This window comes from Eubalaena glacialis, chromosome 17 (assembly GCF_028564815.1).
Source record: "Eubalaena glacialis isolate mEubGla1 chromosome 17, mEubGla1.1.hap2.+ XY, whole genome shotgun sequence".
In the NCBI taxonomy this organism is placed as follows: Eukaryota; Metazoa; Chordata; class Mammalia; order Artiodactyla; family Balaenidae; genus Eubalaena; species Eubalaena glacialis.
The window spans coordinates 46935625-47079803 of NC_083732.1; the positions used below are offsets into that span (position 1 = coordinate 46935625).

General features: G+C 38.4%; 2 protein-coding genes across 2 annotated transcripts; one reads left to right on the plus strand and one right to left on the minus strand.

Annotated features, from left to right (window-relative positions):
* Positions 1-951: 951 nt before the first annotated feature.
* On the minus strand, positions 952-60930 carry VIRMA (vir like m6A methyltransferase associated). Its single transcript, XM_061171714.1, has 24 exons — positions 60711-60930; positions 52258-52373; positions 48445-48531; positions 47296-47344; positions 45614-45782; positions 41106-41228; positions 40263-40535; positions 37237-38377; positions 33641-34132; positions 32482-32636; positions 29585-29667; positions 27380-27473; positions 26690-27234; positions 25933-26168; positions 25209-25461; positions 23080-23297; positions 17451-17583; positions 7558-7710; positions 6624-6784; positions 5863-5959; positions 4028-4194; positions 3241-3572; positions 2197-2340; positions 952-1205 (listed from the first exon to the last, which is right to left on the minus strand). The coding sequence occupies exons 1-24, from the start codon at positions 60771-60773 to the stop codon at positions 1051-1053; spliced, it is 5439 nt and encodes a 1812-aa protein (XP_061027697.1). The 5' UTR covers positions 60774-60930; the 3' UTR covers positions 952-1050.
* Positions 15370-16025, plus strand: LOC133077130 (nascent polypeptide-associated complex subunit alpha-like). Its single transcript, XM_061171815.1, has one exon. It carries the CDS (start codon positions 15378-15380, stop codon positions 16023-16025), a length of 648 nt encoding a protein of 215 aa, XP_061027798.1. The 5' UTR covers positions 15370-15377.
* Positions 60931-144179: the final 83249 nt, after the last annotated feature.

Sequence of the window (144179 nt, forward strand, 5' to 3'; positions counted from 1 at the left end):
CATATACTCCTTTGTTGTTTAAGAGAACTCTATATTTTATGCCAGATTATATAGGCTCAGTGTGTTAAGATATCTCTTGGGGAAAACACGACTATTTTCTCAAAGTATAAACTTCATTTCTGTATATAAAGTACAGATTTTATTAGATGTTTCTGATTTCCAAAATAACAGTATTAGGATATGCCTCATTTTAGGCTTTAAAAAACTGCATAATAAAATAGTGTAAGTAGGTATAAAGCTAAAACACAAAGCACGTATGTATTTCTTTCTAGCATAAAGGAGAAGAGTGTCATGTTTCTTTCTGAACAGCTAAAAGGTTCCCAAAATTGTGCACTAGGTCACCCTAGTAAATTAACACAAGTGCCACATGACATTTTAAATTTTTGAGGAGAACACATCTGTTGGACACAACACAAAATGCTAGCTCGAGGTAGTTTACATTTTCAGTATTAGATAGCATTATATTCCTTCCCATGGCAGTGTATCTTTGCAAAACTGGATTTTCAGCAGTTGAAGCAAGTACTATGCAAAAAGCATAGTGGAACAGGAATACTGGCAGTGTTCAAGCTGATTCCAAGGTTTGAGAAGTTGTGCAGCAACACCATTACTTGTTAAATTCTTATTAAGTTGTTTGGACCTAATTGCTTAATAAATGGAATCATTAGGCATTTCTTTTGGCCTAGGTGTATTGTGAAAAGACTATTGAAACAGTAAAGGGCAACATGAGCTGAGAAAGTATTGGGGACATCTGTGGTATACGCAAGAAATACACTAAAACAAAAACGTTATTTCACTGTTCATTTTCTACCTAAGAGATTTTCTAAATAGTCATATAAGAAGGGGAAAAAATATATACAAACATACAAAGTTTCGATTTTTATTGAAATCTTGTGTTAGGTATCAAACAAAATTTGCTTTCTTCAGATAAAAATATTCTCTCAGATGTATCCAGATAACTGCTAAGTCTAAATTGGTCCTCCAATGTCTTGTTTTATTTTTACTGTCCTCATGAAATGTTCATATACACTCAGGATGTTCCCAAAAAAATTTTTATCGTGTAAAGGACCGTACATGACGACCTCTACCACTGCCTCCACTAACAAACTTTCCTCTTGAGCCTCCACTGCCGCTATTTGCACTTGCCCAGGAAGGCCCCAGTCCCCCACGACCTCTGGAAGCACGGTCACGAGGACTTGGGCGATAGCCTATAAAAGAAAAGAATATAATTTTCAGTTGCAACATCCTTTCCTTTCCCATTACATAAATACTAATCTATACCACCGAGCTCAAACCAAGACAGGGATTACTGTTTGCTCCTTTAAAACCCAAGTGCAAGTTCTGTGAATGTGCTGAAGACCACTGAGTTGTCCACTTTAAATAGGTAAATTGTCTAAACATAAGAATTACGGCTCAAATAAAGCTGTTATTTTAAAAATGTCCATTTGGGACTTCCCTGGTAGTCCAATGGTTAAGAATCCGCGCTTTCATTGCAGGGGCACAGGTTTGATCCCTGGTAGGGGAACTAAGATCCCGCATGGTGAGTGGTGCAGCCAAAAAAACAAAAAATGTGCATTTGAAACCAAAAGCTACATCTGACCAGAATTTTGGACTTGACATAGGAATGTTTTAGGGGGGGAAAAAAGGTTATATGCTTACATACACAAGACAATACTGTAAACAAAAACAGAATACAGTTGACCCTTGAACAACTCAAGGGTTAATCCAAGTATAATTTATAGCTGGCCCTCATATCCAGAGGTTCCTCTGCAACCTCGATTTCAACCAACCATGGATCCTATTTATTGTTAAAAATATCCCCATATAAGTGGACAACCCTTGCAGTTCACACCTTCATTGTTCAAGAGTCAACTTGTATACTCTATGAAGACATCTTGGTTTACTTTGGTCAAAAAGGTACCTTAAGGAAGGATTTTCCTTCTTTATTGAACTATAAAAAAACAGCACATCAACATGGAACTACTCATTATACACACACAGTTCAGAATCTAAAATTCTGAGTATTTATACAGAAGATGTACACTGGGCACTCACTCACAGAAATAAAATTAAATTGACTTTAGAATTATATGCCTACATTCTAAAATATTCTCTCCCAGAATGAGAATATATGACATTCAACAATCTGAAAAGGATTCACCTCCCTCTCTCTCAGAAGTATCAAGTAAGAACGTGTACCTGTAGAACTAAGTGGTCGTAATGGTGGAAGAGGGCCCCTGTTAAAATTGCTCTGGCCTCCACGACTTTCATTGTAAGTTCCTCGAGGAGTATTCTGAGCACTCCAACTGGAGCCTCTTGTTCCCTCCCGACGACTGTAGTTTCCTAAACATAGGCAACATGATCAAAATCTACTTTTTCCACAACTTCAACTGGATTAAGGAAGATATTACATGTTTTTCTTAATTTTCAAAAGCAACGGAAGAGAAACTATGAAATTTTGTACATGGAATAAAGGTAGAGTGGCAGCATCGTATGTAGTCAGAAGCAGAGGCTCTGGAGCCAGACTGCCAGGGTTCAAATACTGGTTCTGCCACTTATATTTTTTGTGTCCTGGTCAGGTAACTGACAAGTTTTCTCTTCTATTAAGTGGGGCTACTAAAAGAACCAATCTCATGGGGTTGATAAGAGTATTACATGCAAAGTGCTTAAAACAGTTCCTAACAAAGTTGTGTGTTTATTATTAATGTAAACACCTATTCTCTTTTGCTCCCACCCTCTTAACTCAGAAGCATGAAAACATGTCATCAATCCACTAGTAAAATATAATTTCTGTTAAGTTTATATTTTAGAACTCAGATTCTAAAATCTTGAAAAATTTAAAACAGATTAAATATAACATTAGGAAGCAAGTAGATAAGAGAATCAATGGTGAACTACACAGAACAATCCTAAGGGAACTGTTGATAAATACAACTGTGAAAATAATGTATGGAGTATGGATATTATTCAGAAAGGATAAACACAATTCTCAATGTAAAAAGGAAAATAATTAGCCAATACTTCTTTTAAAATCATCACTAAATATGCAATTAATCAAAAGTTAAATTAAAAAATGATTTTTTCCTATACAATAAAGGACTTTGCAAATAGTACCATTGGCCTAGAGCCAGATTAACTCTAGTAACAGAAAAATACTTTATCTGAATTGCTTCTATTCAAATCACGTCTATTCAATATTCTAATATTAGAATAATTCATTAGAAAACATACGTAATTCATTACCTTTTGAAGCAGGTGGTGTAAAAAACCTATTCTGACTGTGAAAAGCACCCCGTCCTCCCCGATTGCCTGAAAATCCACCCCGAGAAGAAATCTTCTGAGATACTTTGAGTGGCCGTTTTGGTGGGGGTATTCCATCTTGAGGGACCACTTCTTTACTTTCGGCTGCAACAAAGTCATCCACGTGCATAGATGGTGGTCTGCTTGTGTTCTGTTTTCTCTGACGAAAAATATCATGGGGTCGTATACCCTGTCCAAATCCTCCTCTGCCCCTTCCTCTTGGTGGTGGCACAACATGAGCTCGTTTGGCAGGTTCAATGTATTCAGATTTTCCACTATGAAAACAAAAATACTGCATGAAAACTCTCTCCTTTACACATTTCCAATGAAAATATAAGGCAATCTTTGCAATACTGAAAACTACATTATCAATTATTTCTTATCCCAATTTTGTTAAATTTGCAAATATCTCTATGACTTTCCAGGGAAATACAACAAAACTAGCTAAGAATGGTACTCACATTTTATTGATATGACTAACAATTTTTTTAAATAATCCAGTTTGCTCTTTTTCAAAGCTTCTGAACTCTCATTAAGTACAACAATATAATAAGTATACCAGGTATGTCCTGGCAAAATTACTATCTTTTAAAAAATTCAAAACAATATTCATGACTCAAGTATTATGTCAGCTTCCTTTCTCCTTTAATAGTCATGTGTCTATGAAAACACATTAAAATAAATAAGCTTACTCGACCCCAACCAAGATCTTTATTAAAAGAAATTTTACCTTGAAGTTATAAAGGTCTCATTCTTGTGCTTCCCAAGTTTGAACCCTTTAGTAGTCTTGGTTCTTCCTGGAGATGATGGTTCCGACAAAAACGAGCGCTCTAATTCCGAGTGCAAGTCAAAGTCACTACAACATTTTTCAGAGAGCTCAATCAAGTCAACCTTTACCTGCAGTCATAAAAATGAAACAAAATGAAAGATATATCTTAAATGTAACTGTTAATGTGACATTACACTTTAAATGTACTATTTATATATCATTTGATTACAGGGATTCTTATCTCCTATAAACTATATTTGAGTCTCATAATAAATAAATTATAGGTCCTTCATCATTTCAATAAGCAACACCATTGGTAGTTTTTTAAAAAATACCTTAGGAATTCAGCTGCTTTCACTTGGGGGTGGGGTGGGTAGCACTCCTCCTCACAGAAGGGCTATTAGTCTGGGAGACCTCTGCTGCCTGACAAGGATCTCAGCATTTCTCTATATAAAGTAACAATGGAGTATCTCCAGAACTTTTCCAAAATAATCTGAAAATAACATACTCCAAAAGCCTTGTATAGTCACTACATATTATAAAAGGATTCTGTGCCACAGATCTCCTAGTTCTATGAATTTAATGAGGTTCCAACCTAAGTCAACTTTCAGAAGAATGAAAATTATGTTTAAGTTTTATTCAAATTAATCAAACCTAAAAGACCAAAAATTTCCCTAAACCACATAAGGTCATAACCATCATCTCAAGACAGCTGTGAATCAACATAGTTAGAACACAAATATTTTCAACCTGTGATGCCAAATATGGTGGCCACTAATTACGAGTGCCTACTTAAATTTAAATTAATTAAATCAAAATAAAATTCAGTTCCTTAGTCATACTAGCAACATTTATTTCATTGCTCAAAAGTCACATGGGGCTAGTGGCTAACTGGACAGGGCAGATTACAGAACATTTCTCTCACTACAGTTCTAAAGAATCACTGAACAACTTACACTAAAGAAAAAAACTTGTTTAATGCAATTTTAATTCAATTGCATGTGATATTTTAAAGAAGGAAAAGGAGTCCTCAATACACCAAATACACCTTAAATGTGAAGCAAATCATTCTTTTAGCTTTATTGTACATAATGAATACTAGCATTTTTTGGACCAGGAAATATCCAAATATATTTCTTTCTTTGAGTATCCACTCTTCTTCTGGAGTACCCTTCCTCTTGATTTACAAATAAATCTGACGTTATCGAAAAAATATATATTTTTTTAAATCAAGAAAAAACAATATATGGTACAAGAAGATGTGACTGAAATCATCCTCCCTATGAGAATCATTAAACAGACTGCATTAAAATCTTTAACTACACTTTTACCTATTCAGTATTACGTTAAAGAATGTCAATTTGGATTCATACTATATTATTTTAACAAATATATTTTTTACATTTCCCCAAATTAAGAGCAGATACCACAACAGAGCAGATTCCTCCCCTTAAACCCAAATATAGGAATTAATTATAATTTTGTGGGATACTGTTCTATACCTTACAAATATAAGAAACCAAAGTGCTTCAGAGTACTTATGCAAAAATGTGATTTTCCACTCATTCTCAAATATACAGATCACTAACTAGAAAGAGGCAAAACAGGTAGCATAAAAAAACGAAGAGTCCTGGACACCATTAAGTGGGCAACTGACATAAAAATAATGCAGTACTAGTCCTGAGACAGACTTTTAACAGCCATATAATATGTAATCTATTTTAGTCCTAACAATATGCAAAGAAACAAAAAATCAGAATTTTTTTCTAAATATTTAGTAATAAAATTACTTATACCAAATCCAGATCTGTATCAATCTCTTCAGCCTGAAATGGAGTGAACCACATAGATTTCAACTGATCATCCATGACATCAGCTAGCACATATGCAGTTCTAGAATAGAGAAAGTATTTGTTAAAAAGCAGAATTCCAAAATTAAATATTTTAGCTTAACTTCTAAGTAAAACATGTGAACAGCACAATTAAAAATATTACCCTCTAAAAGTATTAGTAAGATTAGCACTTAAAAAGACTCCTTCGAGAAGCTATTTAAGAATTAAGTATCCTTAAAAACCAGTAACTTGGAAATTAATCCTGTTGTGACAAATTTTGATCTTTCAATAAAATAAAACAGAGCCCTGGCTCTATTCCCAAAAAGCCAAGTTTATAACACTGTACCAATGTGTAATTTTTCTAAATTTAGAGAATAATTCCATCATACTAAATATTCATTCTGCTCTAAAAGGACAGTGCTCCAAAGATCAAGAGGCATATCCTCTAGACCAGGGATCAGTAAACTATGACCCCCATTCTGCCAGCCTGTTTTTGTACAGCCTGCAAGCTAGGAATGGTTTGCACATTTTTAAAGCTTTTTTAAAAAAACAAAAGAAACAAGCAAAAAGCTATAGAAGTATATGCAACAGAGACTGAATGTGGCCTGCAAAGTCTAGATTTTTTATTATCTAGCCCTTAGAGAAAAATAAGTTGCTGGCCCTCTCTAGATACCAGCCATTAAATATACAATATCTATTCAACCACAAAACATTGCTTGTTTTACCTATTGTTAAACAGATTCTGGAGAGATTCTGGAGCTGAAAGTACTGGTTCTACATCCTGGTCACCAAGAGGTAAAGGATCACCTGATGACTCCAGCATCTGCTTAAGTCCAACCACATTGTCCAACAAAGAATCCAGATTGTCATCATCTTTTGAATGCTCCTAGATACAAACAAAAGCAGAATAAGAAGGTGCAGGTAAAACCTGAACATTTATGCCCATCATCTACTGACTCTTTAGTAGAAAAGGTGGTATTATTTCACTACTAAGAAATTTGGAACACCATCAAGAAATTATCAACTTAACATTAAACATATTAAAATAAAACAAACACCAAAAACGATTGTTGTTATTTCTAAAGAGTGGTAGCAGGGGGCACCCTGCATTCAAACAATAGATAATTCAAAAAGTACTGCCTTCATGTACTCCTTAAAATTCATAATAGTATGGGGACTTCCCTGGTGGCACAGTGGTTAAGAATCCTCCTGCCAATGCAAGGAACACGGATTCAATCCCTGGTCCGGGAAGATCCCACATGCCGCGGAGCAACTAAGCCCACGCGCCACAACTACTGAGCCCATGCGCCGCAACTACTGAAGCCCGCGTGCCTAGAGCCCGTGCTCCCCAACAAGTGAAACCACCACAATGAGAAGCCCGCGCACCACAACGAAGAGTAGCCCCCGCTCGCCGCAACTAGAGAAAGCCCGCGCACAGCAACGAAGACCCAATGCAGCCAAAAATAAAACATAACAAAATTTTTTTTTTAATTCATAATAGTATGGAAGACTTCACTCCAAATTATTAATTCAGAGTATAAATACTCAACTGAGAGTTTACTATTTTAAAAAGTCACTAAGAAAACTTGTACAAGTCAAACTGAGAAGAAAATATGTCTTGGGAATGAGCTCTTCTTATTTTTTGTTTTGTTTTTTTACCAAAACAAGCTTCTCTAGTTCAAGGAACAAATTTTCTGGACTTTCTTCTTTGCTTTGTAGAAGCTGTTTTAACTCTGCAGCATTAATACTCATCGTCCGTGATGGATGAGCTCCCTCTACTTCCATGAGACCACTATCATCTCCACAACATCCCTGTAAATGTCACACACAAGTTAAATTTGAGAGCAGAGAAATTTGCAAAATGCTTCCAAACTTACTCAGATATTTAAGACTGCTGCAATCTTCCCCTCAATGTTTTGTTTTTACATCAGTATGAATGGCTAGTTTTAAGAATCAGTCAGCTCAAGGCTGAAACAAGTTTTCTTTGAGTTAAGACTCACAAAATAAATAGGTAAACACTTGTATTCAAATTACTGGCACCAAGATTTCTCAACAAAAATATCCAATGACAAATACACTGGCACTTGCAGGAAACTTAATACATTAATTGAGACTCAAGTTAATAAAATGCCTGCTATAACAGAGAACTAATGGAAGCTGAATTTGTTTTTCTGGAGATAAGGCAAACAACTAAAGAAAACAGTAACTATCATATTTAAGACTATGTGCAGTCATACAGAAAGTTAACATTTTCTGCTTTAAAAAGTATGCCACATAATAAAATGAATATGGGAATGGTGAAAAAAATTCACCAGGCAAAACAAATCTCAGTTCATGACAATAAATCCATCCATATTGTCACATATGAAAGAACACTTTAGTTTCAAATCTTCAGAACACAGCCCTGTTTTAAATGGCTCAACATGAATATTGGTCCTACCAATACAGATGTAAGAGTCAGTATTTTTAAATTAACAGTAACAATTAAAACTTGTTTGTAGCTCCTACCATTTGTCCTATAACTGGACACATTTTGGTGAAAACTAAATGAAAATTATTCTTCACAGGTTCCCACTCAAACTGATACTGTGCTTGAAGCACACTTGTTCCTTTCAGAAAACACTAGACTGAGGAAGTCATTTACATTGTACTAAGGAAGAGGACATACAGTTTTAATAAGAAATTCAATAAACCATTATGTCTACAAGGGTTTTAACTGCTCTGTTTGGAGGTAGCAATGACGACTAGGTTGACGATGGTCTACTTCATGTTTTATTTTTTAAAAATTAAGTTAAATGAGTTAAAAGCAATCAAGATGCACTAACAGACTGTGAAGAGTTATCTTTAAAGGAACTGTCCCCTACATGTTGTTAAAATGTATGAATTACAGACCAAATTTATTTTATAGAAATAAGTATATTAACCAGAATACAAATTATCAAGGCATCTATCTGACTTCTTTCCTCACTCTTAGTTATTCATACCACTTTAACCAGAGGTGGGAAGTTCAGTTTAGCTGAATCAGAAAGCATTATAATGATTATTATTTTTAAAGGTCAGGGAAAACAGAAGAAAATAATCAGTTTTTTAAAGGAGAGGGGAAAAACTATAAACTAATTAAAATATTTGGAATGATGTAAAATTTTCATCTCTCTCTACTACCTTGCTTTTTCATTATTATAAACAGAAAACAGTTTTAAACAACATAAAATGCATTTTAAATTCTAATCTACCTACTTGTTATTAAAAGTAGTCTTAGAAAATCTAAGGTCAAATTTAGCACAATTTGATGTTTTCTATATATACATTACTGTGAGAAGTAATAAAAGAATTTTTAAGGAGATTTTTTAAGCTACAAAGTAATTTCAGAAAAATGAAAATTCTATCAAATTTGTTTGTGATACCATTTCAAATCTCCTTAATCATTTGTCAAATGCTTCAACTACTAAACCATACAAGACACTGTACAATTACACTGGGAAAAAGCTAGTAAGACATGGTCTCTGACCTAAGTGACCTAACAGTCAGATAGTGGAGTAGGAAATGGTAAATAGGCATATAAATGATCTATAAAAAGAAATCATTCAATAACATGCTGTGAAGTGTACAGAAAGAAAAGTAATATCAAAAGGCTTCACAAATTGGGATGCATTAAAATAGGCACTACAAATAGGCACTATAAATAGGCACTATAAATAGGCATACTTTGACCAGGGAGGGAGGGAGGGAGGGAGGAAGAGAGGGAGAGGGACAGGGAGAGGGAGAGGGACAGGGAGAGGGAGGGGGGCGGGGAGGGGGGGGAGAGAGAGAGAGAGAGAGAGAGAGAGAGAGAGAGAGAGGGAGAGAGAGAGAGTGAGAGAGAGAGAGAGAACAACAAACTAAGAGAAGCATGGCCAAGGAGATACATATAGTAGATGAGACTTACGGACGATGGCTCCCAATAAGGGAGAAGTGTTTGCAAAGGTAGCTTTTTGGCCATACAGTGAATAGTCTTGAATGCCATGCTAAAAAGTTTGGAATTTATTCTACAGATATGAAAAGGTATTGTAGGGTACAGTGATATGATCTGATGTCTGCTTTAGGAAGTTATGAACTCACACAGAACTATTCAGAATGTACCAAAGAAGTAAATGTTTAGAAGGAAACTGGAGAGAAGGCTGATACAGTACTCTGCAAGAAAATATCAATAAACAGCTAAGAGTTATACAAAAACTGAATATAAATTCTGGAGTGGAAAAGTACAATGAATGAAACAAAAAATTCACTAGAGGGACTTCCCTGGCAGTTCAGTGGTTAAGACTTTGCCTTCCAATGCAGGGGGTGTGGGTTCGATCCCTGGTTAGGGAGCTAAGATCCCACATGCCTCTTGGCCAAACAACCAAAACATAAAACGAAGCATTATTGTAACAAATTCAATAAAGACTTGAAAAATGGTCCACATCAAAAAAAAAATATTTTTTAAAAAATACATTCATTCATTCATTTGCTTATTTATTTGTTTATTTGGCTGTGTTGAGATCTTTAGCTGCAGCATGCAAACTCTTAGTTGCAGCATGTGGAATCTAGTTCCCTGACTAGGGATAAGACTCTGGCCCCCTGCACTGGGAGCACGGGGTCTTAGCCACTGGACCACCAGGGATGTGCCTTCCCCAAAAAAAATCTTAAAAAAAAAAAAAAAATACACTAGAGGGGCTCAACAGCAGATTTGAGCTGGCAAAAAAAAAAAAGAATCAGCAAACTTGAATAGGGTCAACTAAGATTATCCATTTTAAGGAACAGAAAAAAAAAAGAATGAAGAACAAGCATAGCCTCAGAGACTTATGAGGTACCATCAACAGCACCAACACACACATAATAAAGAGTCTCAGAAGAAGAAGAAAGAAAGAGTCAGAAAAAAATATCAAAAGAAATAATGACTGAAAACTACCCAAATATGATGAAAACATTACACTTTCAAGAGGATCAACAAACTCCAAGTAGAATGAACTCAAAGAGATCCACTCTTAGACACATCATAATCAAACTGTCAAAAGCCAAAAAAAAAAAGAGAGAATCTTGAAAGCAGTAAGAGAGAGGTGACTCAACTAATAAAATATTAACAACTGATTTATTGTCAGAAACCATGGAAGGCAGAATGCAGTAGGAAAACATATTCAAAGTGCTGAAAGAAAAACACTATCAACAAAGAATTCTATAACTGACAAAACTATCCTTCAAAAATGAGGGAGAAATAAAGACATTCTCAATTCTTTTTTTTAAGTGAGAGAGAATCTGTCACTAGCAAACCTACTCTACAAAAAATACTAAAGGGAGTCCTGCTCGGTGACATGAAAGGACATTAGACAGTAACCTGAACCCACATGAAAAAACAGTGTGTCAGTAAAGGCTAGGTAAAAGGCAGTATAAACATATTTTTGTTTGTAACTCTTTTCTTCGCCTATCTGAATTAAAAGACAACAGAATAAAGCAATAATAATAAAACTGTGAAGATGGGCTCACAATGTATAAAAATGTAATTAGTATGATAACAGCACAAGGGAAGGGAACAAAGCTGTACTGTAGCAGTTTTTGTATACTACTGAAATTATGTTGGGATTAATCAGAAAGAGACTATTAAATTAAGGTGTTAAATGTAGTATCCAGGGCAACCACTAAGAAAATAACTTTTTTAAAAAAGGTAAAAGAGACAAAAAGGAAATTAAAACAGCACAGTAGAAAACATCTGTTTAAAGCAAAAAAAAAAAAAAAAGGAGATAAAGAAAAACAAAAAGATATGTAGGAAGTAAAGAGCAAAACAGCAGACATAAATCCTACCTATCAATAATTAAACATAAATGGTTTGACTATACCAATCAAAAGGGAAAAATTGGCAGAATGTAAAAAAACAAAACAAAACATGATCCAACTATGCTGTCTATAAGAGACACACTTTAGATTATAAAATACAAATAGGCTGTATGTAAAAGGGCATTAAAAAATATACCATACAAACAATAACCAAAATAAAGCTAGAGTGGCTATACCAATAATACAAAATAAATGTTTAGACGAAAGCTATTACTAGAGACAAAGAAGGACATTTTATAACAACAAAAGGGTTGATCCATCAGGAAGATATAACAATTATGAACATATATGCACCTGACAATAGAGCCCGGAGATACATAAAACAAAAACTGACAGAAGTAAAAGGAGAAAGAGACAATTCAACAATAGTTGGAGACTTCAGTATCTCACTTTCAGCAGTGGATAGAACAACTAGACAGAAAAGCAACAAGGAAACAGAAGGCTTTAACAACTATAAACCAATACTCCTAACAGACCTGTATAGAACATTCCTCCAAATGGCAGCAGAAGACACCTTCCTCTCAACTGCACATGAGACATTCTCCAGGATAGAAAATACCCCTAGGTTGTAAAAGTAGCCTCAATAAATTTAAATGGATTGAAATCATACAAAGTATGGTCTTTGGCCACAACGGAATAAAACCAGAAGTCAATTACAGAAGGAAATTTGGGAAATTCACAATTATGTGGAAATTAAACACACTCCTAAATAACCAAGGGGCCAAAGAAGAAGAAAAATTAGAAAATATTTGGAGATGAACAAAACCAAAAACATGACATACCAAAGGCAGTGCACAGAGGGAAATTTATAGCTGTAAATACTTATATTAATAATGAAGAAAGATCTCAAATCAATAACCTAACCTTCCAAGTTAAGAAACTAGCAAAAGAAGAGTAAACTAACCCCAAAGCAAGTAAAAGGAAGGAAACAATAAAGATTAAAGCAGAAATAAATAAAATAGAGACTAGAAAATAGAAGAAAATCAAAGAAATCAAAATGTGGTTATTTAGAAAGATCAACAAAACTGACAAACCTTCAGCTAGACTAACAAAAGGGGAGAAAAAAGGAGAGAAGACTTAAATTATTAAAATCAAGAATGAAAAAAGTGCCATCATTAACAACCTTACAGACATAAAAAAATTTTATAAGGAAATATTATAAACATTTGTGTACCATCAAGTTAGTAATGTAGTTGAATGAAGAGAAACAAATTCTTAAAAAGACACAAACTACTGAAACTGACTCAAGAAGATACAGAAATTCTGAACAGATTTATAAGTAAAGCTATTTAATTAGTATCAAAAACACTTTCCACAAAGAAAAGCTCAGGTGGCTTTATTGATGAATTCTACCAAATGTTTAAAGAATTAACAACAGGGCTTCCCTGGTGGCGCAGTGGTTGAGAGTCTGCCTGCTAATGCAGGGGACACGGGTTCGAGCCCTGGTCTGGGAAGATCCCACATGCCGCGGAGCAACTAGGCCCATGAGCCACAACTACTGAGCCTGCGCGTCTGGAGCCTGTGCTCCGCAACAAGAGAGGCTGCGATAGTGAGAGGCCCGCACACCACGATGAAGAGTGGCCCCCGCTTGCCGCAACTAGAGAAAGCCCTCGCACAGAAACGAAGACCCAACACAGCCAAAAATAAATAAATAAATTAATTAATTAAAAAAATTTAAAAAAGAATTAACAATCCTTCAAAAACTTCCAAAAAATAAAAGAGGAGAGAATACTTCCTATCTCACTCTATGAGGCCAAAGATATCACAAGAAAGCTACATACCGATATCCCTATTGAATATAGACCCCAAATTCCTCAATAAAGTAAAGCAAACTGAATCTAGCAACATATCAAAAAGACAGTACACAACAAACAAGTGGTATTTATTCCAGCAATACAAGGTCAGTTCAACATGTAAAAAGCAATCAATGTAAAATATAATACAGAGAAAAACAACATGATCATTTATTTCAATAGACACAGAGAAAGTATTTAACAATATCCAACACCGTTTCATGATAAAAACACTCAGTGAACTAGGAATAGAAGGGAATTTCTTTGACCTGATAAAGGATATCTATGAGTAACCATAGTTAACATCGTATTTAATGGTGAAAGATTGAAAGCCTTCCCCCTAAGATTAGGAACAAGACAAAGAGGTCAACTCTTGCTACTTTTATTCAACATGCAATGGAGGTTCTTGCTACGACAATAAAGCAAGAAAAAGAAATAAAAGGTATCCAAATTGGAAAGGAAGAAGTTAGACTATCTCTATTTGTAGATGACATCCTTGTATTTAGAAAAGTCTAAGGAAACCACTAAAAACACTTTCAGAACTAATAAACAAGTTCAGCAAGGTTTCAGGACACAATATCAATATATGGAAATCAATTGCATTTCTAAACACTAGCAAAGAACATACAGAAATGAAATTAAGGAACAATTCCATTTACAAGAGCATTTTTTAAATTCCCAATTTAATTAGAGGCATAAACTTAACAAAAGAGGTACAAGACTTATACATTGAAAATTACAAAACATCATAGAAATATAGACAACCTAAATAATGGAAAGCCATGCCATGTTCATGAATATGAAAACTTAATAGTACTAAGACAGTTATATTTCCAAAATTGACCTACAGACTCAATACAATCCCTATCAAAATCCCAGCAGTCTTTTTGCAGAAATTGACATAGAGACGGAAAAGGAGATTAGTGGTTGCCAGGAGCTAGGGGAAAGAAGGAATGGAGAGTTTCTGTTAATGGGCACACAGAGCTTCTTTGTGGAGTTATGAAAACGTTCTGAAATTAGATAGTGGTGATGGTTGCACAATTCTATGAGTATACTAAAAACCACCAAATTGTTTAAAAGGGTGAATTTTATGGGATGTTATGAAAATGTTATGCAAAAAGGAGCAAAAAGGAGAAACCAAGGTAACAGCAGTGAAATACAACATAAGGAATGAAGTATGAAAGGTTTTGTGAATGAAACTGACAAGAATGAGCAGCTGCTGAAGATGGTGAACAAAAGTGGGAAAGTTAGCCAGTGTTCATGGTTTCTAACTTGAAGGTCAGGAAAGATCAATGGTATAAAAGCAGGGCACATGAAAGATGAACCAAGTTTACGGGGAAAGGTAACAAATTTGATTTTTGATATTCAGAGATTCTATCCACTAGAAAGCAAGGGTAGACAGGAGAGGGAAACACAGAAGAGGGAAAAGGAATCACGCAGGTTATTAAAAGGGGTAAGATCTACCTCATAGATAGAAATGAAGTGATACAGGGATACATTTTCCTCTGATTAAGGAAGAACACAACAGAGCAGAAAGAACAGGGAAAGAATCTAAGGGAGAGGGAAAGAATTTAGAAATTAAACAGGGTGGCATTGATCTTCTCAATGAAGGAAGTAAGAAAAGCAAATGCATTGATGAGGGATGAATAAAAGCATTAATTAGCAGTCCTGAGGGCCCAGAAGAACCTGGACAGCATGAATGAACACTGGTTAGTGGTTTCTGATTAGAAACTGTTTAACTGATGACATGTTTAAGAAAACTGTCCTGCAACAGGCATGGGTCACGCTCTCACTGGCTCTCTTTCTGCCACCATCTTGGTTCCACGTTCCCCGCACAAAATGCCTGGTGAAGCCACAGAAACCGTCCCTGCTACAGAGCAGGAGTTGCCACAGTCCCAGGGTGAGACAGGGTCTCGAACAATATCTGATAGTGATGAATCAGTACCAGAGCTTGAGGAACAGGATGCTACACAGGCAACCACACAACAAGCCCAGCTGGCAGCAGCAGCTGAAATCAATGACGAACCAGTCAGTAAAGCAAAACAGAGCCAGAGTGAAAAGAAGGCACAGAAGGATATGTCCAAACTGAACCTTCGACAGGTTACAGGGGTTACTAGAGTCACTATCCAGAAATCTAAGAATATCCTTTTTGTCATCACAAAACCAGAAGTATACAAGAGCCCAGCTTCAGATACCTACATAGTTTTGGGGGAAGCCAAGATCAAGGATTTACCTCAGCAAGCACAGTTAGCAGCTGCTGAGAAATTCAAAGTTCAAGGTGAAGCTGTCTCAAACATTCAAGAAAACACACAGACTCCAACTGTACAAGAGGAGAGTGAAGAGGAAGAGACTGATGAAACAGGTGCGGAAGTTAAGGACACAGAATTGGTCATGTCACAAGCAAATGTGTCAAGAGCAAAGGCAGTCCGAGCCCTGAAGAACAACAGTAATGATACTGTAAATGCTATTACGAAATTAACAATGTAACCATCTGAAAACAGGGCCTTTTTTTGGGGTTTCAAAAGAGTAACTGCAGCTGGGTTGGAAATCTGTACTGTTTTTATCATTAATAAAGTTATGGCTTCTTGTTGGATTAAAAAAAAAGAAAAAGAAAAAAATAATCTGTCAAACTGATTTATTAACAACATGTCACTTAGCATCTGGTAAAACTAATAAGTGGTCTTCCATCAAGTAAGCCACTAAAATCTCTTCAAAGTAGCTACAGTCCTACTGTTAAGTATACCAATCTTTCAGAATCAAAGCATCTGGTAAATTTAATCACTTTAATAAACTACATATGACACAGAACAAACAATAATTTGCCAATAAAATTGGCACAACAATAACTACAAACACAACAGGCAGCCAAGAAGGGCTTACTGGAGGAAATATTCTCAATATAAATTGTATGCCTAAGAGAAATATACTAAAGAGTAAATTTAATTTTTTCTTATGAAATCATCACATACATTTATTTTGGTAATACTGTACTAAACAGGTCCTCTATAACTTTCTAAACAGAAATCTTAATTATGAGCTGCATTTCTTAAATCAATGTTGACAGAATATCAAACCCATAGGATGTTAACAGCCACACACATACACATACACATATACACACAGACGCACAAGTATTCTGCAGGCAATACATTTGGACAAAACTGGATTAAACTGCAGTAAAGCAAGTTTCTATTCATCCAGGGCCTTTTAGAGCTTTTAATATACTACTGTGCAGTTGAGCTCCATCTGGGGAGACATTTCCAAACTTATTTGACACTTTTTAAAGGCAGGCCTATTAAGTGGCTTCTAGAATTGTGTCCACAATATATACCACAATTCTGATAAATACTAATGAGAGAAATTTTTAATTAGATTTTAACAATAAGATTTTAAAGCTGGGGAAATCATCTTTAATTCGTATCTATGATGGATCCAAAATACTCCAGTATAATAAACTTTACATTCACCCCAAAAATCACAACATCCAAAACAGAGCCAGTAAATGTACAATTAAGTGACATTAAGTAAATACTTGATTAACAGACTGATAAAACTTGACTATTCTGAGTGACCCTAGCAAGGTAACTCAATGTAAAGAATTAGGTAAAAAAATAAATGCACTTATAGGTAGTATTTTTCACTCTTTTAAGAAAATGCAAATCATAGAGTATTCACAAATTAATAATGATGCCTAATAAATTAGAGTTCAATAAATTCTACTCTTAAACATCTACTTTTTTGATAAATCAAAACCCCGTACTTATAGTGGGGTGAGGACATAGAAAAAAACAGTACTGTTAGTTCCAAGTTCCAAAAAACGTTATTCCAAGATATTTTTGAACCCAAGCGATTTTTTTAACATATGTAAAAGTTTATAAATATAAGAAATACCAAATACATATATATACTTACCATTGTATCAGAATTAAGAATTTGTCTCATAAATTCCAAAAATGAAGATGCAAGTTCACCTGTGTCTTTACTAAATGTGCTGACCACTCGTTTCAGTAAACTATGCAGAGCATTACTGTTTTTCCTTAAAGCACTGTAAATAAAGAAAATAGGCAATTTCTTAAAATTTGAGCATATAAATCTAGTATAAGAAATGAACTATCTCGGGACTTTCCTGGTGGCGCAGTGGTTAAGAATCCACCTGCCAGTGCAGGGAACGCGGGTTCGAGCCCTGGTCTGGGAAGATCCCACATGCCGTCGAGCAGCTGAGCCCATGTGCCACAACTACTGAGTCTGCGCTCTAGAGCCCGCGAGCCACAACTACTGAGCCCGTGTGCCACAACTACTGAAGCCCGCACACCTAGAGCCCATGCTCCGCAACAAGAGAAGCCACCACAATGAGAAGCTCGTGCACTGCAACAGAGTAGCCACCATTTGCCGCAACTAGAGAAAGTCCGCGCACAGCAACAAAGACCCAACGCAGCCAAAAATAAACAATAAATAAATTAATTAATTTTTAAAAAATGAACTATATCAGTTCAGACAGCCTAAAATTTAGTAAAATTAAAATTTTACATTTCAAGAATGTAAAAAAGTACTTTGGTGTATCTGTCACACAAACCATTTAACAAAGCATTTTTTATAGTTGATATCTCCTTTTAAAGAAGATAAACTTCAAAAGTACTGAAAGAAAAAATTTCCCCCCAATAATAAAGCTATAAAACTTAGCAAAATAAACTTGCAGGTTCCCTTTTTTACACTTTTTATAACCTGAGGATTTCTCTAACGTGAGGTTATAGCTGTCTGAAAAGCCTGACCAGAAAACCTAACTTATGTAACTACAAAGAATAATTATCTTTATGACATTGTAATCTGACAGAAAGAAATCAAGGGTACAGAGTAGGCGTCAGCAAACTTTCTATGTAAAGAGCCTGATGATAAATATTCTAGGCTTTACGGGGTTATACACAACTCAATCTGTTTCTCTCTACACAAAACATCAGTCTCAGTCACAACTACTCAACTGCTGATGTAGTGGGAAAGCAGCTGCAGACAACACATAAATACTGGCTATGTTCCAAGAAAGGCTGGATTTGGCCTGTGGCCCACAATTTACCAACCCCTGATATAAAGAGATTTCAGCATAAGAAACAATCATGATATGTATTCAAAATCATGACAATATACAGTCCTGCTAAAATTATCCTATGCATTTACCCAGTTCATAGTTGATCAAAAGAAAATTTCAAGACTTGGGTAAAGCAATACAAAAGAGAGAAAGAAGACTCGTGGTCTTGAGAACTTTATAAAATAATGAAATGGACAAGGCACAACGAACAGGAATGAGATTAAATACAGAGATAATACAATTAATGGAAAAAGCAAAGGTTCAAAATTGGACTACACCAATTACTAGCCTCTACTTATAACCTTAAGAAAGTGAACCTTACTTAGACGGTCTATCAAAAAGTGGGGTCCACTACACACCTTTTAGAATGTCTACAATAAAAAAAAAAAAAACTAGCAATACCAAAATCTGGCATTTTGTTGGTCAACTTGCAGAGAAGTTGTCTATAAAAGGGTAGCACACTGGACTGCTGGGGTGATAGAGATAGCTCTGCATGGAAATGAGATGCTAGACACACGACTCTACACATTTGTCAAAATCCACAGAACCATGTATCATAAAACATGGGTGAGGTTACAAAGAAAGGGGGAAAGCTAGAATCAACCTTGTGATATTGTATTAGAATCAAAGTATCTGTACGGACTCATTTTAAAAAATACATACATACAGGGACTTCCCTGGTGGTCCAGTGGCTAAGATTCCATGCTCCCAATGCAGGGGGCCCAGGTTCGATCCCTGGTCAGGGAACTAGATCCCACCCACTGCAACTAAGAGTTCACATGCCGCAACTAAAGACCCCGAATCCCACAACTAGACTCCACATGCCTCAACTAAAAGATTCCACATGCCGCAACTAAAGATGCTGCAACTAAGACCCAGCGCAGGCAGGCAGGCAGGCAGGCAGAAAGATAGACAGACAGACAGATAGACAGACAGATAGATAGATAGATAAATGGAAAGATAGTTTTTAAAAGTACACACATAAAATAAGTAGATGAAAAAATAAACGTAGATTTGTGTATACGCATGATTTAGGACACATATATATTTCCCAGCTCTAGCCAATGAGAAGAACCAAAATCAGTAACATAAGTTGAACAACAAAATAAAATAATAATAGTGTTCAATTATTATACAAGAAAAAAAAGTCCACGAATCCTTATTGATATACCCAAATAAGTAAATAAATGAGGGAAAAGTGATGAATTCTTTCTTACAGAAGGACAATTAAATGAGAAAGGAATGAGAAAAATAGGAAATCACTATTAGAACACCACAGTAATAACTGCCACATGCCAAGATTCACTGATGGATAGTAAAATGAGTGGACGAAAGTTTTAAGTAGAAATAGGACATTTACATAGTCTCAAAGTATATTCTTCAAAATGTTTAGTACTTAAAAATGGAAAATTAGTTAAGTTTGCTGTGCAGAATCCTGGCAGACAGCACCTCAGTCAAGTGACCGAGGTTAATATCGTCACTAATACATGATGTATTTCCTGATATGATGTACTCAGAAAGGTACATTGCCTCTGTAGTATCCTTCTCAATAAAGCATAATCTCAATCTAATTATGAGAAAACATCAGACAAAACTAAATTGAGGGACATTCTACAAGTGCTCTCCAAAAATGTCAAGGTCATGAAAAATGAGGATACAGGAGACAAAGGATACATTAAAACTAAAAGCAATGTAGGATCCTATCTTGGATCCTAAAACAGAAAAAGAACATTACTAGAAAAACTGGTAAAACCTAAATAAATTTTGTATTTTAGTTAATAGTATTATGCCAAGCTTAGTTTCTTAGTTTTGGTAAATATTCAATGGTTATATAAGACATCAACATAAGGGTAAGCTGGATGAAGGGTATATCTGAACTCTGTACTATTATTTTTGTAATTCTTCTTAACGTCTAAAATTATCTCAAAAAATTTTTTTTCTTGAGTGGGGCCTGCTTCAGGACTAGATGAAAAGTATATAGTGATCTGTTTATTTAAAAAGCCAGATCATACTACACCTCTGCTCAAAACCTTACAATGGCCCTTATAAATAACTCTAGAGGCCCTTGATGATCTGCCCTCCCCCCACCCACCCATTACTTCTCTGACCCTAGGCCCTATCATTTTTCTCCTTGCTTACTCACTTTAGGAGCAACCACCATGGCCTCAAGGCTTTTTCTCAGACAAGTTAGGCATGCTATTTGCAATTGCTCTCCCCCAGGATATTAACATGTTTCACTCACCTCCCTCAGTTCTTTGTTCAAGGGCTACCTTCTCTGTGAGGACTTCCCTGATCACCTCCCCATACTTCAAATGACAACTCTCACCCTCACTTTGGCACTCACTATCCCTCTGCCCTATTTTATGTTTTTCTGTAACATACTATGTATTTTATTTACATGTTTAGCATCTGTCTACCTCTAATAGAATGAAAGCATCAAGAAGACAGGGATTTTTTTTTCTTCTTAATTAAATCCCCAGCACCTAGAACAGTGTCTGGCCCAGAGAAGAGGGCATTCAATAAATATTTGTGGACTAAATGACTTGTATTCCTTCATAATGTCTACTATGAACCAGGTTTCTAGGTGCTGGTGGGAGTACAATCAAGAAAACAGTCCCTGTCCTTGTGCAGTTTATATTCTAGTGAGGGAGACAACCAAATAAGCAATAAGTCTACATAATGTAATGTCAAACAGTATAAATAGAGTGAAAAATATAAAGGGGAATAAGGAATGGGGACACAAAGGATAGGCTATTTTAGACAGGCATTTAGACAGGAAATATATTGATACAGATACCTGAGTGAAGTGAGGAAGTAAGTCCTAGAAGAATCTAGGGGAAAAGCATTTAGGAAAAAAAAAAGTCTGGAGGTAGGAACGAGCCTGAAAGGGAGCAAAACTGAGGATAAAAGAGCTATGAGATAAGTCAAAGAGATAAGGAAGGGTCAGACTGTGTAGAGGCTTAAAGATCATTATAGAGTTTGAATTTTATTTGCAGTGCAACAGGAAGCCATAAGAAGGATTTAAGCAAAACAATGACACGTATATTGTTTTAAGTTTAAAAAGATCAGTCTGAGTGCTAAGAAAATGTATTTTAGGGGGACAATAGTTGAAGTAAGAAGAGAAGATTGGAGGCTACTGCAATGGGTCATGAAAGAAAAGAGTGGACTGGATAGGGGTGGTAACTATGGAGGTGGAGAAGGGTCATCAGATTCAGGAGGTATTTTGGAAACATAATGAACCGGACTTACGGATGGACTGGATGTAGGGAGTGAGGAAAAGAGAAGAATCAAGAATCTTGAAGTTTAACATTTACCAGGACAAGCAGGACAGACACATGTTTGAAGCAAGAATATCAAGAGCTCTGCTTTAGTTCAGTTTGGATGCCCATTAGATAGCCAAGTAGAGATGTCAAACAGATACATGGGTTACTTGGAGCTTAGCAGAAAGATCAGAGCTAAAGAAAGAAAAGGGAATAGGTTATGATGACTTACATGAATCTAGCAGAGCCAACGACATCACATATCATGCTATGGCAGAGGTATGCAAAGGGTATTTGTGAGAGCACCTAATCCAGCTAGGAATGGAGGAATCAAGGAAAGCTTTTTGGTTTTCTTGTATGTGTAATGTATGCGTCGTAAAGGATATAGAGTAAATATCCAGGCAATAGGAAAAAGGACATTCAAGAAGTAAAATTTAAAGACTTTTTGGTGAGAGACTGGGAGGTGGTGGGGGGGAGAACTTGGATGTTCAGCAGGTGCCATCAACTGAGAGAGAATACAGGAGGACAGACTAAGCAGGTGGAAAAGGTAGCAGCCAGCACCAAGCACAGTAGCTGGAACATATGTTTTCAACCAATGTTATAAGAATTAATGAGAGGTACAAATACATGTTTCCTAATCCTTTCTATCTCATAATTCTACATACTTCTACAAATTCCAAGGAAAACTATGTAGTAGCCAGCTATCTCCCTAGTGAAGAAAAAGATGAGGGCATGGACAGAGAGACGGGAGCAGAAATTACACTGGAGAGACTGAGCAGCATGAGATTTACATCATTTCAAAAATTTCATCTCAGCCATTCCTCTAGAGAATAAAAAACACAGAATCAGCACTTTCAGCTTTAGGGTCCATAATATCACACTACCGTCATCTTTGAAGAACTACAAGTGAATATACCAACAAAACAACTATCTTAGAGCATGAATTAATGACCCTGGAACAATAAGATTTCCTTGTTAAATACTGCAAGATGCCCACATTAATATGTCTATCTATTCAATTTATATTTTTAATCCTAAAGATTTTATTACTAGCACTTTTCATTGCTAATGAATCTTTTCCATAAATACGAAATTTCTCCACATGAAAGAAATCATACCTTCAACCTTCTACAACAGCTATGAATTAATTAATATGGGGGGATTTAAATACAAGAGTATATAAAATTAGATAAAGCATTACCTTTTTAAGTGAAATAATCCATAATCATGCTCTGCAAGAAACATCATTGTTCTGACACATGTCAGTAAACAGTTGTAACTACTCTCAGAGTTAGCTAGCACAGCCAGGAGACAGTCACAGATTGAGGCCATCAATTCTTTGTTTGGTAGAGAATTGGAGAGCTGCTCCAGTTCAGAAATAGAACCTTCAGAAGAGTTTGGCAAAATTAGTGCAATGTCCTGTGAGGGAGGAGGGGAGTTGGGAAAAAACAATTTTTTTAAATGATTGTCACTATCACTTAGCGTTTTTATTTCTGAAATACACAGCAATTAGTAATTATCAAAATACTATAGTTACTGTCCCATCCCAAACATAGATTCAAACACATTAAGAACAAAGGAGTTGTTTTGTCCTTCTATAAAGGTTAATACAAGGATACATACCTAAAGAAATAAAGACAAATATGTTGTTTCACAGTATTTTTACTTTATGAGACCGACGCCTTACCACTTGGCAACTGCGCCTGACTCACAGTATTCTTATTTTAAAAGAACATCTCTTTGAAAAATTTTTCCTTCTGGATTACACTGAGTGTAATTTCTATCTTCAGATGGTTAGGTTAGTACTTTTGGCACTAAAATATTTTAAATTACTGTATTATTCATTCATTTGAATATTTTTAAATTTATAAAGAAAGCATCAGAGAAATAAATTTTAATAAATATATCCATATTTGAATTTAAAACATCACAAAAAGAAATGGATGGAGCAAAAAAAAAAACATTTAGGCACAGTCTTCCAATATTTTCCTGTAGTTTTTATATATGTTTAAAATTCAAGTTTTTCAATGTCAGCAAGTTTACCTAAAAATAACTAAAAACTCACACTACTCTTTTTATAGAAGTAAAGCAGACATTACAGAAACATTTTTAAGTATGTGTTATCACCTTTAATCACCTCAACACACTGGAAACAAGTATTCAATTTGGGTTACAACTATAAAACAAAGCTTGAACAGAACGGAAATATAGTAAGGTGAGGCCAGCCAAGAATGAGGTTTAAGTGATCAGGGCAGCTAGGATGCTAAAGCGTAACTCATCACAGTCATACAACCCACCGTGAATTATATTAACAAACACCAGTTGACTGCACATTCTGAGGTATAAAGACTTAAAATAAGCCCTTTTACCAGGTCCAAAACTATTTTCTACCAGATCCCCTTTTTGTGAAAACAAGTCACACCAAAAATGTTCCTTCTTGAGTGTTAAATGTAACCAAACTGGATTTTGGTTAGCTAGAAAAAGGTAATCTTCCATGATGGGATCCTATTAAAAATATTCTGCCTGGAAAAATCACATTTGATTGATTTAGATAGTAGGAGCATTTTGACAAGCTAAAATGCCATTAGACATAGAAATCTCCAAATATCGCAATAACAATGGGCTCTAAAAGTTAAAACAATTCTCATTAACTCATGGAACTATAAACTGGAAGTCAATAATATAAACAGCAGGAAGAAATACTACTACTTTTAGTCAACGTCTTTATAGATGTTTATAGCACAGTAGTCTGAAACACACTAAAATGTAGTAGCAGCCTGTGACGCCTTCAAAAGTTGTCCAGGGACTTCCCTGGCAGTCCAGTGGTTAAGACTCCATGCTTCCAATGCAGGGGGCGCGGGTTTGATCCCTGGTGAGGGAACTAAGATCCCACATGCTGTGGGGTGCAGCCAAAAAAGATTTTTTTAAAAATTGTCCAAACAAGAAATCATGGTATTAATTCGACCAATCACAAAACTACAATATTCAAGAGTGAATTGGTGTATAATATAATCAGAAGGAAAATGAACATACTAGACATAACCAACCCCAAAGAATACAAGGGCATGTAAAGTAAATATCCAAAGACAGTGTCTCATAAAGAAAATGAAAAGAGCTATTCAGAGAAACCTGTGAAGTACAAAGTCAAAGAAAGTTATATAGCACCAAATTATTTTATTGTTGGTTCACTGGTCAAATTTATCTCCCTAAACAACAGTAAGAGTAATGAAACAGATGTGATCTCTTTGTTAACAGCCAAGATTTACATCAAGAGAAGCTTTTAAAAAATACATACACACACAAAGAATTTATAAAAATAACTATAAATACCTGATCACAGAGAGACTGCAAAATGGATGTGATAAATTCAACACACTGTTGGCGAATAACACTGTCTCCAGGAGACCGCACCAAAGCCAACAGATCCTGGAATATTTCTGCATATCTTTCATCACCTTTAATAGTTCCATTAATTAGATGCAAAATAGCTAATTTACAAGCTTTGTGTGAAGCCAGAGCATCAAGAAGAGCAAGCAACCTGGTGGTTTGGCTAGTATACTGTTTTTCTTTATCTTCTGAAGTGCTGAAATAAAATCAACACATTTAGTAAACAAAATTCTTGATTTTAAGGCATTATTTAATAATTTGTTTTTCAACACATATCAACTTACACAAATCTTATATAAAAAAATTTCATTCCTTGGGTATGACAACTTCTCCGGAATTTTATAATTACTATAAAATTTTGTAAATTCAGGTTTTTAATAATGTATTTTCTTAAATCAGAGTACTTCATAGCTCACCTTTCAAACACCCCAAATCTTGAAACACTTCAAGATATCTTGCACATGAAATAATGAAATAGTTTCCTAATTAAAATTAATCTATATATATTCATGTGTCTGTGTGTCTGTATATATGTATATGTGTATATTTATATGTACACATATTATCTGAGCACACTAAACCCTGGTTTCCAAATTCTAAGTTAAAAAAAAATGAATGTGTCAAAAATAACTTGAGGAAAAAAATTTTTAATGCAAAATGAAAATACCTTTGCAAGTCTTCTACAATCAAATCCAACACAGTTCTCATAATCAGAAGTGCAGTTGGTGAGGCAAGGTCACACAATTGAACACAAATACGCCGTAACATATGTTGAATGGGCTGGCAGGTTGTGCCAGAGAAAGAGCGAACTATTTCTTGGAGCAACTTTGCTTGAACATGAAGGTGCATGCTCCACAATTTTCGGGTGTTGAGTGCCACTGATATATCATGTGACTCAATAACCTGTTAAAAAAGTATAATGTGTGTGTACATAGATTTTTTTAAATATTTATTTATAGTCACAAAAACTGTTCAGGAAGAACTGTTATGAAAAGAACATCTTTACTGCATGCTTAAAACATTTAATTTTCTGTTATACAATTAAACATTTGCTTGAATTCAATGCATCTAAAAAATCTTATTGTTCTCAGGTTAGCAGTCAGTAGAGCAGAGTCCATTGGTGAAGCAACCTAGTTAATGGCAAATTCTAACACATGGTAAAGGTGGGGGGAAAGGATTTAAAAATAACAAAAGTACAAGTATACATAACAGCATAATAAAATTCACATTAACAAAAATTTATTTAAAATGTTACTCCCATATCTCCTTAATGACCAACTTGCTTCAGTTTTATCTCACCCTCATCCAGTTATCTTATGTCTTTCTTAGGGGAAGGAGATGAGGGTTTTTTAAACAAAATCACTGGCTTTTTAAAAAGTGTTATTGCAGTCATTTATAAGATGCATGTTATATGGAAGTGATACCTGAGTTGTTTGCATGGGTAATGGTAGAGGCAGCAGCTCTGAAAGGAGTATGAGTCCAGAAAAAAATCCTTCAGGAACCTTCAAGATCGAAGAAAGAACTTCTTTTAACATTAAAGACCAAGTATTGTTGGCCAGAGTCTCTTCTGAGATTGTGAGCTTTTCATTAACTCCTTGTGTAAAAGTCAGTAATATATCAATGATATCATTCTGAATTTTCTGTTCATCACTATCCAAACGACCTGAGAGAGGGATAGAGCACAGGAGCATGTGTAAAGTCACAAGTGCTGAAGGGACACGCATGTCCTTAAACTCAAAGGATCCACCTCTCAGGAGTTCCGTTAACATAGTTTTAAGAAGAGTAAGTGTGCAGCGAGCCATTGAAATAGTAGTAACTCTGTGAAGGGTAGTCCCCATGTTGACATGGAGTCTCCAAGGCTGAGTCAGAATACTGTTCAATTTTTGCAGCACCCGAATAAAGGTGTCCATTCCTTCAGCAGAAAAAAGCTGAATGACAGCAAGATTCCATTTCAGGTCTTTCTGTTGACCTTTATATAAATAAGGGAGAAAAAAAAAAAAACTCTAATTACTTACATATTAATCATTGGTTAAGATTTTGAATATTTTATTTAATAAATGATATTTATACTAGGCCTAAAAAATAGTAGTTTTTAAGTATAGTAGCCACATTACCTTCAACAGGAGGTGGTGGACATGCCACATTACAGAGAACACGCAAGGCAGTTGTAAGGCCAACTCCTTCTGGGGTCATCAAGTTATCAATATTCTTCAAAAATAAAAATGAACAGAAAGTTTAATTTCTTGGTACCTATCAGGCCCAGAGAAGGTATTAGTTAAAAATATGAGTTTCAAGTTAAGTGCTTACATCATTTTAAACTTCTTAACTAAATTTAAAACATGAATAAGGCTAATGAAGTTTATAAAGGTTATATAATCTTTGGCACATGTTGTACCATATATGACATTTTGAACATAAAATGAGTAATTGCAAACACAAGTATATTAAAAAGTACTGACTAAAACAAAGGCTACATACAGATTATGTATGAAACTCTCTGGATTAAGAACTTAAAATAGCTCCTTTTTGGATACTCTTACTATACATCCTCTTTCCCAAAAAGGAAGAAATGACTCTGATTTTACAAAGCCCTATGGGTACTAAAGCTCTTTGAAAACTGAGGAAGCATGACGGAATGTTTTAACACTACATAACATACATTTTAAAAAATGCAGATACCACAAGAATCTAGTTATGATGGCCATTTGGGGCATGGCTAGAGGAAAAAGAAATACAGTTGCCTATGTCCTTAGCACCTGCCCACGCTATGCTTCCTGGCAACAAATAGTTACGTTTAAGTTGCTTTATTTTTGTAGTTTCCAAGGAGCAGCATATAGATGGTTAAAAAAACTTAAAAGAAATAGCACTTTAAAATGTTACTATTTCAGCTTCGAAACCTCAGAGGAGAAACCTAAAAATAAGAAAATCCTTTTCCTCATATGTTTCCCACCTTAGGTTATCTTTTCCTCTAATTTCTTCCTTGCTGCCTTTCAATAATTCACAAATTACATAAGGCAGCAGGGAGCCACAGAGTGAAGTTTCAGTCTTAGATCAACTGTCTTTAGTACATCTTAGAATGAGAGTCATTTATAATAACCATAATTAATGGGACAAGGATTTACATAAAAATTAAAACTCTTAATTACAGCATGTAATTCAAATTTCTAGTACTGAACTTTTTATTGGTTAAATACTTTAAGTGAAACCATCTGATATTTATTGGATACTTTATATATTCTCCTAACCATGCACAAGTACCCTAAATACCTGACCATCTAAATTTATAGGACACTACTGTACTTCTGCTAAATAAAAGACCGAACATAATGAAAAACTCTAGATATCATCTGAGGCATAAAGAACAGAAGAATACGATGGCATTATAGGAGGAAAAAGTACTCTTAGGGGAGATGGAGGAAAAAGAGAAGAGAGACAAGTTAGTGAAGAAAAATCTGAAGCAGATAAAACCCAAATAGCTCTTTGTTGGTGGGTCAAGACAGCAACACATTAGATAATACACATACATTACTTCAATAACACACTGCAGCTCCAAGACCAAGGTGGTTTACACACACAGACACACACACACATACACAACACATATAGCTCATCTGTTAAATGAAAAAGGAGATAATTCAAGGTCCATTCTGCCCCTCTAGTTTAAAACTTTTTATGCATCTATGAGCACTTTTAGCCCTTCTTCCTATGATACACATTGGATCAGCTAAGGAGCAAAGAAAACTTTTCAAACTTCCAAAACTAACAATGCAACGATTTTAATGAATTTTTTCATTATGAATTACTTGAAGTGTATATGAATTTTTCAACTGTAATATTATGAATTATATGATTTTCAACTCTCATTAATTACTTCAATTGCAGATTTAACCGTACCAAATTAACAGAACTAGTCCCCATTGCAATTATCTGGTACTGACTCTACCAATTTTCAAGTACAAATTTTGAGGGAAATTCTTTTCCACTAAAGTTTAACTATAATTATATGTTACATTATCATAGCATTTAACTTTAAAACACTTTGTAAATGTGATCAAAATGGTAGGTGATATTATTCCTATTTGAGAGGGAAAAAAGTAGGACAGAAGCTGGTAATAGAAAGCAATAAGGTTGTGTGCATCTGTGTTCATGTATACACACAATTACATACCCATCTATACCCAGTACCAATCTATACCCACAAGACTAGTAAATCAATCAAGTACATTTAACTGCATTACCTATACAAGTGATTTAAAACAGTATTACTAAATACTACCACACAGTTCTATAAAATCAAGGCACTTTTAAGTTTTACTTACCTGTTTAACATATTCAATTAGGTTTGGGATGCAGTTAATCTCAAATCTAAGGTTTTTCAGAGGTTCAAGCCACTTGCCAAGTTCTTAAAAACAAAAATAGTAATTCATAATACAATATTTTAAAATAAAAGCCTTTATAACAAAGCCTTTAAAACAAGGGAGGTAAAGGTATTCTTTTCCTGAGAAAAACCATGGTTTTAGATTATCAGATCCATGTTCATTTCAATAAACTAAATTTTATACAGGAATGAACTTATGTCTAATTATTTAAACAAGCTTTAAAATGAAATGTAATGTCCTACTATAATGGCTTAGAAATCAAACAACCCAATCCAAAAATGGGCAGAAGACCTAAACAGACATTTCTCCAAAGAAGATACACAGATTGCCAACAAACACATGAAAGGATGCTCAACATCACTAATCAGTAGAGAAATGCAAATCAAAACTACAATGAGGTATCACCTCACACCAGTCAGAATGGCCATCATCAAAAAGTCTACAAACAATAAATGCTGGAGAGGGTGTGGAGAAAAGGGAACCCTCTTGCACTGTTGGTGGGAATGTAAACTGATACAGCCACTATAGAGAACAGTATGGAGGGTCCTTAAAAACCTAAAAATAGAACTACCATATGACCCAGCAATCCCACTACTGGGCATATACCCTGAGAAAACCATAATTCAAAAAGTCATGTACCAAAATGTTCATTGCAGCTCTATTTACAATAGCCAGGACATGGAAGCAACCTAAGTGTCCATCAACAGATGAATGGATAAAGAAGATGTGGCACATATATACAATGGAATATTACTCAGCCATAAAAAGAAACAAAATTCAGTCATTTGTAGTGAGGTGGATGGACCTGGAGTCTGTCATACAGAGTGAAGTAAGTCAGAAAGAGAAAAACAAATACCGTATACTAACACATATATATGGAATCTAAAAAAAAAAAAAAAATGGTCATGAAGAACCTAGGGGCAAGACAGGAATAAAGACACAGACCTACTAGAGAATGGACTTGAGGATATGGGGAGGGGGAAGGGTAAGCTGGGACAAAGTGAGACAGTGGCATGGACATATATACACTACCAAACATAAAACAGATAGCTAGTGGGAAGCAGCCGCATAGCACAGGGAGATCAGCTCAGTGTTTTGTGACCACCTAGAGGGGTGGGATAGGGAGGGTGGGAGGGAGGGAGACGCAAGAGGGAAGAGATATGGGGACATGTGTATATGTATAACTGATTCACTTTGTTATAAAGCAGAAACTAACACACCATTGTAAAGCAATTATACTCCAATAAAGATGTTAAAAAAAAAAATATATATATATATATATATATATATATATATATATATATAAAAAAGAGGTTACCACCCTTAGTTTTTTGGTTTCTGAAAACTTAAACGTTTACATGGTTAAACCATCTAACTATACTGAATATTTTTGCAGCAATCAACTTACATTAAAAAAGAATTATAAAATTGACCACTCATAAACCAATATAATAACATAATGTTTATTCACCTAATGCTGCCACTGATTCCCACACCCCCAAAAAAGCATACACAAAATGTATTCATTTCTAACAGGATCAAACCCATGGGGGGATATTTGCTGAGTGCCTTTTCCCTTATCATGAATTTTAAATTTTATCAATTTCCTAATTTGCCTTTATAAAGTTAAAAGTAATCACTATAGCCCCAAAACTAATAACAGCAAGCTTTGTTTATAAAAGAAACACATGAAATATACCATTTACTGCAACCGAACTCAAAACTCTCCTAGAAGCTATGCCGTAAAACCTATACTTTATCACCAAAAATGTTTTTAGAAAAGCATTCTCACGTAATAAGTTCTAGACACTTTATAGGAATGACTGAAGGAAACTGCAAATAGTAGTCACCCTTCCTTGGTACTACAATCCTGAGGATTACAACTGTTTACATCTGAGTATTTTCCTACACATTTTTAAATTAACTCTTTCATATATGTAGAATATACAGTGCTCAAATGAAAGATATAAGGAATAATAAAACAAATACTAGTGTACCCATCACACAGAAAATGTAGTAAAGCATTAATAATACCTTTGAAGACGCTGCATACCCTCCTTTTATAAAGGCATACTTCAGGGGGAAAAAAATCTATTTTCAATATAGAAAGTTGAGTGCAGTACCCAACTTTTACTGGTGGTATCGCACATAAAATTTAGGATTAAAAAGAAAAGAGGCCTGGGACTTCCCTGGCGGTCCAGGGCCAGTGGTTAAAACTCTGCACTTCCACTGCAGGGGGCACAGGTTCAATCCCTGGTTGGGGAACTAAGATCCCGCATGCCATGCAGTGCGGCCAAAACAAAAAAAAAGGAAAGAAAAGAGGCCACATGCTATCATAACATTTACTCAATGTTATCAAATTTTCTACTTGGCAAGGTCAGAAAGCCAAGAACCAAAATAAAATAATAAAACATTGTAATTAAATACCTTAAACTTTTCAAGACTGCCCACATAAGGTTTGCCATAAAAATGGATTTCTAAGTTGTACTTAGAACAGTGTTGTACTTAGAAATACATATATGAAAACACACACACATGCAAACTATACACAAAACTGAACTTCTGAGTTCATCTTTAATTCTACTTTGATTAGGAACTTCAACCACCCACAAATTTCCATGGCTTTTCAGAAAAAGGTACTTTGAACAATTTCCTAAAAATCTTTTTAAGAACACCATATAAAATACCTCCATAAAAGGTATCTTAACTTTCAGAAAGTTAAAAACAGAGTATTACCAGGTATATAATCAAAACATGATAAAGTACTAACAACAGATATTCAAAGGCTTTTTTTCCTCACATATCATAAATGCTTAAAATAACTTCAAGTACCATACCTTGCAATTTAGCATTATTTTCATCTGCTTTACAAAGCTTCAAGAGAGATGCTGCATGCTGTTCTAGCATTTGGACATCACTGGAAGACTGAACCACCACCAAAATAAGTATGCATGCATAATTATAAGCTACTGACTTCTTAGACTTGGAATCACTGAAACAAAATAAGGTTTTAAAGTTTTTGAAATGAAAATAAATTTTTAGGAACAATTTTTAACATTTTTTTCTACTTGGTTTTAAAGGGATCAAGGAATTTCACAATGAAACATGACTGACTTCCTGAAAACGGGAAATCACATTTTAAAGTTTCACCTTCAATTCACCTGACACCACTACTTAAAAGTATGTAATAACAAAGCTCATGCATCAAAATGGAAAGTGAAATTCTATTAAGAAATAAGATCAGAACAATGAAATATTAATAAGTGTACTTCGTTAGCAATGAAAGATTAGGAAGTACACTTCATCGGTCTCCTTTAAAATGGTTGTTCACTCTGGATAAATAGGAACAAGTGTGATGAATCAACCTACCACCATGATTATTCAGACTTCCACTACAGAGCTGTTAATATACAGCTAGGCACAGAAGTCACTGTTGTTTGCCTTTTATAGGTCCCCCCAAAAGATCCATCACTCAAGGAGTCATATCAAGACCCCGATGCAAAGGATGCCACTGCTTTGTATGGCATGAACCAGGAAGAGCATGTTTCTCTTCTCATACACTAAAACCCTCTGCCCTATAGGGCAAGTTCTTGAAAACTACTGTCATTCTCAATCCCCCTCATCCAGTCAAAACACTTCTGAAATCCGAGCACCATGAATAGCTTAGAAGGTGAGGGCAGAAGACAGCAAGATAGTCCTCATGACTCTTAAGATATACGTATATTCCTGTACCTTAGGATTCCCCTCCACAAAAATTAGCAGGAGTACTACAGCTGCAATCTTTTTTAACACCGTGGGGAAACTGGAAGAAGCTATTTCATTTCTTTATAGCCACATCTTAGAGATTTCATCATTCTAATCCTTAATTAAGAAGTTATGTGTTATGTCAAAAAATTATAGTTTTTATTTTCAAAACACATTCTTTCAAGAAACTACCCCATTAGTGATGTAGTTTTCCAATAAAATAGAAAATTTAAGGATTAAGCATAAAATTACCCTAAGGCTTCTTTGGAATAGTACTCCATTAGAGTAATAAGACTTTGGAGATTTTTCTCAAGACTGAAAACATGGCCAACAGCTGATCTTCCCACAGGATTAAAAGTAATCAAGTAAAGATTGTGAAGAGTTCCCAAGAGATCTGAATGGTCAGTTTCTTCACTGGCTGTACAACGCTGAAAATGGCTGAACAGTTCTGTAATACACTGCAAAGTTTGTGTTGAGTCCTGTAGCCACAAGGCAAATGCATCATCAATGACACCATCAGACTGGAGACCGTCTTCTTCATCTTGATCATAAAGGTGACACAGAGCTCGGATCAACAAATTTGTTGCTTCATATTCTGACATAAAAAAAAGAAGACCCTTTTGTGACTGTGCAAGAAACTTTAAAACATCTTTTGTGGCTTGCAGCACACCAGGGTGTGCACTTGTTACTGGAATTGACAAAAGCAAGGTAACCAACTCCAAGAAGTGATGACTGTGAAGATACCTGTAGAAGAAGTAATAAAATATATGTTAAGTCAGTGTAAAACATGCTTCATTTATTCAGTATTCATTAGACAGGAGAGAGGTAAAAAATTTAATGGCAATAATCCTTATCCTCAGCAATATACTGCTTTAACTAAAATAGTACTGTAAGTAGCAAGTCTTCTATCCACTAGGCCAAACAGAAGTGAACGTTCTGTAAGGCTTTTTCCTAGCATTCAAAGGATGTTTAATAAGTAACTGTGACAAGTTTTCTCTTTCCAGAATCAACCATGACTTTAAGATCTGGGACTTCCTTCCAGGCCACTTATCAAATGCTCCTTCCTTTTAACCATGGTCCTACTCGACCCATGGCATATCAGTATATCTGAATTAGTAGGTCTAGGGAGAATATAGTACATATACTATAAAAAACTTATAGTATATTCAGATTTACTATAGGTAGTATATCTGAATTAGTACCTCTAGGGGAAAAAAACCTCAAATTATCAATTTTCAGTATTTAATACAATAGACTCTTATCAAATCCAAGAACCATTTTTTAGTACACGTAGTTTTAGTAGAAAAAGTCTGAATTTACCTAACACCCCTAAATAGACCCAACTGCTACTGATAGAGTACTTTCACTGTCCTAAAAATACTCTGTGCTCCATCTATTCATCCCTCCCTCCCTCCCAATCCCTGGCAATCACTGTCTCCACAGTTTTGCCTTTTCCAGAATGTCATATAGTTGTAATCACATAGCATAAAATTGCCTCTTCAATCATACTTCTGCTTAAACTCAGGCTTCTGTATCATGATAAAAACACCTCCACTAACTTCTTACCACAAAGGTAAACATTATTATGCTCTAAGAGCATCCTTAACCACCTCATGGAACGTTCAGAAAATAGTTAACATGGCAGGCCTCAGAATGTTTATTCTTAGAAAGGCCTGCTGGCAAGGTTGGCCCTTGGCTGGCCTCTGAGGACTTGGATTTTGGGAGGGTTTCCGCCCACCAACTGGAAAGAATACTCACTGCACCTAAACTGTTTATGCAAATAATATGGTTTACGCTGAACACCTGCTTTCCTTCTGGGAGTCTGGAATTCTGATACATGCTAGGTACTGGGTGCCTACATGGCTATCCCCCAATAATAAGCTTGGATGCTGAGATTCCAATGAGCTTCCTCAGTACGCAACATTTCACACGTGCCACAATTTGTTGCTGGGGGACTTAAGCGGGTCCTGTGTGCCTAAATGAGGAAAGGACTCTGGAAGTTTATGACTCGTTTCCCCAGGCTTCGTCCCATGTACCCCTTCCCTTTGCTGATCGTGTTTTGTATCCTTTTGATATAATAAATCGTGGTCGTGATTACAACACAGTCCTGTGACTCCATCTAGCAAATCTCAGGGGTTATCTTGAAGACCCCAACATGGGACATTAGAGCCTTGCCATCACTTCAAACTAATCCTTCCAAAATGTAATTATTTCTCCTTTCAAAATTCACTCTCCTTCCTAATTTACCAGTTTCTGTCCATAAAACCACAGTTCCAATAGTTACCTTGGCTAGAAACATCAAAGCTCCTTCTTACTTTCTCTTACTAGGTTCAGTTGCCAAGTCCTAGTAATGCTTTTTCACAAACTCTCAATATTAGCACAATATTTGTCTTCCCATTTTCTGTAAATGCCACTATATCAGGCCAAGTACTTAGCACAACACCTACCACCTAGAATCTTCAGACAGGCTTATCTACCTAATAACTCCAATTTCTCTTCCACTGCAATACATCTTGTAACTATGATATAATCTTAGAACACTACTTTGATCACACCAGATCTGCTACTCCAAAATATTTGAGATCTTCCCACATTCTAAAAACAAAATCCCTGGGAATTCCCTGGCAGTCCAGTGATTAGGACTCGGTGCTCTCACTGCCAGGGGCCCGGGTTTGATCCCTGGTCAGGGAACTAAGATCCCACAATCTACGCAGTGCAGCCAAAACAAATAAATTTAAAAAAAAAAAATCCAAATGCCTTAGTGCACAGCATTCAAAGCCCTTTATTTCCTAAAGTCTGATACCCAAACATACCTCCTCCACTTATGGGGGGAAAAACAAGACTTAGTAGGCCATTAATTACTAGTTTCCCCTCAATGACTATTTGAGAGCATCACCCTTTTCTGACACTCAGTCATCCTCAGTGCATGACTTCAATTCCTACTTTATCAAAAATAGGATCAGTGAGAAGTGCCTTGTCTCCTCTACTGTCTCCACACTACAAAGATATCTGTATTTGTATACATATAAGGTTTCCTTTCTCTTGTTCAAAGCCAAACTCCTACTTTGTGCTCTTGACCTCATCTCCTACCAGACCTTGCTTTAGCAATTACCATCTTACACTCCTGTAAGAACTCAAACTAAGGCAAGATCTGATAGTTTCAGCTAAAAATAGGAATGGATAGGTACAGATTTTAGAATGGACAAGTACTGATTTTCTGTTAATGCACTATGTTTCAAAGCAAGGCAAAAAAATAATCACAGAAATAAGGAATAAAATAATAAAAATGCAATTTTTGCATTTAGTTAAAAAATTATTTACAGGCAAAACGCCAAAAAAGAAACTCAAAAATTAAAACAAAATTTTAAAAATCTACTGTGGGTACCTAATAATGGCAAAACTGTACCAATAGATAACTAGAGAGTTAGACGGCAGAAACAAGTGGTAATTAAACCTTTAATATATCTTTAACCAGGTAATCTACAATGTATTACAGTGATAAGGTACAAAGAGGTTTACACTGAAAAGCTCTCTCCTTCCTGTTCCATCCTCTTTGTACCACCTTCCCAGAAGCCACTCAGCGGTTTCTCATTTATTCTTGCTCACAGACATGCTTATATAAGTACTGTTGTTGATTATTACTATCTTTAACTTAAGTTGCTATTACAACTTTAAGTATTAACTAAATATAGCTCACCCATAGTAACATACTTCTCAGTTCCACTACTACTTATTTTAAAATATCAAGTATCCTTGACCTACAGACAATTAAAAAAAAAAAAACCAACCACATAAAATTGCCTCTAATGACTGGTAAAATATATTTCCCAAAGCCAAAAATGTCTTACCTAAAGAGAACAGGGTATGGATCATCCCTCTCTGGTGGTCCAGTAATACGTGCCATCGTTGGGAAAGACTTAACAGGAGGTTGGATCATTGTATGAGGTGCAGTTTCCATTAAATGAAAAACTTCCTCTAAGAGGTTAATAAGCTTTTCTATTTCCCCTTCACTTATATTTGAGGATTCCAAAAGATCCATATCCAATGAAGCCTCTACCTCATTTTCATATTCTGGGTTTGTTCTCTCAAGTCCAGTATCTGTATCATGATCAGGTTCACTGTGGTTAGGAACAGAAGAAGTCTTCTCTGCTAAATGGTCACCAAGTCTTTTAATCTCTGACAAAATTTCATAGAAATGGCATTTCTGAAGAATAGCTGAACCGGCAGTGACAACCCTCACAGTCTGATCTAAAAGTATGAGCTCCAGCAGTTTTTGATAGCCACTTTTTTCACTCTGCCTACTTCTTAAAAATGCTTCCATTCCTTCTGTCATACTAATGACACTGTCCAAAGCTTTAAATGCATTTAACTTAAGGGAAGATGAGACATGGTCAGCAAACAGGAGCTCAAATAATCCACTGATCACTCCTGCTTGCAGCAGTCCCATGACTCCTTGGGCCCCACATTCTGCTAGTGAGGATACTAATTTGGTCCCAGCTTTGAGCTGTCGGACATTTAAGGCAATGGGTTGGCGAAGGGCTACTTGTAAATTTAAAGCTTGCATGGTCCAGTCTATCAACTGGCCAAGGGCGTCTTGTTTTGTGTTTTTCAATTGCAAATAACTTAATCCTTTTATTATTAAACTTGGAATTTCTTCTAAAGCTGTTACCCATTTTGCACCTCTATCTTCTTGATACAAATCCAACAGTTCAGTTAACTTCACTGAGGCTTCTACTGCCCCTGAATTTTCTTTATCTGGACCTTGATCCTTCATTCTACTGATTTCAATTTCAAAAGTAGTCTTGTATGGACAGCTGAAGTATAGAAGTGGTACAAGCTCCCTGTCATATGGATCATACGTCATAGGAGGAACTGAAGCTAAGTCTTCAGCAGTGTATTCGACATCAAAGTTTGGATACTTAAATGTTTCACGTTCCAAGTCAGCAATTCCGTCTTCATCACTGGAAATTTGTTCATAACCATCATCCCCTGAAAATCAGTTTGATTAATATTTAGTTGTTACATCATTGTTGTTTAATGCAGAACAATCTGGTTTGTCAAAAAAATCATTTAATAGTGTGGCAAAAAATAAAAATTAATGATTTCCTCAACAAAATTAATTTCTGCCCCAATATCTTATCAACAATTACTAACATTTTATAGTTTCTAATAGAATAATTATGGAGAAACTTCATAAGTGAAGTCTTCTATTATATCTGTTCAGCTTTACAACTAACTCTGCTACAGATCTTTTCCTCACAAAATTAAATTAGAAATGCCTCAAAAAACAAACCAAAAATACCTCTCTCAGGAGGAAAGAAATTAAGCTTGCCCTCATGAGAGAGTATTTTTAAGATGGAAAAAATAAATTGATGGGCCAAAATTATTAAATTAACTAAGAATTAGTACCATAAATACCAAGCTACACCAAATATTTCCAGGAAGAACATTCTATGTTCTTTTTATAACACGAATTTCATATTCCTTCACTTTCACTTCTCTGTATTTACCTGTCACACAGTTTCCCCAGTTCTGTATTACGTTTTTAGGGAAAATTTGTTCATATAAAGTGCTCAGCTTTGCCAAAACAAAGAGTTTTCATATTATGACACATGCAGCTTTTTCCTCTATTTATTAATACAGGACTAGAAGTAATACAGGACTAGAGACGGAAAACTTGTTGGTTTTACTTTTTAACACTACTATTACCTGGCTGTGGTAAAACAGAGATGTGCAATTACAGCCTAAGAAAGAAAAGGAAATGGTTCCACAGTATTCCTCGAGTAACAGCCCTCTTTTGACATTCTTTAGCTCAAAACAATTTAGCCATAGCAATACACTCATATTTGAAAAGGAAGGGCCTATAGAGACTTGACTCTGGAATAACCACCAGATGTCTTCTGGTAAAAATCAAATTAACCAGCCTCATTCTCACACCTTCTCTATAAAAATGTCATCTGATTAACAAAGCCTGCATGAAATCTAACTACTACTTGCCAGTCAAATACAATAAATCTAAAAAGGATTTTGTGGTAATATGGAAATGGGGTTAAGCTAAAAAGGTTATCACTCAATAATCCAATTATTTATATTTTGTAAAAGGGCCCCTGTGATACTAGAATGGTCCTCTCTCTCATGTAGAACAGACGCTCACCCTTACTATCTTATAAAAGAACAAGGCAGATAATCTGTCATTTTACATAAATACTTTAACACTACATTCCATTTATTGGAGAAATTAAGAGCCAATTAGCTTAAGTATCTCTTTTTGCTTTCAAAGGAAAAATAAAGCCTAACTAAAGGACTGCATAATGCTGCCATATGTCCCTGCGTAATTGAGATTTTTCCTTCTGAATTTCTAAAAATAATGTAGCATTTTGCCAAAATATCTAGGTGGCAGACATCTTTAGCAATTCCACCCAGCTTAAAACACCACTCCTTTACTCTCAAAACAGATCACCAAATCCCTAATCACCATGTATTTGCTGCATATCCCTGCTTCCCTGGACAAAGCTGATGGTATCAAGGGGCAGCTGATACCACAGCAAGCCAAACAGCATCTCTCTCCCAGAAAACTGGATCTGGATCTGAGACACAGCCAGGTAGTTTAGACTGGCTGGTTAAAGAGAGGAGATTAAAGATGTGGGGTGAATAGAGATATAACAGTTAGTTAACAGAATATAAATTAGAAACACAAAACAAAGAAAAGATGGAAATCCCAGCTCTAGTCGAGTCTTAAGGCCCAGCTACAGTCTGACTCTTAGGTTTCTTGAAAGCCATTTATCTCTGCTACAAATTCTTTCGCATTACTAAAAGCTACATCAAGCTAGTTTCTAGCACTTAAAACCAAAAAGTCCTAGCTAATTTAACCCACCTTCACCTTCTTCATCTTCTTCACCTTCTTCCTCTTCATCTTCCTCTTCCTCCTCAGGGATACTATCTACTGTATGGCGATCATCCTCATCCTCATCCTCTTCTTCCTCGACATCCACATCATCTTCATCGTCTTCTCCTTCTTCTTGTTGTTCCTCTTCTACTTCTCCTTCATCAGAATATTGACCTTCCTGGGGAACAGAATTCCGATCAGGAGAAATGGGCTCAAAGTAATCTTCTCTATGAGGAGCATCCTCTTCCTTGTCACCAGACACTGAAAAATTGAGGTTTAAGGCACAGATTATTTTAACTTTTTAAATAACATGAGGCAGAAGGATTGGATACTGCAACTACTTAATGACATTTTGGATGATTTAGCTCATAACACCCTTAAAAGAAAAAGTGGTAGAATTACTTGCTTTTAAAAAATATTGAGTATACAGTACACAACTTTATACAGTGAGAATTAATAAAGTATGCTATGTTATGTTCTAATACAATAATCCTCTTCTTTTTTAGCTGTTAAGTAACTATACAGATTTTTATCTCTTCCGATACCTACTGTTTATTTTTACTGGTGCTGTTCTGTACGTACCACTATAGCACATTAACATTTTATTTTCAAAGTAATGTTGCTTCAGCTTCGAATGAATTAACTGGTTTTTTTTTCTTTCAACAAATTCACTTGTCAACAAAAAAACACAAGAAAACACTGCACAGAATGGGGGCAGAGGATATTCATCAAGATTTGATTACCAGCATCTAATTTTTTTTCTTTAATCAAAAAGTACTATTAACATTAATCAAGAGGGGGAAAAAAAACTATCATTGATATTATTTCTACCTGGCAATGGCATGGGATCATCCTCATCATCATCAGGTGGAGGGGGTCCTGGTGGAGTTCTTGGTCCCCTTGGCTGTGGTCTTGGAGGGCTTCCATTAAACTGATCTTCTTTCTCCCCATCAGCTAATTTTATTAGAAAAAGAAAAAGAACTTTCAAATGACTTAAGTATAGTGAAATAAATGCATGACAAAAATGCTATTCATCATTTGAGTTTTCATCTTCAGAATTTATTAACTTTTTCCTTCCTGACGTGTAACAGAAATTCTGTTAGAATTTCTGCTGTCCCATATACCAAAATATAATGTATGTAACTCTTGGGCATTATCCCAGAGAAATGGAGACTTTGTCAGACGCTGTGATAAGGCTACAGACAATAGAAAAGATCAATGAAACTACAAGCTTAGAAAAGATAAAATTAACAAACCTTTAGCTAGACTCACCGAGAAAAAAAGAGGACTCAAAATCAGAAATGAAAGAGGAGATACTACAACTGATACCACCAAAACAAAGGATCATACCAAGCTACTATGAACAATTATACACCAACAAACTGGACAACCTAGAAGAAATGGATACAGCCCTAGAAACATACAACCTACCAAGACTGAATCATGATTAAATAGAATATCTGAACAGACCAATTACTATAAGGAGATTGAATCAGTAATCAAAAACCTCCCAAAAACAAAAGTCCAGGACCATACGTCTTTACTGCTGAATTCTACCAAATATTCCAAGAAGAATTAATACCAGTCCTTCTCAAAGTCTTCTAAACTCGTTTACAAGGCCAGCATTACCCTAATACCAAAACTAGACAAGGATGCCTCAAGAAAAGAAAGTTACAGGCCAATATCCCTGATGAACATACATGCAAAAATCCTCAACAAAATATGAGCAAGACGAATGCTATAATACATTAAAAGGATCATACATCATGATCAAGTGGGATTTATTCCAGGGATGCAAGGGTGGTTCTGCATCTGCACATTAGTCAATGTGATACATTAACAAAATGAAGGCTAAAAATCATATGATCGTCTCAACAGATACAGTAAAATCATTTTTCAAAATTCAAAATCATTTATGATAAACACTCTCAACAAAACAGGTATAGAGGGAACGTACAACACCATAACAGGCCATATGTGACAAGCCCATAGCTTTAACATCATTCTCAATGGTAAAAAGCTGAAAGCTTTTCCTCTAAGATCAAGAACAGAACAAGGATACCCACCTCTTGACACTTTTATTCAACATAGTGTTGGAAGTCCTAGCCAGTGCAATTAGGCAAGAAAAAGAAATAAAAGGCAACCAAATTGGAAAGGAAGAAGTAAAACTGTCACTCTTTGCAGATAACCTGATACAGGTATACCCTGCTTTTTGTAAGTTCATTTTATGCCATTTCACTTTTACAAAAGACCTATCTTAGTACCTGTTTTCACTAACCAAAAGAAATCCAAAGTGGATTTTCACTTTTACAAAAAAATGTGAAAAGAGAAAATAAGTGTTAAGCATTTGTTTTGCACTGAGCTGTTATAGAGGCAACATAACCCCAAAGAGTGAGAGTGGCACTGCCAAGCTCCTTCCCTGGCAACTACACTCAGCATCTCAGCATTTAGCCACCATAGCTTTGAACTATGTCTGTGAGCATCTGGGCTTTATCTCAATTTATTTTGTGCATCCATTAGCAAGATGTGTCCTAAGGTAATTGTTTCTTCATTTTATACCATTTTGGTGTATGAAAGGTCTCATAGGAACACTCTATTTCAGACAGCAGGGGAAACCTGTATAATATAAAGAAAACCCTAAAGACTCCATTAAAAACCTATTAGAGGGGCTTCCCTGGTGGTCCAGTGGTAAAGAATCCACCTTCTAACGCAGGGGACGTTGGTTTGATTCCCTGGTCGGGGAACTAAGATCCCACATACCGCGGGGCAACTAAGCCCACGCATCACAACTACTGAGCCCGTGCGCCTCAACTAGAGAACCGCGTGCTGCAAACTACAGAACCCACCTTCTCTGGAGACCACGCACCACAACTAGAGAGAAAACCCGCCTGCCACAACTAGAGAGAAGCCCATGCACTGCAATGAAGAGCCCGCATGCTGCAACGAAAGATCCCGCATGCTGCAATGAAGATCCCGCATGCCAAAACAAAGACCCAATGCAGCCAAAAATAAAAATAGATAAAAAATTTTTAAAAACCTATTAGAACTAATAAACAAATACAGTAAATCTGTAGGACACAAGATCAATACCCAAAAATAGGTTGCGTTTCTATACACTAATAATGAACTACGAGAAAGAGAAATTAAGAAAATCCCATTTACAATTGTATCCAAAAGTATAAAACACTTAGGAATAAATTTAACCAAGGACATGAAATACATGTATGTTGAAAACTACAAGATATTGATGAAAGAGACTGAAGGAGACACAAATAAATGAAAAGATATTCTGTGCCCATGGATTGGAAGAATTAATACTGTTAAAATGTCCATACTAGGGGGACTTCCCTGGCGGTCCAGTGGTTAGAATTCCACACTTCCACTGCAGTGGGTCCGGGTTCAATCCCTGGTCAGGGAACCAAGATCCCACAAGCCACACAGCATGGCCAAAAAAAAAAAGTCCATACTCCCCTAAGCAATATACAAATTCAATGCAATCCCTACCAAAATTCCAATGGCATTTTTCACAGAAATAGAACAACAATCCTAAAACTTGTATAGAACCATCAAAGACCCCAAAGAGCCAAAGCAATCTTGAGAAAGAAGAATAAAGCTGGAGGTATCACACAACATTTCAAATAACGTTACAGAGCAATAGTACTTTAAACAGTATGGTATTGGCATAAAAAGAGACACAAAGGTCAATGGAACAGAACAGAGAGCCCAGAAATAAATCCATGCATATATGGTCAATTAATTTACCTGTGCTTAGCAGGTAAGATATAAGAAAAAAGATTAAACTACAGTGTGTGACCACCATCAGAGCAAAGATCTCACACCACACTATTATATAAGGATTTAAGAGAAACAATGGTCATTTTATTTGTGCTCATAAAATGCTAATTGTAAAGCAAAATATTTTTCCCTATGACCTCAACTATAATTTCAAAATTTATTCCCAAATCTCCTTAGCTTAACAGCTTACGAGTAATACTAGAGTGAGGAAAAGAGACCCTGGAAAACATGAGTCCAGCTGTCTGCTCTATAAAATGAAAGTCACTAAAGTTTATTAGAGGTTTTTTGTTTGTTTTTTTATAAAGTTGCTTGTGCTTTTTTTTTTTTTTAATATTTATTTATTTATTTAGGCTGCGCCAGGTCTTAGCTGCAGCACGTGGACTCTTAGTTGTGGCATGCGGACTCTCAGTTGTGGCACATGAACCCTTAGTTGCGGCATGCATGAGGGATCAGTTTCCCGACCAGGGATTGAACCCAGGCCCCTTGCATTGGGAGCACAGGGTCTTACCCACTGAACCACCAGGGAAGCCCCTGTTTGTTTTATTTTTTTTCGCCCTGCCATGAGGCACATGGGATCTTAGTTCACTGACCAGGGAATGAACCCACGCCCCCTGCATTGGAAGCGGTGAGTCTTAACCACTGGACCACCAGGGAAGTCCCTAGAGTTTTTATTTTTCTTGTCTTGAGTTAATAAGCAAAAGGTTCTCAAAAGCAGGAAAATCTGCCTTAGCTAAGATTTAGACATCTAAGGAAATTTGAAATGCAGTCCTGATAAAACAAATGCCCTTAACATGAGTATTCCAAAAACACCTACCAAATTTACTGCCTATTCTTCAATTCTTTGAAAGACAATTTTCATAGTAAACCATGAATAACCATGGATTATATTATCATATACATATTTTAAATGAAAAAAAAAAACACCTTGGGTCAATTAAAAAAGCATTCTTGCAAAGTAGAGGAAGAAAATAAAATGCAACCACTTCAACATAAAAGACACTCTTATAGGAAAGAATGGGAGACTGACAGATAACTTGTCAAGCCTTAAACAAGGTTCAAAATGTAGAAGAGTCCTTTGAGTTACCTTTTCCTACCATAATGAACATAAGTGTCACTGATAAAAGCAAATTTAAAATTCTCACCAAGGGGACATCCCTGGTGGCACAGTGGTTAAGAGTCCACCTGCCAATGCAGGGGGACATGGGTTCGATCCCCAGTCCTGGAAGGTCCCACATGCCGTGGAGCAACTAAGCCCATGAGCCACAACTACTGAGCCAGTGTGCCACAACTACTGAAACCCATGTGCCCTAGAGCCCATGCACCACAACTACTGGGCCCATGCACCACAACTACTGAAGCCCACGCGCCTAGAGCCCATGCTCTGCAACAAGAGAAGCCACCGCAATGAGAAGCCCGCACACTGCAACAAAGAGTAGCCCCTGCTCGCCACAACTAAAGAAAGCCTGTGCGCAGCAACGAAGACCCAAAACAGCCAAAAGTAAATAATAAAAATTAAATTAAATTAAATTAAATTAAATTCTCACCATGTTTTGGATTCCTTTTCAAACTTGGCTGTGGCTGGGGAGGTGGTGGAGGTGGAGGTGGAGGTGGTGGAGAGTCTCTGTCATGACTTATGACTCTATCCACTGATCCATATATTGCCAGTGTCAGACAGTTGTACCAGCCTCTTAGCACCAAACCATCAGTATTCACCTGATTTGGGGGAAGGGGGAGGGGAAGAGATATCTTTCAAATGAATGTTTTACTATGTCAGAAGTAAACTGATATCAAATTAGTTTGTGGTTCAACTAAAGTATAAAAGTATGCTGAAATGCAAAGGTCAATACTGGTGGAAATTCACCCAGAGGCACAACTTTTGCATGGCCCTCCAGAGTTACCATACCTAAAACTGTCTCAGGACTACATCTCCCCAGTTCTATACTTTAGGCCAATCCTATTCAAAAAGCATAACCAGATTCCCAACCAAGAGAAGAGAAATGAGAAGGAAATTAAGAGGGAGCTACTGCCAATTCATAAATTAAACCCAAATAGTTACAGGGGTCATGGAGATACACAAAAGTACAAATTGTGCCCAGTCTCAAGAATTATAAAGCCTATAAAATTACACAGCATTCTTTTTACATGACATGCAGGTATATTCTATGTATCTACATTGTACTTAAAAAGTAAGGGTAACCAGAGGCATTAAACGAATTGTTTTTGCTAAGAAACTTTATCCTAAAAAGATCAAAGACTTTATCAATGCCATTAACCCTCAATATTTCCTTATAAAATAACTTTATGTTTTTCAGAGCTAATCACTCCATCTTCACAATAACTATGAGAGGTAATCAGAGCAAATATTATCAACAAATAAGAAAATGAGAGTGTCAGTAGAAAAATTTGGCTAGAAACCAAAGCCCCTGACTTCTGAGTTCTCCTCCCACTCTACAGTGTTGGGTAAAGATGAAATAATAAGTGGTAATGGAACCCTAGAGGGTTCTAGAGGAAGAAAAAAATTATTATTCTCCTTGCTAACCTTAGCAAACTCTAGCAAAGGGAAATCGGGGACCAGAAGAAAGGCTCAAAGACTATGCCCATGGATTGACAGACTCTAAAGAGAAATGCCACTGGAAGGAAGATAAATAGATAAAGAATACAATTTTTAGTCTAAACAAGGTGCAGAGGATTAAATACCCATCCCCCACCAAAAACAAACAGCAGGCTGAGTAGTCCCATATTAGATCACCATTATTTTTGGATTTTGGCTCTTCCATGATTCAGATCTTTTAGATGCTTTTAGAATGGCATTTGGTATCAAGAAAAAGACACTTTTGATACGCAAGGAAGAAGTATGAAATATGAATTTTTAAAGAAAACTTAATTAAGGTACAATGGTGTTTAATAATAATTTACCTGCCTGTCATCTTCTGAATTTGCCCACCTAAATGAAAAGAAGGAAAAGCACAGATGCTGGCTTCTTCCTGACCCAAGTATAAAATTAGAATAAAGAGCTATATGGGTAGATAATAGCATTACAATGTCTTCGCTCCATTTTAAAATAGCTTCTGGAATACAAGAGGAATCAGACAAGAAACGATGATATTCTGCAGAACTAGAACCAAGTAAGTTGACATTCTGCATCACTGGTTTATCTGGATCAAAAACTCTGAATGGAGGTGAGAACAACAGTAGTAACAAGTTGAAAACTGACTTCCACAATTACCTTTGAGTTGGGTCTAAAGATGATGGAAGTATTCTCATCATATTCCAGGCTGCCAAAAGAGTAGGAATAAATATATAGGCTCAAACACTGAACATCACAGTTCATGAAGAAGTTTTTCTAGATTCATATATTTCAATCAAATGCTAGATTTGTGTTTTAATGAACTACAAAGTTTGGGTTTAATTTACTCTCCACAAAATGATATCAAGAAAAAGTATAAAACAAACCCCCCAGAGATTCTGGTTCAATTGCTTTGAGGTGTGTGTGAGAATCAATGTTTGTTTAAAAGCACCCCAGGTGATTCTAATGTACAGCCAGAGTAGAGACCCATAGCATTATAGTCTTCAAAAAAAATGTATACTGGGACCAAAATTTTTAAAAAGCACCTATTTTTATCAGGTACTGACATAAGAATAACATTCTATAATATTAAAAATTAGCTGCTTCAGATTACCTAGGTTCCCTTCATTTTAAAAAGAGGTTAAATTATCAATATAATTTAATAATAAATGAGTGGAGAATCAATAAAAGAATAAGCAAAATCTTGAAAACTTAATTCCTGACAGGGACAGAAAATTTTCCATTTTTAAGCTGCCTTTAAAAAATTTTTATTTTATAAATGAGTTTTTATAAATGAGTAAACCCATCTGACGGTTAATTCATTTGCAGACATCAAAACAACTAGTGTTAGTCATATCTAGCATGTATCACATAATTCAAAATAGGAGTAACTATAACAAAATTCTCATTTTACAAAAATGTGACTATGGAATTTTAAATTATGTAGTAGTGTGACGTAAAAAACATAGACAAAATCTCAATGTGTTTATATAGGTTCTTTTAAGAATCAAAAAGTAATCTTTTCCAAATTAGAAGGTTATTATCAAATCATGTGATATGTATAATGCATACATCAAAAAAAAGCAAACAAAAGATGGTTAATGTTTCACACATTTAAAATTTTATTTTATAAATAAACTCAACATGTTCTTAGGAGCTTGACATTTCCTTAATATCGTCAATTGAGAAAATTAAACCCTGAGTTCTTGGGTCTACCACCATACATAGCCTTTTTTTCTATCTAAAGAATAAAAAGATTTTGCTTACTAACTTATGAGTTTCTGGTGAAATTACCTAGTAAGTACATACCTTCCCAACCTATCGAAAACTGGGGCACTTGGTTTGCTTACATTGTTAAAGAATAAGTCTAATTGAAATGTGTGCGGTGATGTCTCCCTGTGAATGAAACAAAGTTGAAACGTCAGCCTTTACAATAATCAGTTCCTAAATTAAAACAAAAAACAAAGTAAGTACAAATTTAAGAGCAATTCTAGAATTAAGATAAAATATTCCTAATATGTAAATAACAAAAAAAAGGAGTTAACTGCAATATTTCCTGTAATTTTATTCACATCCAATTCTCAAGTAGTCAACTATTCACTCTGAGTATTACTGAAAAATTTTTAGCCATAAAATATCTTTCGCCTGCTACTTGGACCATTTTAAAACACACAGATATTTAAATTTTTTAATGTATTTTTATGCAAATGCTAATTAATCATGATATCTAGTTTTATAATTCCTTATATCATTATTCTATTGGCAAAAAGAATCAGGAGTTAACTAACTTTAAGTTGTAAATAATAATTACCATTTAATTTCAATTTAACCCACATTCATACAGGACTGTAATAATAATTTGAGCATCAGAGCCCTAAATTGTGACTTAAAGCCCAGACTGAAATTTGTATAGCACTAATTTACATAAATATTTTGATTTTTCTATAGACTTCTATAATCAAGATTAAAGCCTATTTGATTTGCATTAGAATGAAACCTTGCTACACCCTTGCTGAAATTCCTTAGGCTCAACTAAAATCTTGATTTTTAAACAATGCATGCTTTGTTGTTTATTTATAAAAAATCCAAATGGTAAAAAGTGTAATGCCCAGAGTACTCTGAAAGAGATTCCCTTATGTATTTCTGGTAGAAGTACAAATAGGTACAATCATTCTGAAAGACAATATGGCAATAAAATTCAGGAGACTGAGAAAATGTTCACACCATTTGATCCAAAAATACTTTTCTCTACAAAGTGTTTCTATGGAAACACTAATATACAAAGACTTTTTTTCAAGAGGAGGTGCATTATACTAATAATTTGAAAACTAAAAACCATCTAATGGTCTCCACTTTAAGAACTAGCCAAATAAATAAGGGTACATTGATTTGTTAGATTATGCAGTCATTAGAAATCATATTTTCAAATAAATTTAAATGATGTGAAGTACTCCTGACATAATGTTAAATGAAATAAAGGAATACACAGAATAGCATGCAGTGGGATCAGAGCAGAATCATACATTTTATCTTACACAAATTCAACTATATGTGCTCAACAGCTCTAGTCTCTCTGTCTTATCCTTCCTCTTCAAACCAGACCCTGGCCTCCAATATCTCAAGGAAAGGAAAAAGGACTGAAATGCAAATTCTTTCCTCTGGAGGCACCAAAGACTCAGGTCCTGGTCACTGAAAAGCGATTTAAAGAATCAATGGTAATTTGACTCTACTAGACTTTCATCTTAAAACTTGTTGACTCTAAAACCTAACCTCACATAAGATACCACATTTACAAAACACAAAAGACAAAATATATATACAAACGCACACATATAAATTTAAAAACACATGGCCTCAAATGTTAAGATTCTCTCAGAATGGAAGGATAACAGGGGTTTTAATTTTACCTGACATAGTTCTGAATTTCATAATGAGAAAAAATACTATCATAAAGTGTGCTGCACAAATATATCATCTATAACATTACTTTCAACCTTGAGATTTCAGGCTTCCCAACATCTTACATATTTGTATTACTGAATCAATACCTTATTTTACTGTTCTACAGCATACTGTGTATAAAGTTGTTTCTGATAATAATTTCATATTTGGAACTATTAAAACATGAACAGCCACTCACGCCCAGCTAAGAAAAAGGAGAGAGATAAGAAGAGCGGAAATGTAATAAATACTCTTACCCACTGCAGCTAATGGCAGAGATTCATATTGCCTGCTGTGGTAGCCAGCTTCCAAAATGGCCCCCAAAGACCCCTGCTTCCTGGTATTCACACCCCTGTGTAGTTCCCTCCCACACTGTACCAGTAGAATATGTAATCAACAGAATATAGTAAAAGCAGTATATTGAAGTATGTCACAGTATGCCATTTCTGATATTAAGTTATAAAATACAGCGACTGTGGCTTCCTTCTTGGGCATGCTCTCTCACTTTCATTCTTGGATCACTCACCCTGCAAAAATACATTCTGTGACATAAGCAACCCATAGAAAGGATCTCCTGGCAAAGAACTGAAGATCTGCCAACAGTCATGTGAACAGGCTTCTAAAATTCCCCAGCCTCAGTCAAATCTTCTGAGACTGCAACCCAAAGCCTATATCTTAGTTATAACCTTATGAGGGAACTTGAGCCAATCAAGCAGCTCCCAGGTTCCTGACCCTCAGAAATAGTGGGGGATTAGGTTGCTAAATTTGCTACAGTTTGTTATACAGCAACAGATAACTAATAGACCTTTCTTGACCAAAAGCAGTACAGTTAGAGAAGACTGCTGGATACACTATCATTACTCCATCTTTCTCATTCTACACACATAGGAAAAGTAGAAAGAAATACAGGAAAACAGGAGTTTTTATTTCCTTACACATGGCAAAAAAGATATGAAGTCAATTACAATGATTTGTCATTATAAATACTAATCATTCTTACTGTTTTGTTTTGTATTTGTTTTACCTTTGAATGACCTGAAAACATCTGAAGATTTTTATATCTACCTCTACGAATAACCAACTACTTTTCACAATTATGAAGAAATGAGCCCTTAACTTTGAATCTGTACCATTAACAGTCACTCCTGTAGCTGGCTTAACTCTTTCAGGTAATCGAAACTGAGCTATCACAGCATGGACATAACAAAATGTGGCACTGATACGTAAGAGTAACACCTAGGCCATAAGCTAAAAACCCACAGATATATTTATTATACATATTCATGTTTCTATAACCAAAATTTAGCTTTCATCTCCAATTCATGTAACTAAAATCAGAAGAAGATGATTATTCATGTTACAACAAAGATCAAATTCCTCTGTTTTATGTCAGTTGTTAAAATTATCAACAACTCCACAACAGGGAATTCCCTGGAGGTCCAGTGGTTAGGACTTGGTGCTTTCTCTGCCATGGCCCAGGTTCAATCCCTGGTCAGGAAACTAAGATCCCACAAGCCGCACTGCATGGCCAAAAAATTAAAATTAAAAAAAGATTAAAAAAAAAAAAAAAAAAACTCTACATCAGGAACCATGTCTTACATTTGGTTTATTTCACAAAGAGCCTAAGAAAGAGAAATGATGCTCAAATAACTACGTGCTCAGTACAACTAATGGCTAATGTGAAGCTACATATTTATAAAAAGACACACGTATCAGGCTAAGGAGATCACCAATAAGTCATGAAAACTGATACTATAAAATAATATAATAAAAAATGTAGCAACATAATAAAAGATATATTTCTAAATATTCAGACTCATTCTTATTTACTTTCAAGGAAAAAGTCACGTTAAAAATACTTCATCTACTATACTGTGCCACCCTAGAATGGTTTGGAAAATATAAACCTATTTCCACCAATTAAAAAAAAAGAAATGAAGAAAGAAAAACTTAATCTAGTACTCAGGTCAGATAATGACTCTTTTCAAGTTTATAATAATATATGGATTATACAGAAAACCTAAAGTCAATTACAATGCAACATAGCATAACCATAACTGAATAAAGTTTTAGGTTTTTTGTTTTTTACTTACAAAATATTACCTTAAATTTTTGCATTTAAGAGTATGTTTCTAGATCAACTTTAGTCAAAAGTACTTTCAAAAAAGAAAACTGACTTACCCATATGCTCTACTGTCAGGCAAGCTGCTATGGGCTCTTACTCCTGGGGGTATGACTCGGACTTCATTGATATAAACCACACATGGAAAACGAACCACGTCTATATGAGAACTTTGCTTTAAGAAAAAGGGGGAGAGGAATATACTGTAAGCAAAACACTTTGTCTATTCAAAATTTATTCACTTCAATTTGTTTCATTCAGAATGCCACAAATAATTTTAAAATAAACACCACATCATTAAAACAGTGCTATTACATGATTTATAATGGTATTAAAAACCACTCTTAAAAATATCTGACGATCAAATGTACCTAGTTAAATTTCTCCATTTGTATACCAACATTTCCTGCATCTGCTTCCCTGCTGATGTTTTGCTTAGGCCAATATAGACCTACAATCCTTTACTGGAAACCTCTGGAGCCAGACACCGTTCAGAATCCTGACTTTTGGAATTCCTTGGCGGTCCAGTGATGAGTACTATGCGCTTCCACTGCAAGGGGCACGGGCTTGATCCCTGGTCAGGGCATTAAGATCCCGCACACCAGGCAGCGCCAGCCAAAGACAAAACAGAATCCTAACTTTTTAGATTTTTAGAAAGCAAATGATACAAACACTACATATTTCTTAACATCCCCAGTGGCTTCTGGGGCAGTACCTTGTAACCAAAACATTAATACTTCTGCAGCAACATGTATAAACAGTCACACTAAATAAACATTATAACTAGCATCGTATCAGTTCAAATCAGAGCACATGGCCAGATGTATTTAGGGCAGATTTTTCTGCCATTTTTGAATTTCTGAATTATAGATGAGAGATTGTGAATCTCTACTTAAATTAGCTTAATTTACCAAACTTACATACTAATATCAAGAGATCAAGGGAAGCCATTTAGGCACCGAACAGTTAAGGTAAACCCTCTCAAATTTAAAAAAGGAAAAAAAATCCACAAACTAAGAATTTATTATAATAACATAAATGGATAGCATAAATTTAGTGTACATTTATTTCTATGTATCATTTGACACAAGATCAGACAAATGTAGCTCTTGCGATCAATAATTTTAAAAGAAATTTTTTACATTGTTTTTGGACGACTGTTTTATATCAACTTTTCCTAGCAGTTCAGCTAAACATCATTACCTAGTGGTCAAAGTTTATAATAAGAATGGTTCATATTATTTGCATCTAGAAAGACTGAGTCCTAAGTGCCTCTTGAAGCTGCAAAGAATACTGTGCCTATCAACAGACCAAAAGACTAGTCAAATGAGTCTTTCCTAAAATGTGACAGAGGATGACTTTCCAATTTTGCATTTTAAGCTCAGAGATTAAATATAATTAAATATATAGGTATAGAAATCTTAACATAATGTTAACTATTCAAGTGTACTTTATAATCTCAAAGATACAAAAGAAACAGGATGAATGCAAAGTGTGGCTGATTGCTGTTTGTTTTCCAATACAACTCTTCTTCTAGAGAAGTTTGAGTTGGGCAAAAGTAAACTAAAAACTGAATTTCCCATATCCTGGGAAGCCAGTGTGAACATGTGATTGCTAGATTCTGATCAATGGGATGTAAATGGAAATTATGTGGCAACTCTGGGTCATGTCCTTAAAGGGAAGATTCAGACTTCAGAAACTCCTGCCACCTCTTCTATACTCTGCTGCCTTTCTAGAACACATGTTACGGTAAGCTGTCTTGGACAATGCAGGCAATTCCCTAAGAATGGGAGAGGAACCTGTCTCTGACAATGCAGAGCTGTCACATTAGCCCTAGAATTCTTAAAACCAGATTGAAAGAGAAAACCCTATTTTATCTAACCCACTGTTATCCTGACTTTATGAAAGCAGCTGAAATTGTATCCTAATTATTACAAATACACTGTAGGTATTCAATAAATATTACAGTAGATTTATATAAAAGAAATAAGCATTCTGCCTCAAACTTTGGTTCTGTTTCCGTCCTGTAAAGAACTCCTCTACTTAAAAAGTCTACTATACAGAAGCTCCTTTGCTTATATGGTTAAAAATTCTCATTAATATTTACAAAGGAAACTTAGAACAAAACTTTATTTATTCTAACCTCCTTCCACCCTGCCCCCTGCTAATTAATGAATGGTATTAGTAGTAGTTAGGGTGTAGTCACTGTGGACCTAAAAAAATGAACTTGAGGTTTTACAAATAGCCTTTCAAAATCTATTTTGTTTGTAAGTAGAAGAGTTTTTATATTAGTTGCTACCACTTTTATTCAACATTTATTTTGAAACATTTACTAAATGTCTATAATGTTCCAAGGTATGCTAGGTCCTGAGAATATAAAGACAAGACATAATCCCTGCCATTAAGGTACAATCTACTGTAGTAGATGAATAGATAAATTGCTATGCTACAGACTCACACAGGAAACTATGAAAATTCAAAAGCGTACTTACCTAAATCAGACTGTGGGCAAATATTTGTGGGGGGAAAAGAAGAGTGTCAGGGAAGGCTTCCCAAAAGAAGTAGCACCTGATCTAAGTAAGTGCTTAAGGAAAACAAGAATCAGTGGAACAGAGGGAGAAAGAGCTTTCTAGGCAAAGGGAGAAGCATGTGCAAAAGGAATGCAAACAAGAACTTGGAAGGTTCAAGAAATTACAAGCATAGTTCACCAAGCGTAGAGGGCAAAATGTGGGAGGAAAATAGGGCAGAGTAGCTAAACACAATCAATAGAATTACAAGAAATAAGTTTTTCGTTCACAGCCAGAAGTCAACTCCAAAAATTTGTATCGCCATTTAGGACCTCTCTCCTGAGCCCCAGACCACTATATCCAACTGTCAACTGGACATCTCCATTTGAATGTCCCTCTGGCACCAAAAACTCAACAAGTCCAAAACTAAACTGTCCTACATCAGTGATGGCACCACAATCCAGACAATGGCCAAGAGAGAAAACATTATCATCCTTGGATTCTTTCTCTTTCTCTCTCACCTAAATAATTCCTTCACCCAAACATCAAGTCCTATTGATTAAACCTCTAAACAGCTCTCAAATCTGTGCATTTCCCTCCACTTCTGCTGTCACTCCTCTAGTTCTAGACACTAGGCCAAATTCCTTGGTCTTATAAACAAGTATGGTCTCTTCTCACCACTCCAAATTTATAGCCCCAACATACCCTGGTTTTCCTCATCTTTATGCTGTCACTCATGCTACTGTCTCTGCTTAGAACCCTTCCACGCTCCTCTCCCAACTCCTTTCAGATGTCAACTTTCTCTTAAAAGCTAAGTCAGATCAAGTCTAGATGAGTGCTTATCAAACTAAATTCTAATTGCTTCTTTTAACTCTCCTGTTGGAGTGGTATTTCAAGAAGACAAGAACCAAATCTCAGTTTACTGTTATATTCATAGTGCTGAGCATATTCATTTAATGAATGAAAGACTTTTTTTAAAACTTTTTTTATTATTTATTTATCTATCTATCTATCTATCTATTTATTTATTTTTGGCTGCGTTGGGTCTTCATTGCTGCACGCGGGCTTTCTCTAGTTGCAGCAAGCAGGGGCTCCTCTTCGTTGTGGTGCACGGGCTTCTCACTGTGGTGGCTTCTCTTTGTTGCAGAGCACGGGTTCTAGGCGCGCGGGCTTCAGTAGTTGTGGCTCACGGGCTCTAGAGCGCAGGCTCAGTAGTTGTGGCACACGGGCTTAGTTGCCCTGCCGGCATGTGGGATCTTCCCGGAGCAGGGCTCGAACCCGTGTCCCCTGCATTGGCAGGCGGATTGTTAACCACTGCGCCACCAGGGAAGCCTGAAAGACTTTGAACAGGTGCTTAATAAGAGTTGACTGAATTGTGTTTTCAAAGTTAAAAATATTACAATGAAGCAGGGCTTAAAATATCTAGAGTACCTAAACCTAGGAAGACAGGTTGACAGTGGGAAATCATGGAATGGAAGGTTTATGATTAGAGAGGTACCTGTAAAGTGAAGGACAGACTGGTCAGGTTCCATGACTCAGCCACATCTATCTAAGGAAGAAGTCATTGTGTGTTTAAAGGTCACAGTATAGCTGTCTCTCCTTACTTTCCTATTCCTGCAACTATCTTCTCTTCCCTATCCTCTCCTAAGGGTAAACTAAGGCTATGTCATCTATTCCTGCCACTTCCATTATCACTGCTGTTTGCATGAGTTCCAAATTGGTTTCCTAAACTCTAAAATGAAGTAGGACTTTCTAACATCAATCACCCTCGTAAGACTGAATTTTAAGCCGGCAATTTCACTCTGGAAAGTAATAAAGAACTAATTAAAGACATACAAAACAATTTAGCCTCAAGAAATATCATATCAAAAAAAAAAAAAAGAATATCATATCACTGTAAAAAGTCAGAAGCCTAAATGTATGAGAATTTAATATATAAATAATAGCATTACCACTTAAAGAATTATTATATAACCAATAAAAATGATATTATACAGAATATCTTGGGAAACAGGATGGCTTGGGACAGGGATAAAAGATTTACTTTTTACTGTACACACTTTTGAATTGGTACCTCATACGTGTGTTACCTAGTCAAAAAAGAGAGAGAATGTTTGAAAATGAAGCTTACTTTTAAAATGTTGTATAGGTGTACTTCTTCATTTATAAAGATGCACAACACATTGTTAGGTGAGAAAAGAAACCAGAAAACAGTATTATAGTTATCAGTACCTTAATGTGTGTGGTGGGTGTATACATTTAAGTGTACGTGTGTATGTATATATATATTTTTTTAATTACTAGAGGACTTGTGAAAAACTTAAGAAAGTTGTTAATGATAGATGAGACTACGAAAGATGGAACTATGAAAGCCCTTGCTTTTCTGTAAATTCTAATTATTCTATAATAAAATTAAAATTTACTAAAATAACATATTTTTTTATTTTTTAAAAAGTGGCATACAAACCGCAACACAATTTGTAATTCATTTAGCACTACTCAAACCCCTTTACATATTCCCCTTGTGAAACTTGAATAAATGCCTGTCTTCCCTACCAGGTTACAAATTCCTTTGAAAGCAAGTGCAGTAAATTTTGGTTTTTGGTTTTGCTACCTGTATTGCCCCTCCTAGAGCTATGCCTCACCTTCAAAAGTGTTTTTCATAAATAACTGTTAAACAGATTCCCAACTTCATACTGTGAGAATCTATCTGGTGTCTGACTAAACAAATCAAAAACTAAAATATCTTGTTCCCATCAAAGCCACTTCAAACCCACTTCCAGACTCTTCTATGACTAACAATGGCCCCACCAGTTCTCTAGTTCCACCAGTTCTCTATAACTAGAATTCTATCATTTTTAACTACTCTCACACAATCAGTTGCCATCCTGTCAATTCTACAACCAAAATTTATATTGTACCTATTCCCTCCTCCTTAATCCCACTGGGACACAGCACCGCACAGGTTTAGAGCCAGGAAATGTGCATTGGTATGTCTTAATTCAGCTATGCCACTTTAGGAAAGTCACCTAACTTCTCATGCTCAGTTCCTTATCTATCAAATGGGGATAACTATCTTTCAAAATTGATTCATGAATTAGAGATAATGTATTTAAATTACCAAAGCACTGCGTCTTGCACAAAATAAGCATTCAATAAATGCTATCGGGCTTCCCTGGTGGCGCAGTGGTTAAGAATCCACCTGCCAATGCGGGGGGCACGGGTTCAAGCCCTGGCCCGGGAATATCCCACATGCCGCGGAGCAACTAAGCCTGTGCGCCACAACTACTGAGCCTGCGCTCTAGAGCCCGCGAGCCACAACTACTGAAGCCCGCGCACCTAGAGCCCGTGCTCCGCAACAAGAGAAGCCACTGCAATGAGAAGCCCGCGCACCACAACGAAGAGTAGCCCCCGCTCGCCACAACCAGAGAAAGCCCGCGCACAGCAACGAAGACCCAACACAGCCAAAACATTTTTTAAAAATTTAAAAATTTAAAAAAATAAAAAATAATTAAAAAAATTTAAAAAAATAAATGCTATCAATGATTACTGCCCATCTGCTAACTCAAGTTTTCATTATGTCTCACCTTTTCTTCTCAATTTGCCACCTCTAATTATTCTGAACCATTTTAGGCATTACTGATGTACCAATGTACTGGTGTACTAACCTACCTTAATTTTACTAATCATATCATTTGCCTGCTCAAAAACTACTTATTTCTTACAAAATAAAGCCCATACTCCTTTGCTGACCATTTAAGGAACTCTGTGATTTGGCTTCAAACTGCCTATCAGGAGCCACTTCACACTACTACTTCAGCATACCCTTCCAAAGGACTGACTACTCCAGGAGAATGCCCTCCTTTCCTATATATAACTGTGGAACATATTCTCTTCCACCAAAGACCAAGTTCATATGCCACCTGCCTTGATGAAGTCTTCCCTGATACTCTCAAATGAAAAGTGATCTGTCCCTCCTCTGAAATCATGTAGCCTTTTTTTGTACCACCAAAGGGAGCTAAATAAATATTGACTGGGGTCCTAATATATCAGACACTCATAAGCATTTTGGAAATAAAGGAGACAAACCTCAAGAAATTTCTACTCTGTCTCTATGCACTCATCATAATCTAACTTGAATCATAATTTTGTGGACCTCATGTCCAATACTAGTTATAAACTCCTTGAGAACAAACATCCCAATATTCCATATCCCCAAAAAACCCCTACTCCTACTTCAAGACTCAGTTCAAATATGATCTCTACTAAGCCTTCCTCCATCAATGCCAGAAGGTATTTACTACCGGTCCTATCCTCTCCATGGTCCTCAATGCTTGCTTAAGAATGAATGAATACTAGATTTCTAAATATATGGTAAGTGAATGAATGCTAACTTTCCTGATCTAGTAAACTACTAAACTAATTCATCATATGCTTTTTTTTCATTTTTAACTGTTCTCTATTTCTGTACGCATGATAGGTTTGTTCTTATCCAACTACTGCCTCCACTGTGAGTTTTCTAAAGCCTAGCTGGAACTGCAGTCAGAAAAGTATGGTCATTGAACAAACAGAGCTAATTGACCCACATGAAATGAGAGACCACAAGGTAATTCACTGTTAGTAAGATATGCTAAAGTTTCCAAATATTTGATTTTTATAGACCTATAAACCATTCGATAAAATAATCAGAAGACCAAGGTTGTCAAACTTTTTATTTAACAAGTACCAAAGTACAACTGCTACCCACTACCATCCCTACCTCTGAAGACAGAAAAGTTCTCTCTTAAGGTACAAACTACTGTATGTATAGAACAAATAAGCTACAAGGATATATTGTACAGCACAGGGAATGCAGCCAATATTTTATAATAACTTTAAATGGAGTATAATCTATAAAAATTGTGAATCACCATGTTGTACACTTGAAACTAATATTGTAAATCAACTATACCTCAATTTTTTAAAAAAAGTTCTCTAGAGGACTTCCCTGGTGGTACAGTGGTTGAGGCTCCGCGCTCCCAATGCGGGGGCCCGGGTTCGATCCCTGGTCAGGGAACTAGATCCCGCATGCCGCAACTAGAAAAGGACCCCGCACGCGGCAAAGAAGATCCCGGACCCGGCGCAGCCAAATTTAAACAACAACAACAAAAAGTTCTCTAAATTAAGTTTACACTGAAAGAGAAATGTGAACTCTAGGGTTTCTCTGAATTTCTCTATGAACTTCATTGCTGTACGTTCTTGGCCGGTTGACTATTCAATTTACATATGGCAGAAACAGTCATGCATTCAGGGGCGCTCAAGTTCATACAGAACGATTACTCTACAACAGCCCACTCTCGCCCCTCAAAACGACAACACAATTGTCCTTTACAGTTTGACTACAATTCTCTCCTCTTCACAAGTATGCTGCACACAAAGGACGTTCTGTGTAAGTTCTTCTTGTCCTAACGTGTGAAATCGTTCCAAGAGATAAGTTCTATTAAAGTTTCAGGACAAACTGGAGAACACCGCAATCCTAAACCGAATGAGTGTCACATCTGGGTGGCATAACTTCCGTTAGAAAAGAGACCTAGGAAAAGGGATTTGGGAACCAGGAAGCCAACGTGACCCGCTCGGTCACTAACACTACTGTCAAACACAAGGTGTCCGAGACCCCTTCCAAAACATCACCTGAGGTCAACCTGAGAACCATGATCCTTTTCAAGGCCCAAAGCGGACCCAGGGGGCTGGGGAGGTGGGTGGGGGACCAAAGCAAGTAGAGCAGCCAACTCAACCAAAGACGACGCGGGGCCGCAACTACTGCAGGGAAATGTAGGGGGTTGGGGGTGGCAACCGCCACCCACCCCCCCAGACGCGACGCCCACACCCAAGCTAGGAGGAGGGAGGGTGTGTGTGAGGAATTAAAGCGGCAATCGGCACGAGGAACAGTCGAGACACGCCTAACGATTTTTTGTAAGAGTCCCCAATTCGAGAAACAAGGTCGGAATCAAGTCGCGAAGGCTTACCTCAGCGCTCGGGTGTTTAAAAGTGTCTAAAAATAGCAGCTCCATCGCCGAGTCCACCGCCATGTTTGCCGCGGGCCGGGGAAAGGGGAGGACTTCCGGGGCAGCCCTCCAAGCTCGGCGACAGCGGCTCAGGAGAGGGAGAGACGGCGGTACTTCCTGTGACCAGAGCGCTGGCGCCGCAAGCCTGAACCTATCGCGACGCGTCGCGCCTCCGGAAGTCGCCGGCCCAGCCTTCTCCAGCGCGGCGGAGGGCGCCCTCAGAGCGCCGAGAGGGGAAGAGGAAGAAGGGGAGGGACTACGGTGTCTCCAGTGGTTCAAACCGCGTCGTCCTACCGCGTTTTAGAGCCACGACAGCCGCGGGGGGGGCGGAGTGTGGAGCAGGCTTAGGAGAGGCGGAGGAGGGGTGGGGAACGCAGCCAACTCAGGACTCCCAGCCCAGTGAACTGGCCAAAAAGCAACCTTTACAGGGCTGGCAGGAAAAAGGTGCAGTCAGCGAGGTTGGAAAGTAAGACTTTTTTTTAAAAAAAGAAAGGAAACTGTCTCAAAACGAAGAGATTTTTTGTTTCCTCATCTGGAAACGGTGCATTGTCAATAATAAAACCTAATCCACAAGCTTATTGTGAAAATTTATTTAAATAAAATACAAAAAATTGTAAAACGTGAAATGCCATGAACAGTTAAAATGTCGAGTGAAAAGTAAGCCTCCCTGGCTCCCTGTTGATGAACATTGCAGCAATTGGAATTATTTAGTAGTCTACATTGGCACAAGTGCTTGGGAGAGCAATTAGGAATTATCTAGTAAAATTACATGTGCCTACCCCACTTCTAGGAAAATTCTTGCACGTGTGCCCAAAGAAATACCTACAGATAACAAGAATATTCATGGCAACACTTTATAGTTTTAAAAAGCTGTAAACTTAATTGTCATTAATAAGAAATAATCAGTAAACTCTGGTATATTTATGCAATGCACTAGTATGAAACATGTAGAAAGAATGAACCAGTGCTATATCTACTAACATGTATAACCTAACAAATGGTTAAGCAAACACTTATTCTTCACACATTGAAGAGTATATAGCATTTAAATAGTTCAAAAGATATAAAATAACAAATTTTTAGGAACATATATGTTATAAAATTAAAAAGAAATGCACTGGAATGATAAACACTAAAATTTCAACATAGTGGTGAACCAGAGGGAGATGTAATTGAGAAGTGCACATGGGCTTCAAATGCTTTGTTAATGTTTTATTTTTTAGGTTGGTGGTTGTTTCACAGGTGTGCCTAACATTATTGTTTGTACCTTTCGGTATGTCTGAAATATTTAATAATAAATTAATTTTTAATTTTTTAAGTAAATCTCCCATCCACTTTCCTCTATTAGCTAACAGTTTATCTCTTTTGCTATTTGCTTTTTTCAAAGAACCACTTCTTGCATTTATATTTATTACTTTTATCATTTTTCTGTTTTCTGATTCTTTAGTTTCTGCTTTTGAATTTGCTAATTCCTTCTTTCTGCTCTCTAGGCTTATATGCTGTTCTTTAATTTCTATGGTGATACTTAAGTTACTTATATTCTTATTTATTACTGTATATTTATGTCTACCAACTCTTCCGTAAGCTCTGCTTTAACTGAAACTAGTATACCATGCAGTGCGTTTATTATTGGTATTTTTTTACAAAGTCTGATTTTCTTATCTTTGATTTTCTTTTTGACCTAAGAGTAGTGTGAGGTAGATTTAAAAAAATAATAATATTGGGGGAATTCCCTGGCAGTCCAGTGGTTAGGACTCCAGGCTTTCACTGATGAGGGTGCGGGTTCAATCCCTGGTGGGGAAACTAAGATCCCACAAGAGGCATGGCCTAATAATAGTAATAATAAACTATTTTTCAGAGAAGCTTTAGTTTTATGGGAAATTGAGCAGATAGTACAGAGTTCCTATCTATATATCCCCCTTTTTCTAGCAAGGATTCCCCTATTATTATTATTTTGCGTTATTTAGGGGGGTACATTTATTTTATCTATTTATTTATTTATTTTTTGGCCACACTGTGCCACTCTTAGTTTTCCGACCAGGGGTTGAACCCAGGCTGCCACAGCAGTGAAAGTGCCAATTCCTAACCACTGGACTGCCAGGGAATTCCCAGGATGGTACATTTATTACAATTGATGAGGCAGTATTGATACATTATTATTAATTAAAGTCCATATATTACATTAGGCTTCACTCTTTGTGTTGCACATACATACCATGTGTATATTTGAATTTATAGACTATCTCTGAAATAATTATGCAAGAAACTGATCATTATTTTTGCCTCCAGTGATGGGAGCTTGATGGCTAAGGTACAGAAATAGAATTTATTTCCATGTACATGTATTACCTAATAAAAAATAAAACTTTTTAAGATGAATAAGAATTGAGTATAAAAAAAGTGTATAAACAACTCTTTCGAGAACTTTTGTTGCATAGAACAAAGAAATAAGGTATTCTTTCATGTGTTTGTTGGCAATCTGTATATCTTCTTTGGAGAAATGTCTATTTAGGTCTTCTGCCCATTTTTGGACTGGGTTGTTTGTTTTTTTGATATTGAGCTGCATGAGCTGCTTGTAAATTTTGGAGATTAATCCTTTGTCAGTTGCTTCATTTGCAAATATTTTCTCCCATTCTGAGGGCTGTCGTCTCATCTTGTTTATGGTTTCCTTTGCTGTGCAAAAGCTTTGAAGTTTCATTAGGTCCCATTTGTTTGTTTTTGTTTTTATTTCCATTTCTCTAGGAGGTGGGTCAAAAAGGATCTTGCTGTGATTTATGTCATAGAGTGTTCTGCCTATGTTTTCCCCTAAGAGTTTTATAGTGTCTGGCCTTACATTTAGGTCTTTAATCCCTTTTGAGTTTATTTTTTTGTATGGTGTTAGGGAGTGTTGAAAGAATGCTCAACATCATTAATCATTAGAGAAATGCAAATCAAAACTACAATGAGGGGGCTTCCCTGGTGGCGCAGTGGTTGAGAATCTGCCTGCTAATGCAGGGGACACGGGTTCGAGCCCTGGTCTGGGAAGATCCCACATGCCGTGGAGCAACTAGGTCCGTGAGCCACAACTACTGAGCCTGCGCGTCTGGAGCCTGTGCTCCGCAACAAGAGAGGCCGCGATAGTGAGAGGCCCGCGCACCACGATGAAGAGTGGCCCCCGCTTGCCGCAACTAGAGGAAGCCCTCGCACAGAAACGAAGACCCAACACAGCCAAATAAATAAATAAATAAATAATAATTAAAGGTGTTAATAATTTAAAAAAAACACTACAATGAGATATCATCTCACACCAGTCAGAATGGCCATCATCAAAAAATCTACAAACAATAAATGCTGGAGAGGGTGTGGAGAAAAGGGAACCCTCTTGCACTGTTGGTGGGAATGTAAATTGATACAGCCACTATGGAGAATAGTATGGAGGTTCCTTAAAAAGCTAAAAATAGAACTACCATATGACCCAGTAATCCCACTACTGAGCATATACCCTGAGAAAACCATAATTCAAAAAGAGTCATGTACCAACATGTTCATTGCAGCTCTATTTACAATAGCCAGGACATGGTAGCAACCTAAGTGTCCATCAACAGATGAATGGATAAAGAAGATGTGGCACATATATACAATGGAATATTACTCAGCCATAAAAGGAAATGAAATTGAGTTATTTGTAGTGAGGTGGATGGACCTAGAGTCTGTCACACAGAGTGAAGTAAGTCAGAAAGAGAAAAACAAATACCGTATGCTAACACATATATATGGAATCTAAATAAAAAAAAAAAAGGTCATGTAGAACCTAGGAGCAAGACGGGAATAAAGACACAGACCTACTAGAGAATGGACTTGAGGATACGGGGAGGGGGAAGGGTAAGCTGGGACAAAGTGAGAGAGTGGCATGGACATATATACACTACCAAACGTAAAATAGATAGCTAGTGGGAAGCAGCCACATAGCACAGGGAGATCAGCTCGGTGCTTTGTGACCACCTAAAGGGGTGAGAGAGGGAGGGTGGGAGGGGGGGAGACGCAAGAGGGAAGAGATATGGGGACATATGTATACGTATAACTGATTCACTTTGTTATAAAGCAGAAACTAACACACCATTGTAAAACAATTATACTCCAATAAAGATGTTTTAAAAAAAAAAAAGAAATGAGGTAATTGTTGGAGGGGAAATGGAATCAAAGAGTATTTTTAAGATGGAGGATAATAGAGCATGTAGACTGCTGGGAATAAAGCAATGGAGAAACAGTGATGAAGAAGAAAGAGGGGGGATATTTCAAGAAGCACTGTATTGAGTGGAGGGAGGGATGGTATCTGGTAGACAAGTAGAAAGTGACCTTTGCTAGAAAGAACACCGGCTGCCTGGTAACCAGGGGCAAGAAGGAGTCCATGGGTACACAGCAGATGGGAGTAATGATTTAGTATGTGGAAATAAGGGAGTTCCTTTTTGATGGTTTCTATTGTCTCTGTGCGATCATCAGCTATGAGTGAGAGGGCAGAAAGATGTAGAGGAGGTCAAAAAAGAGAGATGTATTAGCCAGACTTCTGGGAGAGCTCAGAATCCCTGATTGCCTATCCATCACCTCTCACAGTGTGTAGAGCCCCAAATTCACTTCTCCTTGCTCACTCTTTCACCTCGTCCCACTCTGATGATTCAGCGATTCCCATCTAGATATGGCTCCCTTAATCCAGAGGTATTTCACATCTCTGTGCCCTTGCTTACATGCTTCCCTCTACTTTGAATATGACTCCCTCAATGTGGCTTTCAAAAACCTACGTACGGTTACAATAGTATCCAAAAGAATGAAATACCTAAAGAATGAGTTTAACCAATGAGATGAATAGCTTATACACTGAAAACTACAAAATATTGCTGAAAAAATTAAAGAAGTCTTAAATAAATAGAAAGACATTCCATGTTCATGAATTGGAAGACTTAATATTGTTAAGATGACAATATTATCCAAAGCAATCTACAAATTCAATGCAATCCCTATCAAAAGTATAACAGCCTTTATTTTTTTCCTGAAATGGAAAATTTGCTCCTCAAATTCATATGGGCAAGGGGCCACAAATAGCCAAAACAATCTTGAAAAAAAGAACAAATTTGGAGGATACACACTTCCTTATTTCAAAACTTACTACAAAACTACAGTAATTAAAACTGTGGTAATGGCATAAGGATAAACATATAGACCAACAGAATAGAAGTGAGTCAGAAATAAAAAGATTCTCAACATCACTAATTATTAAAGAAATGCAAATCAAAACTACAATGAGGTACCACCTCACACTGGTCAGAATGGCCATGATTAAAAAGTCTACAAATAACAAATGTTGGAGAGGGTGTGGAGATAAGGGAACCCTCTTACACTGTTTGTGGGAATGTAAATTGGTGCAGCCGCTATAGAAAACAGTATGGAGGTTCCTCAAAACACTAAAAATAGAGTTGCCATATGATCCAGCAATCCCACTCCTGGGCATATACCCAGACAAAACTATAATGCAAAAAGATACATGCACCCCTATGTTCATAGCAGCACTATTTACAATAGCCAAGACATGGAAACAACCTGAATGTCCATCGACCAATGAATGGATAAAGAAGATGTGGTACAGATATACAATGGAATATTACTCAGCCATGAAAAAAGAATGAAATTATGCCATTTGCACAACATGGATGGACTTAGAGATTACCATACTAAGTGAGGTAAGTCAGAAAGAGAAAAATATCATATGATATCACTTATATGTGGAATCTAAAATATGACACAAATCAACATATCTACAAAACAAAAACAGACTCACTGATATAGAGAAAAGACTTGTGGTTGCCAAGGAGGAGGTAGGGGAGGAAAGGATTGGGAGTTTGGGATTAGCAGAGGCAAACTTGTATTTTTTAATTTTTTTAATTAATGCACTTTTTTTTGGCCATGCCACGCAGCTTGTGGGATCTTAGTTCCCCAACCAGGGATTGAACCCGGGCCATCGGCAGTGAGATTGTGGAGTCCTAACCACTGGACCACAAGGGAATTCCCAAACTTTTATATATAGTGTGGATAAACAACAAGGTCCTACTGTATAGCACGAGGAACTATATTCAATATCCTGTGACAAACCATAATGGAAAAGAATATGAAAAAGAATATAAGTATGTATAACTGAGTTGCTTTGCTGTGCAGCAGAAATTAACACAACATTGTAAATCAGCTATACTTCAATAAAGTTTTTTAAATGAGTCAGAAATAAACCTTTACATATATGGTAAATTGATTTTCAACAAGGGTGCCAAGGCCATTCAATGGAGGAAAGAATAATCTCTGCAACAAATGGTGCTGGGATAACTGGATGTCTATATGAAAAAAAGTGAAATTGGACCCTTAACTCATACCGTATACAAAAATGAACTCAAAGTGGATCAAGAACCTGAATATAAAAACTAAAACCATAGAAGTCTTAGAAGAAAACATATCGGTAAATCTATATTACCTGGGATTTGACAATGGGTTCTTAGGACACAAAAAACTTGAGCAGAAGAAAAAATAAATTGGACTTAATCAAAATTAAAAACTTTTGTGCATCAAATGACACTATCAAGAGACTGAAAAGACAATCTATAAAATGTGAGAAAATATTTGCAAATTATATGTATAATAATGGTCTATTCTCCAGAATATATAACAAACTCTACAACTCAGCAACAAAAAGACAAACCACCCAATGAAAAAATGGGCAGAGAACTTGAATAGACATTTCTCCAAAGAAGTTCAAATGACCAATACATACATGAAAAGATGCTCAACGTCTTAAGTCATTAGGGAAAGACGACTCAAAACCACAGTAAGATACTTCACACCCATTAGAATGGCTGCAGTTTTTTTGTTTTTTGTTTTTAAATCAGAGTTGGTGAGGATGTAGAGAAATTGGAACCCTTGTACATTAGGAATGTATACTGGTACAGTCACCGTGGAAAGCAGTTTGTCAGTTTCTGAAAAAAAGTATAGAATTACCATATGACATAGAATTACCATATTACCACTGCTAGGCATATACCAAAAGAACTGAAAAAAGTACTCAAATACTTGTATATGAATGCTCATAGCAGCACTATTCACAATGGCCAAAAGGTGGAAAGAAGCCAAATATCCATCCATGAATAAATGGATAAACAAAATGTGGTGTATATATACTTCCTGCACCACATGGCTCCCTGACTCCTCAGATTTTATATTTTTTTATCTGTACTTTGGAGTATATTCAACATATTAAGGTCTAGTGCCCAACTAGCTTTTGCCATTTCTTCATAGGTTAGTGTCCCCCTTCTAGCCTATGAGCTTCTTCCAAAGTAGTGATAATACCCTGTTCCTGGCACACACTAAATACTCAAAAATGTTTATTGAATGAATTGATTTTTTTTTCACTATTTCAAATCAGATACAGAATTATGTATTATGCATGTTTTATATATCAAATGCTTGGATTGTACTATTCTTTTTCTTTCGTTTCTGTCTCTTTTGCTCATCAGATTAGAAACTCCCCTGTAACAGTGCTCTGTAAACAGCCCATAGTAGCTGTTGCTGTTTTACCAGCTGCAGTGTCTTTCCTTCTTTGATTTTCACCACCCTGCAGTGAAAAGAGCCATTTGAAGAAAAACAAGAATTGCCTCTAATGTGAAAAGCAACTTATGCAAATCTGAACACTTGCCAGGGTCAACGTGACAAAAAGGCAGAGATGGTGGGAGAGAGCTAAGCAGCCCACAATAAGTCCATGTTGCATTCGTTTGGTAACAGATGAGCTCTTTTCCAAGGTGACCGACATGCACATCAGTACACAGAGCGGGAGGAGGTTTGGAGTGAACTGCCAAGCATTTCAGCCTCTCCAGAGAGCAAGTACATCAAGAACAACTGAGTTGGGAGTCTGGCAAACTGCCAACTGCACAACACCCATCCACCAGTGGGAACACAAAGGGCCTTCATTTTCCTCTGTCTCTGAGCACACTGATTAAAAGTAACAGCTGTCCCCTTTCTCCATGAGACTTTATTATGATAATTCCCTACAAGCCAAGGGCTTGCTGTGAAACTTCCACATCATTCTTCAGAATGTAGTGTGGAGATTACCTAAAGATTTGAGAAGCGGAGATTGTAAACTATTATCTACACAAACTATCTCGAAATAAGCACACCCATTAGTGCCAGTTGTTCAGAAAGATTCAATGACCCTAGCTATTTTCCAACTCTTTTCCAACCTCATAAAGGCATAACACTCTGGGATCCTGTCTATTTTATTTTATTTTATTTTATTTATTTATTTGGCTGTGTTGGGTCTTCGTTGCTGTGCACAGGCTTTCTCTAGTTGCAGCTAGTGAGGACTACTCTTTGTTGCGGTGCGTGGGCTTCTCAATGCGGTGGCTTCTCTTGTTGCCGAGCACAGGCTCTAAGCGCGCAGGCTTCAGTAGTTGTGGCGCACGGGCTTAGTTGCTCTGTGGCATGTGGGATCTTCTCAGACCAGGGCTCGAACCCATGTTCCCTGTATTGGCAGGCAGATTCTTAACCACCGAGTGGGTGGTAATTTTTAAAAACAATCATTCACCACTGATAGTTTGAGAAACACTGGTCTGGAGGAATTCAACCTCTGATAAAACTTCAGCTTTACCTCGCTTCAGGAAAGAGCTAGGGAAAATGCATTCCTCAGTCTCTCTTTCCTCCCACACTCTGACCTCTGTTTCTCCCCTGGGCCAAACCCAATTAGAAGCCAGACGGCAGAAAGGCCCAGGTGTTACAGTGTACAGCCAACGAGGTCATGGAGCAGGGCAGAGAAGGACAGGAAATGGATCTGGTGGAGCAAACAGAATTAGCTGTGACACTCATTCGCTGTGTGATCTTGGGAGAGTTACTTAGTCTCAGTGATCTTCAGTTCCCCCCATCCCATAAAATGGGGATCCTTAGACCACCATCCACTTATTCCACCACTCTTCATTCACTTGCTTAAGCCAGAGACATGGCAGTCATTCAGGTCCCGTCCAGTCAGTCCTGAGCATCTCACCTCCATAATGACATTCACACGTGGCCCCTCCTCTCCATCCTTACTGCCCTCCCTGAGCTGAGCTCCTCTGCCTTTGTCCATTGTACTGCAACAGCCTTCTGACTGGTCTTGCTCTCCTCCAATGCATCCTCCAGAATGACACCTGAGGGATCTTTTACTTATTTATTTTTTAAGACTTTTTTTTGATGTGGACCATTTTTAAAGTCTTTATTGAATTTGTTACAATATTGCTTCTTTTTTTTTTTATGTTTTGGTTTTTTGGCCCCCTAGGCATGTGGCATCTTAGCTCCCCGAACAGGGAACGAACCTGCACCCCTTGTATTGGAAGGCGAAGTCTTAAGCACTGGACCGCCAGGGAAGTCCCCTGAGGGATCTTTTAAACTACAGATTTGGCCAACTAATTTCCTAGCTTAAGTACAGAATTTGAGAGTGCGCATTTAAAACTACTTAAGTGTTTAGAATGCTCGAGTGGTTTCGTTTTGTTTTGGTTTTAGTCCTCAGGTTATAAATGTTTTCTTATGCTTCTAATCATGCTCTTTTCCTCTGTTTGAAATGCCCGTGCCCCTTCTTTGCCAGCTAACTCCCTACCTTATTCATTTTTTAAAACTTGGGGAAATTTGTCTGACCACCACACCCACTACAAGCAGGGGGCTCCTAAATGCTCTTACTGTACACTTTATTACATCACTTATTCCTGCATTGTAATTAAACTTCCTTTCAGAAACTGCAAACCCCTTGAAGGAAGGAACTACACAATTTTTATGGTTGTATTTCCTTGCCTAATAGTACCTGAACACAATTAGTACCATATATATACATAGACACACACACACATATATATATACCCTCTACATATAGTTGAATGAGTTGTTGAATAAATGAGAATTGGGATGGTCAGCTAAGTCTTTATGGAAATGGAATTTGAGCTAAATGGTTTCTGAAGAATAGATAAAATTGAGATGGTCAAAGAGGAGGGGAGAGAGTTTCTGGTTGGTTTAACAAATTGAGCAGAGGCAGAAAGACCAGTGTGATTAGTGAGTAGATGAGTTTGAATGTAGGAGCTAAAGATGGGAGAGGTCAGTTGAGGTCCAATGGAAGATTGCCGTGAATTCTGCATTGGAATTTGTTTTGTAAACTGGGAGTGAACTGAGGAGTTGAGGTTGAGCCTTGATCTTTTTGAAAGAAGAATGAAATTATATAATAATGTGTCGGGAAGATTACTCTTCCTGGGATGTTTACAATGAATTGAAATAAAAGACTAGAAGCAAAATGGTCATTAAGAAAATTCTTAAAATAATTCACGTGAGGGGGTTAAAAGTCTGGATTTGGATTGTTTGCAGTGGTTATGGAAAGGAAACGAATGAGAAGAGACATTAAAAAGAAAGAAGTTATAGGGACTTCCATGGTGGTCCAGTGGTTAAGAATTGATCCTGCAATGCAGGGGACAGGGGTTTGATCCCTGGTCAGGGAACTAAGATGCCATATGTCATGGGGTAACTAAGCCCGCGTGCCACAACTACAGAGCCCATGAGCTCTGGAGCCTGCGCACCGCAAGGAAGAGCCTCACACTGCAACAAAAATCCCACGTGCCTCAACTAGGACCCGACGCAGCCAAAAAATAAATAAATAAATAAATATAAAAAAAGAAATTATAAAAATTTGTTAAAATAATGGTCTTTAATGAGTAGCATAAATGCGTGGAACTCAATGTTTACTGATTATTCGACACTAAAATTCTAGTCAGTACTAACAACAGAAATAAAGAGGGTACAAAACAATGAGTTAATAAATTCAGCTGTTTTAATAAAGTTTATTATTGTTATTACTTTAATTTAAAAAGCCATGTTGAAAATTTAAATCTCAGGCAAATGTTTTACATTTTGGACTCCAAGGCCCTGTTACAATATCTACTGCCACCTGCTGGCAGAGGAGAAGTGACTATAATCTCCTAATTGCAAACCTACAAACTTAAGTCACGGTTAACGTTATACAGTCATCGAAATGTCAAGCAGCTAGATGGTAATAGGGGTTTCTATTCTTTATTGTATACTCTAATCGCTGTATCACTACCAGATCAAGGGACCCTGGGAAACTGCTAGTGGCTGATCAAGCTTGGTGTCTTATCCCATTTTAATTTTACCCCTATTACTGAGTGGTTGTAGGATTTCCTTAGTTGTGTTTTTTTTTTTAATTAATTTTTATTGGAGTATAGTTGATTTACAATGTTGTGTTTAGGATTTACTTAGGTTTACAGTTTCCTCACTTCTAAGATATGAAATGGTGAAGCTTTTCTGGTTGCTTTTGCAAGGTTATTGAAAGAAAGAATGGAGAAAAAACATGTTGAAAGGTAAAGATACTCTTGTTTGTACCAGGCATCAGTTTTGTTCTACAAATTGATTTTTTTTTAAATTTTTGTTCAATACCGTAACATTTTTATTTTCGCCATGTTGTAGTAATATGTTCTAAAATCTAGTAGAGGGATACTACATTTAAATGAATATTGATATGTTAGTGTTGATAATACTGGATCCATACACGTATCCTTAAAATAGTCATGCCCGGGCTTCCTTGGTGGCACAGTGGTTAAGAATCCGCCTGCCAATGCAGGGGACACGGGTTCGAGCCCTGGTCCGGGAAGATCCCACATGCTGCGGAGCAACTAAGCCCGTGAGCCACAACTCCTGAGCCTGTGCCTAGAGCCCACGAGCCACAACTACTGAGCCCATGTGCCACAACTACTGAAGCTCGCGCACCTAGAGCCCGTGCTCCGCAACAAGAGAAGCCACTGCAATGAGAAGCCCGCGCACCGCAGCGAAGAGTAGCCCCCCTCACTGCAACTAGAGAAAGCCCACGCACACAGCAACAAACACCCAGTGCAGACAAAAATAAATAAATTAAATAAATAAATTAATTAAAAAAAAAATAGTCATGCCCTTTGATCCAATACTTTTCATTTTGGAAACTTAAGAAAGTAATCACAAAACGGTGAAATAGCTTTATTTACAAAATTTGTGTTGCATCATTTGTAATAAAAAGAAATTGGAAATAATGTAAATGTTCAATAAAATAGTAATTGTAAACAGTGCTATAATCATAAAACAAAATATCTTACAGCCATCAAAATGATATTCATAAATAACTTAGAATTACATGGGAAAATTATTTTATTTGGAAAAATGTGTAAGTGTTATGATTGCAACTATTGTATATAAAACAAAATAAAATTTTAAGAATTCATGCATATAAAAAAACTAGAAAGCAATATACCAAGGGTCAGAGTTATTTGACTATGAATATCATTTTCTTTTCTTTTTTTTATTGTGTTAAAATACACATAACTTTTTTTTTTTTTTGGCTGTGTCAGGTTATTGAGGCATGTGGGATCTTTCGTTGCAGTGCTCAGCTTTCTCTCTAGTTGTGGCATGCGGGTTTTCTCTCTCTAGTTGTGGCACGAGGGCTCCAGGGCATTGGGGCTCTGTTGTTGCTGCACGTGGGCTCTCTTTGAGGCACATGAGCTCAGTAGTTGTGGCACGCGGGCTTAGTTGCCCCGAGGCATGTGGGATCTTAGTTCCCCTACCAGGGATGGAACCCTTGTCCCCTGCATTGTAATGCAGATTCTTTACCACTGGACCACCAGGGAAGTCCCAAAATACACATAACATTTTAAAAAATTATTATTATATTCTAATCCACCATTCTCCGTGGTGAATTACTAAAATCCCATATGGGTGCCTAACAAATATTACGTATTCAATAAGTATTCATTTCTTTCTTCTACCTAACGACTCCTGGGAGTGGCGAGAGATTATGTGTACTGCTTTATATTTTTATTCTTACTAATTTATGGAATATTTTCATCTTTTCATTATTTGATATTCCCAAATGAGACCATGTATTCTGAATCTGTGTCAGAATATTAGCCATGAATCCATAAGAATGTAAATAGGTGTGGCTGATTGACTGAGGCAAGAGTCATGGTGAGGTGCAGCATCTTAGCATGATCATTGTCTAGGTACTTATCTGCAATTAGGAGCTTGTCTTTGACCCCATAGGATTAGAAACTCTTGTTAACTGGTTTCCTCAGGAGTGATCAGAATAGAGCCATTTTAATCACACTCACAGGGGACTTCCCTGGTGGTCCAGTGGTTAAGAATCCGCCTGCCAATGCAGGGGACACGGGTTCAACCCCACATGTCATGGAGCAACTAAGCCCGTGCACCACAACTACTGAGCCTGTGCTCTAGAGCCCGAGAGCCACAACTACTGAGCCCGCATGCTGCAACTACTGAAGCCCGCGCACCTAGAGCCTGCGCTCCGCAACAAGAGAAGCCACCACAATGAGAAGCCCACGCACCACAACAAAGAGTAGCCCCCGCTTGCCGCAACTAGAGAAAGCCCTCGCGCAGCAACGAAGACCAACGCAGCCAAAAAAATAAATTAAAAAAAAATTTTTTAATTTAAGTTTAAAAAAATCGCACAAATAAACTTATAAACAAATTTCGATTTTTTAATTTTCATTGAAAAACCAGAACATATGTTAACTCACTGTGATAGACCTTATGGAATCACAGTTGTAGGGGTGATTAATGGACTCAGGAAACTCCAAAGCCCAGTATGAATGAGCTAGCTCCAAATGCCCTTTCCCTCTGTTGGGATATATCTAATAAGGGAGATGACAACTGTAGTAGAAATAGATGATTGCTTCTTCTTTTTTTTTTTGATCATGCTGTGTGGCTTTTGGGATCTTAGTTCCCCGATCAAGGATCGAACCCATGCCCCCTGCAGTGGAATCACAGAGTCCTAACCACTGGACCGCCAGGGAATTCCCATGATTGCTTCTTCTTATGCTGAGAATCCTAATTTGTTTAGGATACACATTCCTCATTCCCCTAAAACCATGAATTTTAGGAAAGCTGGCATCAGTTCTAGCCTGAGAGAACGAATCTTGTTTGGCCTAATTTCCTTTCATGGCTACTACATTCTTTTTTTTTTTTTTGGCTACTACATTCTTCATGCTAGTGATTGATTTAGGGAAAAGCATGTGGTTCCACTTAGGCCAATGAGACATTCGGGGAAGTTGACTAAGTGGGCTTTCTTAGCTCTTAAATCTAAAATTATAAAACTCTTAGAAGAAAACACGGGGGGAAAGCTTCATGATGTTGAATTTGGCAATAACTTCTAGGATAAAACACCAAAGCAGAAGCAACAAAAGAAAAAAACCAGATAAATTGGACTGTCAAAATTTAAAATTTCTGTGTATCAATATATCCGATAAGGAGTTAATATCCAGAATACATAAGGAACTACATATAATTCAAGAACAACAACAACACCACCAAAACCACAGTTTAAAAATAGGCAGGGCTTCCCTGGTGGCACAGTGGTTAAGAATCTGCCTGCCAATTCAGGGGACAAGAGTTTGAGCCCTGGTCTGGGAAGATCCCACATGCTGTGGAGCAACTAAGCCCGTGCACCACAACTACTGAGTCTGTGCTCTAGAGCCCGCGAGCCACAACTACTGAAGCCCTCACGCCTAGAGCCCATACTCCACAACAAGAGAAGCCACCGCAATGAGAAGCCCGCGCACCACAACAAAGAGCAGCCCACGCTCGCTGCAACTAGAGAAAGCCTGTGAGCAGCAACGAAGACCCAATGCAGCCAAAAATAAATAACTAAAATAAATTAATTTTTTAAAAAATAAAAATAAAAATTGGCAAAAGGCACATGAAAAGATGCTCAACATGGGCTTCCCTGGTGGCGAAGTGGTTAAGAATCCGCCTGCAAATGCAGGGGACACGGGTTCGAGCCCTGGTCCGGGAAGATCCCACGTGCTGCGGAGCAACTAAGCCCGTGCACAACAACTACTGAGCCTGCGCTCTAGAGCCCACGAGCCACAAGTACTGAGCCCATATGCCACAACTACTGAAGCCCGTGCACCTAGAGCCCATGCTCCACAACAAGAGAAGCCACGACAATGAGAAGCCTCACACCACAACGAAGAGTAGCCCCCACTCACTGCAACTAAAGAAAGCCCGCCCGCAACAACGAAGACCCAACACAGCCATAAATAAATAAATAATAAAATTAAAATTAAAAAAAAAAAGATGCTCAACATTGTTAATTATCAGAGAAATGCAAATCAAAACCACAATGAGATAACACTTCATACCTGTCAGAATGGCTATCATCAAAAAGACCACAATGGTGATCCAGTGGTTAAGACTCTGCACTTCCACTGCAGGGTGCATGGGTTCCATCCCTGGCCAGGGAACTAAGATCCCACATGCCACATGGCATGGCCAAAAAAGAAAAAAGAATTATGTAATAAAAAATCATTTAAAATAAAATAAATTAGAACAAAAAAGACCACAGGTAACAAATGTTGGTGGGGATGTGGAGAAAAGGGAACCCTCATACACTGTTGGTGGAAATGTAAATTGGTGCAGCCACTGTGGAAAACAGCCTGGAGGTGCCTCAAAAAACTAAAAATAGAACTACCATATGATCCAGCAATTCCACTCTTGGATATACATCTGAAGAAAATGAAAACACTAATTCAAAAAGATACATGCACCCCAATGTTCGTAGCAGCATTACCTAAAATAACCAAGATGTGGAAGCAACTTAAGTGTCCATCAACAGATTAATGGATAAAGAAGAATGTGACATATATATATATACAATGGACTACTACTCAGCCATAAAAAAGAATGAAATTTTGCCATTTGCAACAACATGGATGGACTTGAAGGGTATTATGCTTAGTGAAATAAGTCAGATAGAGATATGATATCACTTATACGTGGAATCTAAAAAATAAAACAGGGCTTCCGTGGTGGCGCAGTGATTAAGAATCTGCCTGCCAATGCAAGGGACACAGGTTCGAGCCCTGGTCTGGGAAGATCCCACATGCCGCGGAGCAACTAAGTCCGTGCGCCACAACTACTGAGTCTGAGCTCTAGAGCCCGCAAGCCACAGCTACTGAGTCCACATGCCACAGCTACAGAAGCCTGCGCGCCTAGACTCCGTGCTCCGCAACAAGAGAAGCCACGACAATGAGAAGCCCGCGCACCCTAACGAAGAGTAGCCCCCGCTCGCCACAACTAGAGAAAGCCCACACGCAGCAACGAAGACCCAACGCAGCCAAAATTAAATAAACAAATAAATAAATAAATAAATTTATATAAAAAAATAAAAATAAAACAAACTAGTGAGTATAACAACAACAAAAAGGACACACATATAGGAGAATAATCTACTGGTTACCAGTGGGAAGAGGGGAAGGGCAATATAGGAGTAGGGGTTCAAGAAGTCCAAACTATTATGTATAAAATAAATAAGCTACAAGGATATATTGTACAGTGCAGGGAATATAGCCAATATTTTATAATAACTAAATGGAATATAGCCTGTAAAAATTATAACTATGTTGTATACCTGAAACTTTTTTGTTGTTGTTGTTAAATTTATTTATTTATGCTGTGTTGGGTCTTTGTTGCTGCGCGTGGGCTTTCTCCAGTTGCGGCGAGCGGGGGCTACTCTTTATTGCAGAGTGCGGACTTATTGCGGTGGCTTCTCTTGTTTCAGAGCACGGGTTCTAGGCGCGCGGGCTTCAGTAGCTGTGGCTCGCGGGCTCTAGAGCGCAGGCTCAGTAGTTGTGGTGCACGGGCTTAGTTGCTCCGCCACATGTGGGATCCTCCTGGACCAGGGCTTGAATCCGTGTCCCCTGCATTGGCAGGCGGGTTCTTAACCACTGTGCCACCAGGGAAGCCTCCTGAAACTTATATAATGTTGTACAGCAGCTATATCTCAATTTTAAAAATATTTTAAAAAAACAAAACAAAACCAAAAAATGGGGAAAGGGCTTTAGACATTTCTCCAAAGACAATATGGCCAATAAGCACATGAAAAGATGCTCAATACCACTAATCATCACAGAAATGCAAACTGAAATCACAATGAGATATCACCTCACATTCATTAGGATGGCTAGTGTAAAAAAGAAGAAAGAACAGAGTTGGTAAGGATGTAGAAAAACTGGAACCATTGTACACTGTAGGAATGAAAATGGTGTGGAGGCTATGGAAAACAATATAGTGGGTCCTCAAAACATTAAATATAGAACTACTATATGCTCCAGCAAATCCACTTCCAAAAAGACTGAAAGCAGGGACTCGAATATAAATTTATACACTCATGTTCACAGCAGCATTATTACAATAGCCAAAACGTAGAAGCAACATAAATGTTCGTTAACAGATAGATGACTGGATAAACAAATATCCATGCAGTAGAATATTATTCAGCCTTAAAAAAAGAAGGAAATTCTGACACATGCTACAATGTGGATGAATCTTGAGGACATTATACTAAACCCATTACAAAAGTACAAGTAGTATATGATTACACTTATATGTGGTACCTAGAATAGTAAAATTCACAGAGACAGAAAGTAGAATGGTGGTTGCCAGGGACTCGGGGGAGTGGGGAGTGAGGAGTTACTGTTTAATAGGTACAGAGTTTCAGTTTTGCAAGATGAAAAAGTTCTGGAGATGAATGGTAATGATGGTTGCACAAAATGTGAGTGTACTTCAAAAAAGTGGTTAAGATGGTGAATTTTATGCGATATATATTTTGCCACAATTTTTAAAAAGAGAGAGACCCAAGAGTGAAACAGTTCCTTTTCTAACTCCAGTTTTTAATGTGGAGTGATGCCTGGAGCTGCTGGAGTTTCAGTAACCATCTTGCAACCATGAGGGGACTACACAATACTCCGAGGGGAGCAGAGCATAAAGACAGAACCTGGGCTCTTGATGATAGGATTAAGTCCCTGAATTAATGATCCTTGGTACAGCTATTCTTCCAGACTTCTTGTTTTATAAGACACTATGGTATCCTTTTTGTTTAAGTCCTTCTGAGTTAGGTTTTCTGTTATTTGAAACTGAAACATCTTAACAGATGTAATAACATTGTTGTCAGTCAGTTAGCACACCATATTCCCCAGGCAGGGCTAGGTCCACAATGACCAATTTTTCTCTAACTTTCCTTATCTAAACGCTTCATGAAGTATTAGAAACTTATATTACTACAATATCACCTCATGACCCACTACAGTTTTCAAGATTTCTAGCTTTAAGGTGACAGAATTCCAGGTCAATAGTTTCCCACAACCCCCTATGGCTATTCCCTGAGGATGTCTGCAAGAAAAAAAAGTACCTCTCTGTTACCATATATGTGCAATTCCCTGTTATGTGAATGATTATTGTGCTTTCTTATATTAAGATAGTATTACACTATAGGAATGAAGCTACATTCTTGCAGGTCTCCCAGGAAGGGTGAGGTCATTTCTGATGTCAGATACTGAAGGAAGAAGTCTGTTTTTCAGTCAGAAGCTTGAAGCAAAGAGGGCAGTCCAAGAAAAATAGTTAATGTGGTTTTGCTGAATGAAGGGTCAAATGCCTAGAAACCAAAGGACACCATCAAGAAAGTGAAAGCGCAGCCTACAGAATGGGAGAAAGTAATTTGCAAATCATATATCTGATATGGATCTACTATCCAGAATATATAAAGAACTTTTAAAGCTCAACAACAAAAAAAAAACAAACAGTTCAATTAAAATGTGAGCAAAAGACTTCAAAGACATTTCTTTGGAGATCTGCAAATGGTCAACAGGCACATGAAAACATACTCAACGTCACTGATCCTTAAGAAATGCAAATAAAATGACAACGAAATACCACTTCGTACTCAATAATATGTCTATAATCAAAAAAACAAAAATAAGTGTAAGATGAAGTGAGGATGTGGAGAAATTAGAACCTTTATATGTTGCTGGTAAGAATATAAAATGGTGCATCTGCTGTGGAAAACAGTTTGGCAATTCCTCGAAAAGTTAAACACTGAATTACCATATGACCCAGAAATTCCACTCCTAGGTATATACCCAAAGAAATGAAAACAGAGACTCAAATACTTGTGTACACATGATCATAGCAGCCCTGTTTACAATAGCTCAAAAGTGGAAACAATCCAAATATCTATCAATTGATGTATTGATAAACAAATTATGGGGAGTTCCCTGGTGGTCTAGTGGTTAGGATTCAGCGTTTTCACTGCCGTGGCCTGGGTTCAATCCCTGGTCAGGGAACTGAGATCCCGCAAGCTGCGCAGCGTGGCCAAAAAAAAAAATTATGGTATATATATACAAGGGACTATGACTCAGCCATAAAAAGGAATGAAGTATTACGATATGCCACAACATGAATGAATCTTGACAACGTTATTCTAAGTGAAAGAAGCCACATACAAAAGACCTCACATGATTCCATTTATATTAACTATCCAGAGTAGGTAGATCCACAGAGTTAGAAAGCAGACTGGTAGTTGCCAAGGACTGAGGGGAGGGGAGAAGGGGGAATGACCGCTTAATGGGTACAGAGTGTTTTCTGGATTTTTTGCTTTTTTTGGCCACACCACGTGGCTTGTGGGATCTTAGTTCCCCGAACAGGGATCGAACCTGTGCCCCCTGCAGTGGAAGAGAGGGGTCCTAACCACTGGACCACCAGGGAATTCCCGGGTACAGAGTTTATTGAGGTGTGATGAAAATGTTTTGGAACTAGATAGGGGATGATGAAAATATTTTGGGGTGATGAAAATGTAGTGGTTGTACAACATTGTAAATGAACTAAAAGTCACTGAATTGTTCACTTTAAAATGATTAATTTTATGTTATTTGAATTTTACCTCAAAAAATAAAGTAATAAAATAAATAAAACCAAGATGCCTAGGAAGCTACTTCTGGGTATTAAATGAAGACGGCTTCCTCCATGAAGAGAAAAGGGAGAGCCAGGAGGTGAGGGGCCCAGGCAGTCTACTTTGGGCCAACTCTTTGGAGCTAGATTGAAAATATCTCGAAAGGGCAAGCAGAATGGGAAGAGATTAGCTGTGCTAAATGTGGAAACTTCTTTGTAAAACAGACTGTTTATAATGCTTCCACTTTCTATATTTATTTCCCACAATTTCAAGTAAAATTATTTGTACAGTTTGGAAAACTATCTTAGGCTGTGAGTTTCTTGAAAGTCAAGAACTGTCATATCTTTGAACCCTTTTTGCCTGGTACATAGTGGGTTCTAGAAATGCTGATTTGATGAAATTAGAGCAGGAGGTTTTGATTACACTTGTGTAGGAGTGTAAAAATGGGAACAATACACTTTTTTTGGAACATCCTTGTCATAGCAACAGTAAACAATTACAGATCACAAAGGAAAGTGAGACTCTGAAATTCAACTGGAGGGACAAAGGAGTAAATTTTTTTATGGTTAAATCAATATTTGGTTTCTTAAAAGAGGTGGTAACCCCTTATAGTATATGTCTTACTATAGTAAGCAAACTCTACCAGGAAGCAGGAATTTTGTCGCAAATAATAGAAAACCAAACTCAACTGGTTTAACAGTAAAGGGAATTTACATACAAAATGCCCAAAGGTAGGGCTAACTCCAAGCCTAACCCTGAGGACCAGTTTCTTGCTGTTTGTACACTGCTTTTTTTGTAAAGTTCCTGGGATAGCTTGCTTTCTCACATCCAGCAGGAAGAAGTCAACACAGTTCTCCCATCAGCATTTTCAGGAAAAATTCTGATTGGACTGTTTCTGTCAACTGCCTACCCCCAACCAAGCACTGTAGCCTATTGGATGGAACACTTCCAGGCTTAGCCTAGGTCATATGTTTCATCCCAGGGTTCAGGATAGAATCAGTCTCCCCAGAACCTTGGGATTCCAAAAAGGAAACTGAGGATTGGAGGAAAGGAGAGGATGAGACTACTGCTGGGAAGGCAACTGACAAAAGTCCACTACATAAACTATCTTAAAGCCACATTTTAAAATCCACCTCACGTTTATGGTCTAAAGCCCAAACTCAGTTATCCTTAATATTAGTCCAGTGGGATGCTCCTCAAAGAAAAAGTCCTCTGATCAAACAAAGCTGGCAAATAACATATACTGTAACCCCCTCTTAGAGGTTCCCTTTGCTCACTAGTTTAGCGAAGGCTTTGAGAAATGCTTTGGCGGAGAGGCCGATGAACTTTGTTTAGTCAACTGTTTCACAAGCTTCTTTGACTGAAGGAACCTCTTTTTGAGCAACACCTATTAACAGCCATGGAACAATGGAACATGTTTTGAAAAAGACTGTGTCATTGCAGAAGTCTGACGTCTTCAGACTCGGCTCTGTCTTTGGTGGCAGCAACTTCTTTCTACTTAGTCACCAACTCAACAATTACAGAGGGCTTCCCTGGCGGCGCAGTGGTTAAGAATCCACCTGCCAATGCAGGGGACACGGGTTCGAGCCCTGGTCCGGAAAGATCCCACAGGCCGCGGAGCAACTAAGCCTGTGCGCCGCAACTACTGAGCCTGCGCTTTAGAGCCTGCGCTCTAGAGCCTGAGAGCCACAACTACTGAGCCCGTGTGCCACAACTACTGAAGCCTGTGCACCTAGAGCCCATGCTCTGCAACAAGCACTGCAATGCGAAGCCCACGCACCACAATGAAGGGCAGCCCCCGCTCACCACAACTAGAGAAAGCCTGCACGCAGCAACGAAGACCCAACACAGCCAAAAATAAATAAATATATAAATAAATTTATAAAAAAAAACAAACAATTACAGAAATTACAGAGCCAGGAGTGGTTTTGCAACCAGAAGATTTAATGCTGTTTTACAATTTTTTTAGCAATATGAGATTATTGTGCCACAATTTCAGGAGCCTTTTGTCTGCCAATAATTGCCATGCTTAATCTTTTCTATCTCGTTCGTGACACCGTGGTTAGAAAGAAATGAAACAGTATTAAATAGGTATCTCTGGGAATGGCAAACTGTTAAGGACACTGTCACAGGGTAAATTGTAGACTCTAAAATCACAAGAGCTTTACAGGAAAATGACACCCAGACTTTCCAATATTCCCAGAAAATGTTCCCTGTTAAAAACTGTCCTTAATGGTCATGAAGAACCTAAGGGCAAGACAGGAATAAAGACACAGACCTACTAGAGAATGGACTTGAGGATATGGGGAGGGGGAAGGGTAAGCTGGGACAAAGTGAGACAGTGGCATGGACATATATACACTACCAAACGTAAAATAGATAGCTAGTGGGAAGCAGCCGCATAGCACAGGGAGATCAGCTCAGTGCTTTGTGACCACCTAGAGGGGTGGGATAGGGAGGGTGGGAGGGAGGGAGACGCAAGAGGGAAGAGATATGGGAACATATGTATATGTATAACTGATTCACTTTGTTATAAAGCAGAAACTAACACACCATTGTAAAACAATTATACTCCAATAAAGATGTTAAAAAAAAAACAAAACTGTCCTTGCTCCACTCCCATCCTTATTTCACAAAGTGAAGAGATCTCACACATGTCTTGGTAAAACATCTTGTGAGAATGTTCCCTTTATAAAAAACAAAAACAAACAAAAAAAGGTAGGTACTAAATATGCCATTACCATTAGTAAATTTTCTCCCAAAGTATCTCACGGATTTAGAGGGCATTGGAGAAAAAAAGTCCAAAAGTGAGTAATGTAAAAGAAATGTGAAAACTATGATTCTTTATCAAAAAGTAAAAGAAATGTGGGCACAGATGAAATTCCCTTTGATATCCAGTGAAGGGCTTGAATAGTGTCAGATTCCCAGTGGTTAATAATCTAACCTGCTTGGGGCCTCATATGATTCTTTACTCCTTTCCTGCCCTCACCCACTAGCTTTTTTAGTTCTCCTCATCTCGATACCTCAGTCTTCGGTAATGTATTTATATGAAATGCCCAATTTCAGACTAAACTATGGTTTCAGAGACTTTTTAAAACATATTCCAACAAATCAATCAAGTGCCCAGCAAGGTATATGGTCTTTTATAGGCAACACAGCTGCAGATTTGCTTATTTCTGCACAAATCATTGCTTAGTTGATAGGCCATTTGGCTTTAGTTTTTTTTATTGCAATGATCATTTAAACAATCCTTCTAAATCTATATTCTTGTCCACAACCCTGTGGTCCAGGAAAAGCAAAGGAAAGTGTGATGTTTGTGGAATGAATTATGGTCATGCTAAGCAGATTTTCTTCAGCAGCATATATATTCTTGCTGTATCTTGCATGATGTATTTGTAGAGTTAGCTTCTAGAACTCCAGTTTGTATTATGATAGTCACTAGAAATGTGGTTCTAAAGCCAAAAGGTGGAGATTTCATTGGAATGCAGAAGAGAAAAAATAAATGTAGCTAAATTTGTAAATATTATTTGAGTTCATTCCATGTACCAAGAATTATACCAGGCACTAGAGATTCAAAGATGAATAAAAAATATTTTTTGTCTCACCCAGTTCAATCCCTCGTCATCTTTTCACCGGACTGTCACGTTAGTATTTTGACTAGACTCCCTCCCTCCAGGCTTACCCCTCTTTAAGCCATTGGCTACACTGCAGCACAGCAGCCCATCTGAAATGTAACTTTAACCTGCATTAAGAGCAAATTCTTTAGCATCATAGCCAAGAATGTCAACACACTCCTCTCTCTTTCTCTTGTCACTCTTCAACTTGACATTTATGTTCTAACTGTATCCAGCTCCTTGAGCTTTCTGCGCATGTGCCATATTAATTTACACCTCTGAGCCGTTGCTCGGGGCCTGAGCCTCTGCCAGGCTTGCCTTTCTCAGCATCTTCTTCCAGCTCAAGAAGAAGAGCTTCTTCTTCTTCTTCCAGTTCTTTCTTCAAGGTTCAGCTCATTTCCTCCATGAAGCCTTTCCTGAATGTGCTGGGTACTCTAAGTTCTCCCCTGTGTCTGGGCAATCTTCTAACATGGCACCCTGCATATTATATTAAAATTATGTGTATGTTTTTTCCCTCTCACAATTGGCTCCTTGATGGCAGAGACTGTGCCCTGGCTCTGCCCTGTGCCCTGGTTCATCTTTGTACTCTCAGCTTTCAGCACAGTCCCTGGCCTGTAGTTTACCCTCAACTATTGTTTATTGAATAAAATAGAAATGAATTGATCATCTTAAGTTTTAAATTTTACATTTGCTAAATGAAATTAAATTTTGCAAGTAAGTTTTTATACAAACTAACACAACCTACCAAACTCTAGAGAAGAATTTTTAAATAGTGGAGCATTATATAAATTCACTATGGTTTTCTTCTGTTAAGGGACTTCCCTGGTGGTCCAATGGTTAAGAATCCACCTTCCAATGCAGGGAATGCAGGTTTGATCCCTGGTCAGACAACTAAGATCCCACATGCCATGGGGCAACTTAGCCCACGTGCTGCAACTACTGAGCACGCGAGCCACAGTTAGAGAGCCCACATGCCGCAACTACAGAGTGCACGTGCTCTGGAGCCCATGCACCACAACTACTGAGCCCAAGTGCCACAATGAAAGATCCCACATGCCGCAATGAAGATCCTGCGTGCCGCAACTAAGACCCGACACAGCCAAAAATAAAATAAGTAAAAAATAAAAAGTCAGATATGCTATTTCTAAATAATAAGATAATGAACATAATTAATTTTGGAGATACCTTTCCTACCAAACATAAATGTTATCCTGTAAAAAAGTCTCTTCAGTTTCACCACAAACCCTGAGATCTATAACGATGCAAATTACAACTTTATTCTTTTTATGATTTCATAAAAATAATGAGTAAATCCAGCAGTATTGTCATTTTCCAAATGAGGACAATCCAAACTTAGGCCCCACAAGGCTGTTCACAGATAACAATCATTTTGAAAAGAAACTTGAGTGGACAGATGTGACTTATCTGCCCAATATGCCTTCCGTTGGGAACCACCCATTCCTCACTCCTTATGGTCCAGGTGGGAGTGCAATCATTGAACCCCATGCCCTAAAGGATACCTTTGGATTAACCTGTCCACATGGCAAAATGACTGCTTCAGAGCTGAGTCCACAACTCAACCTGGGAGAGCCACAGCCCTTCCCATGACTACCCACTCCTATGATGCAGAGAAGCTGCAAGCACATGAAACTAAGAAGGTCAATGGCTATCAAACTGAGTTGCTATGACTTGCAACAAAAAGAGTTTTGTCTAATATAATAACCTCGAGTATTTTTAAAGTAGACTATTTCCAATAACGATATAGTCAGCAAAACAACCTTCTACAACATTTTATAACTGCACACACAACCAACCTTCTACTTAATAAAATAACCATAACAACATTCTAAAGCATTTTATAACTGTAAACAAAACACCTTTAACAATATTTTATAACTTCAATCACAAGTTTAACACGCCTAGAAAGTCCTGCCACCTATTTGACATTTTGAACACATATAAAGGCTTGAAAAATACTGGCTTATTTATCAGTTAGTGAACAGTTTCAGATACTAAAATTTTGATTATTTAATTCATTTAGTTTTTTTTAAGCACACAATCTCTCAGCATACATCTCAATCACTATCATTTGTGTCATAAGCATAAATTTATATAATAACTATAATTAATTCTGGTTAATTAAAAAATTCACCAATTGTTTTTAAAAAACCCAGAAAATCCAAAGAAAGATTAAAACTACAAATTTTAAAGAATTTTTTAGTGACTTATCAAACTGAATGAAAGTAGCTATATCTTCCAAAACATGTATTAACATGTCCTAATCTTTTTTCTTTTTGATTTACAAGTAAAACCAGAATATGACTTTTTAAAAATTAAATTATTACTTTTTTTTTTTTTTTTTTCTGATCTGGCTGTGTCTTCACCAGGATAACAGGCTATTTTGGCCAGAAAAGTTCACAGAATATTTATCTCTATACAAATGGTCTTAAAATTGAGAAGGTTATTAAGACTGAAATATATATACGTATATTTTTTGTTTGTTTTGTTTTGTTTTTTGTTTTTGGTCGCATCACACAGCTTGCAGGATCTTAATTCCCCAACCAGGGATTGAACCTGGGCCCCAGCAGTGAAAGTGTTGTGTCCTAACCATTGTACGGCCAGGGAATTCCCTAAGACTGAAATTTTTATCTTACCAGCATATAAAACCCACAAATGACAAATTTGTCCAGAATTACTGAGTGCCACTCTATACGTTTGTCTTTATATTTCACTAGACTATGAATAAAGGAACTACAGTGCCAGGCCAGTCCTAGCATGGTTGTTGCCCTGTCAGGGACCAAAGCTGACCCAGGCAGCAAGCACAGGGTGGAATATGGAGAGGCCCAGGTGTATGAAGATGAAAACAGCTTATTGTTTATGGAGACTTCAGCCAAGATAGCTATGAATGTGAATTATTCCTTCCTGGCAACAGCTAAGAAGCTGCCAGAATGAACCCTAGAATCTGGGGGCGCCTCGGGCCAAAGCCTGGGTATGGATCTCCAAGAACAGTCCCAGCAGAATAAGAGCCAGTGTTGTAGCAACTGAGCAGGTGGCTAGCAGCAAACAAGTGTTGAGCTAGCATGAGAACTAAGAAATAACCTCCATCCCCACCGCTCAGCACACGGCCCCCACGGTAGAAGCACACTAAGCCCTGGCTCCCAAGGGCTGCCTCCTAACAGCTCCATCATGGCACTTTTTACCACTCTAGCAACCAACATCAGGCAGCTGTTACCACTGGCCTCCAGCCCCTACCCTGGGGCTTGGGGGTCAGATCCCCCAAGACTCACCTTCTAAAACAAACTTTCTTTACTTTGCATTATAGGTACAAGACAGTGACCTACTTATCTTTCCTCCTCCTCCCCATTTTTTCAGAAAACACTTTTTGTCTCCTGCCCCTTCCCATTCTGCTTTTGGTCAATCTGCATCCCCTTTTCCTCCTCACCCCAGGATGGAGAAGGTGGTGAACCCAGGAACTGAGGAAGGAGGTTTTCTGTTCAATGACATTAAAGGCCCTGGCGGAAGGTAAAGCTCAGAGCAAGAGGGAGTTTTTGTTTTTATTTGGTTGGAGTTTCTCATCTTTGAAAACACTGCAGTATTCATGAGTTGGCCATGTGGAGGGTGTTTCTAAGTAGAGGTGAGAATGGGAAGAAAAATCTTGGGCACCAGGTGGGAGTCATGTTGTTAGTAACTGGGCAGAGGTGGAAGAGGTGGAGATGCAGTGTCATCTGTGCCTCTGGATCTCTTCCAAGACCTAGTTTCCCCTCACCCAACCTCTTAGATAGCTTTTCCCCCATAGTGGGGGAGACTCTGGACCCCAGAGTCCTCCAAAGAATCTTCACTTGTTGCCTGAATCTTGGGTGCTGCTGTGATCTAATTGGAGGAGGGACAAGTTTCTGATACCCATACTCTGATTTATACATAAGCATTTTTTCCCCTCTGACCTGCAGATGGCCTTAACCCCAGCCACTAAATCCCCCTGCACTTTGTTCTTTAATGGTAGTTCAGTTGTGATAGTTGTTTTATGAGGGTTCTGATTGATTTACCTGCCTTCTTACCTTTTTAATTAAACGGAATCCAAGGTGTATCTGAGGTTTGGGGAGGGGCTGTAGAAAACAGTACGGGTGGCAGCTACTCCAACCCAGTCTCCACTGTCAGCTTCCTCCAATTCTGATTCTTACTTCACCTATATTCTTGCCAACCCAGCTCTTGGGTAGAGGTTTGCCTTTCCTGGGGAATTAACTGAGCAACTGGAGAGGGATCTCAGCATAGTGTAGACCACAGTAGGGGAATGAAGAGGAGTCAGGCAAGAGGGAGGGGTTTTCTATCCTTTCCCAGGGTTCACGTTCAGTTTGATCCACTGATTACCAAGTTTTTTCTACTTCCCTGTAAATAGGTATGATCTTCAGTTCCACTGTACAGTCTGTTCTGTCCCCCACCTCCCATGAGCCCTATTTCTTTCCTCCTTTGTTAGTAATTTTAGTTTGGTTCCGCCAGCTTATGCCCAAACCCACCCACCATGCAACCAGTGGTTTAATCCTTGTACCACTGCGGGTAGCACCACAGAAGCCTACCTGTGGCCCCTTATAACACGTGTTCCTGTGGGCAGGGAACAACTGGCACTGAAGGTCCCCCACAGCTGTCTCACAGCAGCAGATTTAGAGATTTCTAAATCTCTAGCCTCTCTTCACATCCCTCATCAGGTATTTTAGGATGTCTTTGGGAAGCCATCAAGGCAAAAGAGAACTCTGAACTCCTTTTGTTCCAGCCCAGAGTTTTGAGAAAATTGTGGGAAGTAGGTAGGAGAGACCACAGTGACTTAGGATGGAACTTTTCTGCCTTCTTGGCCTACAGACTGCCTTCTGTCCCAGAGCAGCTGAGAAAGCCATAAAGCTGAACTTCTGAAGGACCCAGCTTAGGTTCCCCCACTTAGGCCTTCAATTCCTTTCCTTTCCAGGGGCAGCCTTAGTGCCCGTGGCCCTGAAACACACATACATTTCCCCCGTCCTTTCCTGGCACCCAGAGTGCATCCTTACAAGTGGAAGAACTAGGATAGCTCTCAAATTTCGTAAAACTGAAGTTTTTCTCTGTGCTGCTTTCTCCGTGGAGCAGGAGCGAAGATGTTTCATTGCCTTGGGACTGGGAAACCATTTCTCCAGGCTTCTTCTCCCCTCCCCGACCCCCCTTAGGAACAGGATTGGCCTTAGCTTCTGGACCTATCTGCTGCCTTCCTTCTTTTTCTTTTTCTTATATATTTTCTTTCTTTTTTTAAATAAATTTATTTATTTATTTATTTATTTTTGGTTGTGTTGGGTCTTCGTTGCTGTGCACAAGCTTTCTTTAGTTGTGGTGAGTGGGGGCTACTCTTCATTGCGGTGCGCGGGCTTCTCATTGTTGTGGCTTCTCTTGTTGTGGAGCACGGGCTCTAGGCGCACAGGCTTCAGTAGTTGTGGCTCACGGGCTCTAGAGCTCAGGCTCAGTAGTTGTAGCGCACGGGCTTAGTTGCTCCACGGCATGTGGGATCTTCCTGGAGCAGGGCTCGAACCCATGTCCCCTGCATTGACAGGCGGATTATTAACCACTGCGCCACCAGGGAAGCCCTGCTGCCTTCCTTCTGCTCCCTACCAGCTCTTCTGCTTTCCGGTGAGCTCTGTTGGGCTTGAGGAATCTTAGTGTTTATTTCCCAGCTCTTCATTTTTTTTCTTCTGCTCAGTTTTTTTTGGGGTGTGTGTGTGTGTGTGTGTGTGTGTCTTTTTCTACTAAGAAAGCATTTGACTTTTTCCCCCTTTCTTCCTCTTCCAACAGAACAATTGTAATGGAATTCAACTGCTGATTTACTGCTGCATTTACTGTAAGTAAAAAAGGAAAAAGAAAAAAGAAAGAAATTAAATGAATGATAGCAATGACCAGAAGAGAAATAGAGACAATGAAAAATTTCTTCTACTGAACTTTATATGTGTGTGTCAGTTAAAAATTAATAATAATAATTAATTAAATAATAACATAATAATAGTAATAAAGTACCTACCGGTTTTTTTTTTCCCCAAGGTAACAGTAGTGTTTCTTTTTTTTTAAATTGCACACGTCTATAAACCTACTAAACAGGTTTTTTCTTTTTTTTTTTTATACAGCAGGCTCTTATTAGTCATCAGTTTTATACACATAAGTGTATACATGTCAATCCCAATTGCCCAATTCATCACACCACCTCGACCACCCCTCCACGGCTTTCCCTGCTTGGTGTCCATACGTTTGTTCTCTACATCTGTGTCTCAATTTCTGCCCTGCAAACCGGTTCACCTGTACCATTTTTCTAGGTTCCACATATATGCGTTAATATACGATATTTGTTTTTCTCTTTCTGACTTACTTCACTCTGTATGACAGTCTCTAGATCTATCCACGTCTCAACAAATGACTCAATTTCGTTCCTTTTTATGGCTGATTAATATTCCATTGTATATATGTACCACATCTTCTTTATCCATTCATCTGTTGATGGGCATTTAGGTTGCTTCCATGACCTGGCTATTGTAAATAGTGCTGCAATGAACATTGCGGTGCATGTGTCTTTTTGAATTGTGGTTTTCTCTGGGTATATGCCCAGTAGTGGGATTGCTGGATCATATGGTAATTCTATTTTTAGTTTTTTAAGGAACCTCCATACTGTTCTCCATAGTGGCTGTATCAGTTTACATTCCCACCAACAGTGCAAGAGGGTTCCCATTTCTCCAAACCCTCTCCAGCATTTGTTGTTTGTAGATTTTCTGATGAAGCCCATTCTAACTGGTGTGAGGTGATACCTCATTGTAGTCTTGATTTGCATTTCTCTAATAATTAGTGATGTTGAGCAGCTTTTCATGTGCTTCTTGGCCATCTGTATGTCTTCTTTGGAGAAATGTCTACTTAGGTCTTCTGCCCATTTTTGGATTGGGTTATTTGTTTTTTTAATATTGAGCTGCATGAGCTGTTTATATATTTTGGAGATTAATCCTTTGTCCGTTGATTCGTTTGCAAATATTTTCTCCCATTCTGAGGGTTGTCTTTTCGTCTTGTTTATGGTTTCCTTTGCTGTGCAAAAGCTTTGAAGTTTCATTAGGTCGCCTTTGTTTATTTTTGTTTTTATTTCCGTTACTCTAGGAGGTGGATCAAAAAGGATCTTGCTGTGATTTATGTCAAAGAGTGTTCTTCCTATGTTTTCCTCTAAGAGTTTTATAGTGTCCGGTCTTACATTTAGGTCTCGAATCCATTTTGAGTTTATTTTTGTGTATGGTGTTAGGGAGTGTTCTAATTTCATTCTTTTACATGTAGCTGTCCAGTTTTCCCAGCACCACTTATTGAAGAGACTGTCTTTTCTCCATTGTATATCCTTGCCTCCTTTGTCATAGATTAGTTGACCATAGGTGCGTGGGTTTACTTCTGGGCTTTCTATCTTGTTCCATTGATCTATGTTTCTTTTTTTGTGCTAGTACTATATAGTCTTGATTACTGTAGCTTTGTAGTATAGTCTGAAGTCAGGGAGTCTGATTCCTCCAGCTCCGTTTTTTTCCCTCAAGACTGTTTTGGCTATTCGGGGTCTTTTGTGTCTCCATACAAATTTTAAGATATTTTGTTCTAGTTCCGTAAAAAATGCCATTGGTAATTTGATAGGGATTGCACTGAATCTGTAGATTGCTTTGGGTAGTATAGTCATTTTCACAATATTGATTCTTCCAATCCAAGAACATGGTATATCTCTCCAACTGTTGGTATCATCTTTAATTTCTTTCATCAGTGTCTTATAGTTTTCTGCATACAGGTCTTTTGTCTCCCTAGGTAGGTTTATTCCTAGGTATTTCATTCTTTTTGTTGCAATGGTAAATGGGAGTGTTTCCTTAATTTCTCTTTCAGATTTTTCATCATTAGTGTATAGGAATGCAAGAGATTTCTGTGCATTAATTTTGTATCCTGCAACTTTACCAAATTCATTGATTAGCTCTAGTAGTTTTCTGGTGGCATCTTTAGGATTCTCTATGTATAGTATCATGTCATCTGCAAACAGTGACAGCTTTACTTCTTCTTTCCCAATTTGTAATCCTTTTATTTCTTTTTCTTCTCTGATTGCCGAGGCTAGGAGTTCCAAAACTATGTTGAATAATAGTGGTGAGAGTGGACATCCTTGTCTTGTTCCTGATCTTAGAGGAAATGGTTTCAGTTTTTCACCATTGAGAATGATGTTTGCTGTGGGTTTGTCATATATGGCTTTTATTATGTTGAGGTAGGTTCCCTCTATGCCCACTTTCTGGAGAGTTTTTATCATAAATCGGTGTTGAATTTTGTCAAAACCTTTTTCTGCATCTATTGAGATGATCATATGGTTTTTATTCTTCAGTTTGTTAATATGGTGTATCACATTGATTGATTTGTGTATATTGAAGAATCCTTGCATTCCTGGGATAAATCCCACTTGATCATGGTGTATGATCCTTTTAATGTGTTGCTGGATTCTGTTTGCTAGTATTTTGTTGAGGATTTTTGCATCTATATTCATCAGTGATATTGGTCTGTAATTTTCTTTTTTTGTAGTATCTCTGTCTGGTTTTGGTATCAGGGTGATGGTGGCCTCATACAATGAGTTTGGGAGTGTTCCTTCTTCTGCAATTTTTTGGAAGAGTTTGAGAAGGATGGGTGTTAGCTCTTCTCTAAATATTTGATAGAATTCACCTGTGAAGCCATCTGGTCCTGAACTTTTGTTTGTTGGAAGATTTTTTAAATTAATTAATTAATTAATTAATCAATTTATTTATTTATTTATTTATTTATTTATGGCTGTGTTGGGTCTTCGTTTCTGTGCGAGGGCTTTCTCCAGTTGCGGCAAGTGGGGGGTCACTCTTCATCACGGTGCGCGGGCCTCTCACTATCGCGGCCTTTCCCGTTGCGGAGCACCGGCTCCAGACGCGCAGGTTCAGTAATTGTGGCTCACGGGCCTAGTTGCTCCGTGGCATGTGGGATCTTCCCAGACCAGGGCTTGAATCCATGTCCCCTGCATTGGCAGGCAGACTCTCAACCACTGCACCACCAGGGAAGCCTGTTGGAAGATTTTTAATCACAGTTTCAATTTCATTACTTGTGAATGGTCTGTTCATATTTTCTACTTCTTCCTGGTTCAGTCTTGGAAGGTTATACCTTTCTAAGAATTTGTCCATTTCTTCCAGGTTGTCCATTTTATTGGCATAGAGTTGCTTGTAGTAGTCTCTTAGGATGCTTTGTATTCCTGCGGTGTCTGTTGTAACTTCTCCTTTTTCATTTCTAATTTTATTGATTTGAGTCCTCTCCGTCTTTCTCTTGATGACTCTGGCTAATGGTTTATCAATTTAGTTTATCTTCTCAAAGAACCAGCTTTTAGTTTTATTGATCTTTGTTATTGTTTTCTTTGTTCCTATTTCATTTATTTCTGCTCTGATCTTTATGATTTCTTTCCTTCTGCTAATTTTGGGTTTTGTTTGTTCTTCTTTCTCTAGTTCCTTTAGGTGTAAGGTTGAATTGTTTATTTGAGATTTTTCTTGTTTCTTGAGGTAGGCTTGTATAGCTATAAACTTCCCTCTTAGAACTGCTTTTGCTGCATCCCATAGGTTTTGGATCGTCGTGTTTTCATTGTCATTTGTCTGTAGGTATTTTTTGATTTCCTCTTTGATTTCTTCAGTGATCTCTTGGTTATTTAGTAACGTAGTGTTTAGCTTCCATGTGTTTGTGTTTTTTACGTTTTTTCCCCTGTAATTCATTACTAATCTCATAGCATTGTGGTCAGAAAAGATGCTTGATATGATTTCAATTTTCTTAAATTTACTGACGCTTGATTTGTGACCCAAGATGTGATCTATCCTGGAGAATGTTCCGTGCACACTTGAGAAGAAAGTGTAATCTGCTGTTTTTGGATGGAATGTCCTATAAATATCAATTAAATCTATCTGATCTATTGTGTCATTTAAAGCTTGTGTTTCCTTATTAATTTTCATTTTGGATGATCTGTCCATTGGTGTAAGTGAGGTGTTAAAGTCCCCCACTATTATTGTGTTACTATCGATTTCCTCTTTTACAGCTGTTAGCAGTTGCTTATACATTGAGGTGCTCCTATGTTGGGTGCATATATATTTATAATTGTTATATCTTCTTCTTGGATTGATCCCTTGATCATTATGTAGTGTCCTTCCTTGTCTCTTGTAACATTCTTTATTTTAAAGTCTATTTTATCTGATATGAGTATAGCTACTCCAGCTTTCTTTTGATTTCCATTTGCATGGAATATCTTTTTCCATTCCCTCACTTTCAGTCTGTATGTGTCCCTAGGTCTGAAGTGGGTCTCTTGTAGACAGCCTATAGATGGTTCTTGTTTTTGTATCCATTCAGCAAGCCTGTGTCTTTTGGTTGGAGCATTTAATCCATTCACGTTTAAGGTAATTATCGATATGTATGTTCCTATGACCATTTTCTTAATTGTTTTGGGTTTGTTTTTGTAGGTCCTTTTCTTCTCTTGTGTTTCCCACTTCGAGAAGTTCCTTTAGCATTTGTTGTAGAGCTGGTTTGGTGGTGCTGAATTCTCTTAGCTTTTGCTTGTCTGTAAAGCTTTTGATTTCTCCATCGAATCTGAATGAGATCCTTGCCGGGTAGAGTAATCTTGGTTGTAGGTTCTCCCCTTTCATCACTTTAAGTATATCATGCCACTCCCTTCTGGCTTGTAGAGTTTCTGCTGAGAAATCAGCTGTTAACCTCATGAGAGTTCCCTTGTATGTTATTTGTCATTTTTCCCTTGCTGCTTTCAATAATTTTTCTTTGTCTTTAATTTTTGCCAATTTGATTACTATGTCTCGGCATGTTTCTCCTTGGGTTTATCCTGTATGGGACTCGCTGCACTTCCTTGACTTGGGTGGCTATTTCGTTTCCCATGTTAGGGAAGTTTTCGACTATAATCTCTTCAAATGTTTTCTCTGGTCCTTTCTCTCTCTCTTCTCCTTCTGGGACCCCTATAATGCGAATGTTGTTGTGTTTAATGTTGTCCCAGAGGTCTCTTAGGCTGTCTTCATTTCTTTTCATTCTTTTTTCTTTATTCTGTTCCGCAGCAGTGAATTCCACCATTCTGTCTTCCAGGTCACTTATCCATTCTTCTGCCTCAATTATTCTGCTATTGATTCCTTCTAGTGTAGTTTTCATTTCAGTTATTGTATTGGTCATCTCTGTTTGTTTGTTCTTTAATTCTTCTAGGTCTTTGTTAAACATTTCTTGCATCTTCTTGATCTTTGCTTCCATTCTTTTTCTGAGGTCCTGGATCATCTTCACTATCATTATTCTGAATTCTTTTTCTGGAAGGTTGCTTATCTCCACTTCATTTAATTGTTTTTCTGGGGTTTTATCTTGTTCCTTCATCTGGTACGTAGCCCTCTGCCTTTTCATCTTGTCTATCTTTCTGTGAATGTGGTTTTTGTTCCACAGGCTGCAGGATTGTAGTTCTTCTTGTTTCTGTTGTCTGCCCTCTGGTGGATGAGGCTATCTAAGAGGCTTGTGCAGGTTTCCTGATGGGAGGGACTGGTGGTGGGTAGAGCTGGGTGTTGCTCTGGTGGGCAGAGCTCAGTAAAACTTTAATCGGCTTGACTGCTGATGGGTGGGGCTGGGTTCCCTCCCTGTTGGTTGTTTGGCCTGAGGCAACCCAACACTGGAGCCTACCTGGGCTCTTTGGTAGGGCTAATGGCAGACTCTGGGAGAGCTCACGCCAAGGAGTACTTCCCAGAACTTCTGCTGCCTGTGTCCTTGTCCTCACAGTGAGCCACAGCCACCCCCTGCCTCTGCAGGAGACCCTCCAACACTAGCAGGTAGGTCTGGTTCAGTCTCCCCTGGGGTCACTGGTCCTTCCCCTGGGTCCCAATGTGCACACTACTTTGTGTGTGCCCTCCAAGAGTGGAGTCTCTGTTTCCCCCAGTCCTATCGAAGTCCTGCAATCAAATCCCACTAGACTTCAAAGTCTGATTCTGTAGGAATTCCTCCTCACGTTGCCGGACCCCCAGGTTGGAAAGCCTGACGTGGGGCTCAGAACCTTCACTCCAGTGGGTGGACTTCTGTGGTATAAGTGTTCTCCAGTCTGTGAGTCACCCACCCAGCAGTTATGGGATTTGATTTTGCTGTGATTGCTCCCCTCCTACCGTCTCACTGTGGCTTCTCCTCTGTCCTTGGACGTGGGGTATCCTCCTTGGTGAAGTCCAGTGTCTTCCTGTCGATGATTGTCCAGCAGGTAGTTGTGATTCTGGTGTTCTCACAAGAGGGAGTGAGAGCATGTCCTTCTACTCCACCATCTTGGTTCAGGCTCTACTTACCAGTTTTAATTTTAACCCTTTGGTTACATCCTGATACAATAATATTTTTGTAAATAATCATCCAGTAACTAATAAATACATTTAAAACAAATCAAAGCACCTGCAAAAGATACAATTTAGACAACTATACTAAATTGTACCACTGATATAACTTTGTGTTTCCTTGATTCTTTTTCTAGGTTTAAAACAAATAATAATCTTATTTTTATTTTTTTAAAATATAGATAGTATTTTTTTTTTGACAGCTTTGGGTCTGTTGCTGAGTGGGGGCTTTCTCTAGTTGCGGCGAGTGGGGGCTACTCTTTGTTGTGGTGCGTGGGCTTCTCATTGTGGTGGCTTCTCTTGTTGCACAGCATGGGCTCTAGGTGCACAGGCTTCAGTAGTTGCAGCACATGGGCTCAGTATTTGTGGCGTACGGGCTTCAGTAGTTGTGGCTCACGGGCTCTAGAGCGCAGGCTCAGTAGTTGTGGCACATGGGCTTAGTTGGTCTGTGGCATGTGGGATCTTCCAGGACCAGGGATCCAACCCATGTCCCCTGCATTGGCAGGCGGATTCTTAACCACTGCACCACCAGGGAAGTCCAAAAGAATACTACATTTCAATTATAAAGATATTATTCAAATTTGGCAAAATATTTTATATGTGAACTAAAACTTTCATTACCAAACCAAAATATCACAACTTGCAGTTTACACTCCGTTTTACTGTTTTAAATGGTAAACACAAATAACATGTTCAAGGGGTCACAGGGAATGGCAGAAATGAAGTCATTCAAATGCTGTTTATCCATACAATTACTGTGCTGTCGTTATTTATCTTAAATCTATTTTTTAAACACAAAATATCTAATAACACAAGGGGTGGAGACATGAACTAAGCTCAGAGTGAGCTCAGATCATGCTGATCCTTTATGAACTTACTCTTTTTTTTTCCTTTGGCCACATCGAGGGGCTTGCAGGATACCAGGGGTGTGGCAGTGAAAGAGCCGAGTCCTAACCACTGGACTGCCACGGAATTCCCATGAACTTACTGTTGAAATGAATTCGTATAGTTGAGTGTATGCATGACAGGAGCCAACTGTTTAACTGGGAGTTCTCCCAATTCACTTCCATGTAGAATACCATGTTTATTAAAAGATAACTAATAGTAATGTGTCTGTTTGAAGCTATTAAAACTCTCAACAGTAACTGCAGCAAGTCTTTAGTATTTAGAGCAACAAAAGATTTTTTAGAGGAGCATGTTATTGCTTGCATTGTTTAGAATTACTAGCACATAGTGATAACAAAACTCCAGCCAAAGATTATTTTTGGCTTTAAAAATACAGACAATGCACCCCCTACATAATTTCAACTTGTTTGCTCTGTTGTTAAGTTTGCTATTCACTACAAAGTCTTTACCAAAGATTTAAGAACAACAGTTGGGAAATAAAGAGTAAATACAGCTAGAGAATGTGATCTACACAATCTCCGGAGTCTACAGCACACAACTATCCAGCTCATACTCTGCCTGCTATGGGCTAAACTATGTGTCCCCCCCCCCCCACAAATTTGTATGTTGAAGCCCTAACTCCCAATGTAATTGTATTTGGAGCTAGGGCTTTTAGGAGGTAATTAAGATTAAATGAGGTCATAAGGGTGGGCATCCTAATTTAATAGGATTGGTGGCCTTATTAGAAGAGGAAGACGCAGGGAATTCCCTGACGGTCCAGTGGTTAAGACTTGTCAATTTCACTGCCTGAGCCTGGGTTCAATCCCAGGTTGGGAAACTGAGATCCCGCCAGCCACGTGGCATGGCCAAAAAAAAAAAGAAAAAAAGAGGAAGATACATTCTCTCTCTCTCTCTCCCCCCACCCCCCGCCTCTGCATGCACAAACCGAGGAAGGACCATGTGAGGACATATCAAGACAGCCCTCTGCAAGCCAGGAAGAGAGCTCTCACCAAGACCGAATTGGCGGGCACCTTAATCTTGGGCTTCCCAGACAGGAGCGAATTGGGAGAATTTCCAGTTAAACAGTTGTCCCCTGCCACACATGGAATCAGCTATATGCACTCATTTCAAGAGTAAGTTCTCTATGAGAAATGAATTTCTGTTGTTTAAGACACTCAACTATGGTATTTTGTTATGACGCCCAAGCAGACTAATACACTGCCCCATGTAGGGAACTCCACCTTGCTCTGACAGGAGTTGCTGAAGATGTGGCTGTAATCAAGGAGGATACTTAATCCATGGCAAGCAGAGGAAGAACTTTTGGGGCCTTAGAGTGCCCAGACTGGAGATGGCTGTGGACTTGGTAGATGGACTCCAGGGAGAAGAGGGACACATGAGACAAACTCCTGTGCTTGAGCGCCAACTTTCCTTTCACCCCCAATTTATGACCAGTTTATCTGTGTGTGTGTGTGTGTGTGTGCACGCGCATACACACTAATGCATATTTTATTATGCCTCAAGTATCTTTGGAATTAAGACATTTTAAATATAGTTTAAAGTGAGTACAAGAAGAATGAAAGGGGAGGCATTAAAGAGAATAACCATAGAAAGCAAACAGAAAGAGGCAGAGAGAAAGAAAAAGGAGGAAATTAGAAGATGGGAATAAATGGTGGAGGAAACACGGATTACTAGCGTGAGTTACCTGCATTCACATCAGTTGGCAACATGAGAAGTGACTAAAGAGACAGCAGGGTCAAGAAATATTCAACCACGGACGTAAAATGTTACATTGATTATCATTGGGAGAAGTTGGGTGAATGCATATAGGAACTCTCAGTAGTACTGTTTTTGCAACTTCTTGTGAGTCAAAGTATTTAAAAATTGAAAGTATATGGGGGCTTCCCTGGTGTCGCAGTGGTTAAGAATCCGCCTGCCAATGCAGGGGACATGGGTTCGAGCCCTGGTCCGGGAAGATCCCACATGCCGCGGAGCAACTAAGCCCGTGCGCCACAACTACTGAGCCCTCGTGCCTAGAACCTGTGCTCCACAACAAGAGAAGCCACCTCAATGAGAAGCCCGCGCAACACAAAGAAGAGTAGCCCCCACTCACTGCAACTAGAGAAAGCCCACGCACAGCAACGAAGACCCAACACAGCCAAAAATAAATAAATAAAAATAAAAATTAAAGAAAGAAAGTATATGCATATTTAAAATATATAAATATATTTTAGCTTAGAAGAAAAGCTACATCTAAAACTCCACTGAGCAGGTAATATAACATACTGTCAAATAAGAGTATAGTTTATATCCGTTAAGTGATCTGCTGAATAAATATTCTTTTTTTTTAGTAATATTAAAGTTTTATTCGAGGGATAGACACCTACAAAATGTTAAAGGGCAAATGGCAGAGGTTTAGGTCTGATACTATTTAATTAATTTAAACTAATAACTAGGGAAAAATATGAGGGACATACAAAGAACAAAATATGGACATTTTCCACAGTTATGAAACTGAATAAATATTCTTTTATATAGATCTTGTGCCAACCAATGTGCTAGGAGCTATGAATATAGAGATGAAAAGATAAGGTCACTGTCCACAAGGAATTGATGGTTTAGTGGAGAAATAGACACACATATAATAAATATAAATATACTTAATAAATATATGACCACTATTTCAAAGGAGAAATGGACAAATTCTGTAGTGGACATTTGTTTGTTTTGGTTGTCCAGCTTCTAAATATCCTTCCTATTTGGAAGCAATCTCAAGACCAGCAAGAGGCAGGGCTTCACTGCCCAATATGGAAACCTAAAGGGGGCCCTGCCATTGTCCCCTGTATTGGCAGGTGGATTCTTAACCACTGGACCACCAGGGAAGTCCCAAGTTACTGGTCGTTCTTAGCTGCAGTGGTATGTTGGAGTCAGCTTGTACCTGCTCATGAAAGCTTATTGTAAATTATTCAGGAATATTGTGACAATGCTGAGTGTATTAATTTCCTGTATCTGGTATAACAAACTGCCACAAACTCAGTGCTTTAAAGCATCACAAATTTATTACCTTAGAGCTCTAGAAGTAACAAGTCTAACATTGGTCATCAAGGCTGCATTCCTTCTGGAAACTCTAAGGGAAAATCTGTTTGATTGCCTTTTCCTTTCCTTGGCTGTAGGAATTACCTTCAATCATCTTCAAAGCCAGCAGCATAGCATCTTCTACTCTCTCTTTTTCTGACCTCTCCTTCTATTGGCATATCTCCTTCTCCTCCCAGTGATTACATGAAGCCCACCTAGATAATCCAGAATAATCTTTCCATCTCTAAATCCTTAACTTAATCACATCCGCAAACTCCATTTTGCCATTTCAGGTAACATATTCACAGGTTCTGGGGATTCAGCTGTAGACATTTTTGAGGAGCCATTATTCAGCCCGCCATTAATGATCAATCTTTCAATTCTTACTGAGTACAGACTTGGTCTCAGATTCCTAACACAAGCACTTCATAGCAATAGGTCTGAGTCAGCACAGGAGATAAAAACCTATATTCTTATCTTTAGCCAATGTTAAATTTGTCCAATCATTCAACATATATTTATAAAGTTTTTACTATGAGTTATGTGTTGTGCTAGACAAATGTTGATGGAAATGGATGCAAATCCTGCTCTAGTGGAGGTCAAAGTCTATGGAGGAAGAGAGGCACTAACCAAGTAAGCAAACCAAGAAATACAATAAAAAAGTAAGAAGAGTGCTAGCAAAGGAACAAACAGGGTCCTGATAGACAGCAGGTGTGATGGTCAGCGAAGTCATGTGTAAGAGGGTAACAAGCTGAGGCTTGAAGGATTGGGAACCAGTGCTGTGAAGAGTGGGGAAAGATGTTACCAGCGAGGGGCCTCTGTGTGGGAAAGCTCTGAGGCCGGACTAAATGCTTTCATGGAACCAACACTGACAGTGCTGAAAGAGAACGCTGTGGCAGCCCCAGATTGCTTCCTTGAGGTACAGATTCTCTGAATAAAGCTGACATTTCCCCACAGAGGACTTACCATGGTGAGACTGTATTCACCTATGGCCAACTTCTGTCCCCACCTGGCCACAGCCCAAGCCACACCCTTTGACTAGAGCCATCTAGCAAAGAAAGCTGTTAGAAAATAACCTTTGCTCTCACTCTTCACCTGTCCAGATTGCCACGCTGCAGCACTTGAGTTTGGCCAGAGTCTTTCAACAGTCTGTTTTTCTGTGTAGGAGGGAGAAATTGGACTTGTGCATTAGTTCAGAGGGATATAACATTCTAGACAAGTAGGTATTTCTTTTATTTTAAAAGAGCAACTAGTATGTTCTCTGCCCACGAATCTGTTACACACACTGACACTGTTAAACAGATACACTTTAACTGAATAAAAAAGGTACAGTTTTACCTATCTGTTGAATATTTGAAAATGTCGTAGTAGCTTTTTTTCTTCCAGAACTGCTGTTTCCGTCTTGCTTCATATTTCATGTTTGATTAATACTGTCATTGTTCCTAAATGCCCCTACTGTTAACTACGTTTTATTCACTGGAACCTCTAATTTGTCTTTTATTATTGTCCTTTCTGTTTTCAAATTAAGGTATTGATATTATTCCCACTTTTTTAACTTTTTTAAATTGAAGTATACTTGATGTACAGTATTACATAAGTTACAGGTGTGCAATATAGTGATTCACAATTTTTAAAAGTTATACTCTGTTTACAGTTATTATAAAATATTGGCTATATTCCCTGTGTTGTACAATATATCCTTGTAGCTGACATTATTCCCATTTTAGGACAGAATTCTTGAACTCAAAAACAGAAGCTTTAAAAATCTCTATTGTCTCTTGTCATGAAGAACTCTTTGGTAGGAATGTCTATTTTAAGGAACTTTAACAAAGTACAGGGAGGGAAGGCAGAGTTTAATTCTGCAAGTTGCTGTACTGACTCCATATGGCCACCAGGGGGAGACAAAACTGTTGAAGCTCTTTTATCTCTAGAGCTTCTGCAGTATTTTTCTTTAGCTGTAATCTTTGCCTTTGACTTGTTCCAACCCAAACATGTACATAAATTAGGGAAGCAACTTGCATAAAGCAGCTCAGTCCTGTTTTCCTAATATAATATAATTCCTGGGAGCCTTTCCTATTTATTTACTGCTCCACCAAAATGGTTAAGGGGCCCATGTGACAAAGTGAGCTTTGTAAGCAAAAGTGAGGTCATGAGGATCCAAATTCTAACCACTACTGCGTGCAGACATGCCCCAGTAGATCATGTAGCAGAGAATCAAAGTGAACTCAGCTTTTCACACAGATGTGTGCATCTTTTACACTTCAGATAGAGCTCTCAAAAGTGGCTGGAAAAAAAAGGAAGGGGCCCTGGATACTGAAAGGGTAACAGTGCCTTAGCCATGCTAAAAGCAACACTAAACTATAAAATGACAAGTGCAATGTATTCTGAGTGCTCCCTGCCACTTCACAGAAGAGGAACTGGGAGCATAATCTCATGTAAAGAAGTTCTAGACAATATTGCAGTCATTTGATCACTGACAGGCAGCAGGAATTATTCAAGCAGGTAGAAGTAGAGATGCAGAGGTGACAGGTCATTTTATAATGATCATCTAATAGATTTCATGAAAAAGTGCCTCTATTTATATCTCTATTGATGAATTTACTAAAAGGAATGTGCTCAAATTTATCAAAAAACTGATAGAGTCAATTCAATTTGGTGAATTATTGAATTATTTTAACCATGTTTTCTGGATTCTCTCCTAATGCTCCAATCACTCATGGACTCAAACAAACAAACAAAAAATGATTGGCACTGCCTTCTTAAATTTAGGTTCAATAGATGGGGCAATTGGGCTCAGATATCTAAATTTTTAAAAAGTTGTAGAGATGGGTTTGATTCATGATCAGACCTGAGAAAAGGTGACATGGATTCACCAAGATGAATTCATTATTTCTGACAAATATGTCAAGGTGGGACTTCCCTGGTGGTCGAGGGATTAAGACTCCACGCTCCCAGCGTAGGGGGTCTGGGTTCAGTCACTGGTCCAGGAACTAGATCCCACATGCGGAAACTAAAAGATCCCACATGTGGAAACTAAAAGATCCCACATGCTGCCACTAAAGATCCCGCACGCGGCAACAAAGTTCCTGCGTGCAGCAACTAAGACCCGGCGCAGCCAAATAAATAAATAAATAAATAAATATTTCTTAAAATGTGTCGGGACCTCCCTGGTGGCGCAGTGGTTAAGAATCTGCCTGCCAGTGCAGGGGACACATGTTCGAGCCCTGGTCCGGGAAGATCCCACATGCTTCGGAGCAACTAAGCCCGTGCGCCACAGCTACTGAACCTGCGCTCTAGAGTCCTCCAGCCACAACTATTGAGCCCGCGTGCCACGACTACTGAAGCCCATGCACCTAGAGCCCGTGCTCCGCAACAAGAGAAGCCACCACAATGAGAAGCCCTCACATGGCAAGGAAGAGTAGTCCCTGCTCACCGCAACTAGAGGAAGCCCGCACATGGTAACAAAGACCCAACGCAGCCATAAATAAATAAATAAATAAATTTATTTTTAAAAATGTGTCAAGGTTATGGAAGATGGAAGCTGGATGAAGGGTATACAGGAACTCTCAGTACTTTGCAAATTTTCTGTAAATCTAAAATTATTCCAAAATAAAAGTTTATTTTAAAGTTAAAAAAGAACAATAGCTAGAACAAATTTAATTAAATAACCGTTAAATATTTTATCTAAATGTTTCCCATCAAAAGATATTTTTTAATTGTCAAATTTTTTTAAAAAGGAGATTGTAAAACAGTTTTATATGTATAATATAGATGAAATACAAGTAATTGAAAAGATATATGTATACTACATGTTACAGTTATCTCTCTTTGGAAGATGGGATTATAGGTGACTTTTTTTTTCCTGGTTACCATTATTTTTAAAATTTTCTATAATAAGTAGGTGTTATTTTGGTAATGAGAGAGGTTTTGTTTTTTGGGTTTTTTTCAATTTAATGTTCTCCAATATAACTCTAGAGAGGTCCCATATCAAGGCCAGTTATCATGCACAGCTCTGGGCTTTTTCCAAAGTTCTGATTCTTATTAAATAGTGCTTTCTAGGAAGTGCTCCACTTAATGACAGTAATTTGACTCCAGGCAGAGGTTGGAGAAGACAGATTCAATCTCCTCTAGGTCCTCCGAGTCAGAGCAGATCCACAGCTGGGTCAGAAAGCCCAAAGATGGCTCTCATTGGGAAAAAGTACTAGTCTTTTACATAACATAAAATTTACCATTGTAATCATTTTTAAGTATACAATTCAGTGACATCAGGTAAGTACATTAGCAGTGTTGTGTAGTCAAAACCACTATCCATTTCCAGAACTTTTTCATCATCCCAAACTGAAACTCTCTACCCATTAAACACTAACTCTTCATATCTCCTTACCCCCAGCCCCTGGCAGCCCCTTTTTTACTTTCTGTCTCCATGAATTTAACTACTTTAGGTACCTCATGTAAGTAGAATCATACAATATTTGTCCTTTTGTGTCTAGCTTTTTTCACTTTAGCAAATGTTTTCAAGGTTTATCTATGTTGTAGCATGTGTCAGAATTTCATTCCTTTTTATGACTGAACAGTATTTCATTGTATGTATATACCACATTTTGTTTATCTGTTCATCAGTCGAGGGACATTTGAGTTGTTTCCACCTTTTGGCCATTGTGAATAATGTTACTATGAACATTGGTGTATAAGTATCTGTTCAAGTCCCTGCTTTTAATTCTTTGGAGTATACAATAACAATAATTCTAGGAGTAGAATTACTGGGTCATAGGGTAATTCTATGTTTAACTTTTTCAGGAAAACAGCCAAGCTGTTTTCCTCAGAGGCTGCACCATTTCACATTCCCACAAGCAGTGCACAAGGAAGGGTTCCAATTTCTCCATACCTTTGCCAACACTTGCTATTTTCTGTTTTTGTTTTGCTTTGTTTTATCATAGTTATCCCACTGAGTGTGAGAACCACCCACATTTTATAAGTCATGTGTATTCTTAGCAAGCATACTACCAACAAACAATTATACTTGTTTGTTAAGATTTGCCACAATAATTAATAATTGACCCAGGACAGTTGAAAAGCAAAGTTTGCTGTTTACTGTCCCATCTCCAGGACAGTGTGTCAGAAAACAGGCACGGGACTAGATTGCCACCAGAAAGCAGGACTAGAGGGGGCAGGAGGGCTTCTGCAGGAAATACTGGAGAGACAATCAGAGCCCAGAGGAAACCAAGCAAAGCCAAAAGCACACGGCAGGGGGCGCTTTCAAGATGGTGGAGAAGTAAGACGTGGAGATCACCTGCCTCCCCACATATACATCAAAACTACATCTACATGTGGAACAATATCTACAGAACACCTACTGAATGCTGGCAGAAGACCTCAGACTTCCCAAAAGGCAAGAAACTCCCCACGTACCTGGGTAGGGCAAAAGAAAAAAGGAAAAACAGAGACAAAAGAATAGGGATGGGACCTGCACTTCTGGGAGGGAGCTGTAAAGGAGGAAAAGTTTCCACACACTAGGAAGCCCCTTCACTGGCAGGGATGGGAGTGCATGGAGGGGAAGCTTCAGAGCCACTGAGGAGAGCACAGCAACAGGGGTGCAGAAGGCAAAGCAGAGAGATTCCCGCACAGAGGATCAGAGCCGACCAGCACTCACCAGCCCGAGAAGCTTGTCTGCTCACCCGCTGGGACGGGTGGGGGCTGGGAGCTGAGGCTCGGGCTTCGGAGGTCAGACCCCAGGGAGAGGACTGGGGTTGGCTGCATGAACACAGCCTGAAGGGGGCTAGTATGCCACAGCTAGCTGGGACGGAGTCCAGGAAAATGTCTGGACCTGCCTAAGAGGCAAGAGACCATTGCTTTGGGGTGCGCGAGGAGAGGGGATTAGGAGCACCGCTTAAACGAGCTCCAGAGATGGGCACAAGCCGCGGCTATCAGCATGGACCCCTGAGACAGGCATGAAATGCTAAGGCTGCTGCTACAGCCACCAAGAAGCCTGTGTGCATGCACAGGACACTATCCACACTTCCCCTCCTGGGAGCCTGTGCAGCCTGCCACTGCCAGGGTCCCATGATCCAGGGACAACTTCCCCGGGAGAACGCACGGCGCACCTCAGGCTGGTGCAACCTCAAGCTGGCCTCTGTGCCGCAGGCTCGCCCCGCATCCGTACCCCTCCCTCCCCCCGGCCTGAGTGAGCCAGAGCCCCCTAATCAGCCGCTCCTTTAACCCTCTCCTGTCTGGGCGGGGAACAGATGCCCTCAGGCGACGTACACGCAGAGGCGGGGCCAAATCCAAAGCTGAAACCCAGGAGCTGTGCAAACAAAGAGAAAGGGAAATCTCTCCCAGCAGCCTGAGGAGCAGCGGATTAAATCTCCACAATCAACTTGATGTACCTGCATCTGTGGAATATCTGAATAGACAACGAATCATCCCAAATTGAGGAGGTGGACTTTGAGAGCAACTGTAGACTTGGAGTTTGCTTTCTGCATCTAACTTGTTTCTGGTTTTATGTTTATCTCAGTTTAGTATTTAGAGCTTATTATCATTGGTAGGTTTGTTTACTGATTTGCTTGTTCTCTTTCTTTTTTAATTTCATATATATATATTTTTTCCTTTTTCTCTTTTTGTGAGCGTGTATGTGTATGCTTCTTTGTGTGATTATGTCTGTATAGCTTTGCTTTTGCCATTTGTCCTAGGGTTCTGACTGTCCACTTTGGTTTCTTTGTTTCTTTGTTTGTTTTTTAGTATAATTTTTAGCGCTTTTATCATTGGTGGATTTGTTTTTTGGTTTGCTTGCTCTCTTCTTTCTTTCTCTTTTTTTTCTTATTAATTTTTTAAAATAATTTTTCTCTACTTTAATTATTTTATTTTGTTGTATTTTATTTACTTATTTTTACTTTCTTTCTTTTTCTCCCTTTTCTTCTGAGCCGTGTGGCTGACAGCGTCTTGGTGCTCTGGCCGGGTGTCAGGCCTGAGCCTCTGGGTGGGAGAGCCGAGTTCAGGACATTGGTCCACCAGAGACCTCTGGGCTCCATGTAATATCAAATGGAGAAAGCTCGCCCAGAGATCTCTATCTCAACGCTAAGACCCAGCTCCACTCAACGACCAGCAATCTACAGTGCTGGACACGCTATGCCAAATAACTAGAAAGACAGGAACACAAACCCACCCATTAGCAGAGAGGCTGCCTAAAATCATAATAAGGTCACAGACACCCCAAAACACACCACTGGTTGCAGACCTGCCCACCAGAAAGACAAGATCCAGCCTCATCCACCAGAACACAGGCACTAGTCTCCTCCACCAGGAAGCCTACACAACCCACTGAACCAACCTTACCCACTGGGAGCAGACACCAAAAACAACGGGAACTACGAACATGCAACCTGTGAAACGGAGACTCCAAACAGAGTAAGTTAAGCAAAATGAGAAGACAGAGAAATACACAGCAGATGAAGGAGCAAGGTAAAAACCCACCAGACCAAACAAATGAAGAGGAAATAGGCAGTCTACCTGAAAAAGAATTCAGAGTGATGATAGTAAAGATATCCAAAATCTTGGAAATAGAATGGAGAAAATATAAGAAACGTTTAAAAAAGACCTAGAAGGACTAAAGAGCAAACAAACAATGATGAACAACACAATAAATGAAATTAAAAATTCTCTAGAAGGAATCAATAGCAGAATAACTGAGGCAGAAGAACGGATAAGTGACCTGGAAGATAAAATAGTGGAAATAACTACCACAGAGCAGAATAAAGAAAAAAGAATGAAAAGAATTGAGGACAATCTCAGAGACATCTGGGACAACATAAAACGCACCAACATTCGAATTATAGGGGTCCCAGAAGAAGAAGACAAACAAAAAAGGGACTGAGAAAATATTTGAAGAGATTATAGTTGAAAACTTCCCTAATATGGGTAAGGAAATAGTCAGTCAATTCCAGGAAGCGTAGAGAGTCCCATACAGGATAAATCCATGGAGAAACATGCCAAGACACATATTAATCAAACTATCAAAAATTAAATACAAAGAAAAAATATTAAAAGCAGCAAGGGAAAAGCAACAATTAACATACAAAGGAATCCCCATAAAGTTAACAGCTGATCTTTCAGCAGAAACTCTGCAACACAGAAGGGAGTGGCAGGACATATTTAAAGTGATGAAAAGGAAAAACCTACAACCAAGATTATTGTACCCAGCAAGGATCTCATTCATATTCGACAGAGAAATTAAAACCTTTACAGACAAGCAAAAGCTTAGAGAATTCAGCACCACAAAACCAGCTTTACAACAAATGCTAAAGGAACTTCTCTAGGCAGGAAACACAAGAGAAGGAAAAGACCTACAATAACAAACCCAAAACAATTAAGAAAATGGTAATAGGAACATACATAATGATAACTACCTTAAATGTAAATGGATTAAATGCTCCAAGCAAAAGACATAGACTGGCTGAATGGATACAAAAACAAGACCTGTACATATGCTGTCTACAAGAGACCCACTTCAGACCTAGGGACACATACAGACTGAAAGTGAGGGGATGGAAAAAGATATTCCATGCAAATGGAAATCAAAAGAAAGCTGGAGTAGCGATTCTCATATCAGACAAAATAAACTTTAAAATAAAGACTACTACAAGTGACAAAGAAGGACACTACATAATGATCAAGCAATCAATCCAAGAAGAAGATATAGCAATTGTACATATTTATGCAACCAACATAGGATCACCTCAATACATAAGGCAAATGCTAACAGCCATAAAAGGGGAAATCGACAGTAACACAATCCTAGTAGGGGACTTTAACACCCCACTTTCACCAATGGACAGATCATCCAAAATGAAAACAAATAAGGCAACACAAGCTTTAAATGATATATTAAACAAGATGGACTTAATTGATATTTATAAGACATTCCATCCAAAAACAGCAGATTACATTTTCTTCTCAAGTCCTCAAGGAACATTCTACAGGATAGATCATATCTTGGGTCACAAATCAAGCCTTGGTAAAATTAAGAAAAATGAAATCATATCAAGTATCTTTTCTGACAACAGCGCTATGAGACCAGATATCAATTACAGGAAAGAATCTGTAAAAAATACAAACACATGGAGGCTAAGCAATACACTACTAAATAAGCAAGAGATCACTGGAGAAATCAAAGAAGAAATAAAAAAATACCTAGAAACAAATGACAATGAAAACAGGACGATCTAAAACCTATGGGATGCAGCAAAAGCCGTTCTAAGAGGGGATTTTATAGCAATACAATCCTACCTCAAGAAACAAGAAGCGTCTCAAATAAACAACCTAACCTTACACCTAAAGCAATTAGAGAAATAAGAACAAAAAAACCACAAAGTTAGCAGAAGGAAAGAATTCATAAAGGTCAGATCAGAAACAAATGAAAAAGAAATGAAGGAAATGCTAGCAAAGATCAATAAAACTAAAAGCTGGTTCTTTGAGAAGATAAACAAAATTGATAAACCATTAGCCAGACTTATCAAGAAAAAAAGGGAGAAGACCCAAATCAATAGAGTTAAAAATGAAAAAGGAGAAGTAGCAATTGACACTGCAGAAATACAAAGCATCCTAAGAGACTACTACAAGCAACTGTATGCCAATAAAATGGACAACCTGGAAGAAATGGACAAATTCTTAGAAAAGCACAACCTTCCAAGACTGAACCAAGAAGAAATAGAAAATATAAACAGACCAATCACAAGCACTGAAATTGAAACTGTGATTAAAAATCTTCCAACAAACAAAAGCCCAGGACCAGATGCATTCACAGGTGAATTCTATCAAACATTGAGAGAAGAGCTAACACCTATCCTTCTCAAACTCTTCCAAAATATAGCAGAGAGAGAAACACCCCCAATCTCATTCTACGAGGCCACCATCACCCTGACACCAAAACCAGACAAAGATGCCACAAAAAAAAGAAAACTAGAGGCCAATATAACTGATGAACATAGATGCAAAAATCCTCAACAAAATACTAGCAAACAGAATCCAACAGCACATTAAAAGGATCATACACCATGATCAAGTGGGGTTTATCCCAGGAATGCAAGGATTCTTCAGTATATGCAAATCAATCAATGTGATACACCATATTTAAAAATTGAAGGAGAAAAACCATATGATCATCTCAATAGATGCAGAAAAAGCTTTTGACAAAATTCAACACCCATTTATGACAAAAACTCTCCAGAAAGTAGGCATAGGGGGAACTTACCTCAACATAATAAAGGCCATATATGACAAACCCGCAGCCAACATCGTTCTCAGTGGTGAAAAATTGAAACCATTTCCACTAAGATCAGGAACAAGACAAGGTTGCCCACTCTCACCGCTATTATTCAACATAGTTTAGGAAGTTTTAGCCACAGCAGTCACAGAAGAAAAAGAAATAAAATAAATCCAAATTGGAAAAGAAGAAGTAAATCTGTCACTGTTTGCAGATGACATGATACTATACATAGAGAATCCTAAAGATGCTACCAGAAAACTACTAGAGCTAATCAATGAATATGGTAAAGTAGCAGGATACAAAATTAATGCACAGAAATCTCTTGCATTCCTATACGATAATGATGGAAAATCTGAAAGAGAAATTAAGGAAACACTCCTATTTACCATTGCAACAAAAAGAATAAAATACCTAGGAATAAACCTACCTAAGGAGACAAAAGACCTGTATGCAGAAAACTATAAGACACTGATGAAAGAAATTAAAGATGATACAAACAGACGGAGAGATATACCATGTTCTTGGATTGGAAGAATAAATATTGTGAAAATGACTATACTACCCAAAGCAATCTACAGATTCAATGCAATCCCTATCAATCTACCAATGGCATTTTTCACAGAACTAGAACAAAAAATTTCACAGTTTGTATAGAAACACAAAAGACCCCGAATAGCCAAAGCAATCTTGAGAAAGAAAAACGGAGCTGGAGGAATCAGGCTCCCTGAATTCAGACTATACTACAAAGCTACAGTAATCAAGACAGTATGGTACTGGCACAAAAACAGCAATATAGATCAGCGGAACAGGATAGAAAGCCCAGAGATAAACCCACGAACATATGGTCACTTTATCTTTGATAAAGGAGGCAAGAATATACAATGCAGAAAAGACAGCCTCTTCAATAAGTGGTGCTGGGAAAACTGGACAGTTACATGTAAAAGAATGAAATTAGAACACTCCCTAACACCATACACAAAAATAAACTCCAAATGGATTAAAGACCTAAATGTAAGGCCAGACACTATAAAACTCTTAGAGGAAAACATAGGCAGAACACTCCATGACATAAATCACAGCAAGATCCTTTTTGACCCAGCTCCTAGAGAAATGGAAATAAAAAGAAAAATAAACAAATGGGACCTAGTGCAACTTCAAAGCTTTTGCACAGCAAAGGAAACCATAAACAAGATGAAAAGACAACCCTTAGAATGGGTGAAAATATTTGCAAACAAAGCAACTGACAAAGGAATAATCTCCAAAATATACAAGCAGCTCATGCAGCTCAATATCAAAAAAACAAACAACCCAATCCAAAAATAGGCAGAAGACCTAAACAGACATTTCTCCAAAGAAGATATACAGATTGCCAACAAACACATGAAAGGATGCTCAACATCACTAATCAGTAGAGAAATGCAAATCAAAACTACAGTGTGGTATCACCTCACAGCAGTCAGAATGGCCAAAAAAATCTAAAAAATCTACAAACAATAAATGCTGGAGAGGGTGTGGAGAAAAGGGAACCCTCTTGCACTGTTGGTAGGAATGTAAATTGATACAGCCACTATGGAGAACAGTATGGAGGTTCCTCAAATAACTAAAATTAGAGCTAACATATGACCCAGCAATCCCACTACTGGGCATATACCCTGAGAAAACCATAATTCAAAAAGAGTCATGTACCACAATGTTCATTGCAGCTCTATTTACAATAGCCAGGACATGGAAGCAACCTAAGTGTCCATCGACAGATGAATGGATAAAGAAGATGTGGCACATATATACAATGGAATATTATTCAGCCATAAAAAGAAATGAAATTGAGTTACTTGTAGTGAGGTGGATGGACCTAGAGACTGTCATACAGAGTGAGGTAAGTCAGAAAGAGAAAAACAAATACCGTATGCTAACACATATATATGGAATCTAAAAAAAAAAAGTGGTTCTGAAGAACCTAGGGACAGGACAGAAATAAAGATGCAGACATAGAGAATGGACTTGAGGACACGGGGAGGGGGAAGGGTAAGCAGGGACAGAGTGAGAGAATGGCATGGACATATATACACTACCAAATGTAAAATGGGCAGCTAGTGGGAAGCAGCCGCATAGCACAGGGAGATCAGCTCAGCACAGGGAGATCAGCTCGGTGCTCTGTGTCCACCTAGGGGGGTGGGATAGGAAGGGTGGGAGGGATACGCAAAAGGGAGGAGATATGGGGATGTATGTATATGTATAGCTGATTCACTTTGTTATAGAGCAGAAACTAACACAACATTGTAAAGCCATTATCCTCCAATAAAGATGTTAAAAAAAAAAAAAAGAAAGCACACGACAAAGAGATAAAAGAAGAAAAAAGGAGAAAGATTAAAGAGTTAAGGGGAGGGAGTAAGAGACCAAAAATTCAAAGGAGATTTTACCCAAACAGAAATATTACCAATTGCCACTCATCTGGATCAAGCCTGCCTCCAGAAAAGCCAGTTTGGCAGGTTGGAAAAAGAAAAGGGTAAAAATCAAAGCTTCTGATTTGAGCATTAAAAAAATATATCTGGACATGACCCTTTTATATTTTGATCCTTTTTGGTTACTTCTTTAATCCCCACCCCAATTAAATTTCTTAATTTCAGAAATTAAGTGATTTCTGAAATTAACCTGGGCATAACATAATCACAAAATTATTCAGGCATCTGCAGTGAAACTCCTTTCACCAGTTTTTAAAAATAGATGTCTGGGTGTGTGCAATCAGGTAATTACCAAACCTGCATGTCTCATACACCATCCTGTCCCACAAAAGCATTTTGAAGATTGACAACATAGTTTATATTTTAAAAGATTTTTTCAATTTTTTACTTCCTATGTTTTTCTAGAACTGTTTGGTCTTAATAAAAGCCTTCCATTTCAACTGTAAAGGATTAATCTCTAAGCCTTGAGTAAAACATTTTAGAGTATATATAATATTTTTGGTTGCAATAATGGACTCCTATTCCTAATGACTTGTTTCCTCCATTTCACACTGGAACTTGGTGATCTGAAAAGAGATTTTTTTTTAAATCTTAAAATTAAAAACAACACTTGTGAAAAATATTCTTCCTGAAAAATATTTTAAATATTCTCTTGAAACGTTTGTCATAGAAAAAGAAAAAACTAAATGAAAAATAGAAAAATTCTAAATGGGACCTTATCTATTATGCTACTCTCCCAAACTAATTTCATTTCTAGGCACAACTAACTGGACATCTTTGGAGACCTTCAGGGAAAACCTACTGTGCTTCGGGACATAATATAGGTGATTTAGTAAAACAAAATTTCCTCGTGAGTCAGCAGTGGGACAATCTTGTTTATACTTAAAATGACACATAAGGCATAAACAGGAATCTCAGGCTGACTTTTTAAGGTGCCAAGTAGGCATTATCTCATCTATTTTACTATATGTCATTTCAAGAACATATTTATTTACAACTTATCTTCTTTTTCTTAATTTCTGCTGAGGTTCCTTTTTTATACTGTCATTCAATTCCTCTATATCAGAGAAACAATCAAACACTGTTTACTGAGCCTCTTTTGTGGACAGCACACTAGCAGACATCATGAGAGACAGAAATGAAGTAAAACATAATTCTTGGTCCTTAAAAGAAGTGACTTTTTTTTTAAGATTTCACAAGAGCTGTGTGGCCTGTTTGTGAATGTACGTTTTGCCTTCTGATATAATTAGTTATTTAAACATCTGTCTCTCCCAATAGACTCTACATGTGAATTCCTGAAGATAGGAATAAAAACTATCCAGGAACCAGGCTTTATTCTTCCATGGATCCATCACAATCCAATAAATATTTATTGAAAAATATAAACAGATGGGCCACAATTTACAATATCATGTTTCTATAGCTTATTAGTTAAGTTTCAGGAGCTCAGCACAAGATTTCCCATAGAAAATTTTAAAATTGGTGGTTCAATGACCAAACTGTTAAAAATGGGAGTTCAGTGGCCAAACCCACAACACTGGAAGTTGAATTTTGATACTATATTCTAGTATGTAAGGTGTAGGAGAGCAGGAAATGTTTCTGTCTTGGTGTATCAGTAAGAATACTTTTGCTACAAAGCAACATGAATCAACTCTAGGGGAGCTTGACGTGTAAAGAATCATAATCAATGAAGCATATGACAGAGGAAGAGAGTAGACTATAAGAGCACACGATAGAGAAGGGATTTGGAAAGTTTCCAAGAGGTTGTTTCATTTAAGGTGAATCTTGGAGGAACAAACACATTTCCAGGCAGAAGAGAAGAGAAAGGACTATCCCAATGGAGGTGGCAGCCCCTGCAAATGTGAGAAGGGGAAGTGAGAGGTTATTTGAGGCATCCAGGGAATGGCTGTTTAATAGGACAGGAAATAAAATTTTCAAGTATTCTGTCATTGATTCATATAAAAATATTTATTGAGTGCTTACTATGTGCTAGTATAATGAATGTTTGTTGTCTTTTTAGCTACCAGGTATCCGTTTTCTCTTCCCAAAATCATCTTATTTCCTTTCAAGAAATTGCCTCATCCCAGTTCATCAGTTATATGGTACTTCATCAGGGGCCCTGCTTTCATGGCTAGGGATGGGCATAGCTAGGACAATTGGATATTCCTTTCTTGAACTTTGCCCAGCCAAAGAGACAGAAAATGGTTGGAGTTCATCCAGTTTGCTCCAGCTACAAGACTGTTCTGTCCACTTCTGTTTCCTATTTCTTAAGAACAGCCCTGGACCCTTCCTACTTCCAAATCTGGCTCTCCATCCTTCCCTTCTATGAACTGATATCCCTCCTGTAAATTCCCTTTGGTTTAGGTTAATTAGAGTCGGGCTTCCATTGTTAATAGCAGAAGACTCTTAACAGATACAGCCAGTCCCTATGTTAGCAATGAGAATATACAACTAAAAAAGTGGTGGTTCTTATTCTGAAGAAGCATATTTTCCAGAATGGGGTTGGGGTCGTAGTGAGGATTATATAAAGAAACATAACTGGGACTTCCCTGGTGGCGCAGTGGTTAAGAATCTGCCTGCTAACGCAGGGGACACAGGTTCGATCCCAGGCCTGGGAAGATCCCTCATGCCACGGAGCAACTAAGTCCACACGCCACAACTACTGAGCCTGCGCTCTAGAGCCCGCGAGCCACAACTACTGAGCACGCGTGCTGCAACTACTGAAGCCCATGCACCTAGAGCCCATGCTCCCCAGCAAAGAGAAGCCACTGCAATGAGAAGCCCACGCACTGCAACGAAGAGTAGCCCCCACTCACCGCAACTAGAGAAAGCCCACATGCAGCAACAAAGACCCAACGCAGCCAGAAAAAAAAAATTAAAAAAAAAAAAGAAACATACTTGAGTTATGTAAAAGATATAATGAGAGCATAAGGAGAGCAACCCTACGTCTGTCTGGGAAAATCAAGACAGACTACACAGAAAAGGAAGCTCTTACTCTATCTCCTGAAGGAGAGGAAGGAATTTATGGATAGGGAATTGTGGAAGGACATACCAAGAAAAGAGAACTTTATGCAGGAAGGAAAAATCATGGCTTATTTGGGGAAACTACAAGTATATTTTAGAATGTGAAAAAGACCTTGTATAGGATGCAGAAATGTTTGCATTTTATCCTATAAACAGTGACAAGTCATTCAAGAAATTGTAGGCAGTAGAATTATATGACAGGATTTATATTTAGAAATATAACTCTGCAGAGTATTGAGAATAAACTAAAAGAATGTAAGAGATGGGAAGAAGGAAGAAGTGTGAAGTGTGAGTAGGAGGGGTGGGATGGAGAGGAGGGAGGTATTAGCCTGGAAGAAGAAAGAGTTTACACAAACAAAAAGGTTATTTAGGTGAGAGATGGCAAGGGTTCAAGTCTAAAAATTATAGTGGGAAGGATTGAGTCTAGAGATATTTCAAAAGGTATTTGACAGACTTGAAACCTATTTGCTGTGGGAATTGAAGGAGAGCTGAGGGAGAATAGTATGGTCTAAGATAAAGGATAAATCACTGGGTAATTGGTAACAACTAAGATAAGGCACTCAGGGGAGGAGCAGATTTAGGAAAAGATGATGTGGCACATTCAGGAGGCTCTGACTGCATGTCAGGTCTAGAGTTCAGGATACATGGATGTGAGTCATCATGAACCAGTAATTAAAGACGTGGAAGTAGATGAAATTACCTGGGAGAGTATGTGGAATGAGAAGGAAAGAAGAGGGCCCCAGATGGAAGCTTGATATGTAGCAAGTCTCCAAATATGGCCCCAGTGAACCACACCTCCCACTATGTATGCCCTTTTATAGTCCCTGCTTACATCAAGTTTGAGGTGTCAATGTTCTATATCTTGATCGTAGTCATGGTTACACATCGACATGAATCTGTCAAAACTCATCAAATTGTACACCTAAAATGGGTGAGTTTTACTATATGTCAATCATACTTCAATTTTTTTTTAATTAAGAAGAGAAATAAAGCCAAGAGAATGATATTCTAGTTCTATTATCTCCAGTGTCCTTGAGAACCAGGATTTTTGGTGAGGAGAAAATAAGGCACAGTTGTAATATAGAAGGTTATATAAAAATCTCGTAGTCCTGAATTAGAATTGAAAATACCGTATGACTCATGAAGTATTTTATCAAAAAGAATGAAAGGAAGAAAGAAAGATATAAAGAAAAAACAGAAAAGAAATAATGACAAACTCAAAAGCAATTAACAACTCTAATACTCAAATGTGGTCTTGAAAATGCTTCTCGAGAGAAAAAGCTGATTCCAGGACTAAGGTAGTAAATGCGTAAGATGAGCCTAGAAAATCATGTCATACCAGAGAGAAAAAAAGATCTATCAAAAACTGATAAACTACTGAGCCTGCGCGTCTGGAGCTTGTGCTCTGCAACAGGAGAGGCCACGATAGTGAGAGGCCCACGCACCGCGATGAAGAGTGGCCCCCGCTTGCCTCAACTAGAGAAAGCCCTTGCACAGAGACGAAGACCCAACACAGCCAAAAATAAATAAATAAATAAATAAATAACTGATAGTATGTTACAAGGACTTGGGAGCTGGGGCAGTTTGAGTATCAATAAAGATAAAAATATGTTTAAATCCATGTGTTTCATAATAATAAAAAAATAATAAGTTAATAATAACAATATAATAAATGTTATAAAATAATATAAAATATGTTATATTTTAATATATTATAAATAATAATAAAATAATTTTAAAATAATCAATTTATAAAATAATAAAAGTTCAGGGGACTTCCCTGGCAGTCCAGTGGTTAAGACTGCCTTCCAATGCAGGGGTTGTGGGTTCGATCCCTGGTCAGAGAGCTAAGATCCCACATGCCTCGTGGCCAAAAAGCAAAACATAAAACAGAAGCAATAAGAGGGACGAGATATGGGGATATATGTATATGTATAGCTGATTCACTTTGTTATAAAGCAGAAACTAACACACCATTGTAAAGCAATTATACTCCAATAAAGATGTTAAAAAAAAAAAGAAGCAATATTGTAACAAATTCAATAAAGACTTTAAAAACGGTCCACATCAAAAAAAAACTTTAAAAAAAAGAAAAGTTCAGTCTTCTTGGGAGGATGATTGGGAACCAACTCTTTATTTTGAAAACGGTTAAATAAAGCGAAAGACTCAAGAATTATCTTCCTTTCCCATGAATATACCACCAGATAGCCAAATTACTGATGAAGAGAAGTTTCTCCTTATAGAAGCATTTCAAAACTACATGTGGAGGGACTTCTCTGGTGGCACAGTGGTTAAGGCTCTATGCTCCCAATGCAGGAGGCCCAGGTTCCACCCCTGGTCAGGGAACTAGATTCCACATGCATGCCTCAACTAAGGAGCCCGCTTGCTGCAACTAAGACTGGCACAACCAAATAAATAAATAAATAAATAAATATTTTTTTAAAATGCGTGTGGCAGGGATGCTTAAATTGGGATATCATCGTTTTGCATCCCCTGATGAATTGAGCCTCAGTGGCTGCTAGCAACGCAAAAAGAGCCACCTGGACACCATGTGCTTCTTGAGAAACAAGACAACACTACCTACAAAGGAGTCTCCCCCCATGCCCCCCAATCAAGCCTGAATCTGATAAAGCCTCTAGATTCAACCATCAATTTGGGGGAAGTACAGAGGACAGACAGGGTATAATGATAAATAAACTGTTTTATAGGGTTGCAGTCAACAAAATCATGACTCTGGGAAACCTCTAGGACAAATGATCCAGTTTCTTCAACAAATAAATTGCAAGGGGAAAAAAGAGTAAAAAACCAAGTCTATAGAGACCTAAAAGACATATTTCACAAAAAACAAAAAAAAACAAACACATAACTGCAATGTTTAGGGATTCATAGTTGGATAATAAAACTGCAAATAAAAGAAGGTAACAATGAACACAGAAGTCAGGACGGTGGTTATTCTTTGTGGAGAGGGGGAGGATTTGTGTCTGGGATTGGCACAGGAATTGCTTCTGGAGTGACTGGCCAGGTGTCTTCTTTCATGGAGGGTGGTTACAGGGTGTTTGCCTTGTAACAATTTATTAAAATACATATTATTTTTTGCCTTTTAAAATATTTGATATAACTAGATTTTATAGAAGATTTTAGGTTTTAGATGGTGCAGTAAAGATGTTTCCATTCCCTTCGCCTAAAACAATAATGATAATAACAGAAAGACATCTATATGCCCTGAATTTTCCAAGCAATGATTTGTAAGGGGAACTAAACACATCACTAGAATAAATTTGAAATATTGTACCAGTTAACTTGGTTTTCCACCCGAATCCTCACAGAACTGATAACAAATAAACAGTATTTTTTTAGAGAAATGAAAAGCCATGCCTTGTTAAAATTGATGAATCTTTTTTTTATTATTGAGGTTTACTTGACTGATCTTGGGTGATTAATTTTGTGACCTGAATGTATGATTTGTATGATACAACTAAAAAAGGAGGCTCCAGCCCCAAGATTTTCCAGCTGACAGTTTCCTGGAGTCTAGTGGTCACAAAAATGAAATTCTTATACTGAATAAAGCATAGTGTAGGGCTAGTTACTGAGGGCAAGTTATTATATTATCTAACTTTTAAATGGTTTTAGAGGCTTCCCTGGTGGCACAATGGTTAAGAATCCACCTGCCAATGCAGGGGACACGGGTTTGAGCCCTAGTCCAGGAAGATCCCACATGCTTCGAAGCAACGAAGCCTGTGCACCACAACTACTGAGCCTGTGCTCTAGAGCCCATGAGCCACAACTACTGAGCCTGTGAGCCACAACTACTGAGCCCACGGGCCACAACTACTGAAGCCCTCGTGCCTAGAGCCCGTGCTCCGCAACAAGAGAAGTCACCGCAATGAGAAGCCCACACGTCACAACAAAGAGTAGCCCCCGCTCGCTGCAACTAGAGAAAGCCCACGCGCAGCAACAAAGACCCAACGCAGCCAAAAATTAATTAATTAATTAATTTTTTTAAAAAAGTGTGGCACTGCCATTTAAAAAAAAAAATTTAAGTGGTTTTATATGTCTCCCAAAATGTAACATGACACATCTACTTTGGAAAACTGGCAGTTTCTAGTAAACTTATATATATGCCCTATGACCCAGCAATTCTGCTTCTTAGTAACTTCCCCAAAGAAATTAAAACATACATCCATGAAAAGAGTTGTATACAAATGTTCAGAGTAGCTTTATTCATAACAGCCTGAAGAGATCTGGAAACAGTCTAAATGTCCATCAATAGGGGAATGGAGGAATTCCCTGGTGGTCCAGTGGTTAGGACTCCATGCTTCCACTGTAGGGGGCACGGGTTTGATCCCTGGTTGGGAAACTAAGATCCCGCGTGCCATGTGTCACGGCGAAAAAAAAAAAATTAGGGGAGTGGATAAACAAATCTGTTATATCCATACAATGGAATAGCATTCAGCAATAAAAAGAACTATTCCATGCAACAGCATGGGTAAATCTCAAAAATGTGACAAGTGAAAGAAGCCAGACCAAAAAAAAAAAAAAAAAAAAAAAATCACATATTGTCTGATTCCATTTATATGAAGTTCAACAACAGGCAAATCTAACCTACGGTCAGAATAGTAGTTATCTCAGGAGGGCAAAAAACTATTCTTCCCAGGAAGTTTGGAAAAGTACATGTTATAAATCCTTTAGTCCGAGTCATTTTCATTAATAGAAAACTAGTTTCTCTCCACCCTCACTAAATAAGTGTTGAACATTTGCAAAATATCTGTTATTTGAAGGGATACCAAATTCTCATTCCAGCCTTGGGAGTAACTGCCACCTGTATCATGAATAAGGGACATGGAGAAAAAAAGGAAACATACCATCGAGGTGTTGAGGGGGAGAGTGTAACTGAATACAGAAATACCTTGGCCTTCACCACCCCACAGAGAAAGCCAGTTCTCCTGAACCCCCCGAGTTGAGAGATTCTCCACTGCCTGGGTCCTTCTGGGAACGGAAGCTGATGATGGAGGGAGTTTAGAAAGAGGGAGTGCTATCATTGCCGTCAGAAATGAGTGTTTTCAGTTTCAGCTGCTAGGGGGCAGAATTGCAGCAGCAGTAATGGTGGAATGTTTCCAGATATGGAGAGGCTGGAGGCCGAATTAGGCATCTAGCCAGTGAAAAAGCAAGAAAAGTTACAGGCCAGGAAAGGCACAGGAAACATAGGCTCAGCAGAGCTGGTAGGTTGGAACGAGGGTGTGGACGGACCAGGAGCATAATGCTGAGGTGGCAGTAGGCTACTGAAAACTACTGAGATGCAGGGTGAGAAGGGCCCAACCAACCTCCAGAACCTGGCATTGCCTCTGACAAGGGTACCAAGGTGTAGCTACTGCAAGCAAGAATCCGTAAGCCTGGACACTTAAACATATATTGGGGGTGGGGGGAAACTAGAGGAACAGTTTTCAGAGGGAACCTCCCAGGAAAGTTAGAAGGAATCCAGAAGCAAGTACAGAGAGAAAATGCGGGTGGCCTCTGTGAAAATCGAGGTAGCATTTTTCAGGACAGTGGTGAAGAAATTCTCCTCGGTCAGTAAATTGATGATTGAAATCTCACTAGCTTGCTTCTTCTTTTTTAATAAATTTATTTATTTATTTTTGGCTGCATTGGGTCTTTGTTGCTGCGCGAGGGCTTTCTCTTTGTTGCTGCAGAGAGCAGGGGCTATTCTTCGTTTCAGCGCGTGGGCTTCTCATTGCTGGGGCTTCTCTTGGAGTGTGGGCTCTAGGCGCGTGGGCTTCAGTACTTGTGGCACACGGGCTCAGTAGTTGTGGTTCGTGGGCTCTAGAGCGCAGGCTCAGTAGTTGTGGTGCAGAGGCTTAGTTGCTCTGAAGCATGTGGGATCTTCCCGGACCAGGGCTCAAACCCGTGTCCCCTGCATTTGCAGGCGGATTCTTAACCACTGCACCCCCAGGGAAGTCCCTAGCTTGCTTCTTCTTGATCTTAAATCTTTGATCCCAGGTAAAATGCAATGCCCCCCAAAAATGGAATACTTGGAGTACTTGTCAGTCATCTGTACTATTGTGCAGATGACTGATTTATTAGACAAATGTTAATTGAGCATCTGCTTTGTGGGGCTAGAGCTTGCATTCTAGTGGGGCTGTACCAGCAATAAACAAGTAAACAGATACATAAATAAAAATTTCACACCATGAAATGGCAAAGAAGAAAATGAATCAGATACTGAGAAAGAGAAAGACTAGGCAGGTTGGGAGAATCTTCAGTTAAGGTGCTCAGAAAAGTCTCAAGTGTGATGTCTGAGGAATGCCAAGGAGTCTACAATGCAAAGATCTGTGGGAAGAACCTTCTAGGCAAGAGGGGACAGCAGTTCAAGGGTTCAGACTTTGTAAGCTCCAAAATAAGGGGTTGGATTTTATTCTACTTGCAATGAAAAGTCATTGGAGAGTCATAAACAGAAGAGTGGTCTAGCCTCATTTACATTTTTAATAGTGCTCAGTGAGACATCAACTCTAAGGAGGGCAGAATGGAAGCAGAGAGACCAATTAGGGACCAAGTGCAATAGTTTCAATGAGAGATGATGGCGGCTGAACTAGAGAAGAAGCCCAGGGATGGAGAGGGGTAGAGGGGTATTGACTATTTTCTAAGTGAATGAGGGAGGTCAGCAGAAGCACAGATGATGGCTAGATGTTTAGCTTGAACAACGTGACGGTGCTGTTAAATGAAAGGAGGAAGGCTGCAGAACCAGTCAGTGGTGGTGTCGGTTGGGGGGATCAGGGCTCTATTTTGGACATGTTGAGTTTGAGATGCCTAACAGATATCCAATGGAGATGTCAAGTAGCAGCTCTGGAGGAAGCGGGGTGGAACTGTACATGCCATTAGCATATGGAGAGTAGAGGTGCTAGCGTTTGGATGGCATTTAAACCCATCTGCTTAAATGGGATCACCTAGCAAAAGAGTGCAGATGGGGCAGAAAAGGGAGCCCAGCCAGAGCTCCAGGCACAGGACCTGGAGGAGTGAGGCCCGGGAGGTGGACAGCAAATGAGCTGAGAAGGAAGAATCTGAGAGGTAGGACAGCCCAACATGTGGAAATCAAGAGTTGGATGTGTTTCAAGCCCAAAGGGTGTGCCACCGTGTCTAACGCTGCCGAGCTGTTGAGCAAGATGAGAAAGTAGTGATGATGACCTTGACAAGGGTAGTTCCAGGGAGTGATGAGGTTGAAAACCCACTGGAAACAAGGTTGTGATAAAAGGAAAACTTTTTGAGGACAGAGCTTCCTGGAGAGAGGAATACCCAGAACTGTCAGAAAAAAGTCTACTGGAGGCACTTGAAGGCAAATCCCAAACAGAAGAGGTTCCCAACCTGGCTGAATGTCAGAATCATCCGAGGAGCTTAAGAATATATACACAAGTTTCCTGGTCCCCTCCCAGATCTACTGACTTAGTAGGAGTGGGAATTGGAATATATTTGTAAATTATTATTTTTATCATCGTTAGTTTTGAACTTAGTTTTTACTAATTGAACCTATATTGTTTTAAAAGCTCCTCGGGTAATTCTGATTTAGCTGATTAGAGTAGAAGGTGAGAGAGGCAGGAATATTCCCACCAAAACAGGATAAACACTTTCTCCTGGTTTGAAAAAAAAAAGGTTTATTAACCTATAAACATTTTGGTAGAACTTTCAAATTTTGCTTATCTCCCCTAAAAATTTCTTCTACATTTAGAGCTTGCTGTCACTTTTCTTTTGATGAACTTTAGCAAAACACAAAATGAATATTCACAGAAAAACTCAGAAACAGGTAACCATGCTTAGGCATCCTGCTCTTTTTCATGGATATGTCTGCTCACGACTGTGATTTTATACTGCATACATAGAATTAGAGGTATTTTTTCTGCCATTGAAACTGTTTTTTGTACTTAATAGTGGCGTTGTTTTTAGCAGTTTTGACAGTGTTATGCAAATTGCCATCAGAACAGGTTTGAGAATTGTTAAAAAGAGCCCTGAAATCTATTCATGCTCTCTCTCTCCCTTTTCTTCTCTAAATCTCTCTCTCCCTCTCTCTCTCCCTCCCTCTCTCTCTCCCTCCTCCCCCATTGTCCCCCCCCTCCCCTGCCCCACTATCACCACTTTTCTCTCGCTGTCTCTGCTCAAGTAAGCAATTTCCTCAAGGGAGGAAGACCTGAAAGTTAAATTCCTGTCCCCCTTGAGTTCAGCCGGCTGGAAGAAAATCCCCAAACGGGAGTAATTTGATATGTCTGGAAGAAGCAGTAAAAACAAAATTCAAACTAGGAGCTTCCCTCAAAGAGGCCGTTATAACGTCTGTGTGCATCACTTCACAGTTCTCAGTGCATCACTATGTCTATTACTTCGTCTGATCTTCATACCAATCCTGGGAGAAACTACGCTCTTAACAACTCCCCACCATTTAAAAGAAAAAACAGATGAATAAATGGAGGCTTAGAAGGGTTAAGACAGTTTCTGGGGGCCTTTAGGTAGAAAAGTACAAACTTCTAAGTGACTTTTTCACAATCACAGAGTGAAAAAGTGAATGAACTCAGCAATGACAAGGAACAAACTATTGATACATCCAACAGGTTGGATGACTCTCCAGGTAACCATGCTGAGTGAAAAAAGCCAGCCCCCAAAGATTACATACTCTATGATTCCGTTTATATAAAATGTTTGAAATGATGAACATTTAGAAACACACTAGTGGTTGCCAGGGGTTAGGTATGGTGGAAGGAGGTAGGGCAGGAGGGGGTGGGTGTGGCTGTAATAAAGCAACACAAGGGATCTTTGTGATGATGGAACTGGTCAGTATCTAAACTGAGATGGTGGATACCTGAACCTGCACGTGTGATAAAAGTGCATAGATCTAAATACACACACACACACAAATGAATACGAGTAAAACTGGAGAATTCTGAATAATAGATTATTTCAATGTCAACCTCCTGGTTATGATATTGCACTTTGGTTTTGCAAAATATTACCATTGGGAGAAACTAGGTAAAGGGTACACTGTATTTCTGTTTAATTTCTAACAACCGCATATGAATCTGTTAAGTATCCCAATAAAAACTTCAATTAAAAAAAGAAATGAGTCAGGGTGTGTCTCTGGCTCCTGGCTCTTGTCTGTGCATTATTTACCTTCCCCAAGTGTAACGAAATGAGATATGGCCTTGCTCTTGGAATCCCTAGTTTGACTCAATGCCCTTGGAGTGAGTGAGTTAGAGATGGGGTATATCCAAATTTGACCATGGAAGGTATTGTTAAATCAGGCAAGGAAATAGTTTCCCTAAATAATTAAACTCAACAACAAGGATTTACTGTGTAGCACAGGGAACTATATTCAATATCTTGTAATAAACTATAATGGAAAAGAATTTTTAAAAAGAATATAGATATAAACATACATATGTATAAGAATTTTTTAAAAGAATATAGATATAAACATACATATGTATAATGGAATCACTTTGCTGTACACTTGAAACAAACACAGAACTGTAAATCAACTACGCTTCAATTTAAAAATTAATTTAATAGAAAAAAAATAGGGCTTCCCTGGTGGCGCAGTGGTTGAGAAACTGCCTGCCAATGCAGGGGACACGGGTTTGAGCCCTGGTCTGGGAAGATCCCACATGCCGCAGAGCAGCTAGGCCCGTGAGCCACAATTACTGAGCCTGCGCGTCTGGAGCCTGTGCTCCGCAACAAGAGAGGCCGCGATAGTGAGAGGCCCGCGCACCGCGATGAAGAGTGGCCCCCACTTGCCGCAACTAGAGAAAAGCCCTCGCACAGAAACGAAGACCCAACACAGCCATAAATAAATAAATAAATAAATTTTAAAAATAAAATAAAATAAACTCCCACAGTGTTTCCTACATTGAGATCCAGAAGAACTTAGATTTTCTTTTTTATTGAAAGTATGGTTTTGGTCCCGCCTCGCAGGATCTTAGTTCCCTGACCAGGGATTGAACCTGGGCCACAGCTGTGAAAGTGCCAAGTCCTAACCACTGGACTGCCAGGGAATTCCCAGGAGCCAGGAGAAGTTAGATTTTACACCGAGCATTGCAACATTCTAATTTTTCTGAGCTAGCTATTCCAACACATAGATCCTGAGTTTTCCCTGACTTTGGGGGCTCAGCTATGGATAGGGGACAGTGGTAAGGGTAGAAAGGAGAGGATAGTAATACAGCCTTAGATCTGTGGGGTGCGGCAATCAGGGTAGGTGGTGGGAAAGGTGCTGCTTTCTAAGTGATTATCTGTGTGACAGACCCAGAAGCTGAGGGTCGGTCTGACCAACAGGCTGGAGCAGAATGCTCGCCTGTTCCATGCCTTAGATTTTATTTGCCCTTTTATTTCTCTTCTCTTCTTGTCACATAAATTTAGTTGCTTTTCTCTCCCTTCTCCCCACTGCAACTTCTTGTCTGTCTCTTTCTCTTGATTTTTCTTTTTCTTTTTTTTTGCTACATTTTTCTACTAAGACCACATTTTAATTAATACACAATTTTACAATATTAACCCAAAAAATCACAAGAGAGTGGCTGAAGGCTGGTACAGTTCTTGCCATGAGCTCAGGACGGCAGCTCCAGTCCAGAGCGGTCTCCACTGTGCAACAGCTCCCTGACACAGGTGTGCTTCATTGTGGGGAAGAAAACCTGAGTTACCACCTCGGCCACACCACTAACTGGCCACTTGACCTAGAGCAGTTTGCTTCCTCACCTACAGAACAAAAGGGATGCACTCAGAACTCCCTCTCCAAAGTCTCTAAGTTTTGTCTGAGTCTCAAGAAACAAGCCTTTCTGGCCAGGCGTGGTGAAATGCTGCAAAAAGGCTGGCAGATGTAGGTGAAATTAGAAGGTCACTTCATTTGGAGCCTTTCCCGGAGGCTGGGTGTTCCTAGAGCCAGTAAGTTATGATCAAACCATGTGCCATCAACCCAGGGCTGTGCAGGCAAACGCTGTAATTACACTTAGGCCATAATGGCCGGCAAGACCTGTAGGCATTGGACCACAGAAAGGGGGTGGGTCCTCAGGAGAGGAGGAGGGATCTGACCTGTGCAGAATGACTGTCGAACTAGAAAAGGGAGGTGATTCATTTCATGCATCTAGGCAAAAGTTTGGGTGGGGTGATTCAAACAGTGGCAGAGAGAAGGAAGAATTGGCTCTCCTTAGGGACTGAGTGAAGAATAGAAAACAGAAATAGTCAACTAGTGGAAAACACTGAAGAAAGAGAAATGGCTATTCCCCAGGCTGATTCCCATAGCAACAGCAAACCCCAACCCCTAGGCCCTCACAGGTTAGGAGCAAAGTGGAGGAGAAATTGCTCGTTGGGGGCGGGATACACAAACGTTTATTGTGCTCTTAGTCTGTGCCAGGCACTTTCATGGATGTTACCTCATTTATTCTTCACAGCAGTTCTACAAAATAAAAATATCTCCATTTTATTGGAGAATAAACTGACACTCAGGGAGGTCAACTCACAAAGTAGGACCTTGGGCAGAGCCAGCACTGAAACTGGGTTTGTCTGAGTCCTAAGCCTAAGCTCTTCCTCAGGGAGAGCTGGATACTTCTTTTTAGGTCCTTTTTAGCAGCTGCCAAGCCACCTCCTACTCTGAAGTCACTTCTCACCTTGCCACTGACCATACTTGCTCATACACTAATGATAGCTCTAGGAATGCCACATTATCTGGCAGTGGGCAGGGAGCTGTGGCCCAGATTTTGAATCAGAAAATCCTGAATTTGAATCCTGACTCTGCTAACTTGGTGCCTGTGGGCAAGACGCAAAACTTTATTAAGCCTCATCATTCATTTCTTTAAAGACGGAATACTAATACTAAAGTCCTAGAGTTGTTGTGAGAATTATATATAAGTGTAATGAGAAGCTCAATGCTTGACACATTATAAATGCTTAATAAATGATGGCTATTAAATTATATCAGCATGAGCCTAAGCAGGGGTTCTCAGGCTTGGCTGCACATCAGAATCACCTGGGGACCTCTGGAAACACCAAGGCCTGGGCTTGCTCCACACCCAGAGATTCTGGCTTAATAGGTCTGCAGCGCGGTCTGGGTTTGGGAGTTTTACAGACTCTCCAGGTGATTCTCCCATGGTTCTCAAGACTTCAGAGCATGCTTCAGGATCACCTGGAGGGTGTGTTGTAACACAATTTACTGGGCCCCATCCCCAGATTCTACATCTGAAATCTTAAATCTTTCAGACAACCTCCAAGTTTTCCAGCTTCCTTAATGAAAATAACATTTTGATTGACTAGCTATTTTGTGAGGTTGTATTGACTAGCTATCTTGTGCGGACATTATACTAACTCCTTTACAGGTAGTGCATCTCATTTAATCCCTACAAAAACCCTATGTTATTTTTCATTTTACAAATGAGGAATCTGAGGGACTTCCCTAGCGGTCCAGTGGTTAAGACTCCGTGCTTCCACTGTGGGGGGTGGCGTGGGTTCAATCCTTGGGCGGGGAGCTAAGATCCTGCACGCCGCTGCTCGGCACGGCCAAAAAACAAAAAAAAAAAGAAAAGAGAAAGAGGAATCTGAGTCCCTGAGACTCTGAGAGGTTAGGTGACTTGTTCAAGGCCCCACAGCTGCTCAGTGGACAGAGCCAGTTTGGACTCCCAAGCGCATCTTCTTAATCAAGACCCTGTAGGCCCTCTTTTCCCCCTAATGCAACTGTTCTTTGATCGTACTGAGAACTGCAGGCCTTGGCCTCTTGTTTCTCCCAGTCTCTCAGCTATCATCCTTCCTTCCTTCCCTCTCTATCCTCCAGCCATGCCAAGGGTGGAGCCTGAGAACTTGCATTTCTAATGAATTCCCAAGGTGATGGTGATGCTGCTGGTCTGAGGACCGCACACTGAGAACAGCTAGCCTAAAGGAAGTGGGGAAGGGGTTGAAAGGTGGAAAAGCACTTGTTTTAAAATCCCACACCCAGGAATCATGGTTAGGTCTCCAGAGATTCACAAAGCATTTGCTTCCAGAAGCAGAACAAGGTTCTAAGCCTGGGTTTCCTCACCTGTTGAATGAGGTTGTTCAGAGTTGTTGGGAGATGTGGTTATAAGTGCCTGGGATCTGTGGGTGGCATCGAGTGGGCGTCCAACATCTAACCTGGTAATTGGCAGAAGGGGCACCTTTGCCCTAAGTCCTAATATATTTACAACAGGTAGTCCCATCAGGAAAGGAAACGTTCTTACAAATTCTTTACACCTTGCTAGACAAAACCTCTTGCCCTCTGCACAGCTGTTCTTCAATGGCCCCACTCAGGGAGTCACATACAATGGCACTCAAACTCTGCACAGCAAAGCATCCTGGGTTTACTCTATGATCCCTCCCTGGAATATCTGCAATTTAAAAGACTTTGATAGGGAGTGTGAAGTTAATCACAAATTGAATTACTATTAGATGGAACTATCTAGAGCTAATAAAAATGCCTTTCATTGGGGAGATAGGTAGCTGAGTTAGAAGCTATCGAGCTACCACCAGGCAGGGTCCTTCGCTCTGTTCAGTTTCCTTGTTAACTCAGCAGCAGTGTAGGGTCTAGACACGGGCTGACCTTGTCTGAGTAGAGGTTTAGCGAGGTCACTGGAGGGGGTGGAGGATGGATTTAAGAGGGCAACCCTGGAGCCAGTGTTCTGTTCAGAGGGTCTGAACAAGGCAAGAAGAGGCAGCCAGGGAGCGGAGGTGCTGGGCATGAGATTTTAAGGAACAAGAATTTGTAGGCCTTGTGATACACCGAGCATGAGGGTGACATGGAAGAAGAAGGGTCTAGCATGATGCAGGATCCTAACTCCCAGAAGAGAGTTTAGAAAGAGGAGTGGGTTTACAGGTAGAGAAAATAACGAGTTTAGCTGGGGACACATGCAATTGTATTCATGTGTTTGGAACAGCTGAGTGGAGGTATCAAGTAGCTAACATTTATTGATCAAAATAGATACTGTGATCAGTGCTTCACAAACCTTATTTCTCAAGTCTTTTGGAGAGGTACTTCATTTTCAGATGAGACAAATAATTAATCAATAAGCTAAATAAATTGTCTAAGGTGGGTAATAGAATTGGGGTTGAAGCCCAGTCCCTGAACTGGGAAGAGATGTTTGCCCGGAGGCCCTGAGACTTGGGAGTGGAGCTGGAGCCATAGCAATGAGGGAGAGAAAGAAGGTGGAGGGAAACAGGGGTTCAGAGGATGAGAAACCTGCAAAGGCCACCGAGAAGGCCCTGCTGGAGAGGTAGGAGGAAGACCAGGATAGACGGTTCCCTTAAAAGCCAAGCAAAAGGAAGCGATGCATCAAATGAAGGGACAAAGTGCCGTATAGGAAAGGACAGAGCAGCAGCCCATTGGTGACCTTTGCCAGAGTAAGTTTCAGCAAATTGTGGGGACCTAAAGCTAGGAGATTATTGCTGGGTTGAAAGAGGCACAGAGGAAAGGAAGAGGAGAAAGATACTAAGTTTTTTGAGGCAGTGGCTGAAGAGCAGGAAAGAATAAAGGTTTTATCTAGAGGAGCATCCAAGAAAAGGTTTTCTTAATGAGAGGGAAGATTTGAAAATACAGTTTAAAAATATGTGTATGTATTTATAATCACCTAAACTTCTTTTTTTTTTTTTAAAGTAGGTGAAAGCTTTTGTTTTTGTTTTTAATATTTATTTATTTGACTGTGCTGGGTCTTAGTTGTGGCACGCAGGATCTAGTTCCCTGACCAGGGATCGAACCCAGGCGCCCTGCATTGGATGCGTGGAGTCCTAAGCACTGGACCACCAGGGAAGTCCCTAAACTTTTGTATTATGAAATATTTCAAGCATACAGGAAAATTAATGATATTATATAATGAATATCCTCACCCACATTTGTCATATCTTAATGTTTTGCCACATTTTATATACATATACACATTTCATGTTAAAAAATTAGCCGCATTGTGCTTAAGTTTTCAAATGGTGACTGTTATTGCCTGTCTTCTGAGAGACTGTTGAGATAATGATCTGATTTATTTTCACTCATTAAGCGCCAGGGCCTTTGCCTTGTGTGATGCCTGTGGTACAAGCCTGCTTAGACAGGGTGGGGAGACTTGACTCTGTGTAACAGAGTTGCGTTATACCCACGTTAAAAACAGGATTAACATGTAAGATTTTTCTTTCTGGTTATTATTCTTGTCAAGTTTTTAGAATCAAAATCACATTAACCTCATGTTACTCAAAGGGTACAAACTTTCATTTACAAGATATGTAAGTTCTTGAAACCTAATTTACAGCATGGTGACTATAGTTAATAATTTATACTTGAAATTTGCTAAGAGACTAGATCTCAAATTGTTCTTACCACCCCCAGTCCCACTCCCATGCATATCCAAGCATGGTGGTAACATGTGAGGTGATGGATATGTTAATTTGATTGTGGTGTCAGGATGGCAGAGTGGGAGGACGCAGAGTTTGAGTCTCCCCACAACTAGGGCACCTACAGGATGCTGGTGGGGGGCCTCGATGCACAAGGAGACAGGAGGAAACTCTGAGCGACCGGGTAGGACATGGGGGGGAGCGGGGGGAGGAGAAGTGGAGGCTGGATGGGACTGGCTCCCCTGAGGGGTGGCTGCGACAGGGGGAGGGGTTCCCACACCTGGAAGGACCCTCTGGGGCTCAGTGGATTGGGGGGAGTGCGGCTAGCGTTTCCCCCACCCAGTCGGCCCTGGGAAGCCTGCTGGGCTCCTGGGCGGGGTCCTCCCCCTTCTGAGGTCCCCTCCAGCCTCCTGGGTCCTAGGGGCATAGGAGGGAGGGAGAGGGGGGAAGAAGAGGAGAGGTGGATGGGGAGGGGCCCTCCGGGATTGGAGGATCAGGGGAGACGCGACTAGTTTCCCCTGCCCACTCAGGTCCCAGGAGCCTGCTGGGGTCCCCGGCCAGGTCTTCCGCCTTCCAGGGCCCTCCCCAGCTGCGTTGGTCCTAGGGGTGTAGGAGGCAGTGGGGGGAAGAAGAGGAGGGGTCACTGGAGAGGGACCCTCCAGGATCGGAGGATCGGGGGCAATGCGCCTAGCACTTCCCCAGCCCACTCAGGCCCAGGGAGCCTGCTGGGATCCTGGACCTGGTCCTCCGCCCTCTGGGGCCGGAGGCACTCCTGGGCTCCTCTGTGGCACTGAGCCTAAGCCCCGCCACCAACACCCCAGGGCCTTTTCCAGCCCTGTGGATCCTAAGGATAGCCCCCCCACATCCGCTAAACCTCGCCCCTGACTAAGCCCCTCCCACCACAGCCAAGGCCTTTTCCAGCTTTTTTTTTTTTTTACTTTTTTTCTTGCTGTGGTGGTTCTGTTTTACCTTCCAGTTGTTGTTTCATCTATATTTTTGTTTTTTCTAACATATCTTATTTTATTTTATTTTTTACTTTTTATTATTTTATTCTTATTTTATTTTATTTTTTACTTTTTATTATTATTCTGCTCCTTTTTTTTTTCTTTTTTTTTCTTTTTGCCACCCCACGCGGCTTGCAGGATCTTGGTTCATGAGCCAGGGGTCGGGTCTGAGCTCCTGTGGTGGGAGCTCTGAGTCCAAACCACTGGACTAACAGAGAACCTCAGACTCCAGGAAACATTCACTGGAGTGAGGTCTCCTGGAGGTCCTCATCTCGGCACCAAGACCCAGCTCCATCCAACAGCCTAAAAACTCCGGTGCTGGAAGCCTCAGGCCAAACAATCAGTAAGACAGGAACAAAATTCCACCCATCAAAAAACAAAAACAAAAACAAAAAAGCAATGAGACAACAAAAAAATATGTCACAGATGAAGGAGCAAGGCAAAACCCTACAAGACTAAATGAATGAAGTGGAAATAGGTAACCCACCTGAAAAAGAATTCAGAGTAATGACAGTAAAGATGATCCAGAATCCCGGAAATAGAATGGAGGCATAGATTGAAAAAATACAAGAAAAGTTTAACAAAGATCTAGGAGAACTAAAGAACAAACAAACAGAGATGAAAAACACAATAACTGAAATGAAAAATACACAAGAAGGAATCAATAACAGAATAACTGAGGCAGAAGAATGAATAAGTGAGCTAGAAGACAGAATGGTGGAAATAACTGCCAAGGAGCAGAAAAAGAAAAAAGAATGAAAAGAATTGAAGACAATCTCAGAGACCTCTGGGGCAACACTAAATGCACCAACATTCGAATTATAGGGGTCCCAGAGGAAGAAGAGAAAAAGAAAGGGTCTGAGAAAATAATCGAAGAGATTATAGTCAAAAACTTCCCTAACATGGGAAAGGAAATAGCCACCCGAGTCCAGGAAGCACAGAGAGTACCATACAAGATAAACCCTAGGAGAAACACACCAAGACACAAACTAATCAAACTAACAACAATTAAATTCAAGGAAAAAATATTAAAAGCAGCAAGGGAAAAGCAAAAAATAACATACAAGGGGATCCCCATAAGGTTATCAGCTGATTTTTCAGCAAAACTCTGCAGGCCAGAAGGAAGTGGCAGGATATACTTAAAGCGATGAAAGGGAAGAACCTACAACCTAGATTACTCTACCTGGCAAGGATCTCATTCAGATTTGACAGAGAAATCAAAAGCTTTACAGACAAGCAAAAGCTAAGAGAATTCAGCACCACCAAACAAGCTTTACAACAAATGCTAAAGGAACTTCTCTAGGCAGGAAACACAAGAGAAGGAAAAGACCTACAATAACAAACCCAAAACAATTAAGAAAATGGTCATAGGAACATACATATCGATAACTATCTTAAATGTAAATGGATTAAATACTCCAAGCAAAAGACACAGACTGGGTGAATGGATGCAAAAACAAGACCCATATATATGCTGTCTACAAGAGACCCACTTCAGACCTAGGGACACATACAGACGGAAAGTGAAGGGATGGAAAATGATATTCCATGCAAATGGAAATCAAAAGAAAGGTGGAGTAGCAATAATCATATCAGATAAAATAGACTTTAAAATAAAGACTGTTACAAGAGATAAAGAAGGATACTACATAATGATCAAAGGATCAATCCAAAAAGAAGATATAACAATTATAAATGTTTATGCATCCAACATAGGAACACCTCAATATATAAGGCAAATGCTAACAGCCAGGGGAAATCAACAGTAACACAATAATAGCAAGGGACTTTAACACCCCACTTTCATCAATGGACAGATCATCCAAACAGAAAATAAATAAGGAAACACAAGCTTTAAATGGCACAATAGAACAGATAGATTTAATTGATATTTATAGGACATTCCACCTGAAAGTGGCAGAATACACTTTCTTCTCAAGTGCACATAGAACATTCTCTGGGATAGATCACATCTTGGGTCACAAATCAAGCCTTGGAAAATTTAAGAAAATTGAAATTGTATCAAGCATCTTTTCTGACCACAACGTTATGAGATTAGAAATCAATTACAGGGGGAGAAAAACTATAGAAAACACTAATACATGGAGGCTAAACAGTGCGCTGCCAAATAACCAAGAGATCACTGAAGATGTCAAAGAGGAAATTAAAAAATACATAGAAACAAATGACAATGAAAACACGACCACCCAAAACCTATGGGAAACAGCAAAAGCAGTTCCAAGAGGGAAGTTCATAGCAATTCAATTTCACCTCAAGAAACAAGAAAAATCTCAGATAAACAATCTAACCTTACACCTAAAGCAACTAGAGAAAGAAGAACAAAGAAACCCAAAGTCAGTAGAAGGAAAGAAATCATAAAGATCAGAACAGAAATAAATAAAATAGAAACAAAGAAAACAATAGCAAAGATCAATAAAACTAAAAGTTGGTTCTTTGAGGAGATAAACAAAATTGATAAAACTTTAGCCAGACTCATCAAGCAAAAAAAGGAGAGGACGCAAATCTGTAAAATTAGAAATGAAAAAGGAGAAATCACAACTGACACCACAGAAATACAAAGGATTATAAGAGACAAACAACTATATGCCAATAAAATGGACAACCTTGAAGAAATGGACAAATTCTTGGAAAGGTACAATTTTCCAAGACTGAACCAGGAAGAATTAGAAAATATACACAGACCAGAAAAAATATAAACAGACCAATCACAAGTAATGAAATTGAAACTGTAATTAAAAATCTTCCAACAAACAGAAGTCCAGGACCAGATGGCTTCACAGGTGAATTCTATCAAACATTTAGAGAAGAGCTAACACCTATCCTTCTCAAACTCTTCCAAAAACTTGTAGAGGGAGGAACACCCCCGAATTCGTTCTAGGAGGCCACCGTCACCCTGATACCAAAACCAGACAAAGATACTACAAAAAAAGAAAATTACAGACCAATATCACTGATGAACACAGACGGAGAAATCCTCAACAAAATACTAGCAAACAGAATCCAACAACACATTAAAAGGATCACACACCATGATCAAGTGGGATTTATCCCAGGGATGCAAGGATTCTTCAATATATGCAAATCAATCAATGTGATACACCATATTAACAAATTAAGGAATTAAAACCATATGATCATCTCAATAGATGCAGAAAAAGCTTTTGACAAAATTCAACACCCATTTATGATAAAAACTCTCCAGAAAATGGGCACAGAGGGAACCTACCTCAACATAATAAAGGCCACAGCAAACATCATTCTCAATGGTGAAAAACTGAAAGCATTTCCTCTAAGATCAAGAACAGAGAAGGATGACCACTCTCACCACTCTTATTCAACACAGTATTGGAAGTCCTAGCCATGGCAATCAGAAAAGAAAAAGAAATAAAAGGAATCCAAATTGGCAGAGAAGAAGTAAAACTGTCACTGTTTTCAGATGACATGATACTGTACATAGAAAATCCTAAAGATGCCACCAGAAAACTACTAGAACTAATCAATGAATTTGGTAAGTTTGCAGGATACAAAATTAGTGCACAGAAATCTCTTGCATTCCTATACACTAACAATGAAAAATCAGAAAGAGAAATTAAGGAAACAGTCCCATTTACCATCGTAACAAAAAGAATAAAATACCTAGTAATAAACCTACCTAAGGACACAAAACCTGTACTCTGAAAACTATAAGACACTGATGAAAGAAATCAAAGATGACATAAACAGATGGAGAAACATACCATGTTCTTGGACTGGAAGAATCAATATTGTGAAAATGACTATACTACCCAAAGCAATCTACAGCTTCAGTGCAACACCTATCAAATTACAAATGGCATTCTTCACAGAATTAGAACAAAAAATTTCACAATTTGTATGGAAACACAAAAGACCCCGAATAGCCAAAGCAATCTTGAGAAAGAAAAACGGAGCTGGAGGAATCAGGCTCCCCTGACTTCAAACTATACTACAAAGCTACAGTAATCAAGACAGTATGGTACTGGCACAAAAACAGCAATATAGATCAATGGTACAGGATAGAAAGCCCAGAGACAAACCCACGCACGTATGCTCACCTAATTTATGACAAAGGAGGCAAGAATATACAATGGAGAAAAGACAGCCTCTTCAATAAGTGGTGCTGGGAAAACTGGACAGCTACATGTAAAAGAATGAAATTAGAACACTCCCTAACACCATACACAAAAATAAACTCAAAATGGATTAAACACCTAAATGTAAGGCCAGACACTATAAAACTCTTAGAGGAAAACCATAGGAAAAACACTCTTTGACATAAATCACAGCAAGATCTCTTTTGACCCACCTCCTAGAGTAATGAAAATAAAAACAAAAATAAACAAATGGGACCTAATGAAACTTCAAAGCTTTTGCACAGCAAAGGAAACCATAAACAAGACGAAAAGACAACCCTCAGAATGGGAGAAAATATTTGCAAATGAAGCAACAGACTAAGGATTAATCTTCAAAATATACAAACAGCTCATGCAGCTCAATATCAAAAAAACAAACAACCTAATCCAAAAATGGGTGGAAGACCTAAATAGACATTTCACCAAAGAAGACATATAGATGGCCAAGAGACACATGAAAAGATGCTCATCATCACTAATTATTAGAGAAATGAAAATCAAAATTACAACGAGGGGGCTTCCCTGGTGGCGCAGTGGTTAAGAATCTGCCTGCCAATGCAGGAGACACAGGTTCGAGCCCTGGTCTGGGAAGATCCCATATGCCGCGGAGCAACTAAGCCCGTGCGCCACAACTACTGAGCCTGCGCTCTAGAGCCTTCGAGCCACAGCTACCGAAGCCCGTGAGCCTAGAGCCCATGCTCTGCAACAAGAGAAGCCACTGCAATAAGAGAAGCCACCGCAATGAGAAGCCCGTGCACCGCAACAAAGAGTGGCCCCCGATCACCGCAATGAGAGGAAGTCCACGCATAGCAAAGAAGACCCAACACAGCCAAAAATAAATAAATTTATAAAAAAAAAAATTACGAGGTATTACCTCACACTGGTCAGAATGGCCATCATCAAAAAATCTACAAACAATAAATGCTGGAGAGGGTGTGGAGAAAAGGGAACCCTTCTGCACTGTTGGTGGGAATGTAAATTGATACAGCCACTGTGGAGAACAGTATGGAGGTTCCGTAAAAAACTAAAAATAGAACTACCATATGACCCAGCAATCCCACTACTGGGCATATACCCTGAGAAAACCATAATTCAAAAGGACACATGTGCCCCAGTGTTAATTGCAGCACTATTTACAATAGCCAGGACATGGAAATAACGTAAATGTCCAATGATAGACGAATGGATAAAGAAGATGTGGTACATATATACAATGGAATATTACTCAGCCATAGAAAGAACAAAATTGGGTCATTTGTAGAGATGTGGATGGACCTAGAGTCTGTCATACAGAAGGAAGTAAGCCAGAAAGAGAAAAATATCGTATATTAACACATATATGTGGAATCTAGAAAAATGGTACAGATGAACCTATTTGCAGGGCAGGAATAGAGACATAGACATAGAGAACAGACATGTGGACACAGGGTGGGAAGGGGAGGGTGGGACTAATAGGGAGATTAGGATGGACACTACCATGCGTAAAATAGATAGCTAGTGGGAACAAGCTATAAAGCACAGGAAGCTCAGCTCGGTGCTCTGTGACGACCTAGATGGGTGGGATGGGGGGTGGGGGTGGGAGGGAGGTCCAAGAGGGAGGAAATATAGGTATACATATAGCTAATTCACTGCACTGTACAGCAGAAACTAACACAATACTGTAAAGCAATTATACTCCAATTAAAAAAATTTGATTGTGGTATCATTTCACAATGTACAGACATACTTTGTTCAACTATTGCAACTGGCAGATATTGTGTATTTTACAAATTGAAGGTTTGTGGAAACCTTGCGTCAAGCAAGTCTATCTGCATTATTTTTCCAACAGCATTTGCTCACTTCTGGTAATTCTCACAATATTTGCCTCTGTGTCACATTCTGGTAATTCTCACAATATTTCAAATTTTTTCATTATTATTATTTTTGTTATGGTGATCTGTGATCAGTGATCTTCGATGTTATTACTATGACTTGCTGAAGGCTCAGATGATGGCTAGCATTTTAGTAATAAAGTTTTTTTTTTTGGCCGGGTGGCTTGCGGGATCTTATTCCCCTGACCAGGGATTGAACCCTAGGCCCTTGGCAGTAAAAGCACAGAGTCCTAACCACTGCAATAAAGTTTTTTTTTTTTTAATTTTTTTTTTTTTAATGCTATTCTTGTCTGCTTACATTCTTTTTATGTATGTATGTATGTATGTATGTATGGCTGTGTTGGGTCTTCGTTTCTGTGCGAGGGCTTTCTCTAGTTGTGGCAAGCGGGGGCCACTCTTCATCGCGGTGCGCGGGCCTCTCACTATCGCGGCCTCTCGTTGCCGAGCACAGGCTCCAGACGCGCAGGCTCAGTAATTGTGGCTCACGGGCCGAGTTGCTCCGCGGCATGTGGGATCTTCCCAGACCAGGGCTCGAACCCGCGTCCCCTGCATTGGCAGGCAGATTCTCAACCACTGCGCCACCAGGGAAGCCCAAGTATTTTTTAAATTAAGGTATGCACATTGGGTTTTTTTAGACATTATGCTATTGCATACATAATAGACCACAGGAGAGTGCAAACATAACTTTTACATGCACTGGGAAACCAAAAAAAAAAAATTCTTATCTGTGTTGTCTGTATTAATTATGGTTTTCGCATTAATAATTACTTACTTGGGGGACTTCCCTGGTGGCACGGTGGTTAGGAGTCCGTCTGACAATGCGGGAGACGTGAGTTCGATCCCTGGTCCGGGAAGATCCCACATGCCGCGGAGCAACTAAGCCCGCGTGCCACAACTACTGAGCCTGTGCTCTGGAGCCCGCGTGCCTAGAGCCCATGCTCTGCAACAAGAGAAGGCACCGCAAGGAAGAGTACCCCCGCTCGCCGCAACTAGAGAAAGCCCACGCGTAGCAACGAAGACCCAACGCAGCCAAAAATAAAGAAATAAATAATTTAAAAAAAAAAAAAAAGAGGTACCATACTTTGGGAAATAAATAAATAAATAATTACTTACTTGGAAAATACTGCTATTAGGTCCTGGTATTTAAAAATCATTGATGATTCACTGGTTTATATGCTGCAGTATCTTCATTTACAGTTAACTTTACTAATTTTTACTTCATTTTGGATCACTGTTTAACAAAGATACTTGGTCTTCTGTTTGTTTTAATGAGATATTTAGGGTTATAGAAATGTTTACCCTAATAAAAGTCTACTTAATATTGCGATATTCACTTTATTGTGGTGATCAGGAACTGAATCCACAAGATCTCCAAGGTCTGCCTGGTATATATGTATATCAAGACATCATGTTGTACACCTTAAATATATACAACTTTTATTTATCAATCATACCTTAATAAAAAATAACACATTAATCTCATAAAATAAGTAAAATTGTAAAACATGCCCCCATCTTTTTTTTCTGGCTGCCCGACACGGCTTGCAGGATCTCATGTCCCCACCAGGGATTGAACCCAGGCCACGGCAGTGAACTCACAGAAGCCTAACCATTAGGCAACCAGGGAACTCCCAGCCCCCATCTTTTTAAAAACTGTAATGTAATTTAACATATGTAATGTAATATGGGGTTTGTACAGTTTTTAAAAGTTTGGAGAAGTCTTCTCAGAGTCTTTTGAGACAAGTGACCATTTTTTCCCAAATATCTTCACTGATTTTACCAATTTTAGTCACTGTAAAAAAATCAATTAGAAATGTTTTAAGTAAAAGAGAAATCTTCAAATCTTATTCATTAGAGATAAACACTATTACAGTTTCATACACTTCATCCTCCCAGTCTTTAGAAAAATTTTAAATTGGATTATATATATACCTTTGTAACCTGTGTTTTCTTCTATCAATAGATTTTGCCCATCACTTATGTCAATACGTAGAAAATTATGCTGTTTTTATATCACATCAAATTTCCAAAATTTTTATTCTTAAAAACAATCTATGATAATATTGCAAATCAACTATACTTCAATTTTAAAAATCCTTTGAATTATCATTAAAAAAATATTTGTGATGAACAAGCTCTCTTTCTCTCCTTGAAACATTCATATTCAAACATTTAGTGAATATTTAAAGTACAATTGCAGGTTCAAATATTTGCTCCTCCCCCCAAAAAAATCTTGATATTTCTAAATGTTACCCCAGAAGAGTTCTATTACTTACACTCCCAGGAACAGTGCATGAAATGGTGGCTTGTCTGTTGTTGTTCTACTAATCATCTGGTAAGTGCCTGCTGCTTTCTCTGCTGTGTAGATCTTCATGGAGTCTATTTGGCCACCTTGAGTTTGCTAACCTTACACTATCATAGGCAGTATCCTCTTCTATTTCTTTAGCACATTTTATAAGCTTGTGGCTTAAAATAACATTTCTGTCATTAAAACATATGTCTGAGTTATACCACTTTTTTCTGTCCGTGATTTTGTTAATTTGAATTTTCCTTTTATTTTATTAACTAAGCTAGTGGTTTCAAAAATTTTTTTCCAAGCCATACTGTTTGTCATCAATTACATAAAGGCAAAAAATAGAATTGATAAGCAAACCAATATAGTTCTTTTAAAAATTAACAAAACTAATTTTTCAAATCCCTAATTTTATATGAAATATGGCAAAATGTTAAGGTATGGCTGAACTGGGTTGTAAATGAAACAGATACTTTGTTTCTTTTTATCATCTTTAGCAGAGACTTAATTCATCATTAGCTTCTTTCTTAAAAACTTTTTTTATGAATATTTAAAAAAATTATTTAAGAGCAAAGAGATTTTCTTCTAAATACTGACTTAACAATATCTGATATGTATTATACCTTACATTTTTATTTTTGTTCTTAAGAAAACTGATATTTTCATCTGGATTTGATTTATTACTTAGGTTTTATTTAAGAGACTATATGTATATATACATATGCACACACACATTACACGTACATGTATGAATGTATTGATTTGCAAAAACACTGCACTAAAAACACATTTAAATTTTGTTTTGTCATTGTCTAAGAATGTCCTATATAGAAATATTATCTTGAGGTATTAACTGTATCTTTGTCCTATAATACAGGATAAAATTCTGTGAATCTCACAACTACACTTGCGGAGAGTGTGTTCCCCATGTTCTACCAGTAAGATCTTTTCACATGAAAGTCTACCATGAATTTTCCAGTTCTGTAATTTAAATGTTTCGGTATTAGGAGAGTGACATATTAACTTTTCAAATATACTCTACTGTTATGGTTCCTTTTTATCTTTCACTCTGCCAGCTTTCCAATGGGTTTGGTAGCTTTGTGATTTGGCTCATCCAGGCAGTGGGAACAATGTGTACAAAGGAGGTGCCAGACCATACACTGGTGGGGTACCTGTGTGGTTTGGCGGGCCTAGAGGATAGAGAGTAAAGGAAGGAAGGGTGATGGCCAGGAGAATGGGGAGAAAAAGGAGGCCAAGGCCTCAGTAAGATCAAAGAACAGTTGCCTTAGGAGGAAAAGAGGCCCTATATGGTCTAGATTAAGAGGATGTGCTTGGGAGCGTAAACTGACTCTATTCCCTTAGCAGCTGTGGGGCCTTGAACAAGTCACCTAACCTCTCTGAGCCTCAGATTCCTCTGTAAAGTGAAAAATAATCATAGGGTTGTGAGGATTAAATGAGATACACTACCTGTAAAGCAATTAGCATAATGTCCAGTACATAATAGCTGATCAATAAAAATGTTATTTTCATTAAGGAAGTTGGAAAGCTTGGAGGTTGTCTGAGGTTTAAGATTTCAGATGCAGAATTATTCTTAAGTATAAGTAATTATTTCCTACACATAAGTAATTGTTTCCTAATTTTGTTTATTAAGGAAATTTCCATATCATTATATCACTTGCCAATTATAGCATGTATTCACATTGTATTTTAATTTTTTGCTTCCCTAATGTAAACCTGGGGCTCTGAAAGCTGGGATGGGCCTCATTCTTGTTTATATCCTCAGTGCACCAGGCATTTTGTCACTCCCATAACATTTGTTGAATTGATTTTGGAAGTCATTCACACAGAAGCTGATGACTGAGGTAAACAAGAAAGATCTCCAGGAGAGAACTTTGGGTCAGGAACTGCGCACTTTCCTAGAGACTAACAGTCTACAGATTTGATTTCTGTTCTCATTAACTGTGCACTTACAAGTCTCGCAGAAACATATTTTCACAATGTTGCCATCTGCTGCATTCATTACTTGGCTTCATGACTGCTGCCTGTTTATAAAATTGATAATAAGCACAGTGGTGATTTATTAGAAATTAAAAAAGAGCAAACGTAGGGACTTCCCTGGTGGCACAGTGGTTAAGAATCTGCCTGCCAATGCAGGGAACACTGGTTCGAGCCCTGGTCCGGGAACATCCCACATGCCGCGTAACAACTAAGCCCGTGCACCACAGCTACTGAGCCTGCGCTTTAGAGCCCGTAAGCCACAACTACTGAGCTCGCATGCCACAACTACTGAAGCCCACCTGCCTAGACCCCGTGATCCTCAACAAGAGAAGCCACCGCAATGAGAAGCTCGTGCACCACAACAAAGAGTAGCCCCCGCTTGCCGAAACTAGAGAAAGCCCGTGTGCAGCAATGAAGACCTGACGTAGCCAAAAATAAATAAATAAATTTATTTTTTTAAAAAAAGGAGCAAACCTAACAGTTCTCTGTTGCCTTATTGTTTACACATAGGCAGAGGCAGCTGCTCCCTAAGAAGTCAGACCTTCCTGTCTCAGAAAGGGGTAATGGAAAAGCAACCAATTCGAGGTAACAGCGGGGTACCCAAGCCAACTTCGCTGCGTACTAGCTGTGTGAATTGAAGGAATCATTTAACCTACCCAAATCTCACTTGCCCCGTCTGTAAAATGAAGATAATACTTCCCCTACCCTTTTTAATAGATTTGAGTAACAAATGGAATATTGCATGTGAAATCCTTAAATACTGCATAGTTCTCTTCTATTTAAATGCAAGACAGTATCCTCACTCATTCACTGGAGCCTGGTTTCTAAGCTCTTTCTAAAATGTTGCTACTAATAGCCCAGTGGAAATGCTTCAACTCAACATTGGACGCTGTGACATATATTGAGAGCACACTTTACTTATTCACTGCCATATCCAGTGCCTGGCACAATGGCAAAAAGTAAGTGCTTGATAAATATTTGTTGAATGAAAGAAGGGAGGTATGAAGCTGGGCAAGTAGGTACAAACAGTAGGTTTCTGGCTTTAAACTGTGTGAAAGCAGGGCAGAGTAGTGTGAATGAAGCATGCTGATCACCTTAGGCTTTTTTTTTTTTTTTTTTGGCCACACCCGGCTGCTTTTGGGAATCTGTGCCCTCAGCAGTGAAAGCGTGGAGTCCTAACCACCTGACCACCAGGGAATTCCCACCTTAGGCTTTTTTTTTTTTTTCCTGTAATTTAGACAAGTCTTTTTCCTATTTATTTACTTATTT

What these genes read in the sequence shown, in the direction of transcription:
- LOC133077130 (XM_061171815.1), top strand. Translation starts at nt 15,378, where the DNA reads ATGCCTGGTGAAGCCACAGAAACCGTCCCTGCTACAGAGCAGGAGTTG.
- VIRMA (XM_061171714.1), bottom strand. Translation starts at nt 60,773, where the DNA reads ATGGCGGTGGACTCGGCGATGGAGCTGCTATTTTTAGACACTTTTAAA. An exon ending in TGATCCCATGCCATTGCCAG is followed by an intron (nt 40,536 to 41,105) that starts GTAGAAATAATA and finishes TCAATTTTTCAG; the next exon opens with TGTCTGGTGACAAGGAAGAG. An exon ending in AAATAATGCTAAATTGCAAG is followed by an intron (nt 29,668 to 32,481) that starts GTATGGTACTTG and finishes TTTGTTTTTAAG; the next exon opens with AACTTGGCAAGTGGCTTGAA.